Genomic DNA, 123,940 nt, shown 5'->3' on the forward strand with positions numbered 1-123,940 from the left:
CAGGGTTTTTTTTTTTTTTGGTTTTGTTAAATTCATTAAGGCCCTAATCCTGCGATGGGCTCTATGTGATCCAAGCCCCAGTGAAGTCAAAAAGGCTCTGTGCAGAGTGCACTGAAGGATCAGGACTTGTGTGTACATTCTGAGAACAACATGCTCTGTGTGTGTGTGTGTGTGTGTATGGAGTTAAGTTAGCTTTCAGTGAGCCAGTCAGTCACCTAGGGCCATATTTCTTCTCTCTCTCTTTCTCCCTCTCTCTTTTGGAGTGTAGGAAATGCCATAATAGAAAGCTGTTTAATTATGTCCCTTGAACATTATTTTAACACATCAGAAAATTTTAAAGTCAGGTGTGTACATACAACCATAACTCTTGCCTGTATGTAGGTGTGCATTCTGATACTGTCGAATGACATGAACACATCCTATTTCTCAAATACAATGTATTCTCCAATTTTTATTCAAAGCCTTAAGATTCAGACTTTCATGTCAGAAGGGACCATCATAATCATCTAGTCTGACCTCCTGCACGTTGCAGACCACAGAACCACACCCACTCTTGCAACAAATCCCTAATGAGTTAAAGACCTCAGGTTACAGAGAATCCACCACTTACACTACTTTAAACTTTGAAGTGTGCCCCATGCTGCAGCAGGAAGCAAAAAACTCCCAGTGTCTCTGCCAATCAGATCTACAGGGAAATTCCTTCCTGACTCCAAATATGTGTTGTCTTACAGTACAGTAGTACACAATGCCCCATGATACTGAGAAGAGTCAGTACATATCAATTATATGAAAATAGTACACTACACTTATCTAGGACTTTTCCAAATACAAACAGAGTAATACTTAAGGTCCTCCAGCACCTCTAGGGGTTTGGAATTAAATTAAAATTCTTCCAGTGATTACAATGTTCTCAACGGTGCTTCATTAATACATATTTGAATAATATAAAGGCATGTAATTGAAGGCTATCATCTCCCAGAAGGGAACAGAATTAAGCACAGCCTTAACTTTCATTGTTCATGTCAGCAAACGCCATTCTCTGGAGACTGCATGGTTAACTCAGGCCCTAATCCTGCAATCGTTTCCCTGTGAGCGGAGCCTCAGCTTCACTGGGGCTGAGCACAACTACCCTGGGGCTGAGTTAACAGTTTACATGCAATTATTAATAGCTCTTGCGTCCAGCATGACAGAGGGAAATAGTGTTTAAATTACAATTCACACCAAATTTATTCTTATTTATCTGTACAGTCCACCAGGCTCATTTCCCTACAAGAAACAGAACGTAGAAAAATGAAAATAAGGTGTATACATTGTCAAAACAATAACAACAAACATCGTCTCATAGCACCGCAGTGTCCCAATTCTCTTTCATGGTACCAGGCACTAACATTCGGTCATGCGATGTCCCATCTGAAATATCTGAGAGAGAGAGAGATTTTCCCTCCACCACACTCAGGGGTTTGTTTAACTGAAGATCTGGAGAATGTGTTCATGGGGCCACACTGGAGCCAAACTGTGGTACTGCACATGCTGGATTTCTTGTTTTGTGCAGACTGCCTGGCTCTCTTTTCTACATCACTATGTATCAGCCAGTTTGCTATGGGAAGTACTTTTTAAACCAATACTATAAAGGACCCTCCCAGGAACGTACCCTGTTGCCAGTCCTGAAGGCTTCTCTTTCCAGAGCTGACAGCAAAAGCCATCCAGACAATCTGAACTGCCTGGCATGAGTCAGCTTCTTGTGTAACTGGGTTCCACACAATCTAGGCCTTTCTATAACCAGAGGATGGAATTACACCCTGAACTGCTAACCACTGCAGAGCACAGAGCACTAGCGTTATGTGGAGTACTCGGTGTCTCCGCACATTTGGAAGAAGGGGAGCTGAACTCTGCAGCTTCCAGAACAGTTCCAATAATGTACCTTGTAATAATCCAACCTGAAAATAAAGACATGCAGAACTGTGGTGAGGTCCATATTAGAGTGGAAAGCTCAAAGCTGAATGACAAACTCTAGATGAAAAAGGCACTTAGCTTCTTTCAAAAATGTGCCTTAATAGATTTAGGAGCACAAGTACCAACTGACTCTCAGTGGGATTTGTGATCCTAAATCCTTTGGGGGCTTTTTGAAAATGTCCCCTGTAACTGAGAAACCAAGAGCAGCCATGGATCCAATATGACCCTGATGCAAGGACCTCTCTTTGCAAATGGAAGAGACCCTCTACCCCAAAAAGGAGCTAACACAGCCTTTCCCCATGTCTCCAAATGTTTTCCTTTACAGGCATCACTTCATCCTGATCTGGAATGAGTCTCACCACACACCTTATCTCAGCTAGGCAATGAGAAACAGACACTGCTACAGAATCTTAATTCTGTGAAAAGCTGGGGAAGTGCTAAGTATTAGCAACCTAATGACTCTGCAGCTCAGAATCTGTCTGCAACAGCTCAATGCACCACTAAACAGGACAGGTGACAAGACAGAATTGAGTTGGAACCCACATGTAAGCCTGGAGAGCAGACGAGCAGTTAATCATAAGTAGGGCCCTACCAAATTCGCGGCCATGAAAAATGCATCACAGACCATGAAATCTGGTCTCCCACCAAGAAATCTGTTCTTTTGTGTGCTTTTACCCTATACTATACAGATTTCATGGGGGAGACCAGTGTTTCTCAAATTGGGGGTCCTGAAGAAAAGGGAGTTGCAGGGGGGGTCATAAGGTTATTTTAAGGGGGTCTAGTAGAGCAGGCTTCTTCTATACCTGCCCCACCAGGTAGTAGGTGTTTCTGGTTGCTGTACCTGCATTACAGTAGCAATCCTCAAGGACATAAGAATGGCCATACTGGGTCAGAACAATGGTTCATCTAGCCCAGTAACCAGTGGACAATGCCAGGTGCCCCAGAGGGAATGAACAGAACAGGTATCATCAAGTGACCCATCCCCTGTTGCCCATTTGCAGCTTCTGGCAAAAAAAGGCTAGAGACACTTCAGAGGATGGTTTTGCATCGCTGCCCATCCTGGCTAATAGTCATTGATGGACCTATCCTCCATGAACCTATCTAGTTCATCTAGTTTTTTGAACCCTATTATAGTCTTGGTCTTCACAACATCTTCTGGCAAAGAGTTCCACAGGTTGACTGTGCGTTGTTTATTTTCTTTTGTTTATTTTAAATCTGCTGCCTCTTAATTAAGGATATGTCTACACTGCAATTAGACACTCAGGGCTGGCCTGAGCCAGCTGACTTGGTCTTGTGGGGCTTGGGCTAAGGGGCTGTTTAATTGCAATGCAGATGTTCATGTTTGGGCTGCAGCCTGAACTCTGGAATCCTCCCATCTCCCGAGATACCAGTGGATAGTAATATGCACCAATTGTTCATATACTGCCTATCCAGAATAAGGCCCCTCGGAAACAAAGTCCTTGCCTTCAACTTCAGAGCTTTCTTATGCTATAATGTACACAAGCTTCTGAGGGAGCTTTGTAATTTTACATAGGTCAACTAACTCAAAACTCCCACTGCAAAACCCAGCATGGAGACATCATGTGGATATAAGACTCTCCCTGAAATTTTATATCCCTAAAGCAGTACATGGATGCACTCAACCCTATATATAGATTTTTAATATGTGACAGATTTAAATGATATTCTCTTTTAATTAATCCATCATCATACAATTCGGTAGCATTCATTTGTATTAACTGTTTCAGAAGGCCTTATGAGTAAGAACAAAAATGGGACTAAATACAAATTGTGACTTGGGGCTGCAAATAAAGCCACCAAAAGCTGCAACCCTACTAGGTTCCCTACAGGCCAGTTTAGTGCATTGCTAAGGCAGAGGTAGCTATTTTTCCTGTAAGAGCAGAATGATGAGCAAATTAACTAATATTTTTTATTTCTTGGTCATACAAGTGTTGGTGAAATCAGAAGTGTGATCATAATTGTTCTGTTGGTTTTGCATTCAGCAGAGAAACAGTTAAATAGTCTTCCAAGTGGGACAGCTAGAAGAGAACAATATAGAAAACTAGTGAATGCCCTAACACTTAAACAATGGCCATGTTTGCCAGAAGCATCATTATGGAAACCACCTCCCTCTCACCATGGAGAAGTCTGCTTCAGTAACCCACTCCAAAAGAAGAGTAGGTTTGGCAAATATATCGATGCATGAACTATTATTTTAGCTAGTTATGTGTTTCCAGGAGAAGCCGAGGTTGGGCCTGATCACTTCAATAGGATTGTACCTTTTCTCCAAGGCAGGATATCACTTATATTAAAATTTTAGGATCAGGTTTTAAAATTAGTTATTTTAACAGTTTGAAAGATAGCTTCAGGCCAAAAACATTATGGAAGAACAAGAGCTTGGGGGAAGAAGTGAATTTTTCCCCTCTGAAATAAATCATACAACCCTCTTCAAAAATCCTAGTTTATTGCAGCATAGGCAGTAGCCGAATATTGTGACAGACACAGCATGTGCCTACAACCTTTGAACCGTAAGAAAGGAAATGCCCATTCTGATCCTCTTACTCTGAAAGATGTGGTACATCATCATATGAGCCAGGATGACAACCCGGACACATGATTCCAACTCTACATTTTTTTTCCTCTCCCCTGGCGTGACTGTAGTCAGGGCTCTATATATTCCATGATTCTGTGGCTGTGAAGCATTTGCCAAAGATTTGTGCTCCAGTATCAAAACACTTAAATTAAAAAGAAAAACAAGGGAGGGGGTGGAGGAGGTGTTCAGCTGAATGGCTGTAAAAATCTAAAGACACTAATTGAATGCAAATGAATGCAATGTCATGTGCCTGATTCTGCAGAGAGCCTGAAACAATAGCTCAGGTCAGAATCAAATGGGGGTAGGGGTTTGAAACCTAAATGCAACAAATGAAGCATTAAAAATAATTACTTCAGGACATTCAAGTTGGTGTTTAGTTTAACCTCTGTTTTTTTAAATATAAATGAAGCTTCATATTTTCCAGTCTGCTACAGAATCTGATAACCCTGCTCCAGAATTTCGGTTCGGCTTGCTGCAGAGTACACAGCACTATGACTTTGTTGATTGATATGGTACAAGACCCCTGATAGTATTAATCCAAATACAACTATTAAACAGGCCAATACGTATGTATTATTCAGTGGTGGAAGGATGCACACCCACATAGGGATGAGTACTTTGTGTGCTGGCCTAAGTACCTATGCCCCTTGTATAGAGTAAACTCAGAATGCATTCTGCATTACCACCAAAATTAAATAAACCAATCAGAGAATTAACAAAAGTAGTAAAACTAAATTGCTCTACCGAGTCAGAAATACAGCCTCAGTCAGAGTTTCTTCCCCCCCCCCGTAGTGTTCTCAAGTTTGGTTACTAGAACTTAACTAGTATCCAAAATACCAAAAGTTGTTAGTGTTTCGAGACAGAGCTATACAAGGCAGTGGTAATACTACTACTGGATCCTACCGGTAAAGTAGTATCCTTTGTTCTATGACTCTGGTTTTCAACCTGGGGTCCACAGACTACATCTAAGGGGTCTGAGAAAGGTGACTATGAAAATAGTTTCAGATTCCAGAAAAGGCATTCAAAAGTATGTGAATACCCCCACCTACAGGTCAAAACCCGGAAGTGTTGTCTTTACCATAGAAGCCCACAGTTTAGCGCTCTTTCTCATGCTGCATTAAATGCCACGCGGAGCATGTGCAACATTTATAGTTGAATTCGGTTTAGACAGTTTTCAGTCTGACTTCTATGGTAGGGGCCTGCAGACCACAGGTTGAATTTCCAAAAGGGTCCACACCATTTGAAATTTTTTAAGGGTCTGCAAATGAAAAAAGGTTGAAAACCACTGTCCTATGAAGTAGAACATTAATGGAGGACCAACAGATTTCTAATGTAAAGGACAGTGCGAACAAGGCTTACCTTGGAAGGAGGAAAAGTGAACAATGAGAGCCACATAGAAGTGTCAGGGAAACAAAATGGAAGTTGCAATGGAAAACAAGGTTTTGTACCCATAGGTACATGGTCCAAGATAAGCTATTCCTTAAACAAAAGTTGTCTCTCTAACGTGCTTACCAGACATAGGGTAAGCCACTGTTTAGCAACAGGCTTCCAAAAGAAGATGCCAGTTATTTAAAAATAGACGATGTGTTTCCACGTTACAATACTGGTCCCAAATGTTTGGAAATTTTCAGTGAGTTTGATTTTTGCCTGGTTATGGCCCAGAGTATGGCCTCAATTTACTGAAGCATCTCAGAAGCACATCCCACATAGAACTTCTGCTCAGAAAGCCTGGTGGGGTGCATTTACTTAGGACTAATGTACAGCTGAAGTGTTTAGACAGTGTTTTCCTGTGGCACAGGTCTATTGTACCTACATCCTAATTAGAATGCATAGCATAAAAAACTAATATAATTGGCTGAGAGATGAATAATGCTTCATAAAATACCTCAATAGTACAAGTTTGTGTGTGTTCTATAATTCATGTGAAAATAAAGAAAGAACTACAAAATTATTTCAGCTTCCTCACATATCAGTCTGGCATTAAATACTGCTTATACGTTATTATAGAAACATATATGGTCCTCATGGTTCATTTCAGTATTGAATTATTCATTTGGGTCATTGCTAATCACACCTTAGTTTGACAATTAATTTATTATGCCTTTATTACATCAAATGTGTCAAACCAAGAACGTGAAGGAAGATGGAAACGCACAACTAAATTTAGAAACCTGATAGATCTCCGGCTCTCCCTCCACTAACCTCAACTAGTAGGGCTTTACTTTCGGACACCCCACCCCTGCACCCCATGGGAATGTTCATACTGAGGCAACCTCTGACTGCACATTTTTCTCAGGATGATCAAATGGTCAGAAGGTCAAAGATAATGAACTATTGTGAAATGAAGCTATAGGATTCAGCAAGACTTCTAGAGAACAAGAAGGTAGCAATCTTTTCAGAATTGGTGTTTATGCAGCATATAGGCTATGTCTACACTGGCGTCCGGATACACGTCCACACATCTGTATGCTCCCCCCGACAAGTGTCCAAACAGGCTGTGCTAGCCACGGCTATACAATTTGTACCTGGGTATATCCACATCCACGCTGCCTTCTTTGGTACACAAGGTTAGCGTTAGCATTTCAGGGGTGGTATCCCCAGGTTCAGTGAGTCACAGGAGACGTCCTAGGATCTACCTTGCTGGGTATTGCAGGAGCCTTCACAAATCTGGCAATGGCAGCTCCCACTCACCCCTCTCTCCTGTCCAACTTGGAAGACATGAAACAAGTAATCAATGATGTGGTTCTGCTCCTGCCCTTCTTGCTGGACAAATGTGTGTATATTGCAGTCTGCGACAATTGAGAATCCTGGGTCAAATCTCTCTCACAAGCCAGAGACAGGTGACTGGGACGGTGACTGATCCACCAACGCCCTATGACACAGAGATGCAAGGAGAGGGCCAGTGTTGTGACTGTAAGTGAGCTGTAGCTCACGAAAGCTTATGCTCAAATAAATTTGTTGGTCTCTAAGGTGCCACAAGTCCTCCTTTTCTTTTTTTGTATATCCATGATGGACTGCTGCTTCTGGACCACAAAAACCAGCAGAGTGTGGTGGGGCCACAGTCTTCGAAACCTGGAATGACCACCAGTGACTCCGGAACTTGACAATGAAGCAGCAGACATTCCTGGACCTCTGTGAGGAGCCAGCCCCAACCCTAGAGCAGCAGAACACATGGTTCCAGAGATGCATACTGGGGCAGCAGCAGCAGGTGGTTATTGCCCTCTGGAAGCTGGCAATGCCAGACAGCTACCAGTCAGTCACAAACCACTTTAAGATAGGGAAGTCCACTGTCAGGCTCATGGTAACGCAGATTTGCGAAACTATCAACACTCATCTACCCATGGGTAGCTGCCAAAGTTATGGAAGTTATTGCTGGTTTCCAGACAATGGTGTTTCTCTGAAAACATCCACTCAATGTGCAGTGGCAATCAAAAAAGCGAATAGAATCCCAGGAATTATTAAGAAAGGGATAGATAATAAGATAGAAAATATCATATTGCCTCTATATAAATCCATGGTACACCCACATCTTGAATACTGCATGCAGATGTGGTCGCCCCATCTCAAAAAAAGATATATTTGATTTGGAAAAGGTTCAGAAAAGGACAAAAAAAATTATTAGGGATATGGAATGGCTTCCATACGAGGAGAGATTAATAAAACTGGAACTTTTCAGCTTGGAAAAGAGACGACTAAGGGGGATGTGATAGAGGTCTATAAGGTCCTGACTGGTGTGGAGAAAGTAAATAATGAAGTGTTATTTACTACTTTTCATAACACAAGAACTAGGGGCCACCAAATGAAGTTAATAAGCAGCAGATTTAAAACAAACAAAAGGAAATATTTCTTCACACAATGCAGAGTCAACCTGTGGAACTCCTTGCCAGAGGATGTTGTGAAGGCCAAGACTATAACAGGGTTCAAAAAAGAACTAGATAAATTCATGGAGGATAGGTCCATCAATGGCTATTAGCCAGGATGGGCAGGGCTGGTGTCCCTAACCTCTGTTTGCCAGAAGCTGGGAATGAGCAACAGGGGTGGATCACTTGATGATAACCTGTTCTGTTCATTCCCTCTGGGGCACCTGGCATTGGCCACTGTTGGAAGATAGGATACTGGGCTAGATGGACTTTTGGTCTAATCCAGTATGGCTGTTCTTATGTTCTTAAACTGCAAGGAGGCTATCAATGGCACTCACCCCCACGTACTTTGTCCACCAAAAGTGAGGGAGTACATCAATCAGAAAGGGTCCTCATTCAAGCTCTAGTAGACCACAAAGACAGGTTCATGGACAGTAACAACAGACACACAGGCAGGGTTCATGACACCAGGGTGCTGAGGAGATTGGAACTGTACTTGAAGGGGAAGGAAAGGACTTTATTTCCCCAGAAATGATATGTTTCTGTGCCCAGGATCACTCTGTGGGACCCTGTCTAAATCACTCCTACCCTGGCTAACGAAACCCTACCCTGACATCAACAACCTGGCAAAAATTAGAATACAACTTCACACTAAGCAGCTTCAGGATAGGAGTGGAACTCATCTTAGGATGGATGAAGGCTCATTGGTGATCCTGACACACCTGGTTGGATTCCAGTGTGGCCAATGCCATTCCCATTATTGTGGCATGCTGTGCATTTTGTAACATGTGAGACTGAAGGTGAATACTTTGGGACAGAGTGGGCACAGGACAGGACATGTGCATGATGGCACAGTTACATCACTGTTTTTCCTATTCTGTTTTGTCAAATGCATAGGGAAGTTTATCCACTCTTTCTTCTCCCAGACTCCCGTTAACAAAGTTAACTTATTTCCATGCACATTGTACTTTCAGCACATCTCCAGCTTATTTATATTCACATACCTAGATGAGGGTCAGGGTGGACTGACTGGAAGTTCTGGGAGGGACAGATAGGACCTTGCACTTCTCTGTCCCGGGCAATTACACAACTTAAGGCACAGACTGGTGGGGCCCAAAACCAAAGCGGGAGACAGGACAAAAATGTACCCTCTTATAGCCCAAATGAAGGGGCTGCACATAAGTAAAGGAAACAAACATTTATTGAAACTAGTGCATGTAGCATAACTCTGAACTTTAAAAAGAAAAACAAATCAGACTCCCTGAAGTACATTAAAACTTCACTGCCTATGACCCAGTCTCCTTGGCCTTGACCTCCCTTTCCCCTGGACAAGGAGGGGTTGGGGAACAGCTGTCGAAAACATTTGAGGTGGGGGGCAGGGGACATAAAGAAGGGCATCTCCAGCATGGCATTCGGGGGGGGGGACAGACATGTGTCCTTCAGGCACAGTCTCAGGCTCATCCCTCTGCTGCACTGTCACAGATCTCCCCCATGAGGGGTTTTGGGTACTTGTGCAGGGTGTTGAGCCTGGAGTCCTGAGGCCGCTCCTCCATCATGGAGGTGGGGGAGGGGAGTCCTCCACCGTAGCAGCACAGTGAGCTGCAAATGCAGGAGGAGGTGCCAGCTCTCAGATACTGGCAGCAGCTATTGTGGCAAGCAGGACCCAAATCTGTTCCACCACCACTTGTAACAGGGACTACAACAGGACATACTCCTGGGTCCTTTGGGGCAAGCTCCCATTCCTTGAACCAAAAGTCCTGCTCCAGGAACTGGACCATTAATCCCTCCTGCCTTTGAGAAAACATTCCTCCCACTCTACAGTCTGTTGCTTCCACTCCATAGCCTTTCGCTCCCATTCCCTCAAAGTCAAACTGCTCTGAGCTCTCCCTGTCAAGCCCAGGGAGCAGGTCCTCAAGTAACTTTCTCCATCTGGCCCTACTGTCCCTGCACAGAATAGGTGCAGTCTCCTCAGCCAAATGTACTGCAACTACAATTTCAAGAGCAGCTTTCCTTTGAAAGCGGGTATGAAACCCTCCCACAACTTTGCGGTGGAAGGCCAAGATATGGGCATTTTACAGCATCTGAGGAATGCCATTGTTTCATTCAGATGCCTTTTACAGACCGAGAAAGGAGCACCTTCTGAAAATGGTAGGTAGCATGAACTAATGGTTTTTAAAAGTGTAATGCCTTGAAAGTGTGTGATTGGGTTGGTGGGGGGCATTTATTTCAGGGACAACATTAAGAGTTCTCCATTTTCTCTCCTCAGACTGGCCGTCTGTTGGAGAACATAGTTTTGGAAGTACCAGACTGGAGAGTTTGTGGCGGGTGGGGCACGGGGGAAGAGAGAAGGTGGCTTAACTGTCCTGAGGTGGGGATCCAGCAATCTATGCAAAAGAGAAGTTTGTACAACTTTTCAACTCTTTACATAATTGCTTAATAGAGAGGCTTTGGAAGCCATGAAGGTGGACCAAGCCCAATTACACTGCTGTTGAATCTTAAGAACTAGCTGGAGTTTCTGCTGCACCAAACATTTGCCAACATATGCTCACAGAACTGGGAGATAATTCAAATGGAAAGAGACTATAGTCTAAGCTAGCAGACAGAACTTGCATAGAAGTGAGAGTGAACCACTTCAAGTGCTCACCTGTTGCAGGGACTAGTTTGGGAACATCAGGAAATGCAACCCCTTCATCCAGAGAACAGCAGTTGTGTCTTGGTTGGCGACCACTGGGAGCTGTGGGGTGGGGGAACATGTCCCTTGGACATATATCGACACTGGCTTCTGTACACAGGTCACTCACATGTTTATGCCAGAACTCCCCTACCATCTGCATCTAAACCCCAGAAACACAGACTTCAAGGCATGTACGGGAAGGGGGGAGGCTTCCAATCATGCATGGAGTCCCAGAGAAAGAGGAAGCATGTTGCCCAGGAGAGCCAGGTTTTAACTTACCAGTGTTGGGTTCTGGATCCTACTGAGTCTCAGGGTCCTTCTATGACTCCTCAGGAGGGGCTTGCTGAACTGGCTCTTCCAGGTAGGGGTGTGGAATAATGTGCTCCTCTCCTTCTCCATAGTTCCTGCTGCCTCTACGACCTTGCCTCCATTAGCATCCCACCAGATGACAAAGCCAGCAGGGTTGAGGAGGGGGTCATGCATCACCTCCAGCTCAGTACTTGGAGCTGGGGAGAGCACCTGGTTCAGCTCCTTGAAGAAGGGATATGTTGCAGGACCCCTTCCACAGTAACTGCCAGAGTTTTTTGACCTCTGTTACTGGAGCGTCAAGTGCTTTATCCATTCCTGGCCCTGGGCCACGGTGCAGCAAATGCCCACTCGCACTAACTCTCCAGAACCTCCCGGTACACGTGTAAGTTCCTGGTGTTGTGGGAGAGGCCGTGGAGGATGGTGAACTTCAATCACAGATTTAGCAGCACCCGAGCATGCTCAGCTGACCAGGCAGCTGCTCTTGCATATTCCGTGTGTGTGTGTGTGTGTGTGTTGAACCTTTGTAGATTTGGTTAGAGAGTCAGGCAAGAAAGTGCAATGCATTGTGGGAAAGGGGCTAGAAGACTAATTAATTCAGTGTATACACCTTACCCTCATCCACACGACATACTGGCATGGGTAGGGGGCCATGCCACACCACACTCCAAGGCATGATCATACCCACACCCCTCAGGAGTGCTAGTGTTCTTGCCTCATACATGCCTGGAAGCCTGTGTTTCTGAGATTTAGGTGCAGATGGAAGCAGGGTTCTGGCACAAGCACGTAAGGGGACATGTGTCCAGAAGCCAGTGTAGACATAAATTATAGGTATGTCTAAAACATATTCCACATAATATTGAGTATTTTATTCAAAGGAAGGTCTAAATGGTAACTCTAGTTCCGAACTGTAACACTAAAAGAGCTGTTCATTGTGGCTCCCCGTGGCCACAGTAATAACATTCTAGGAAGTAAGAGTGGGCAGGAGCAGGAGCAGGAAAAGCTGATGCCACCAGAAGGTATACGTATAAGACACAGCGGGTGGCGAGATGCAAGAAGGTTGAGCCCTTCAACATGACTGGGGCACTTTTCACCTTTGTTGGGTCAACTGTCAGTCACAAGCCCACTCCAAAGGAGTTCAGCATAAAGATCAGTGGTCAAGAAAATTAAGGGGGCACCAGGGGCTGTTTCTGCAAATTAATTCTTAGCTTAATTGCAATGAAGTTGTGTTCTGCTTCTGAACAAGCGTTAATGTCTGTGTATTCCTCCCATCCTCCCCTTCTGTTCAGAGTGCACCAAGTCACCTTTAGTGATACAATGGTAACAGTTTGGCAGAGTAGTAGTAAGGAAGAGTCTTATTATCTACAAAAACAAAACAAATGCAGCTCTGTTTTTACCTCTGCTCTTAAAATAAATAAATAATAATATGGAGTTCAACTGTTTGGCTATCTATTCTAGCCCATCACAGTTGTGTTAGGCCCTCAGAAGATCTCTTGCATGTTCCGACACAAGTTCTGGGTTTCCTTTACATATACATTGTTAAGAGTTAGTTTTGATCATCTCCAGACATTTTATCTACTTTCACTATTTAATAAATGACGTTTCATTAGATCCCCATTATCCTTTTCAAGAGCGAGGCTGCTCTGTGGCAGCAATATGTTGGTGCATCTCAATAAGATGCAACTGACAACTTACTGAAAAGTCAATTAAGTCCTTTGATTAGTTTGAAGTTAGTATTAATAAACACTAAGCGTAAGAGTAAATTAGTGAATTGCCAACCTTTGCCTATATGTGACCTTGAACTTAAAACCACATCTGATGCAAAATGCGTTCGTTTCATGAAAGGGACAATTAAAAATAGCATAAATTGACACTGGCTTGTGTTCTGTGGTCAATGTCATCAGTGGAAGTTATGGTTAAATCATTGGGTCATTTTCTGCTCCCAAGACCTCAGTACTATCCTTTCTTACTTATAGCAAATGCAAACAGATGAACGCAAGTAAAATTGCAAACATTTCTGATGCTTCCTGTGACATTTATATTCAATGGAATGAATATCTAGTATTTTCCTGGTGCTTGGCTGTTTCTTTGAGTAGACTGCAGTAAGCCAGTTGGAAAGTTTGGGTTGGTTCATGTGTTTGCTTTATTAAAGCTTTGGCACGAGGAAAAACAGAAACACCAAGCAGGGTTTTCTGGAACTGTTAATTTTTTAAAATATTATACATAAAAATAAATAAAAAAAATAAAAATAAAACCTTGGCTTTTCAACTAGGAACTCAATTTATTTTAAAATTCATTTTAATTTTATCATTAATTGTTAGCCACAAATGTTAACAAGTTCCTATTCAATATGCCATGTTGGAGAACTAGAGACAAATATAGTTTCATTTTTAAAGTATTAACCCTGGTTTTTGGCTATTCACTATGCTGAGCAAATAACTGGAGTCAGACTGATATCAATTCACAATAAATTTATTTTATGTGAGGAAAGCAGCTTGCCATTAATGAAAAATTCAGTAGAAAACAGTGCCTCCTGCTTTCAGTCTAGATTACTCAAAAGTAGAAGCTTGGTATTAGTGAAAACTTCAGTAGAAACAATTCTGTAGGAAACATTCTTGGCACATGAAATAAAAGCTTTAAACACAAATTAAATCTGAACAAAGTATTTACCATGCAACAATACTGGCAGAAGAGCCGGTTTCTGATGACTGGTATTCTTATCCCTTAAGACAATATCATGGAAGACACTTAAACCTGCTTTATATAAAGTTAATTGTATATAAATATGGTGTCACCGTAACTGGCAATCTTTATTCAAGCCAGCCATTTAGTTTAGCAGTTCTAAGTAAGTAATAGGCACTTTGCCCTTCTGATTCCCCCTTTCACCCATCAGCCAGTCTGAATCCATACCAGGGACACTGTATACTGTGATCACCTAAAAACAAAAATACACCATTAACATTTGACCTAGAATAAATATTCCTGACAATAAAGAACAACCTATACGCACTTGAAAACTTCTGTCCCATCTGTCTTCTCTTTTCCAGACTAAACAAACCCAATTTTTTTTTTTTTTTCTCCAATCTTTCCTCACAGGTCATGTTTTCTAAACCTTTAATCATTTTTGTTATTGTCTGAACTTTCCTCAGTTTGTCCATATCCTTCCATAAATGTGGCACCAGAACTGGACAATACTCCAGTTGAGGCCTTATCAGTGGTAAGCAGAGTGGTAGATTTATTTATCATGCACGCTAACAACACTTCTGCTAATACATCCCAGAATGATGTTTGCTCTTTTTGCAACAGTGTTACTTTGTTAACCCATATTTAGTTTGTGATCCATGAAAACCCCCAGAACCTTTTCTGCATTCCTTCTTTCTAGGCAGTCATTTCCCATTTTGTATTTGTGCAACTGCTTATTCCTTTGTAAGTGTAGTACTTTGAATTAGTCCTTACTGAATTTCATCCTATTTAATTCAGACCATTTCTCCAGTTTGTCCAGATCATTTTGAATTCTAATCTGGTTATCCAAAGCGCTTGCAACCCCTCTCAGCTTTCAATTTTATAAGTGTGCTCTCTGTGGCATTATCCAAATAATTTATGAAGATATTCAACAGAATTGGACCCAGAACAGATCCCTGAAGGACCCCTCTCGATATGCCCTTCCAGCTTGACTGTGAGCCATTGATAACTACTCTGAGTATGGTTTTCCAGCCAGTTGTGTACCTACTTATAGCACAGGGGAGGGCAAACTATGGCCCGCGGGCTGGATCTGGCCCATCAGGACTTTCAATCTGGCCCGCGGGATTGCCAGCCCCGTGGTGCAGCAGGGCTAAGGCAGGCTCCCTGCCTGCCCTGGCCCCACGCCGCTCCCAGAAGCGACCAGCACCACATCCCTGCGGGAGCCCAGGAAACCCTGGCCAATGGGAGCTTCGGGGGTGGTGCCCACAGGTGAGGGCAGCATGCAGCGGAGCCACCTGCCCTACCCCACCCTAGGAGCCACTGCCGGATATGCTGGCCACTTGCGGGAACGGCGCGGGGCCAGGACAGGCAGGCAGCCTGCCTTAGGTAAGAGGTGCTGGGCCGGAGCCTGCACACCTACCCCCTGCCCTGAGCGCCCTCCTGCATGCCGCACTCCCTTCCACACCCCAACCCTATATTCATGGCCCTACATAAAATTTCCCCACCCAGATGTGACCCTTGGGCCAAAAAGTTTGCCCACCCCTGTTATAGTAGGTTCATGTAGGCTATATTTCTCTAGCTTATGAGACGACTATGAGACAGTATCAAAAGCTTTACTAAAGTAGATGACATCTGCTACCTCCCCCTATCCACAAGTCTTATCCTGTCAAAGGAGGATATTAGCTTGATTTGCATAATTTGTTCTTGACAAATCCATTTTATTATAGGTGCTTACAAGTTGTTTATTTGCTCCATTATCTTTCTGTGTAGTGAAGTTAAACTGACTGGTCTAATTCCCTGGGTTGTCCTTATTCCCCCTTTTAATACATAGGTATTTTATTTGCCCTTATCCAGTCCTCAGACTCTCTCCCATCCTTCATAAGTTCTCAAAGATAATAGCTAATGGCTCAGAGATCTCTTCAGCTAGCTCCTTAAGTATCCTAGGATGTATTTCATCAGGCCCTGCTGACTTGAAGACTTCTAACTTGTCTAAAGGCATGTCTACACTTAAAACGCTGCATTGGTGCAGCTTCATCAACACAGCTCTAGTGCTTGAATGAAGTCACTAAGCCAACGGGAGAGAGCTCTCCCGTCAGCATAGTTAGTCCACTTCCCCAAGAGGAGAAGCTCGCCTGCCGATATAGCGCTGTCTACATGGGAGGTTACATCAGTATAACTACATTGCTCTGGGGTGTGGATTTTTCACTGATATAGGTCCATACTGTAGACCAGACCTAAGTAATTCTTACCTTGTTCATTTCCTATTTAACCTGAGATCCTATTCCATTTACATTGATGGCCTTTATGTTTGTCTGATGACTACTAACTTTTTTGGTGAAAAAACAAAAAAAGCATTTAGTACTTCAGCCATTGCTGCGTTTTCTGTTATTGTCTTTCCCTCCTCATTGAGTAATGGGCCTACCTTGTCCCTGATCTTCCTCTTGCTTCACATGTATTTGTAAAATGCTTTTTTGTTACCCTTTATAGTTTAATCTACCTAGTTTAATCTCATTTTGTTCCTTGGCTTTTCTAACTTTGTCCCTACATGCTTGTGGGGTTTTTTTTGTATTCATCCTTTGTAAGTTTCCACTATTTATATGGCTCTTTTTGAGTTCCAGGTCATTGAAGATTAATTGATTAAGCCAGGATGGCCTCTTACCATACTTCCTATCTTACCTACACATTGATATTGCTTGCTCTCATGCCGTTAATAATGTCTTTTTAAAAAGCTGCCAACTCTCAAACTGCCTCCCCACATAGACTTGTTTCCTTTTGGATTTTACCTACCAATTCTCTGAGTTTGCCATCTTGAAGTCCATTGTCTTTATTCTGCTGTTTTCCCCTCTTACCATTCCCTAGAATCATGAACTATCGTTTCATGATCACTTTCACCCAAGTTGTCTTCCACCTTCAGATTCTCAATTAATTACTCCCCATTTGTCAGAATCAAACCCGTAATAGCCTCTGTCCTAGCTCCATTCTCCACCTTCTGTAATAAAAAAATCTCCAATGCATTCCCAAGAAGTTGTTGGATAATCTGTGCCCTGCTGCATTAATATCCCAGCCTATAATGCTAATTAGCACTTTCTAATAGATTTTATTGTCAAATAAAAAGCCTAATTGTGCCATTTCTTTCCAGGTTCTCTGCTGAAATCAAGTCTCTGTGCTTCTGCACTCATCCTTGCGTGTAACCTAAGCAGAATTTAATGACTCAGTCATTACAATGGTAACACCAATGGGTACTAATGGAGGGAGGTACTATATAACATGAAAAGGGATGGCAGAATTGAACCCCAACTGCTTAACTCATAAGATAACACTTACTGTGCCTGCCTCACAGAAGTTATCCCCATTTTATGATATTTGGATATGCAAGTACCGGGCACTTCAGTGACAGTGAAATTCTGATACATTAGATCAGTGGGTCTCAACCAGGGGTACACAGACCCCTAGGGGTACACAGACCCCTAGGGGTACACAGACCCCTAGGGGTACACAGACCCCTAGGGGTACACAGACCCCTAGGGGTACACAGACCCCTAGGGGTACACAGAGGTCTTCCAGGGGATACATCAACTCAACTAGATATTTGCCTGTTTTACAACAGGCTACAGAAAAAGCAACAGCTAAGTCAGTACAAACTAAAATTTCATACACACAATGACTTGTTTATACTGCTCTATATACTATACACTGAAACGAAAGTACAATATTTATGTTCCAATTGATTTATTTTATAATTATATGGTAAAAATGAGACCATAAGCAATTTTTCAGTAATAGTGTGCAGTGACACTTTTGTATTTTTGTGTCGGATTTTGTAAGCAAGTAGTTTTTAAGTGAAGTGAAACCTGGGGTATGCAAGAAAAATCAGACTCCAGAAAGGGTACAGTAGTCTGGAAAGGTTGAGAGCTACTGCATTAGGTTACACGGAGAGGTTTCTAGCTTCCACTCCAGAATACTTAAATCACTATTTCTATGTTGAATACATATGTTACCTAAAATAGTATTTAAGACATTTAAACTTGTTAGTCATGAGTATACTGGTTTTAAATTACTATGCTATTTAGAAAAAAACCTCTTACCTCATCTGCAAGAAGGGATAGTTCACTGCTGTTTGCAGCATCATAATCATAGAGAACTCTGGCTTTCCTGCTGCCACTTGATGCTTTCAGTTCACTGAAGCCTGAAGTATTTATGGAATTGCTTACTGAAGGCAATGAAGCAGAGGCAGAAGCCAAGACTGAGGAAGCAGAAACACTTGGCGCGGGGGTCGAGGAAGACTGATTATTGTTAGAGAGGAAGGTAGATGGAAAGCTGTGGAAAAACAAGATGACCACTGACTGAATTATTTCAACACACATGCAAGCAAGTCTTCATCACTATAGTAAGAGTTTCAATTATATGACCCTATGACCTTTCCTACCAACTGTCTAACCGGCACTACACATTGTGAGAGCTTATTACTTCCTTGAAGTCTGAAGTGTAGTTCTCTTCATGCCAGTAGCATCTGTCAACACCCCAAATGGGAATCACCTTTGATTCATGGATTTCACAAGCAGAACCATTATAGCTGATTCAGCTAGCTACTAAGCATTATTCATAAATGATAGGTTTTATCAGTTTCACAAATAAAACATCCAGCTATTGGACATGAACAGGAATACTTACAACTCGGGCAATTCCTCTGACAAGAGAATATATTGCCTATTAAAAACACACACACACACCCCGCACCCTCCCCCCCCCCCCCCACAGGAAGCCATTGTTGTGCAAACCCCACTTTCACTCTGCCCCACACCCTCACATACCCTCCCCCAACCACCCTCCCATACAGTCTATGTACAAAGTGTTCCAGCCACTCTTGCTCAGACATCTTGCTGCAGATCCCCAGTTTCTCCCCCCCCCCCCCCATATCAGTCCTCCTACACAGGCTGGAAACCCCACTGGTGCTACCCCTTTCACTCTCCCGATGTGGGGAAGAGACTTCACCCTTACCCTGCCTACTTTATTCCACAACAGAATAGCATTCATGGGATTTCAAGTAAAATTAAGAGCTGGGGTCTTACCATCAGCATCTCACAATTCAAGCTGGAACTTGCATATACTGGCTGCAAACCCCAGAGTAACTACATACCCAAACAAGAACATAATTTCATCTCCTCAATCAACATAGAAAATAAGCTAGGACATCTGCTCTTCTTGCTTGGCAGCCTGCTTCTGCAGAAAGTCTGGCTGTTGCCTATATCTGACAGCACTCCAGTGGTCACTCAGCTAGTACACAAGCCCAGTGATTGACATATCCTCTTCATCCACCTACTCTGAGCAATCAGCAGCTATGCCTCATCTATTTACAAATGTACGGCCCTATCCAGTGTGAAAAGTGCAACTCAAGAAACTGTCCTGTCACGCTCCATGACTAGTACAATCGAGACTTCCTTGTCCAAGATATATAGCAGGAAGGACAGGAATTGGTTTAACCACCACTATAGTTTTAAGTCATGTAGATTACTCCTGTGGTAGTTCTGTGCCAAAAAAATTTAAAATTCTTCAAATTTTGTTTGTCAATAAATAAACGTGGCTCCAGCAGGAGGAGCACAGGCCACTGGCTGCACTGAGGTGGGATATCACCCTGAAGCCCCCACCTTCCCTGGTACTGGGACTTGGCAGTACAGCTGCACCTGATCCTGACACAGTGCAAGGGCTGGGCCTGCCTCAGAAACACCCCAGGGCCCCGCCCCTCTGCACCAGGTGTGGGTGGACAGGCTTAGCCCAACAGGATCTAAGCGTGGAGGACTTTGTGTGGAGGGATCCAGGTGTGTGGTGAGAGGTTTCTGTGCGGGGCAATCTGGGTGCAGGCGGCTCAGTGGGAGATCTGGATGTACAGGGGCTCATAGGTGGGGGAGGGGAGGAAGGTTCCAGGTGAAGGAGCAAGGGGACTCTGCAGGGGATCCAGGTGAAGACAGCTGGGGATCAGCAGGGGGGTTTGGGTGTAGGGAAAAGGGGCTCAACGGGAGTGGGTCTGAGTGTGGGGGGCTCAGTGGTAGGGTGTGAATGCTGGGGGAGTGGGGCTTGATGTCCAGGTGCAGCTAGTTGGGGTTCAGTGGGGTGGGGGTCCAGGTGTAGGGGGCTTGTCAGAGGAGTCCGGGGGTAGGGCTTGAACATTCACCCTGACAATGGGCCTACTTAACAGGGGAGCCCCAGCTGCTGCTGAGGGGATGCTGCATGCCGGGCTCCTGCTTCCCCTATCCCCTTGTCTTCTCCAGCTCCTTCCCCCTCACTCCCACATTCCTCTCCCCTTGCCCTATTCCATCCTCTCTTCCTTCCCCACTGCTTCTTCACCTCACCCCCTTCCCTCCTCTTACCCAGCCCCACTGTAGGCATTCATTGTTGCACAAAAAACAGGAAGGCTCCTAGCACACAGAAGGGGAGCATAACTAGCACTGGGATCCAGGAAGCAGCCTTCAGCCCCCAAAAACTGTACCCATGGTAGTCCGTTCCCGGCGGCTTCCCTTTGCTTCCCTGCTGTTTTCTGCAAAATCCCCACAGGAGTAGCAGATGCAAGTTTCATAGGGCAGTTTGTGAGACTTTCCAGCCATAGACTGAGCATCGGCAGGATTATGGAGATAGAGTTAAGGCCAAGTTTCAAGACCACACTGACATACTTCCAAGAACATAGGCATTTTGTAAAAATATGCTAAAAATAAAAGCACTTTTACATGCCTAGGCAAAGAAATTAGTTAAGAGGAACAATCTTCTTTAGGTTAAAACTACTATGTTTAAAGCAAATCCTATTTGCTTTCTGTAGATTATCAACCTAGTTCTTGAAGTCTGTACTCTTGTCATTTGCTGATACTCAGAACAGTCTTCCAAAAACACTTCATTTGACTTATCATAAAAATTTAAGATATTGAGAAATCCATGCTCTTATTCTCATGTAGCTTCTCTTCAATTTTTGATTCTGCGGTATGTGTTGTATACAAGTTACTTAATTTATACTAGTGTACCATCTTTCATGGAGGCTCTCAATGTGTTTTACAGATACTATACCTCTTAACTTGTTCATAACTAGCACAAGCACTTTATAAGTGGAAGAAATGAGGCAGAGGGCTTAAGTGACAAGGTAGTGATAAGTCAAGAAAAGACCCCGGAGTATTAAGTTTTTCCTGCTATAGCTACTACACTCTCCCTCTCATTAAGGCAAAGCTTATCCATTCCTTATCTATATAGAGAAATAGAACGCCTCATAATAGAGCCTCAGAGTTATGAATACCTTGGGAATGTAGGTTGTTCGTAACTGAACAGAACATTATGGTTCTTTCAAAAGTTTACAACTGTAAATTGACTTAATACAGTTTGAAAACTTTACTATGCAGAAGAAAAATTCTGCTTTTAACCATCTTAATTTAAATGAAACAAGCACAGAAAGTTTCCTTACCTTGTCAAATCTTTAACGTTCCTTTTTTTTTTTTTCCTTTTAAAGTTTACATTTAACAGTGCTGTACTGTATTTGTTTTTTTTGGTCTCTGCTGCTGCCTGATTGCATACTTCCAGTTCCAAATGAGATGTGTGGTTGACTAGTCAGTTGGTAACTTTAAGATTCTACTGTATGTATGTTTTGGGCTTGTTTTAGAAGCCCCCATACAACATACGCATTTAGAATCCAACAACATAACAAAACTTATAAATGAGTTAGTGCAAATTATAACACTGCTTCAAATTTTAAAGGATACTAGTTTCAAATGCCAGTTATTTCTAGGTTTGTTTTGATAAGGCAAGTTAATGGTAAAATGGTAAAATTCAGTTACCACCACCAACATCCCCCCCAAAAAATTCCAGCCACTGGGTACATCTTAGAATGTGTTTCAGCAGGTGTGTTAAGAGTTCTAGATAAAGCAGCTTGCAATTTACAAGTGGCTGCAAAAGAGAATCTTTTCTTCTAGTAAAGAAGTAGTTGTTAATAGAAATTATCCAATTATGGCTTGTCTACACCTTGAAATACTCCAAAATAGCTATTCCCGAATAATTATAAAACCTCCACATGGACACTGATTCCAGAAAGCTTGCTCTCCATTTAATAAAGGGGTCTGGCATACACCATAGTTTCAGAAAAATCCTGATTGGGACAAAGGGTTTGAAAGAGGGAGCTGTAGGGAATGTACAGAATCTATCAGCATACAGTACGATTCTTTAAAGCATTTTAGTATTTTAGAATTCAGAGCACATCAAATTAAAGAGTCTTTTAGGCAACAGATGGTTTCTTCCACTTGCTTTTTAAAAAAAGCTTAAGCTATCCAGACTCTAGGAAAGTAGTCTACCTACTCAGTTGCTACTATTAATTTCCCCACCAAGCTTCTCATATTATGAAATGTATTTCTCCCCATAGTAAATTGCTTTACTGGTAATCTGCTCTAACTTCGGAGAACACCCCTGTTCTCAAATCATCTTAAGGTCTTGCATGTCAACACTTTTTGACAGCTGTTTGCTAGCATGAAACATTACCAACACAGTAGAATAATTAGCAGTATACTGCTAGGAATCCTCTAGATCTCTACCAGAAGTGATCACGTTAATTATAGACTCCGCAAAGTCTCCGTCTCACGTTATGCTTCACAGCATTGGCTCTATCTACAGGTTTGGGATTTTGCTCCACTGGTGCAACAACATCATCATCATAGTTACACTGGTACAAACCCTGTTTTGCACCAGTGCAGCACATCTGCATTAGAGGTTTGCAGCATTATCGCTACATTAATGTAGTTACAACAGTGCAAGTTTTCCTACCTCTAAACAAGTCCTTACACAAAGCTGTAACTATAAAAAAGCTTTTGCAGTTTTATTACCTTCCAAGTTGTTTCTGGAGGTCCAACATATATTGGTAACATTGTGCATAATAGGTCATCTGAGCTTCAACAAAATCATTCAGACAGCGAAGATGATGTGCCTATAATATAATGAAGGTTTCAAATTTTTAGTGCATATGAAGAATACTATACCTGCATTAAAAAGGCTGGCTTGGTAGCTTAGCATCAGTGGCAACCCTGAACTGGGGAGGGGACGGGGGACGACACAAATTCAGGACCCAGACTCACAAGATAATTGGGATGTTAGTGCTCTAGAAACAACATTTTCAGGCCTGAGAGATAGGATACTTGTATGATGCCCACCATTCTTAATTCTCTGCCCAATTAAAGAGTTACTGTAATATACAGTAATTTTGTAATGTGTAGCCTCAACACAGGGTGGGTCTGGTGGTGGTGGGGATCACAGCAGCTTAGAGGAAAGTAAGAAGACCCTTTGGGCGCCTAGGGCCCTGGGGAGACCAGAGTTAAGTTAGCTGGACAGTAACTACAGCTTAGAAGTTGAGATTCAAACGGGTATGTATTGTGTAACACATTTTAAGGTGTTAAGGAAAATTAGCATTTTAAAAGTTTTTCCAAGCAACTTCCTGTAGTTATTTTAGAGGGTCTCAATTTTATTCATTTTCTTCAATTTAGATACTCACATGTGTACTGCTGATGCCTTCCAGCAGTAGTCTGGTAATCTCTGCTTGACGGTCAAATTCACTCTGAGTTATTCGTACTTCCTGTTCAGACTGAAAAGTAGAAACTTATTAGAAGTTTGTACAGCACAGCTTAAAACACTGATTACAGTTTCTATGGGAAGGCCTTGACCCTATAAACACAGACAGGTGCTTAACTTTATGCATCTAAGTGGTTCCATGGACTTCAATGGGACCATTCATATGCATGCAATAAAGCACATGTTTAGGTGTTTGCAGGATTAGGGCCCAATTTTGCTTTCATGCTCTACAATACTAAATAGATTACAGCTACTTAGTGTTTTCAAATAGTTGCAAATATGAGACTTTTTGGCAAAATTTTAACAGAATGCTTTATTAGTCACCAAGCTTTATGTCTGATGTTTGATCTACCTATCCAGATCTATGGGTGCCTCAAAATTAAGATCTTGAAGGAGAAAATGAAATTTAGATTTAGTCCCACAGTCTGATGTTTTAACTTCTCTGCTAGACTAGAAAATGAATTAGGCCACCAACAGCAGAACATCTTTAAGACTTCATATATAACACTAATATTTATTTTTACAAATCTTTCAAATTCCTGGATTGCTCTCATGTTGCCAGTTAGCCTACAGTTATTAGCAATTTTAGAACAAGTCTGAAATGATCTAGTAACGATAGAGGGCCTCATTTAACACAAGAACAAGTCATTCTTAATTTCATGCTGTTCTGAGCAACCAATACCACCCAAATTGCACAGGACTTTTTACCTAAGTCTATACTTCTGCTTATTCTACTATGGATAGTTCCATGGGAACACAAAAGTGATTCAAAGGAATATGCACAAAAAAATTATGGAACTAAAATGTTTCTGGGTTAAGTTTTTACAGCCACTTTTGAAATTGCTTGAAAGACCATGAAAAAGCTGTGGAGAATGAAGTATACAGTGATATTTAGCACACAAGCGAATTCATATTAACTTTCCAAACTTTGTGCAGAGAGTGTACCAAATGGACAGCATGGGTCCACTAGAACTTGTTCTGTCAGAAGTCTTTCAGGACAAGCTAGCTTACTCCTCCCTCTCCCCCCCAAACAAGCAGTTTTACTTTCAGAGAAAATGGCAGAGACATTTACTATAAATTCTTTTGCCTGACATGTTGACGCTTATTGCTTCAGAAGTCAGGACTTCACCAGCACAATGAACTCATGGCCTGCCATTTGGAAAGAGCTGGGTAAGAACAGGAAGGAAAATAGGACGGTTTGTGTGTGTTTTGCTTTGGTGTTTGTGTTTTGTTTTTTTTGCAGGGGAGAGGTGGGAAGATTGAAAGACAAAAAAAAGGAAGAGTTCCATTTCCTGCTTTTGCACTCTACACATAGCTTCCCACTGGATGGGAAAACTAGTTAACTGTCTTGAGTTTTTACAAAAAAGTTAGTTTTTGGTACTTCAACTTGCAGTAAATTTCAGGTGATGTGTTTAAACACATGCAGATATGAAGCTGTAGCAAGGCTGATAATTTGCCCTCTGCAGTGTTTCATTAAAGTATCTACTTTAATGATAGCAGAGAAAATAAAGCAGATTCCTTCCCATACCAAGTTCATAAAAGACAAAATAAGAAGTTATACAACTGTGTGTTAAACAGGTGCACACTGAATTAGTTCACCAGACAGAAGGGCCTTTGGAAGCGCTACTGCTTTTTAAGTCAAGCTTACTTGCTATATGCAGAGGGTTCCTTGAATTGGTGGTTGCGATGGCATGCTCCAAGATCTCTAGTTTCCTGATCTTCCCACGCATTGCCTCATCCCCTTTCTCCACTGCTGCTGATTCAAGTGTAGCATTATGGCATACCATTTATATCCCTGGGGTAAAACTTGTATACATGCACAACTGACATTCTGAGTTCACGCAACTTGTAACCTTATCACCCCTGTTTTTGAGAAGGGTTAAGGAAAGAGCCTTGAAATGTAAATCTAGGCTACCCTGTCCCTCAGTGTAGAACTGCAATCAGAGTCAGTGAAACCTCCTGTTTGAATAGGAAGTAGCAGGTGACTGGCGCTGTCTTGCCATGAAGAGCCCTTGATGTGATACCTGCTCTCCACCTCAGTTCAGACCATGGATTTGTAAGCCTTCTGGGCTGAAAAGCTTATTATAGATAACCAGCTGACTCGGAGTATAGTGCGTCCAGTGCAGGCCACACTTCAAAAAAGAAGGTTAATTGCAAAGGATGCAGAAGAGCTACAAGACTAATTCAAGGTCTGGAAATCATGCCTTGCAGTAAGAGACCAAAGAAGTTCAGTCTATTTAAGTTCACTCTAGAGAAAGTTAAGGGTGACAATCACCATCTACACATGCCTACCTAAATGGGAAAGATTTGACAGGCTAAGCTAGCAGGCATAACTAGATCCAATGGTTAAAACTGAAGCGAGACCAATGCAAACTTAAAAAAAAAAAAAAATAAGAAAATTTGTGATTTATTTCAAGGCAATTATATCCATAAGATTAGTTGTTCTAATGGTTAAGTGATTCTCCACCATCTAGAGTCTTAAAAGCAACACTGGAGATCTATTTCTAATGATAAGCTATTTCAAAACAGAAGTTACGGTTTGATTCAGAGATTAGGTTATGAATCAGACTCCCCTCCATCCCCAGGCTTTCAATAAAGGGGAAGACAGATCAACCTAAATGCATTTAGATCAGTTACTGAGCCTTCGGAAGGAGGCATGAGCTATAGGTTGGAGGATTTGACTGGGTGGTCTCTGGTTTTATTACTTTTTCATTTTTTAAACCCGACAGCACTTACAGCAATAGATAGGTACTTTATAAACCTAATAAGGCATTCAGAGTTTCTAGCCTCTCTGTTAAGATTTGAAAACAAATAAGCCAATAGCTAGCATTGAAAAGTTGCCACTGGATTTTTCCTTAGATACACATAACTCAGTCCCCCAGAATTGGCTTTTGGAATGCAAGACAGCTCTCTAGAGTAGACCACTTCTCTGCTAGTTGGGTGATGGAATGCCATTCAGGCTGCTGCCAACTGCACTATGACTAGTCTCCAGCTTCCCCCAGAGAGCTGCTTGTAGCTCCTGTCACAGAATGGTAGCTCAATAGTATGGAACAGCATGATTTGGCAACAAGCTCTGATGTTCTACTCCCAGCTCTCAGACTTCGCTTCTTAGTTTTGCCATACGAAAAGAAAGGGGAACCAGTTTGATAGTGTTTATGATAGCACTGTGTGTGCGCTAAAATCCAACAGAAGGCAGACACAAGCCTCTGGTAAGTCAAGTGACATCTCAAAGTATCATCTTGTCAACCTATGGTTTTGTCCTGCATTCCATTCCATTTGCAGGCAATTAGTTGTTTTGCAGGCCCACCCAAGAGTCCTAAGGCTAGCACTGCTTCTCCTTTTTTCACCCTGCTTCAGATGAGCTTACTACTTCAGCAGTATCAGTTCCCCATTTGAGTACTAGGAGGCTGACAGTTGAAAGTCTGTCTTTTAATGGTCTCACAAAATCCTTCAGAAAAAAATCTACAATGCAATTTGTTACTGTTATGTGTTTGCAATAAGATACTATCCTAAGAAATTAACTTTTGTAAGAGAAGCCCTACTGTCTTGTTACTTGCAGGCTTACAGTCTTATATTATATCTTGCCACCAGAATGTCACATGGTGGCAATGGTTACTTAGAAACAGTATTTCTTCAAATTCCAAGTTTATTCCTAAGCACTACCCTGACGATGTACCTCACTTCACTACTGGTATCTGAAAATCTCTACAAGAGGCTAAATAGTTAATGCAATACAGCAGAATGACTGCCAGCAGTGTACTAACTACAAGAACACCAAACACTCTTTATTACACTGTACCAAACAAGTAATTGTGTCATAATGCTGCAGTTTCTGAACTGTTTACTTACTTTTGTCACTTCCTCTGCCCAAATCTTGTCAGCATTAAGAGTTAAGACAGACATTTAGAACAGCAGACATTTAGAACAGCAGAGAGTGGTTTTAACACAGTAAAGCCATACTTGTGTGTTCTTTAATAATTCTGCCCCTGCATCCCCCCACGAAGATGTAAAGTTTTTAAAGAGTGGACAACTGTGACTCATTGCACCCATATGAAGGCCTTTGCTATGAACTATGTTCAGTCAAGAAAATGTAATGCATTCTTTAAACAAAATAAAGAATTCCAGTTTAAACTGCATACCTATAGCACTATATTACGTACATTATGTGAGGTTATAGAGCTATTATAAACTTAAGTGGATACTCTACAGAGCAGAAGTGATGAAAATCCAAAAATTCTCCAAATTGGGAACTTGTCCGTAAAACATGAAGCTCTTAAAATGTAAAATATGTAACTACTTGGAAAATGGATACAAACTAGACAACAACCTAAATTACTTATTGCAAGTTATAAATAAAAGATTTTTAATTTAGTTATGGATACTTTAAGGTTCACTAAGGTTGAAATATTGATCAACTGAAAGAAATGCTCTCCCTTCACAAGAGCCTACTAGACAAAACTATGTTAATATAAAACCGTGAAATTGAGACAAGCGATTTCTCTTGCCATCTTAATTCCATTATTGGTTGCGGCCTCCACAAGGATTTGCAATAAATTGGACAATTTCAGTAAACTGGACAATTGATTAAAATTCTATTGTGACATCTCAATAATAAGTTAATATTAAACTTAATACAGCTACAACAGGAGTCTTCCTCACAATGCAGCTTTTCTCTAGTTTATGATGTTGAAATTAGAAGTTTTTTGGAAAGCCATCCTAACACCGTCAAAGTTGTGGTTAAAACATACAATTATGACCCAAGACTTCATTAGTTTTATAACTAGAGGTAAGATATTTTTGGTTTAACGATTCACTGTTCATCAGCAATGGAACCTTTAACACTTCAGTGTTGATTTGTATTACAGGCCCCACTGAAAATCAATGCCAGATTGTACCAGATGCTGTACAAACCGAGGACAACGCCACCAGAATGAGGAACCATCATAGAATATTGTGCATGTTCTACAGAAGTAATTTTGACTAGTATGCTAACACTCTGGTCTAAAAACTGTGTAAATATTTTCCAGGCTGAGAAAGGATCTGCAAATCTTTGCAACAAGTATCTTACAATTGTTATTTCTAAATTAGCCCAGTGATCATATTGCAATATTCATAGTTTCAATTGTTTGTACAATTAGTTTGATATCAAAAGACAAGAAAGAGTCCCTAAAATATTTAGATTTACAGTTTATTCCAACTGTGATAGAGATGAGACCCTGATAGCATGGAAACTACAAAGATTATGATGTTGAGATTATTTATTATGATAATTCAAACAACATCTGGAGTCTAATCAGATGCTATGGGCAAACAGGTTGCTCAGACTGTTATATCAATACATATCTGTGTGCATGTGTGTATATATCTGTGTTCCTGGTTCACTGGGTGGGTTTACTGTGAAATCTGGAATCATTAGGAGGTAATTAATGCAAATCCATAGAAATACGACACAGACAATTATATATACTGGCTTGGACTGGGTTCAAGAGGTGAGCAAACATCCTTCTCCCCCCAGAAAACAGTATGAAAGGTCAACCTGCACTGACTGTGGATAGAACTCTGAACCAAAGCATGTACAGACACACTGGATGATGGGTAATCCCTGGTAAATTTAACTTGTGTTTATGACACTATTTTATGACATGTTCTCTGTAATGCTTTTGACTGGTTTGGGGTGTCCTCAAGGGCACCATAAAGTAGTGTGAGGTGCAGTTACCCTGAAATGGCCCTGTACAAAAAACTATGGGGAAAGCCAAATAATGCATTTCAGTTGTTTTCCCACAATTGCACTTAATTTTTCAATAGTAAAAAAATTTCAAATTGGTACATTAAGCTTTCTGACATCAGTAAAGTTGTGGAAACAAGACTATAGTATTGTACACTTTAGATTATTGGATACAGTCTGACAAGGACAATTTAACAATACAGAGCCATGAGTCATTTGTCTAGCACTCCCCCCCGCTTTTTTTTTTTTAAATATAAAGTAAGGACTCTAAGAAATTGGAATATTGATTCTGTTCTCCATTCCAAATATTTGATATGACAATTAAGGCCATTAGAGATGGATAGCAAGAGGAAACACTTTGTAAAAGAATGTATGAACACAGAAGGCCAACAAACCTTTAGCCATTTTACATGCAGCAAGTTGAGCATGTAAGAGACATTTACCATAATGTTATTTTCTTCGGGCTGAGAGGTGTTTAGTTGCTTTAGTGCATAGACAGAGACAAAACCAGGTTACACTGTTATTACTATAGGTGAACAACATGTTACAGAACACAGAATAGTTAAAACACTGCAAGATTGAACTAAGCAAGTGGTGAAGCATACCTAGAAATCCAAACAGTTGCTGGTTTAATTCAAGTAGTTTTATTCAGCCATCTTAAATACTGCTCTGGGCTACTTCATTTAGCTATCAAACATAATGGTGCATGACTTATGAAGAGATTAAAGTTACATGTTACTCCATCTGCATTTGTTTCATTTTCTTTTACAGAACAGAGAACATTTAAAATAAGACCTGAGGCTACCACAAAGATGAGCACTAAAACCCTCAATGAAAGTGTGCGCTACTGACTCAGACATTCACTACAGCTATCAAGCCAGATAAACATCCCTCAGAAATAAAGAATGATCCATGGTATCCTGAACCAATCCCTTTACACTTCTTCACCCCCTCTTGATCTTCTGGCTTCTACTCTGAACATTCACTACCAACTGCACAGTAAGACTTTAGAGGCCCCTTTGGGCACACTCTGGAAGCTTGAAACCCAGTGTTCAAGAAGAACAGCATTAAAATGTTCTTAGTTTGAGTTATCAGCCACTAAAGTGGATTTGGAATTGAAGTATAGGCAAGCAAGATGGTAATGTAGATGTACCTTTAATTACATCACAAACTGAGGTGTACTTTATAAAATGCAGGTAGGCATACCTGTGCTAGCTTTAGCACAGAAGACGTGATGTCATGAGCTTCAGTGCAGGCTAGCTGCCCCAGGTCAAGTGCACCTCCCAGTGGGAGTGGGTATGTATTCTGGTTGCTAGCCCACACCAAGGTCTGTGCACCACATCTTTACTGCTATTGTTATCCATGCTAGCTAAATTAAAGCTAATACAGGTATTACACCATAATTTGCAATGTGGATGTACCCTAAGAAGTAGGAAGTCTCATGATCTACCACCAATGAAACACTGACAGATAAATGTTTACAAGAAAAGAATTTTTCTATTACTAGTCCTGTAGTAATGATCAGCAAGTAATTTGTTCCTCTGAATAAATCAGCAGATTAATTGCCTCCCCCAACTAACAAAAATCTAATAATGCATGTAAGCAAATCACAACATAACTTGAGATAAAACTAAGATGAATGAGGCCACTTAAATGTTTTGGAAATGGTTGTTCCTGGGATTTTTATGTTTGGTAAAATGTGTATCTGCTACACTGGCCCTAGCAAACTAATATCTAAGGTAACAGGACTTGTAGCTGTTAATATGTAAAAAGGTATAAAGATGTGATAAGTTCCCTGAAATTATGTAAAATGTGTGACAAGCCATTTCAAAGAAAAAAAGACAAGAATATTTGGCATAGGGCAAGGCTGAGCCTTCTGAAGGCTCCAAACTAGTCTACTTATGCTCCCACACTTCTAGTAAACAATCAAACCACCAAAAAAATATTTTTTTATATATAAAAAAAGTGTCTGGCTTCTAGCATAAGTGATTACAATTTGCATAGGGCCAGAATTGTCTATGTTTGAGACCCAAATGTGGAGAGTTATGGTGAATTTCTTGTTTTTTAATGAAAAGATCATTCTACTTACTGCAGCTCTAGCTTCTGCAACTTTTGCCTTCTTCAGTCTGGTTTTTGCTGCATCCAAATCTAGTCTTTTATTTTGCAATAGTTTGCGTTCTTTCTGGAAGTTTAGGAAAATCAGTTGGTATAAAGGATCATGAAATAAGTTGTGGGCTTGTACTACATAAAGATCACTCACTCACTCCTGTAGATTATATTTGTAACATACTGCATACAAGCAGCCTCCTAAAACTGACACCACAGGCATAATTAGATGCAGAATTAGATCCAGATTTTTATTACTATTATTTTAACTCCTATCTAAGATAAGACACTTACTAAAAGTGGCAGATACTCAAGAAAATTTTCTTGAGTCAGACAACCCCCCCCTCCCAAAACCCCCATGACATGCATTACTTAAGACAAAAGTCTCAACTGCTTTTTCCTTATTGTAAGTTTAAAGAAAACTCCATGATTTATCTATCCCTTTACTTAAATGTTTATATTTAGAACTATTTACAAATGTTTAAAATACATTTGTCAACTTACAGTAATTGTTTTATAATCTCCTTCTATAAAATTTCTTAGAGGAGTGAGGAAGTTTATAGCAGATGTTTGAATTAGTTCTCTATCTGCTGTTCCAATTCGCTTTTGTGTTTCTCCACATTTAATTAATGCATTTCCTGCAAAGGAGAAGAGACGGTTGTTAAACAGTGATTCCTATAGGTGGTTATGCAAATTTCTACAAGCACAAGAATTTAGGCCAACATTTTGAAGAATTACCAAATGCTAAACAAATAGCTTTTAAAGAAAAAGTTAGAACCAAGGCTGTTTTAATGAAAGTCACTAACTGGAAGTTCTGAAGGAACTAACATTCATTGTTAGATCTTAATCTATTGAATAGTTACAGCACTGTGGTAGCATTACTACCTATGGCAATTCCATTTCGCATTTGCTAATGAAAGTTCTAATTGTTAGCATTAGGCCAGAAGCAGTTTCCCCCCTTTTGACAGTTTGATTCGCCTATCTGAAGTTTTGCTAAATAGAAAAATGTTAACTGTTGAGAATGCTTTTTGCATTTTATGTAAACTCTGAAAGTCTACTTTTGAAGACACAGGTAGGCTTTGTACTTTAATACAAAACGTTAGTAAATTTGATTCTGAAGAACAGGGTTATGAAAACAACTTCAGAGAGACACCATGATCAGATGCTTCCAATGATCACACATTTTACTGTTCTTAGAATTTTTAATTAATTAAAAGAGGAAAGGGACTGGGGACCTTATCATTCAAAGTTTGTTTTGTTATGCCCTTGAGGTATGGAACTTTTCAGTGCAAGTGCTAATCAATACCAGTTTCCTACCAAAATTCATCCTTGCTCAACATATTAAGTATGACGCAATGACACTATTTGAAAGCTAATGCTGTAACTTATTTATTTTTGCATCCTAGAATGAATCAATCAAGTTGCAATGGCTGCATACTTATAAGAAGTTACACACATTGGTATGAATAAGCTGAGTTTCATTTAGTTTGTTTTATATTAAGACTAGAAAGCTTCAGGCCTGGTTAATACTTGGACAACCAGCCACTGATGTTTAAAGTGTCTTGTCACTTCTCTGACTGTAAAGGTTGCCATTACTGAAGTTATACCCATACACTTTCTGTGAATATCTATACTTGGATGCTTCAAACAGAAAGAGTACGTTATCTTCTACTTAACAGAAAATCCTATTAATTTCAGATGCAAAGATCTATGATTCAATTCCTTGTGGAAATTCATCTCACAAAACAAGGTTTTTTGATTTACTTGCTCAGCTGGCTTGTGTTCTGAAATGAAAATTATCAAGCTTTGTAGTATGTGTATTTTGGCAACAATATACCTATATATTAAACAGTTGGTTAATTTTAACTGTTACCTCTATTAAACTGATGGGTAGGTTTAAGAGAAGATGAGACCTGGACTTCATGTTATTAAGACCCAGTCTCTAAACTTTTCCTGGAAAATACCAGAGATGACATTATAGAGGAGTACGTTTTTGGGGGAGTAAGAGAAACATATCCATGAACAAATCTACTCTAACTCTAATAATCCCTTGTAGAAAGTAGTTAAAAAAAAAAAAGTCCGGACTATGAAACTGCACTGAGATTTTAAACAAGAACGTAGTTGTTTCCCACAGCATTTCTACTCTGCACACAGTACATATGTATTTCATATCTTTTTCAAATAAATCACTGTATTCCAAAGAAAGGAACTGCATTTTTCCCTTGTGACTCGAAATTCATAGGGAAACAAAATGTGAGCTATCTGTTCAGGTAGTAAAGTTATGCATCCACTAGGGGGGTAGAGTTAGGGTTCCAACAGCAGCTATAACTAATGTTACCCTCATCTTCATTTTAGATTAAGGCTTCAGAGCTTTAATATTCTCAAAGATGTACACTGAATACATAAATTTGTGCAGTTACTTTTTTTGAAATTTGAGTCATCTTGGCTCAAACTTACCATATGCTGTTCCTGGGCCAAACTCATTCCCTGCATCAATCATATACTGGCCTAGTAGTTCTGGGTTATTCATACGACTTGGTGCTTTGCGGTCTAGCTTCTCGTAGACAAATTCTTCTATTCTAGCATCTAAAAAAAAAAGTGTTATTTGCTAATTTGAAGTGCAATTACTGTAAATCAAAGCAGTATTTAAAAAAATCTTCACTCATAGAAAATCAACTTACTAACTAATTCATTCAAGGAATATCAAAGTATTAGGTAACTGACGAAACCGGATAAAGTGATTAGACTAACTTATCACAGTTAGTGACAAATCTCCATCTGCTCTGTTGACAAGTATTTCTAATATTATCCATGAAAATTCAACACAGGCTCTTGTAATAACGCAAATTCATACCTTCTTACACATCAGTAGTATTAGAGGTTATTCAGGGCACATCATCCCTAACACCTGAGCCATACCCATTGTCACTAAATGCAGTTTCGACTGATTTCATCTGTAAACTAGTGTAGACCTAGCCTAGCACTTTTGTCAGTATACCTTATGTTGCTCAGGGATGTGAAAAACAAAAACAAAAACAAAAAACAAAAAAACAACCCAAAAAAACCCCACACCCCTGAGTGACATAAATTACACCGACAGAAGCACTATGGTGTGGACAGCACTATGTTGGTGGGAAACGCTCTCCTGCAGACATAGGTATTGCCACTCATTGGGGGCGGGGTTTAATTATATTGATTGGAGAGCTCTTTTCCATCAGCATAGAGCTAGTACCGTGAGAGATATCTACCACAAGTTTCTCATGAGCTACAGTAGCATTTTGGGGTCAGGACTATTGTATAGCGCCAAGTAGGCTTTCCCTATATTAGTGATTGCTTGTACCCTTTAACTGTAGCATAAACAAATCCATTCACCCTGTTTACATATCCATTACTACTACTTAGAATCCAGCATTCTTCTGTAGCAGAGCTTTTAGTTCCATTACTCATAGGAAAAAATGGCTGTGCTTGGATTGTGGAGAGAAGATATACATGTCTTAAAGGTACCAAATAAAGCATTTATGCAGAAAGCATTTGTCAAGGTTCCTCCCCCACTCTGAACTCTAGGGTACAGATGTGGGGACCTGCATGAAAACCTCCTAAGCTTACTTTTACCCGCTTAAGTTCCCCAAGGTACAAATTAATTTTATCCTTTGCCCTTGGAATTTCCACTGCCACCACCAAACTTTAACTGGGTTTACTGGGAAACGTAGTTTGGACACATCTTTCCCCCCAAAATCCTCCCAACCCTTGCACCCCACTTTCTGGGGAAGGTCTGGTAAAAATCCTCACCAATTTGCATAGGTGACCACAGACCCAAACCCTTGGATCTCAGAACAATGAAAAAGCATTCAGTTCTCTTACAAGAAGGCTTTTAATAGAAGTAAAGGAATCACCTCTGTAAAATCAGAATGGTAGATACCTTACAGGGTAATCAGATTCAAAACAGAGAATCCCTCTAGGCAAAACCTTAAGTTACAAAAAAGACACACAGACAGGAATAGTCATTCTATTCAGCACAGCTCTTTTCTCAGCCATTTAAATAAATCATAATCTAACACGTACCTAGCTAGATTACTTACTAAAGTTCTAAGACTCCATTCCTGTTCTATCCCCGGCAAAAGCAGCATACAGACAGACACAGACCCTTTATTTCTCTCCCTCCTCCCAGCTTTTGAAAGTATCTTGTCTCCTCATTGGTCATTTTGGTCAGGTGCCAGCGAGGTTACCTTTAGCTTCTTAACCCTTTACAGGTGAGAGGATTTTTCCTCTGGCCAGGAGGGATTTTAAAGGGGTTTACCCTTCCCTTTATATTTATGACAGCATTAAAGAAAGCATTTTTTAGAGAAAAACAGATTAAGGTGTGACACTCAAGTTGGAGAGATAGCTGATTTGAACTGAGTATTTTCAGATTGGATCAGAACTGAATACAATTCAGAGAGCTGAAAGTAAGGTTTAGATAGCACTATTGAGATATTGCCATCCATTCATTATTTACACTGTAGTTAATCACTCAGGCTTCTGGTTAAACGTTTAGTGAGACATTTTATAAGCTGTTTATTTTTTCTCTTAAAACCAGAAACCCAAATTATGTAAGTGTTTACGTTTATTTCCTCTATTATTTCAAGCCAGAGACTCAAAGCACTGTAATTTTATTATTTATAGTCTAAACTGTCTCTGGTTCACTCAGTTTTTAAGTGAATAAATTCGACAAGTGTTTCAGATCCTTAAGTCTGCTGATGAAGAGAGATCAGATACTGCACTGGAACCTAGATTTGAATCCTAGACTTAAAGTCAAGCCAGGGTGACCACTCAGCTCAATCTCCCATAGCACTCCTGCCAAGTAGATGGCCCAACTGAGCACAGAAGGGGAACCTGAAGCTGTTGCCTCAGCATTACTGCTGCTCTGCTCCTAGCAGCTGCTCCATATGAAGGACAAGGAAGCATTGCTTACTTTTAGAGTAGGGGAACATTAGTTCTAGCTACCAATTGTGATAAGTGTGACTTGTTGCCAAATACACTGAAACCCTCCCCTTCATGTCTGAATTCCCATCATTTCAAAGGTGTGGGGACAGAGGGGGGAGAGAAGGGAGTGAAAGATGAGGGAAAGTTACTTAGCTTGGGCACTCACATCTTTTCCAATACCATTTGTTTATCAGCCACTCATCTACTGAGGTCAAAATTCCCTGCAATCATCCTATGGCTGTAGGAAGCAAAGAACTGAACTCTCTGCTGCATCTGCTCCTCCTCCGCCCCAAAGAAGAGAATGGAGCTAGCATTTTTTTTTTTAATAGGCCATTCTATTTATGTAATGGGAACTATAATATACAGGTTTCATAGAATTTGGCTTTTAATTATATTTTTATTCAAGGTCTGCGTATCCAGCTGCTGCAGAGTTTATTCTGGAATCCACCTCTTGCAACAAGTATGCTCCATGATTTCAGCACCATTCAGTTAAGAGAAGTGTTTCTATTTTTCTGGATGTCAGGAAAACTTTGAAGATGTGAAGAAAGAGTAAGTTGGAGGTCTGAGTATACAAACTGCTTGAAACAATAGCTCTGAGAGGCATGAACTGTTACACTTACCTCAACAGGTGAAGACTGAAACCCAAAGATGACCGTTTGCATCAATACAGTCAACTATTTCACTGCCGCTCATTTTAGCAGACATATGCAGCTAATGTGCTTGTTCCACAATCCTAAACTGCCTTACTCCCTCCTGGATACCATGAGCCTCACTCACCACTTTATGCAGCGGCCAAAACACTCAGCTTCACCTCTGACAGGTTCTCGAAAGCAACTATGCTTTAATACAAAGCTGGCATATTAAACTAAGTGTGGAACATCATAAAATTGAATTTTGTATCTGAACAGTACCAGTTATAACACTCAATTTCATGCTGAATTAATCAAAAACACCCATCTTTTAATTTAAGAGAATCTTACAGGATTTCTAGTTTGCCACACCAGAATGTCACAGAATCCAGGTATTTTGCAACAGAGTTTAGGTCCAGCTTCCCATGGAATACTGTGAAGATGTGAAGAGCCTACAAAAATTATGATTTCTAGTAGGTACTATGAAGTTGTGAAAATTGCTGTATCAGTGAATACCTCTGTGTAAAAATGGAATCCACCATGGGCTGACAGTGCTTGTATATCCACCAAGCTAGGGAAAATGGAAAGCAGTTACCCTTAGCGACTGTACTCTGACCACACAATGGGTATGTAAGGAGGTTGGCTGAAGTTGGGGAAAACAGATTCTCCTAACTCCTCAACAGGAAGCTTGGATTTGGAACAGCTGAACAGAAACCAAGGTGGTGACGCTAACCTTAGAAACCTCAGAGGCTGGGTGGGTCGGGGAAGACTCACAGCCACATAGGAAGTTTTGGGCAGGAGAAGGGAAGCGATTGGGATGTTTTTGTAGCAGGGAGCCCTGGTATAGCTGCAGGACCAGCCAAGGTTAAAGTGCTCCATGGTTAAGAAAAAAAGCCATGCACTGCAGAAGGAACATGGAAACCTGCAGAGAACTCTGTCCCTAGCCCAAAGAATGCTCTGGAGTGGTGAGACAGGGAAATGCATGCAAGTTGTATTTCTGTACAGATCTGGGTACTTCTCACCAATTAAAGAGAGTAAAGTCTGTGTTATGCCTATCACATTGAAGAGTTAACCCAAGCATATAGAACAGCTTCCAGACTAACAGAGACTTTGACACAGCTTTTCTATTACTTTAAGATCAGCAGCTACAGACTGAATCATAAAGTTGAGGGGTTCTTGCTATAATTGTACATGGCACTTTGCATTAAGATGGAACCCTACGCAGGGTGGATAAAGATCAACTTTTTAAATAAAAAAGAAATTTATTTAATGCACTCTTTAGAAAAAAGAATCAGTTAGGCTGCCATAATTTCAAATATATTAAGGCCTAAACTCAATATAATCTATTACAATTATTTAAATTAAGTAAAAATATTGAAGCAGTATACCACTTTTGCTGTGAAATTTTTAGATTCACCGAACTGGTGGAAGTCACTGGCTGAGCACCTGGAACCAGAGTCTGTTGTTAACGAAGTGCTAAATCAGCTTTTGATGGCAGTAGCCACTTTTGCAGATGCAGAAAGAATATTTTCTTTTCAATGTATTCAATTCAATGACTAGTTCATTGAGAAGCCAACTGAAAGTTGAAAAAAGCAGGAAAGCACGTTTTCTCTCCAATCTCTGAATCAAAAATGAGGTGTGTGCGGATGAGATCTAGTAGTATGGAAGTTTTGAAGAACAGTGACCATACACGAACAGTTCAATTCAATAACTACGGATAATACTTCCTTTGTTTGTTAGGCCACTGTCAAATGAAAACAGGTTTGCTAAACTTTGTCCAGCACATTTAAGATGTTTTTTGTTCGATGAAACAGTTTTAAAATTGGTTTGTGCATTTTTAATTGAATTCCAATTTCTATCCAAATATAGCTCAACGTAAATGAGTAAAAAATTAATCTAGCAAATTAAGGTATTAGTTAATATTTTAACTTAAAAATGTAAATGTTAAGATTATGAATAAATGTATGCGAAGCTATATAGTTGCTTAAATGTCTATAGAGAAGGTTTCCTCTGGTTAGGAAAAAGCACCAAATTTAGTGTAAAGGCTATATTTAATTGAAAAATCAGTATGTTCTCATTGGTTGGTAACCATTACCATCAACCTATCTTTCGGAAAATAACCAAAGAGTACAAATGCAAAGTAAGATAAAGATTAAGCATTTAAATCAATGTTTCCTGCTTGATGATTAAATGATGATTTAATTTAAAAAATCTGTGATTTCAGTTAACTGTTATTTACATCAACCCATCCACCCCAAAAGACATTAAAAACAGTTTATATAATTTAATCTATGTTAGTTAATGAGAATCATATGACCCACTAAAAAAAAAAAAAAATCTAGAAGAGGAAATGAAGATTATAACCAATTGAAACTGTAGGGGGAACTGAGATAGAATACAACTCAAGAAAATCATTCAAGCTAGAAATTGGCCAGGATATTAGGTTTACAACTTGGAGTTAAGCCAATAGCTTGTAATGAGAAGCTTAGTTGATTAATTTAGTCTTATTCTGTGAGCAGATTATTTGAATTTATTCACTTTAAGGATTTACTGCCAATATTTGACATTTGAGCTTTGTTGCTTGTGTGTGACCTATCAGCTAAGGATCATGATCTTGTTTATTTTCCAGCTGAATAAGAACACAAGCACTTCTGGTTTCCACAAATACACATGAAAACTTGAAGTTTTATGAACATTTCCCTAGTAAACCACCACTCAAATATTTGTGAAAAGCAAACCAGAAGGGCAATTAGCATAGCCAGAACAGATTTGTTGCAAAACTCAGAAGTGTGCTGGCCTTGTTCACCAAGGTCTAATCAAAACTCTTTTTCGTAAAGAGTCACTAAAGGTAACATGACAAGTGATCAGAACCCCAGTTCCTATTCTCAAAGAAAAATATCAAGCAGCATCATGCCCCTAATACAATGGTGGAGAAGCAACACAATACAGACTGAGGGAAGAGTGACACCTATTAAATAATCAACATATCTTCCCGAGCATTTTGTTTTCCTTTGGGGTAGGGGGAATTCTCTCATCTTAGTACTGATGAAGACAGACCCTACATAGCTTAGATGAGATATGACAGGATCAGAGCCTAAGATGTTTTGAGACAACCCTCACACAATCATTCTGCTATAGATTCCAGATGCCGTTTTATGTAGTCAAGTCTTTGCATTGGAATTAAGAGCTAATTTATTGCATTATATCAAAAAAACATTGTACATCTTGTACATGTAAGTTTTAAACAGGAACAATGAACTGCAGTGTGTATAAATATGCAGCAGTGACTCTGCCAAATACACACACAAATAGACAAGCCTGTTAACACTAAAGTATCGATGAAAAACCCAACAAGTTTCTTACTTGGGTTTGGCTGCAATAAAACCTCTGTCTGTTTCATAATTTTTTCTGTCCACAGTTTAGTACATTCTGCTTTGCTGAGGAGGTTCTCCAAGTGAGCATCCAGTTCAGTCTTCTCTGCTTGACCAAGTTTTTCTTCAGTAAACTATTGGTTAAAAAGAGCTAGATTAGCAATGCAAGTCTGGTCAGCACAAACAGCCTCATGTAATGTTAGCCTTTATCTAATTATGTTTTATTTCATATAAAAGCTTTTTTGAAGACTGACACTTTACTCAGTCTTCAGCAACTAAGCCCTACTAATATTACCAAAAAAATAATTTTAAATGAAATGAAGATACCTTTGAAAGCTAGCAAATGTGCATTTGAGTTTGCAAGTTCATACTCTGAGCTTTCAAATTCTTACTGAATTAAAGCATACTATTCATTTCAACTGGTGTTTAAGTCATCACAATAGGATTTTAGTTTTAACATGGAGAAATTTCATGCTCATGAAAGAGCACATAGCATCTGTGTCTGGATCCAGAGACAGGTATGCTTTCCCAAACAGCTCTATTATTACACCTCAGTCCTCACTTGCAAACCTGGTGCCCATCATAAGCAGATATTTAAGTCCCAGCATTATAGGCAACCGCCAGCCATTTTAGGTTGAGTTTTAGTCTTCCAGTTACAGAAAATTGCACACTAGTGGGTCTGGGTCTTGTTCTAACCCCTGAACTGATTTAGGGTTTTTCACCTCCATCTCCAATGTTAAATTATGTACTCATCTGACAACCCTGTTTAGGTTGGGCATTTCCAGAGAAGGAAACCTGGCTAGGTAATTAAATCCCGAGCAAGTCATAAAACATGTAGCTCTTGGTTATAACAGATTATGAACGAAGGCCAAATCTACACTACAAACTGTTGCCAGCATAGCTATGTAGGTCAAGGGTGTGATTTGTGACCGACATACCTGTGCTGGCAAAACAGTCCTAGTGTGGAAACTATGCTTTTGCTGGTAGAGTTTATTAGCCTAGATTAGTTTACCACTATCAGTTGCAGCAACACTAGTAGTGCTTTGCTGGTATAGTACACCAATGTAATTCCTTCTGTAAACCTGTGATCTAAGTTTCCAGGTGACTTTACTACTATATAAAGAGATTTCTAACACAACCCCAGTTTCAGAAAAGGAACATAAGTAGGTCTCCATTTCCTCGGACCCAGCCAAAGAATACTGACCTTAGTATCTGGGTGAGACTTGTGCAGAACTAACTGGCTAAAACTAATCCAGGTAAGGTTGAAGTGAAATTACCTGTCTGGAAGAGGTAACCAAAAGAGACTGCAAGAATATTGGCTTGTTTAAGTGTGTGCACATCTCCTCCACCATTCGTTTGTCAGATTCACACAGGGGTCCGTTTAGACTCCCAGCTGCTACCAGAAGATGTGGCTTGCTCAGCTTTTATTATTTACATAAAGCTAGGAGGCTGCATCCATTCATTTTGTATGTGAACTTCACAACTATCATCCATGCCTTTGTCACCTCAAGATGAAATTACTCCAATGCATTCTGTGGGCAACATTTTAAAAGCATCCAGAAACTGAAGCTAATGAAGAATGCGGCTGCCTGCTTGGTAACTGGGATGTCTTGCCATGATTCTCAGTGGCTGTCTGTGGGTTTCTAGTTTACAAGATTGATTTTGACCCATAAAGTCCAGAATGGCAGAGAACCAACGGGAGAGAGTCCCATATCACAGAGCATCAAAACCGCTCAAGATTAAGTGCCCACTAGCATAAGAGACAACACTGCTGGCTAGGCATTCTCCATGAGGAACATTTCACAACATGGGAGTTCTCTCCCTGATCTCTAAGAACCCAAATATTTGAAGGTCAATCTGCCGCCGCCACCACCACAGCAGCATCTGAGAGAGGGGAACTTAAAAAGGTGTGGAATTGCTGGAAAAAGGATATTTGAGTTTCTAACTGCTGCATGGTGGGTGCTGTACATTATTTATGTTTAGGTATCCATTTTGCTGTATTTTTAATTATGGTCAAGAGTGCATAGAACATATGGATCTATTAGTGTTTTATACAAATGCAAATACTTTCATGTTTTTAATAATTAAACTCATTTTCTTTTTCATTTGTTTACACTTTATCATACTCAGAAAGTCAAATAAGATTGGTTAGTTTCTCTTTCTAGTTCTCATATAACCTGTAGTGTAAAGAAGTTTAGGGTACAGAAACTGAAGTTTTATAGACATTAAGACATTTCTAGTTCTGTTGTGTTCTTAGATTGAAAGCTCCTGGGGCAGGGAAAGTGCATTTACAAGTCATTACATAAGTTATGGTGCTAAGTGACATTCACCACAGTTTACTTTTTAGGGTTGACTAATTTCAATAAGTTACACTGTCATTTTTGATACAGCACCCTCTAAGTCATTTGTCTTACAAATGAAGAGCTTTTCTATTGTCCTAATGTCTGTATGAGCCTTCCAAGTAACAGAGAAGCTGATTGGACAATTTTACTATTCACCCTGTATATACACAAAGTGGTATCAAGTACAGTTTCAATTGAGAGAAAAGACTTAAGTACATTAATTTTGAATGTTATTTGCAATGTAGTAACATTTTTAGACAGAAATGGTTTTCATATTGATGTTCCCTTAAGTCAATGCCATACTGCTGTCACTCTAGTTCTCCCCAAAGTGGTGAAAGCTACCTTAAACTCTAAAATTGAAATGGCTTTATTTCATATCTTCTTCATGATTTATGTATTTAACATTCAAAACTGAAAAGGTAAAGGTGGCAATGTTCTGCACCCTGAAGCTTTGCCTTTAACTTTTAAGGGATAGCTAGCACATGGCTGCTCCAAAAAAGGCAGATGGTGTTACATTTTAATAAAAGAAAGGTAACACTTTTCTACAGCTCTGTTCAGAGTAGAAAATTAGACTGCTTTCTAGGACACAGTAACATATTGCCATATTGGATCATACCAGTGCAGGATCTAGTCCAGTAGCCTATCATTAAACCAAATAACAAAAGCAGCTGGGGTGTAATACGGACAATTTATTTAAGGGGAAAACTGGCTTTTTCCACATGGGAACAACTCTATCTACCCCTTCATACCTTGGTGTTAGAGCTGTTCAGACGCAAAAGCCCATGTTAGTGAGCTCCTGAAACACAGCCACTACCTTCCCCAACTCCAACAGAGGCCACACAACAAGAAGTACGGCTTCTCCTGTATGGCCCCAGGAGGAGGGAAAGACTGACCCATTCTTGCCTGGCTTTTGATAGAGAGCATACTAGTTGTGGGAGCTGGTTGGGAGAAGGGTCTCTGGAATCTTCCCAACAATTGCTGTTCAGGTTAGTTTAAGATTCCATTTTCCCCAAAGACCAGGGACATCTGGACACCTTCCTCCTTAAACGACAATCAAGATGAGGAAGAACTCTTCAACCCCACAAAAACTTCGTTTTGTTCCCAGCAAGCAGAACCTGTTTTTACAAGGGTGATGACTGCTACGAAGCTTCACTTCCATGAAGTTGTCCCTTTAAGGGTCCTCCCCACCCAGAGAGAGACAACCTTCTAAGGAGGCAACAGCTTCCCTCTAAGAGTCAGTCCACAGAATAATAGCTGGGGAGTGGAGTGGGCAATGACGAGGAAGATAAGCACGGGGCAACTACATCTACTGAAGATGAAGCAGCCGCCACTGAATATAAATTCAAGGTACAATTTTCAAAAGCACCCAACTGAATAGGGCTTGGGTACTCTTGAAAATGTTATGCACCCTCTTGTTATGCATCTCCAGAAACTTCCTCAGGAACACCAAGCTAGAGCAAGCACTTAGAAGTTATTTTCCTACAACCGTATTATACTGCTTCACATTGTGCTTTGTAAGCCTCCTTTTGAAAGAAAGATGTTTCACATTTAGAGACAATTTCTATGGCTGCTTATACTCCATACTACCAAGCCAGCTGAACATTAGAGCACAAGAAGAGTTTAACACAAACCACAAAGCAGTGCTTGCTGCCACACACAGAAGGAGTATAGCACTGTATTTGCAGTCCCTACATAGATAGCGGCTTATAGAATTTAAAATCTAGAGAGAAAAAGATGGGGTGGGGGGAAGTAGAAGTGGTACAACATACGAGCAGGGTGACAAAGGCAACACAAACCTGCTTTTTTATATTAAGCTTATTGTATTCTTTTTAAAGAAGTAGTTGTGGCACCTTAGAGACTAACCAATTTATTTGAGCATAAGCTTTCGTGAGCTACAGCTCACTTCATCGGATGCATTCCGATGAAGTGAGCTGTAGCTCACGAAAGCTTATGCTCAAATAAATTGGTTAGCCTCTAAGGTGCCACAACTACTTCTTTTCTTTTTAAAGAATACAGACTAACACAGCTACTACTCTGAAACCTTTGATTGTATTCTTTGGTCAACAGTTGATGTAGCAACACTCACTTCTGCATTTCCACTGAGGCTTTGTCTACATTAAGGTTTAACCTCGGATGTAGCTACCCTGGTGAAAACCAATAACCTAGATGGCAGTGCACTGGTTGTAAGCCATGACTCACAGCAGTGCAACATACCCTTACTTTAACCCAGGGTAGATGGCAAAAGATCTACAGTAGGCTTAAGTGTTAAGTTGATTTACATGCAAAAAAGGAATCAAGATATTAAAAAAAAAAAAAATCACAAGATTTACATCGAGATCTTACAATACAAGGAAAACTGTGCCTCTTTTTAACCCGTCCACTGAGGAAAGAGAGTAAGCCACTACATAATTGAGGGGGGGGGGGAGACATAAAAAAAGTCTGGGAAGTATGGAGACACCCCCAAAGACCTCGAAGAGGACAGAAAAGAGAAAAATGTGCTAGAAGAGGAAACAATCCAGCTCATAAAGAAGCCATACCAGCTTTATGATTGTTTTAATGGCACCGATTGTTCACTAAGCTGGGTCTTCTGTTATGTTTCTATCTCACCTCTACAAACCATCCCACTGATCCACATGGTTCCTTCTTGAATGTGAAGATTTAAAACAGTACTATTTTCTCAGGGTCATGGCTAGATTCTGGCCAGATATTAAAGTATTCTTTTTTGCATCCTAAAATTTTAAGCAAATTCAAAGCCTTATTGTGACTCACCAAAAATATTATGACCCCCCCCAAAATGAGTTGCTATGTTCTCCTTGGGAGTCTGATACCTGAAAAGATTTGCTGTGGGAGTGATTACATAACACAAGATCAGAGGCTTATGTCCCCCTCCCCCCCCGGACTAAGGAACAGGAGCCAGTTTCACTTTTTTAATGCTAAGGAGACTATGCAAGAGTAGTTTGGAGACAGAAGACTGCTAAGAGAAAGTTTTTTGAAGTAATATCAAAATCCACCAGCATCTCCTTACAGAGAGATTGTACATCTTTTTAAAGTATTCAGACAGGTTCATATGCCAGGCCAGCTGCTTAAGATACATCACCCATGTTCATTTGCTTCAGATGATACAATTTTTTTTTTTTTAAACTTACTGATGGAAATTTAGCTTCACATTTCAGACCCCCAAACGGTTAGCAGATCCTGTGTCAGTACATTGTACAACACTGTTGTAAGATTTCAGAGTAACAGCCGTGTTAGTCTGTATTCGCAAAAAGAAAAAGGGAGTACTTGTGGCACCTTAGAGACTAACCAATTTATCTGAGCATTGTCTCAAATAAATTGGTTAGTCTCTAAGGTGCCACAAGTACTCCTTTACTGTTGTAAGACACAGCTGCTCTATCTAGATAGAGTACTTACTGTACATGCCCTGCCCCGTGTCCATAGCATCTGAACTACTCCTCCTCCCCTCCCAGGCCTGTGGGTTGGGGTTTCCCGACTCCCCTTCGCAAACCCCTGAAGTGCCGAGGGGCGCGGCGTAAACGCCCACGAAAGAAGAAAGGCTCACACCTGAGGCGGGAGGGGTTGGAGGGAGGAGCCGGTTTTTAAACAGGGCGTCTCGATCTGTGACTGGAGCCGACTGCACCGGCTCCGTTGGAGAACTGGCATCAACCGCGGGTTATTGTACTACCGCGTAGGCGAGACTAGAGGCGCCGTCGCCTCACCCCGCTCAGGTCGGGGCACCCCGCTCCGAGCTCACAGCCCGGTTCAGACACGGTCAGCGCCCCGCCCCCCGGCTCCATGCCCGCCCCCCAGCAGGGACAGGGGCGCGCAGCCAGGGGTCCAGTGGGCCAGGCCAGTCTGTGACACACCCCGCCGCCGCCGCCCCAGCCCCAGCATGCGGGGACCGGCGTAGGGCCCGGTTCCGGCGCCAGCCTCCGACCAAGCGCGGACCAACGCCCCAGCCGCCGGGCCCCGCAGCAGCCACCCAGCACCAGGCCGCAGCCTCCAGCGCCGCCGCCACAGGCGCTGCCCGGGCCCGACCCGCAGCCCGTGCCGCGGCGGCTGGACTCGGCTCCACCCCCGGCCGGCCGCCGGTACCTGCACGGCGCGGCTCAGGAAGGTGCCCGCATCGGCAGCGAACTTCTTCACATTGAAATCCATGATGTTCATCCTCGGGGGGGTCGGGGGCTGAGTCAGCCCCGGCTGCCGCTGCCGCTGCCCTGCCTTGGGGGAGGCGTCAGGCGCTGCCTGCCCCGGCCCGACTCAGAGGAACCCGGCAGCCGATTGGGCGGAGCGCGCGGCGTCAGGGCTACTGCGCCGCCCGCGTTACCGCCCCCTGCTCTGAGGCGCTGGGACGGGCAGAGGCCTTAAAGGGGCCCGCCCCGCCTCAGGGGGTGTGGGGTGGAGGATCGGATTGGATCTGTCGTGGGATCCACCTCGGGTGATCGGGGTCAGAGGGTGATGGGGGATCCGCCCCGGGATCATCCTCAGCAGAACTGGGGCTAGAAAGATTTATATGCGGAGAACAGGGATTATAAACAATCCTGGTGGGAGAATCTGGTTGTTTGGAGGGTCACAGGTGAACTTTGTTATTTGCCACCCATCCCCATCACCCCTCCCAGATCATCCAGATTTCACCGGTTCAGATGGCTTGCGGTGCCCTAAGATGTGCTATACCGATTGGGAGAGGCAAAGTGGGTGAGGTAATATTGTTTATTGGACCAACTTCTGTTGCTGAAAGAGACAAGCTTTTGAGCTCCACAAAGGCATATCCTCTCTGAATGGGAGAGATTAACTCCCCACTTTGCAAAATCTACTGTTTTATATTGGTCAAATCATGTTGTTTGTCTTCCAAGAGAGTAGTATCAGGATAATTCATGACAAGGTAGATTGGGAAAGGCCAAGAAAAAGACTACAGAGAACAGTCCCATTTGTATACATAATGCAATTTATTTATTTACATACATATAATGTATCTCTGTACACTCTAGGTGCCTTTAATGTAATTTAAAATACATTAATATACAAATATAAGGAAAGTGCAGGAATTAATCTAAATATAACTCACAACAAACCAAAAAATTACAAGCTCAAATTACTCTCCCACTTAAATCATTTCCCACTATTAAAATCCCTTCCCCCACCACTTCCTGACAATTTATAAATGCTGGGGAAACAAATATGAGATTTGCTCATATAGAATAGTTTGGAGTTGACTATTATAGGATGTGACATGTTGCATAAACAAATTGCTATTTTTAGTTGGAGAATAATTTGGTAAACATGTTTCACTTAAGCCACAGCAGCAGTAATTACTGGCTAAACTTAGTAAAACTGTTTTGCCTATGGTCAGGGAGATTCTAGGGTACTAGGATAGGAAGTACATTCAAAACAATCAAGGTTTCAGAGTAGCAGCAGTGTTAGTCTCTCAAATTTGTTAGTCTCTCAGGTGCCACAAGTACTCCTTTTCTTTTTGCAAAACAATCAACTCAGTCTTGTTTACATTCTTCTACAGTGGGATGCCAGGAAGGGGCAGGGAAAACAAACAAACAAAAAACCCAAACAGACTTTCAGCAAAGTTGCCATTGTGCAAAACAGTAATTGATAAAGATCGGGCCTGAAAGCTACTGAGTATGTATGCATTTGCTCTGCTCGAGGGCATTTTACCATTCATCTTTTACTTTAGCAAATGTATGTATCTTTGCTGATTGAAGGCTGCTTTCAAACCCTTTTTCTACTGTTGATTTATCTCCATTTTGCTGAAACTATTTTTTGTAATATAACCTGTCATTGTCTTTCAAACCTCAGAGGAGGCACCATGCTCCTGTAGAGACTATAGTGTAGTGAGAGTGAGAGGAGCGGGGTTCTATTCCTAGTGCTGTCACTCTGAGATTTTTCTGAAAGTCAGTCAGGCTAAAGTTTTCAAACTTGAGTACATAGATAAAAGTGGTCCTATTTTCAGGGGTTGAGCCCCTATAGATGCCATTGATTAAATGGGAGTTGTGGTTGCTCATTGCCTTTACAGATCAGGCCACTTATGTCTCTAAGTATGGATTTAATAGCTAATTTTAAGTAACAGGCAGTGTTTGAAAGTAGGGTTGCCATCTTTCTAATCCCTGAAACCTGAACACCCAGCTCCATCCCTTCTGAGCTTTAATGCTCAGAAAAATGGGGGTTGAAAGTAACTGAGATATGGATGAAAATCAGTACAGATTGAAGCTAGTCCCTTGTTATCAGCACAGTATTCAAGTCCTCCTCCTCCCTCACTCCCCGCACTTAACTTCTCCAAGAAGAAACTGACCTTCCTGAAATTTTGCATTCCTTTTCTCATCCCAGAATAGTTTTTCTGGGAAGTTTGGTTAATAAAAAACAAAAAAAACCTCAGACAAACAGTTTTAAAGCTATGATATTTTGAAAACTTCCCTAACAGTCACTTTTTTGTCCACATGCAAAATGCTTGGCTGATAAACTCAAAATTTGTTTTGTTGGCCTTGGTCAGGAGAGGTGCCTTTTAGTTTTGGGAGGAGCATGGGGGATGTAAAAATATATAAAGAGTTGTTTTTAAGTGTACAGGTCACCATCCATTAGAGTCCTTCTATTAACCTCAGTGCATGTTGGATCTGGCACAAAAAATGCAAAATTCATCAAATAATAATGATAAACATTTGTACTATAAGTATTTTGTAACTTAAATGACAGGTTTCAGAGTAACAGCCGTGTTAGTCTGTATTCGCAAAAAGAAAAGGAGGACTTGTGGCACCTTAGAGACTAACCAATTTATTTGAGCATAAGCTTTCATGGGCTAAAACCCACTTCATCAGATGCATGCAGTGGAAAATACAGTAGGAAGATATATATATACACACAGAGAACATGAAAAATGAGTGTTGCCATATCCACTATAATGAGAGTGATCAGTTTAGATGAGCTATTATCAGCAGGAGAAAAAAACTTAAATGTTTATAAATATAAGCAGTCCTTCTTCTGACTCCAGCTCCTGACTGTGGGAGAAGTAGGGGCATGATCTCAAGAGCAGGAGGCCATGAGATTCAAGGCTTTCACAAAAGCTAACACCATTAGATTCAGTTTAATTTCAAGGGAGACAGATTTAAAAAATGAAACTTTCTGCAGTGTTTATAACCCAATATTATACTGGCTCAGGGGTTCTCACATTCTTTATAGTGCGGACCACAGTACCTGCCATTTGTGCCTCCCTTCCCCATCCATCATCACATAACATCCCTGTGGCAACTACAACAATTGCTTACATGAAAAAGTCATATTGAGAAAGTATTTATGTATTAGAATTTTTTTAAATGTAGGTTAGCAGCTGGAGATGAGAGGAAGAGCCAGCCCCTTGTGACCAGCTAGCCATTCACAGACTGCCAGCCAGCACTCTGCAGAATAGCAGTGGTCCAGGGACCAGGGTTTGAGAATTGCTGTGCATGAAAATCTGAAGATAAATTTGATTAAAAATGGATTCGTTTATTTTCATTGTCCTCACTGAGAGAAATACAAAAACTAAACAAGCAGTATGAGCAGTGGAAAATTAAAACAGATATTTAAAATTCTTTGTGTTTTAATGATCAAAGTTATTTGTCACGCAGGCCATTTGTTTCTGTAGATATATAAAAATGCATGGGGCTATATTTTCCCCCTCTGCCAAAATGAACAGATGGGGCTCTACCCTGGGGGTAACAAGGTGAGAGGCCATAAAAGGTGCAGTGTCCGCTCCATTACATACTCCCCCTTCCCATATTCCATTCTATGAGCTTTGTGTAGTTAAGGCTCCCTGGAAATTTGGGGACAGGAGTGGACAGAGCCAGGCAACAGCTGTTCCCTACAACATGCTTCCCTCCAGAAACCATGTGTGATGGGATCCCCAGGGTGCAGCCTGAGACTGTGGGACCACTGTCCCCCATTAACTCTGGGCTGTCTCTCACAATGCTTTACTAGTGACAAGCAGCAAATCCCTCCAGGCACTGTGATCACTCAGCACAACCACATGTGGAGCCACTAGATTGCATGAATGCTCCCAGAGCCACTCATGAATCACACAGAGAAAGGCACCAGCTGAATCCCTGCAGCTCCCAGCCTTGGACTTCAGGAATATACCTTCTTGCACTGCTTAAGACAAGCAGTGCTAGCTTATTAATTGGTTCACCACTTCATCAATGGAAAGTGGATATACACCAGCCTTTGTAAACCTGAGCAGATTTACCAAACTTCAGGCAAACTCACTGGTAAAGATAAACAGTAAAACAAGTTTATTGACCGCAAAAGATAGATTTTAAATGATTATAAGTGATAGGCAAAATGTCAGAGTGGTTACCAAAATAAAATATAAGTATGCAGTCTAAATTCTCAACCCTATTAGACTGGGCAACATCTAAATTAAGCAGTTTTTCAAACTACTGTACTGGTGACCCCTTTCACATAGTAAGCATCTGAGTGCGACCCCTCCCCCTTATAAATTAAAAACACTTGTTTATATATTTAACACCATTGTAAATGCTGGAGTCGGGTTTGAGGTGGAGGCTGACACCTCGCACCCCCCCATGTAATAACCTCACGACCCTCACTTCCTGGATCCCAATAAGGCTACTCTGCTGTAGCTCCTTCACAGGGCCGTGAGCACGGGCGTGTTCTTGGCGCGGTTCACCCCAATCCCGGACACCTGCCCCTTTTGCGGCGTGAGGGAAACCCTGGCGCATGTCTACCTGGAGTGCACCAGGCTGCAGCCCCTATTCCGGCTCCTCACAAATATTTTATTAAGGTTTTGGTTGCACTTTTCCCCTCACCTCCTTATCTACGCACTCCCTTTCTGTGGCCCCACTAAGTCGCTGGACCTCCTGGTCAACCTCCTCCTGGCCCTGGCTAAAGTGGCCATCTATAAAACCAGGGTGAGGAGGTTGGCCGATGGAGTCTCCTGTGACTGTGGGGCCTATTTCCGCTCCTCTGTCCGTTCACGCCTCCGGGCAGAGTTCCTCTGGGCGGCGTCCACTGACTCCCTTGACACCTTTGAGGAGCAGTGGGCGCTGTCCGGTGTTCTCTGCTCGGTGTCCCCATCAGGTTCCCTTCGTTTGACCCTTTGACCGCACTCCCATCCCTGTTGTTCATTAGTTGTTCCCCATAATTATTTGGCTTCCAGGTCCTGTGGACCCCCCCTTAGGCTGGGGGGGGGTCCTTTAGCAGTGGGGGGGGCCTCGCCCGCCCACTTCCTGGATCCCAATAAGGCTAGTCTGCTGTACCCAACTGGCCTGGGTCTATCACAATAGGCTGTGAGCTCTTTGGGGCAAGATTGTCATTTACAGTGTGTGTGAAAAGTGGCCAAAGCAAGGAAGCCCCAATTGTAGTTGGGTCCTCTAGGTATTTGTGTAATGTAAAGAAGAGCCAATCACAACTGATAGATGAAAACTCAGATCTATCATTTTTGACTGTCCCACTAAATAAGTATTTATATGAGACATCAGTGCATCCTTAAAGAAGCTGTTTTGGTCTATTGGGTAAATGTGTGATTTTTGGAAACATAACTGAAAAATTTTTGTGTGTATATTTTGATGATCCACTAGATGTCAGTGTAACCAAAGCATTAAGCTGATAGATAACAACTCTATTGGCTGGAGAACCAGGAAAGAGATGTCCATGGAACAATAGTTATGCTCTCCCTTGCCCAATGGACACAATACATGTCAGGACTGCTACGTTTTTATGCTACTCTAGGAAATATGTCCAGGAACAATATCACAACTGATTACTCTGAGTCTGTGATATACTTCCTACCCATACAACTTCTGCGGAGTAGGAATGTAAATACTTTTGAGAATGATGAGCTGGTAGCACCCTTCAATTTAGAGGTAGGATGAGCAGGTGAAATGAAGTGCTACCAAACAGGTGGAATGCAGGTAAAACTAGGGGCACTTGAGGGGGTTGATACCTGTGAATGTTGCTTTGTGATTGTAATTTTTCTCTTTATTCCTCCCCGAAAGGGGTCTTTCCAGCTTTTCTTCAGAATGTGGTGACTATTCTTCCAGACACCGAGGAGTGGTCCTGGCTCCCTCCAGAGATTATCAGGGCTGCTTTCGAATCAGCCAGAGAACTTGATGCAAAGTACTACAAGGTGCTCCCTCCCTAGGTTGAGGACATTGTCTCTTTACAGTGCTCCTAGCTTTTGCCATGTCAGGAATGAAGAACCAGCCCCAAACACGGATCTCCAGATGGTAATCAAACTGTCATCACTAAGTCAAATGCTCCTAGGCTCCCAGATCAATTTTTCTATCAGGAAACAGCTTGGCTATATATGATTGGGCAGATCTATCAGGTGAGAAATCCCCTGTTCTTAGAATATTTCTCACCAGGGCTAGAGATTAATTAAAAAATAAAAAGTAAAACACAATCCTCAATTCCAATGGTCTGTTTTGTTTTACTGGTCTTTATGCATAACACATATTCATAAAGCGTCCAAGCCTTCTGTATATTACACAGATACTCTGCCTAATCACTCTCTTCTGTCCCATTCACCTATCCCCAAGAGACGTGAAGAAAACCACCAACATGCACCAGACAAAACAAAAATGGGGAGTTATATTGCCTTTACTTTTGGAAGAGCAACTAAGAGTTCAATTAAATTTCTTACTTTCACTTCATGCCATAAAAAAACCATCAGCGGACATAAGAATTGCACTACTTAATCAGATCCATGGTCCATTTGAGCCCAGATCCCATCTCTGAAAGGGCTTGTCTTCACTTGTGATTTTCACTTAATATGTTTGTAAAAGCTAACATGGACATTCCCCAGTGTTTGGTCCAGGCATGGTCCAAATGTGGTAACTACCTTGAGCTAACTGTCAATTAAAATTGTAAAAAATCTGAGTGTAGGCATACCCATGTTGGCCAATATTTCAATATTACTAGATACACGTCAGTGGAAGCAGCAAGAAACCCCATAATGGACAATTATGAAATAATTTGCACATGGAAAACTTCCTCCCTAGCCCCTGTTAGTGATTAGCTGATGACCTGAAGCATGAGGGTTTATATATCTTATAAAATAATTTGATCCCATCTAATGTAACAATGGACGTTTTCATTATCCAAAGAATAGGCGATCTTTTCCCATTTCTGGAGTGTCACATCACAGATCTTGATGTTGCAAGTTGCGCTTGCAGGAGATGGGAAAAAACCAATGAAAAGTCACCTGGTGAATAGCTTTTCCTCTTGGGTGCTACATGCTGTCGCTTCTGTCACATATTGTAGTAGGTGGCATTTCTGCTACCTAGAAATTTAGTGTTTTCTCTTCTACTATTTTGCATTTGTTCTATCATTTAGAGTTGGAATGTTGCATGTGTGTTTGATGATTTTGTCATGTAAAATGTGTTTTCCGTAAGATCATTTGTGGATAATATATGGCCCTGATCCGTGAATACTTAAACACCTGCATTAGTCATAGGATGAGAGTTGAGTTATGCATGTACCTAAGCATTTGCAGGCTCAGAACCAACAGATGTATACATTTATGTTTCCTACTCACTGAATATAACTGAATGGAATGTATGAAAAGCAAAGATTACACATCTAATTTCTTCTTAAATCCTCCTTTCCTGACTGCTAAGCAACTGGAAAACAAAATTAAAAAGATTTTTTTCCTACTTTTTAAAAAACAAAACATAGAGTACCTAATGTTGCAGAACTCTTGCAAGATTAGAATTAAAGTATACATCTAGATTGTCATTTATATGCTACACATTATAGTGATATGTCTTCATTTACTCAGTACATACTTTTAAATTCACTGTTCAGTCTACATACATGTACTATAACATACTATACACTCATTGAAAGCAGATCAAAATACATCTAAATCCACATTTATTTTAAGGTCAACGCACTTAATTTTCAAATCTATTACAAATTTTTTTCTTTATGTATTTTGAAAACAACAAATAGAACTAATTAGGATAAATACCTACTGAGCTTTCGTCTTACAATTAGTTCTATTACATTCTGAGCGCAGGGCCTCCCTTTCTATTTTTCTTACGTAAAATACAAACAGTTGTACTTACAACTATTAATACAACTATTACAGCCCCAGTAACAATTAATACTATTATTGAAACATTGATACCATCATTGATAACATCAGGAGGAAGCGTACCAGGCAAGGATTCCTTTGGAGGAAGAAACAGAGCTGCTTGTGCTATATTAGACACCTCTGAGGTCAAGGAAGCATTATCAATGGCACGTATTGCAAAGTAGATTATAGTGCCATTTTCTATTGTGACATTTTCTGCTTTAAACTGAAATGATTCTTTGGTGCCAGCAGGGTTAGGTACCAGACTAGAGGTATTCACGGAAGTAGCATTCTCAAAGGTGTTTCTTAGGTCCAGAAGACTTTCACTCATTTTTATTATATATCTGTCAGCTGGAAAAAGAGAGGTATGCAAGTAAGAATGTGTTAGTATGCCTATTATACTATCTGTAAATGTAAGGATAGTACAGGATTTGTAGAATAGTTTTGTATCTTTATAAGAACTCCAATGATACTCCATGACGAACCCGACCATTTTACCCACCCACATTATTGATGGGCCTGCTTAATTGACTAACATCCTTTCTCTGAAGAGCTCTGGACAGAATTCCTGTTAGAACTTATCCGTTCCACATTTTAGTTGGGTCAATAGTCTACTGTTAACTGATGTGGGGCATTCCCTCCCTTCATGAGCACTAACCACATAATGTTACCAGCACTCTTAGCTTCTGCTGGGCTGAGCAGCAAGACACCAAAACCAGGAATTTGAGATGAATCTTCCACATGGCAGTGCAGAGAACTTCCATTAAACTGCCCCCATCTATGCCTTACTCCCCCACGCTTTACACAAAAGTATTTATAGTACTAAAATAAAAACATAACTGTTGGATGAGCAATGAAAATAGGATTTCTTTCACTTGTCTCTAGGGAGTATCCAGGTCAAGTATAAGACCAAACAGTACATCTGAAAAACACAGCAGTACAGGGATAGGTCCTGCATCCTGGTCAACATTCCCTCTCTTAATGTGAGCAGGTTCTAAAGCATAGGCTGAGAGATAGCAAAATGCCTGCTCCATTTGCCAGCACAGTTAGTGTGTCAGGCATCTTGCTGCAAATGTGCCTGGCTTCTCACTGTCCACAGTTGTCATTTCAAGACTGTATGGTTCAGTTCTGCTAGTGTGTTTTCTAATTCTTTGCTTGATTTGAGTTCTACTTCCTACTCCGCAACTTCTTTTCTATCCCTTCAGAGGGGGGCAAGGGGTAGCATAAGAATGCTATTCCAGCTCTACACCATCAGAGGATGCTCCTAACTGAGGTTATTCTTCTGTTGCTGGCTACTCTAGCTGTAGGGCTATTTTGAGCCAGACGAGTAGTGCAAAGTAGCCACATAGAAGAACCTAGGCCAGTGTTTTGGGGATTTAATGGAGTTGCTCGTTTGTTCCCTGGTGAGCTGGTTGGCAAGAGCTGTAGGTGTATGTAAAGATTTTAATCTGAAGCTGCTCTCTGTGTGACTGAAGGTTGTCTATCTTAACCTCTCTGGCTTGTGTTGATGTGCATACTATAACATGACCTGATTACAACATACTTAAAATATATATTATAAACGAGACCTAGCTGTGTCCCCATAAATGGACTAAAGCCTTGGACTGTCCATGTTATAATTGGGACCCCTGACTTGTTTATAGTTGCAGTGTAGACAGTGGCTAAGCCTTGGAAGAGTCACTGGTGAGTGTGGTTTTTGATTTGTTTGCCTTTGTAAACTAGCATAAGGCTGGTTGGTATACAAGTTTTGCATTTTCTGTTGTACCAGGTTTGGGAGCACAGGCACTGACTTTTGGCTTTTCCAGGGGGTGCTCCACCGCCGCTCTGCCCCAAGGCCCCACCCTCACTCCGCCTCTTCTCCTGAGGCCCCACCCTCACCCCATCTCTTGCCATCCCTACTTTGCCCCCTCCCACAAGTCCGCACTTCTTCCCATCCTCTTCCCACTATACCCTGCCCCATCCCCTTCTCTTCCCACTACCCCTCCCTCTCGCCATCAAACAGCTGATCGGCAGCCAGCCCGGGACCCTGCTGAACCACTGTGACTAGTGAGTACTGAGCCTCCCCTATTTTTTCCATGGTGTTTGAGCCCTGGAGCCACTACAGAGTTGGTGCCTATGTTTGGGAGTATTCCATGTTTCTTTAAACATTTTATTTAAAGGATTAAGGTGGACTAATGTGAGTATCATATTGAACAGGGAATTTATTGGTTATTAAGTCCTGGTCTACACTAGGAAATTTTATAGAGAAAATCTAGAGTCGGTCAAGCCATAGCAATGGTCATATTTTTTGCAGATGGGAAAGACATAGCTCTTTTCCTCACCTCTCCTTGGCTGGCTCTTCATATGTAATTTCAGATAACTGACAATAATGCATCACTTCCAGCTGACTAAAACAAAACTTCACCTTACCTTGTCCCACATCAAGGTCATTCCCAGGAGCTGTCCAAGACAAGTGAATTTTATCTTCTTCAAACTGAGCCTCGAGGTCAATAATTTTACAGGGTGGGAACACATCAGTAGTTCCTCCTGATGGAACATTCTTCACTACAAAAGAACCTCCTGTTGCAACTCTATTGAAACTTCCTAGCTTTGCTTGAATTTCATCATCACTAACTTCAGGTCTCGGGGCATTCATTTTGATTTCACCTGCCCCAAAAAAGAAAAAAATTGCTCATGCTATTTGAACATTACAAAACTCCAAATCATAACACACTTCTTATCTAGCATCCTTCTCTCTTTAATCTACTTTTTTGTTGGCCTAGTCAAGCTTAGTGCAAAAATTAGCAAGGCTGAAAACCAAAGTGAACTTCAGGATCCTGCATCCTTGCACAAAACTAAGGCAGACCCCAAAAGCAAACCAGATTTCAAGGGCAGTTGAAAGTAGTGCCTATTATCAGTTAGGGTATTTAAGGTATTGAGCAGGTGTCAGTGGGAAGTGGTTGTGATAAAGTAGCTTCCACCCATCTCCTCCTAGGTATTGCAGGCAGCATAAGAATTACAATCTTGTAGGAATTTCCTTATTCTTCTGAGTTTAAGTTGGAGACATTTTTTATGTAGACTTCTTTAATTCAGTATATTCTAATTTTCTAGGAATACAGAAAATTGTCCCTCTGTGTGCACACACGCACATGTGCAAGAAAGAGGATATGAAATGCAAAAGCTAACAATCTAAAATTAAGGTTGAGAAATCAGGCACTCAAAAGTCAAGAAATTCAAAAAGCTAAGTTTTCTATTACCATATTTTATATATATATATATATATATATATATTTACTCCTGGGGGAGTTCCGCATTACTGCATGCATGCATAATTAATGAGCCCTGCAGATTTTTAATTTTTTGTGTAGAAAAAGCTTCTGCCAAAATGTTGCTGCAATTCTGCCTTTAGCCCACCAGAGGGTGCTGTGGTGATTGAATAAAGCAGCAGTTCACAGCCAGCTAAGGAAGAGAAAGCCTGACTTCTTCACAGTGCCTGTCAGGCCAGGTCAGGAGACAGAGGCTATGGGGAGATAGACAGCGTGGGGTTTTGGGGGGATCAGACAGGGGCTCATAAGGGCTAGTGGGGGAGGAGAGACTGGGGCAGGGCCTGAATGGGAATGGAGGCACAAGGCTACAGGAGGAAGGGGTGGAGGGAGGTGCAGGGCCACAAGGTGAAGGGGTGCAGAGCTACATAGGGACAAGGGGTGGCTGAGTGGGGGCTCAGAGACACTTGGGGACAGGTACAGGGACACAGGGACAGGGGAGTAGCTGGGTGGGGACATAGACACACATGGGACAGGGGAGGAGGTACAGAGCCACATAGGGACGGGGGAGGGGGTGCAGGGCCACATGGGGATGGGGCGAGGGGTGTCTGAGAGGGGGTGGAGGGACACGTTGACAGGGGGTGCAAGGACACATGGGATGAAGGGACACATGGGGACAGGGGCAGATATGCCTGACTGCATGGGAGGGGCTAGGGGTCAGCCAGGGTCTGCATGGGGGAAGCTCCCTAACAATTCCTCCCCGCTCCCTGCCCCCCGAAACCCTCCGTGTTCCATACTTTTCCCACCCATACTCAACAACCCTCCAAGTTCACACCCAGGCTCCTTCCCAGCAATTTACTTCCCTGTCCCTCAGCTCCTCCATTACCCCTGACTCCCCCAAGCCTTTGCACTGCTTCTGAGGGGTGCAGGAAATACGGTTCTGTACTGTAGTTTAAATGAATTATTACTCAGTATTATTGCCTAGTAAGGAATCTACTTGTCAAAGATTCCCTGAATCCTTTTTGTTGTCTGTATTGTTACAGACATACTTGCTGACAGGTATTTTGAAATAAATGACCAAAAATAATTGAAACTGGTGTGATTATATTGTGTTATTTTGACAAATAAAATATGCAGAATTTTGCAGAATTTTAAAATATTGTGTGCAGAATTTTTAATTTTTTGTTGCTGAATTTTAAATTTTTTGGCACAGAATTTCCCAAGGAGTAATAATATATATATTTACCATCATATTGCACAATTTTCTGGGGTGGGTTTTTTTTCGGGGGGGGACGGGACATGTACTGGTACAAGAATGTTAAGATGTATATTTAATAAGGAAAACAGGAATAGGAAATACTACATTGTGCGAACACTGAGTGAACACTGAGGTACAAATCTTAACTGTTGGAACTTCCTGAGGTATTTGGGTGCCTAATATCTCAAGCTTAGAGTGTGTTTCTTACTCAGTAGAGCAGCCAGTCTGTCTACCCAGAGTCAAATCTGCTGGATTAAATGGCAAAAAGCAAGTTACTATTTTTTTTCTCCAAACAAACCGTTGTTAACCAAGTTCCATTTGCAGAGCAAACTCTGTAACTAGTGCCTTCAAATTATGCCCCCAGTTACACTTGTGCAATCCCACTGAAGGCCAGAGGACTGCATAGATATACTGAGCATGGCATTTGGCCGGCAGACCCTGGTGACAATGCACAAGCCAGAAAGAACACAATTTGATTTTCAGATCCTAGGCTGCGTCTGCAAGGCTCTGAGTTGTTAACAACACAGTTGTTCTTTGTAAATAGAACAATTTTCTTCTGGAGTGATTGAGAAAACAAGTGTAGAATTTGACAATACTATTTTTACAAAGTCACTTTTCAGAATAAAACTATATTTTAATGATGAATTAACTGTTTTCTTTGCATTTGATTTCCACTCTGGGGCCTTAGATCAAAAGAGAAATGCAAAAGTAGTGGAAAGATGAAAAAATATACTAAGTCACAACACACTCGTAACAGACTCACTGTAAAAGTATCATTAACTGAAGCTCCATTGATTTAGAAGGCTTAAGGAGTAAGATCTTAATAGCAGTATCCATACCTGTGGTTTCTGGAACTGAGAATCTTTAACTCACATGCCTAATGGAAAGAGTCCTGAACAATGTGTCCAGAAAACCCAACAGAAGAACAGAAAAATTCTCATGTGGATGCATTAAACTGATAAATTTAAATTTCCTAACTTTGAAACGGATTCCCTAAAACCTCATTTTTAAGTCTCAGTGAAACATACAAATTTAAAATTTCTAACTTCAGCGGTTTTTTTATATGATTTTCAGTTCCAGGATCTTTGGCAACTCCCATGTGTTCCAAAGAGCACTTAATTATTATAATATAGATATTTTTTATAAAATGTGGTACTATACCCATATATATATGCTCATATATAGCAAAAATGCTGTGGTTCCAGCTACTGTTTTCTAAAAGTATAAACAATAGTGGAAAAGATATATGTAACAAATGTTAAGGTTAAAAAGCTTTTTGTGAAGCTAAATGATCTCCCATTCACCCATATTGAGAGAGAGAGGAGAGAATTTTCTACTTCATAAATGTTTCTTACCATTTTCTATGTAGCCTGGAACATACAAGGCTCGGCTCTGCCTGCGGCCAAGTCTGACAGTCTTATTTCTCCCCTGGATATGCACTTTTAAGTTGTATCTACCATTTCCCTTGAAAGATGTAAAGTACTTTGAATAGATTCCATCATTCTTGGTAATATCAGCACCTTGACATACAAATATTAATAATTACCCATCCGAACAAGGTACTTTTGTTAAACAAAGGCATTTTTTGCTGTTCAGTTCATAAATAGATAGGGTCTACACCTTCTTCTATTGAAATCAATAAGAGTTTTGATACGGACTTGGATGAAAACAGGATCTGTCCCATTGTGTTGACATGAGCTCATTACTTATTTAACTGGAGATAACAATGTAGCATTAAAACATGTTACTGTGTATTTACTGTTGTTTCCAATAGGCCAGCAGTTCTCAACTACTTCTTAGTAGTTCTCCATAGTAGTCTGATCTGTGGAGTCCTTCTTGGTGGTCTGCAGACTAAAATACTTTGAGATTGAAGCAATGATGGAATGTGGGGAGGAGAGAGTCTACAGTTTGCATTACATGGTTCAGATAATGGAAAAGGTGGAGAACAATAGAACTATGTATTTGAATCACATCACCTCTGTAGGCACAATAGATTTGAAAAGAAGAAGAATAATCCATGTAATTCATCCTTTTGAAGGAGATGTTTTTAACATTAGCTATACTGCCTATATAGCATGTGACAAGCTATAGAAACAGACTCTCGCTCTCCTGTTCTGCCACCTGCATCCCCTCTGCAGGGCAGACCTGTATGTAAAATATACATAAGTTCAAACAGTGAATATGGCTGAATCAGACCCACAAGGCAATTGACCCCTTTCTGTCCTTGTGCTAGCTATTTGCATGATGGGTAACAGCACAGGAGAGGGAGAAGGCTCTGCACAACCATGACACTCCCCTTCTTCTTGGGCACAGTTTCTCTCTCTCCTCCTTCCTAACACACCCAACAGCATAAGTACACCAGCATGTCAGGGCACACATGCTGCACCAGTTTAGACCCAGTGCAGTTTATTCTCATCCTGAAGCTGTGGGGGAGACCAGAGTTACCATCTCCCTCCACTTGATGCCTCTTGTTCTGTGCTCATGGCATAGGCATGACTGAACCAAAATGGGGAATGTATACATTTCTAGACAAAATGTAAGGAAAGTAATAATCAGATTACCTGAACCATCATCAAGGAGTTTGAGCTCCACTGCAGATCCAGTCTGTGGTTCAACAGTGGCCATCACGGTTGCACCAAGAACAGGCAAAAATCCTTGACTAACTTCTGCATAAATCACCATTGGATTAGGGAAGTTGTTTGTATCCTTATTCATGTGGGTTTTCACAGTCACTGGAGGCACAGTCAAAGATGCTGCTCGAGACGTTACTATCATTGATATGACTTGAGAAACTGTGTGGTTATTTTGAATCCAATATAACCAATCTCCCACCTGGAAATCAAATAGATATAAAAATATAATATAAAAACTTCATTATACTAAGGGCAGCTTTGTGTTTCCCTTAGTTAATTATTATCTTAGTTCAGGGGAGATTTCCCAAGGCAAAAAGGGCAGTTAAGGTACTGCTACAGGACCACAGCTAAGGTAATTTGCGTACCTTACTTGTGATTCTTCATGCTCTCAAATGTTTGGTTTCTTTTAAATTTAACCTTATATCTGAATTTTCTCAGTTTTAATGGTGGATGTTTGAGAATTATCACATTCTTGGAAGGATTAGAACCTGTATATTTTAGATATGTACTCTCAAGCCTAATTTCCCCTGAATTCAATATTTTGTCTGGCCGTCTTGTGTACTTGGGATGTGTATAGTGCATAATAAAAAATTAGGAAGAGCACAGACAACCAACTTCCACGGCAAGTCAGTTGAGTTACAGGAAGGATAAAATTGGTTCATTAGGAATATATGTTTATAACTTCTAAAAAGAGAAGGTGCATTTTAGTCTCTGAAAATGTTAACATATTTGGATAATAAAACAAAGTTTAGTTTTTACCTCTGCAGTGCCTGCTATATTCAGTCGAGCTGTTTGGAGGTTTAGATTACTAACTGTGAAGCCTGAAGTTCTATATTCTTTTCCTTTGGGGTCCCTCAGTAAAATGTCTGGTGGAGATCTGCTTTGATCCCATGTAACTACAAAGAAGGTGTCATTTCCCACAGTGCTATCTATAGTCACTGTACCATTCATCCACTGCTTGACTGCGACACTCCGAGCTGTACTTTCAAGCTATTAGACAAATAAAATATGTTTTATGGCAAGTTAGCAGATAAACACTTAAAATACCAGTAATTTCAAAGTGGTTCATTTTCCTCTTAAAGGGGAGAACAAATCAATATTTTGTCTATTCAGAGGGCACCTCGACTGGCTGGTGGACAACTGGCCCACTGCTGGAAGAGGGGATAGAGGAGCATTAATGCTGTAACAGACCTGTTGGCACCACGATGAGCAGGTCTCTGCTGTTCTGTGCAGAGCTGAGGGTTGTGCAAAGGAGGCAGGAGCCTCCTGCCACTGTGACTCCACACATGGGGAACTAGCAGGAGGATGAGGGCCACGTGGATTAGCCATTGAAGGGAGTGGAATGATGAAGGCCTGAGCAAATTTTCTGTAATGCCCATTTGCAGAGTACAATTACATCAGAATGTGAAAGTATAGTAACCAAGCATCTCCTTCCACTGCTATATGTGGTCTATCCACCTAGCTATCAACATCTGTGCAGGAGATTAGTGCTACATTTCCTCTCCAGCTGTAAGCCTGCTTCCAGAAAGATCACACAACGAGAGAGCCATACAACCACACGTAGAGACAACAGAAAAGCAATGATAATTGAAGAGACAGAAATAATAAAACACAACAAGAACAGAAACAAGATTTCCTTTACCAGCATTGGTATTGCACACGTGGGCCACCAGAATTTACAGATAAGCTATCAATATGAGTTTTATAGTGGCCACTGGACTACCAGGCTGCCAGTAGATTTGCTCACTTCTCTTTTAGGGATTAGAAAAACTACAAATATAAAAGTACCTTTTAATAAAATAACTTTCTGTTTAGAATAAAAATGGGAAGCTAGATACTGAAACGCTATTTCAAAGAGCACCCGAGCGGACATTTGAGAGTCAGGTATTCAGACGGTACTCTAGTGATGAGATTGATATAAGTGCTTAGAAAGTGAGATAAACTGTCTTTTAATAGCAGCTGTTAATAGCCCAGAAAATAAAGAAACATTTTGTTTTCTTTCTCCTGAATAGAGGTGATAGTGGAGCTACAAAAACAGGAAACCTAATAATAATGAGGGATTTCAGCTCTCCCCATATTGGCTGGGAATGGGTCACCTCAGGATGGGATGCAAATATAAAATTTCTAGATATCATTAATGATTTCTTTTTGTAGCAGCTAGTCCAGGAACCCATAAAGGGAGATGCAAGTCTTTAACTAGTCCTAAGTGGTTCACAGGATCTGGTCCACGAGGTGAATATAGCTGAACTGCCTGGCAGTAGCACCAATACTGTAATTAAATTTAACATTCTTGTAGGGGAGAAAATACCAAAGATACCCCCTCAGCAGCATTTAACTTTGAAAATGGGAACTAAACAAAAATGAGGAGGTTAAATGGAAATTAAAAGGAACAGTCAGAGGAATGAAATGCCTTCAAATGGCATGCAAACTTTTAAAAAACACAAAGAGAGAGGCTCAAAAGAAACGTACACCTCAAATAAAAAAAATGCTGTTCGTTTTTGTCCCTCTTGCTAGCTGCTCTTCACATTCTTTTTTGGCCTTCCTAATTATACTTCTGCACTTGATTTGCAAGGGTTTGTTCTGTTCTATTTTCCTTAGTAGGATTTCACTTCCAATTTTTAAAACATGTCTTTTTGTTTCTAACCACATCTGTTTACTCCGCTGTTTAGTCATGATGGCAGTGTTTTGGTCCTCTTCCTGTTTTCTTTGAGTACATCAGAGGCGGGAAGCCTGCCAAACAATCACTGAAGCCACTGGATGATCAAAGTGCTAAAGGACCACACAAGGAAAATCAGACCTTTGTGGAGAAGCTAAATGAATTATTTGCATCAGTCTTCACTGCAGAGGATGTGAGGGAGGTTCCCACACCTAAGCCATTCTTTTCAGGTGACAAATTTGAGGAACTATCCTAGACTGAGGTGCCAGTGTAGGAGTTTTTGGAACAAATAGATACATTAAACAGTAATAAGTCACCAGGACCAGATGGTATTCACCCAAGAGTTCTTAAGGAACTCAAATATGAAATTGCAGAACTACTAACTGTGGTATGTAACCTATTGTTTAAATCAGCCTATATAAATATGACTCCTGGATAGCTAATGCAATGCTGAGTTTTTAAAAAAGCTCCAGAGGCGATCCTTGCAATTACAGGGCAGTAAGCCTAACTCCAGTACCAGGCAAATTGGTTGAAACTAGTAAAGAACAGAATTATCAGACTAATAGATTAATGTGATATGTTGGGCAAGAGTCAATATGGCTTCTGTAAAGGGGAATCATATCTCACCAATCTACTGTATCAGTATTCTTAGAGGAGGTCAACAATTTTGACAGAGTCTCCTACAGTATTCTTGCCAGTAAGTTAAAGAAGTATGGACTGGATGAATGGACTATAAGGTGGATAGAAAGCTGGCTAGATTGTTGGGCTCAGTGAGTAGTGATCAATGGCTCCATGTCTAGTTGACAGCTGGTATCAAGTGGAGTGCCCCAAGGGTTGGTCCTTGGGCCGGTTTTGTTCAATATCTTCATGAATGATCTGGAGGATGGTGTGAATTGCACCCTCAGCAAGTTTGCAGATGACACCAAACTGGGAGGAGAGGTAGATACGCTGGAGGGTAGGGATAGGATACAGAGGGCCCTAGACAAATTAGAGGATTGGGCCAAAAGAAATCTGATGAGGTTCAACAAGGACAGGTGCAGAGACCTGCACTTAAGAAGGAAGAATCCCATGCATTGATACAGACTAGGGACCGAGTGGCTAGGCAGCAGTTCTGCAGAAAAGGACCTAGGGGTTACAGTGGATGAGAAGCTGGATATGAGTCAACAGTGTGCCGTTGTTGCCAAGAAGGCCAATGGCATTTTGGGATGTATAAGTAGGGGCATTGCCAGCAGATCGAGGGACGTGATCGTTCCCCTCTATTCGACATTGGTGAGGCCTCATCTGGAGTACTGTGTCCAGTTTTGGGCCCCACACTACAAGAAGGATGTGGAAAAATTGGAAAGAGTCCAGCGGAGGGCAACAAAAATGATTAGGGGACTGGAACACATGAGTGATGAGGAGAGGCTGAGGGAACTGGGATTGTTTAGTCTGCGGAAGAGAAGAATGAGGGGGGATTTGATAGCTGCTTTCAACTACCTGAAAGGTGGTTCCAAAGAGGATGGCTCTAGACTGTTCTCAGTGGTAGCAGATGACAGAACGAGGAGTAATGGTCTCAAGTTGCAGTGGGGGAGGTTTAGGTTGGATATTAGGAAAAACTTTTTCACTAGGAGGGTGGTGAAACACTGGTATGCGTTACCTAGGGAGGTGGTGGAATCTCCTTCCTTAGAAGTTTTTAAGGTCAGGCTTGACAAAGCTCTGGCTGGGATGATTTAGTTGGGGATAGGTCCTGCTTTTGGACTAGATGACCTCCTGAGGTGCCTTCCAACCCTGATATTCTATGATAACTGTGGACAAGAGTGATCCAGTGCCTATACTGTATGAGGACGTTCAGAAAGCTTTTGACAAGGTCCCTCACCAAAGGCTCTTAAGCAAAGTAAGCAGTCATGGGATAAGAGGGAAGGTCCTCTCCTGGATCAGTAACTGGTTAAAAGACAGGAAACAAAGGGTAGGAATAAATAGTGAGTTTTCAGAATGGAGAGAGGTAAACAGCAGAGTTCCCCAGGGATCTGTACTGGTCTACTGCTGTTCAACATATTCATAAGTGATTTGGAAAAAGGGGTAAAATGGTGAGGTGGCAAAGTTTTCAAATGATACAAAATAGTTGACTGTAAACGTTAAAAAGCTGACTGCAAAGAGTTACAAAGGGATCTCACAAAATTGAGTGATTGGGCAACAAAATGGCAGATGAAATTCAGTGTTGATAAATGCAAAGTAATGCACATTGGAAAACATAATCCCAACTATACATACAAAATGATGGGGTCTAAATTAGCTGTTACCACTCAAGAAAGAGATCTTGGAGTCATTGTGAATAGTAATCTGAAAACATCCACTCAATGGGCAGCAGCAGTCAAAAAAGCTAACAGAATGTTAGGAACCACGAGGAAAGGGATAGATCATAAGAAAATAAATATCATAGTGCTGCAATATAAATCCATGATGCCCACCCCTTGAATACTGTGTGCAGTTCTGGTAGCCCCATCTCAAAAAAGGAGATATTAGAATTGTAAAAAGTACAGAGAAGGGCAAAAAAAAAAAAGATTAAGGGTATGGAACAGCTTCCATATGAGAAGAGAATAAAAAGATTGACTGTTCAGGTTAGAAAAGAAATGACTAAGGGAGTATATGATAGAGGTATATTAAATCATGAAGGGTGTGGAGAAAGTGAATAGGGAAGTGTTAGTTACTCCTTCACATAAAACAAGAACTAGAGGTCACCCAATGAAATGAATAATCAGCAGGTTTAATACAAACATAAGGAAGTACTTCTTCACACAACATACAGTCAACCTGTAGAACTCGTTGCCAGGGGATGTTGTGAAGACCAAAATATAACTGGGTTCTAGAAAGAATTAGATAAGTGCATGGAGCATAGGTCCATCAATGGCTACTCGCCAAGATGGGGAGGGATGCAGCCTCATGCTCTGAGCGTCCCTAAACCTCTGACTGCCAGAAGTTGGGACTGGAGGACAGGCGATAGATCAGTCGATAAATTGCCCTGTTCTATTCGTTCCCTCTGAAGCATCTGGCACCGGCCACTGTCGGAAGACAGGTTACTGGGCTAGATGGACCATTGGTCTGACCCAGTATGGCCATTCTTAAGTTCTTGTCAAGACCAGTATATAATTGCAAAGAAGCTAAGTAGTCCATGACCAAACTTATATTAGTCGTTGTGCATGATTCAGATAAAGTGCAAAAGTGGGTCCATAGCAGAGATATAACAAAGTGAGGGCTGAGTTGTTAAGTTATAAATAGCACAACCCAAGAGCTATGGTAGAAATAGGAGGAGGGGATAACTCAGTACTACTAGCCTCAATTATTTTGAAGAAATCATCGCTGAGTTGAAATAGATCATGAGACGTGTCAGGAAAGCTGGGAATCAAAATGTTATCTATTGTTTAGAAGAGAAGCAGTTAAGATAGTTTCCTCATTATTGATAATGTTAGTATAGTAACTATTCTCTGGAAGACAAGATCACTTATTTACAATCATACACATATTCTACTGTTGAGAAAAGCCCACTTCCACTTTAACTGAATTGTCTCATTAGCACTGACCCCCCACTTGGTAAGGCAACTCCCATCTTTTCACGTACTGTGTATATATACCTGCCTACTGTATTTTCCATTCCATACATCTGATGAAGTGGGTTTTAGCCCATGAAAGCTTATGCCCAAATAAATTTGTTAGTCTCTAAGGTTCCACAAATACTCCTCGTTTTTGCTGATACAGACTAACACGGCTACCACTCTGAAACCTGTCACACATACTATGGTATTTCTGCCTACCTCTATCTATATAAGTCCCTTTGCATTAGCTAATTGTGAGAAATTTTAATTTTCTTTGTTTCATTATCTGTTTCATTTTATTGTTAATAACAGACCACACACACACACACGCACAAACACAAAAATTCCCACTGCCATTTCCAAATATCAGTTTATATTTTAAGATCAGTCATTGGCAGTGCAATAGTTAAGATCAGAGACTACTAAAATTACTCTTAATTGACCAGTAACTGATTAATAATGTGAAAAAACAAACAAAATTTGAAACTCAGACCTGAATAGACTGTTCAGCAGTATTTCCACTTCCTGATGAAATTCCACTGAATGCATCAATTAGGCCATTGGAATCAACTGTATCTGTGGCAGACAACTTTAAGCCTCCTGAAATGTGATTGTTAAAATAATCACAATAGTCATTTACTGTAAAACAGTAGGTTTTTGTTATGTGCCTTATGTTTGTTTAGCTGTTGCTATAGAGCACAGTGTTAGTTTGATAAATTAAATTTTGATCTTTTATTATCCTTTATTCATGGGGCAGTGCAGGGAGGAACCGCTGGGTGGTGGGGAATCAATTAATACAAACACCCAGAGAGTTCCTGCAAAAAGCAAGTCTGACCTGGGAAATGATCCCATCTGTTCATTTTTTAACTCCACCTAGCTTGGTCTGACTAAGAATTGTCACCTGTAGCACTTCATCAAGTACAGTGCTCACTCACTCATGGGCTGTTCTTGGTAAGTCTGGACTCTCAGCCATGGACCTATAAAGTGCAATTCCACTCTGAAAAACACCTCTGTAAAAATGACATGGTGGAATTCCAAGACTATTGCTTCTCAGTGACTCAGATCAAATCTGCTTAGTTTACAAATATAACGTTTGGGCCTCTTTTTCATTTGTGCTGAGCACCCATAATGCCAATGGGAACTTCTGGTGCTCAGTGTCTTTGGAAATCTGGCCATTTATTTAAAACAGTAAGCACTGCCCGCTGAGACTGGGCTCTGAAAGACCAGCTGCATTCTTTCTGGCTCATACAATCACTTAACACTAAAGATTCTGTGATCAGAACACAGTGAACTATTATAGTTATAGTACACAAACCAGAACAGAATTCAGGTTGTTCTTCCACAGCCATGTTGGCTGTACAGTGCTAACAAGAGTAAAAAGCAGTACAATCTTATTTAAGTCCCTAAAGCAAGAAAATGTGACTCTGAATACACAAAATGAGCATCTCTGTTGACTAAGAAGGTGCAATGTATACATGGTCACTATTCAGAGTAAAGCTACATTCTAAATCAACACATGGAATTCCCATTGGTAGTTGCCCTGTACTGCAGCCTCACCCTGCACCCATTTGGCTTTCTTTAAAATGGCTGAAGGTAAAAGTAACAGTGCAGCTCCAACTCAAAAATCCAAAGCAGACCTGACTGAGCCTCCTAGTTGCAAGTGTAGAGCCTGTGGTTGCTGACTCCTCAGCTAGAGCCCTCTAGCTGTGACTATTTGTGAGTTGATAATTGTTTAACTATTTAGGACATTAATAGATTTGCATATTACTGTTAAGTAAACCTCAGAAATAAAATGTTAATCACTTAAACAGGAGCTTATCTTTTTGTTTAGAGGAACATCCAATAACATAATTATCAAACCTTGCTATTTAGCAGGGTGTTATCAGGATACAGTTTTTTTAAAGCAAGAACAGATAAAGATAAACAATTGCTCCCAATATTGTTGTGTTTATTCAGCTGAAAATAAACATTCTGTAACTATGACTGGAATTAGCTGACCTTATTTTCTTTTCATATTACAAGCTGTAAACCACTCTAGTTTTACATTTCATGCTTAAGGTGTGCATGCCAACAGTAGGATTAGTTTATAAACTTACTTACCTGTCATGTCTGAAAATTGTTCTAGTTGTGGAGCAGCACTTGGCCCTAAGGCAATGGTGTGAATGATTGATCCACTGTTTTCTACCTCCGTAAGGCAACTGCTCATACCTGAATCCTCTCCATCAGTCAGCAGTACAATTTCAGAACCATCGAGATTAGAGTATTTTTGTTTAATCACCTGAATTGATAAGAAAATTTCAGGTATTAGCCATAGGACTTTATTGTAAATGTTAGCTGCTATAACACAGGCAGTGTCTACATCAAGAGAAACTCTTAAAGTTCAAGTGTAAGGCAAAATCTTTTCCTTACAAGTGTGAATTGTGCTGGTGTAGGAGGCTGTGTCATGTGGCAACAGCTGAATTGAAGGCATCTGAATTACACTGCCTGTACAGGGCAGGATGGTTCAGAGGAGAGGTGTCTAAGGGTAGCACACTCCTTACAGCATTCCAAGTAGTAGTAACGTGTGTCTGCCGGCCCCCACTCCAGGTCTTGCAGCCAATGACAGCATATGCACAGGGCATGTGGAAGCCTGTCCATGCCCATTGAAACTATGGAAAACTATCTTTAATACAGTTCTGTTCTGGAAAGTAACTTGAGAAATCATGGAGCATGAAGGTGCCATTTTACATAACCCCTTTTCAGAATAAAACCATGCTTAAACCAATGTTAAAATAAACAAAATTTGGATTTTCTATATGAGAAGTTATATGATTTTGATCTTCTGCACAATTCCTTGAGATTCCGGCAAAGCATTCTTGTAAGATTTTCTCAAAGCAATCTTATTTTTTTGCTAGTATAAATATAACAGGGCCCTGTTAATTTCTCAGGTCAATAGGAGCAGTTTCAGGGCCTAACTTGATTGAGCTTCCTAAGCCTCTCACTATAAAACACATTTTAGAAACCTCTAATTGTTCTTGTAGCCGTCTTTCTGAACCCTTCCAGTTTCCCCATCCCCTTTGAAATGTGGATACCAGAGTCAGTATTCCAGTAATGATCTCAGTACTGCTGTACACAGAGGTGATATCACCTCCCTACTCCTACTCACTATTCTCCTCCTAATTCCATTTCATTATCACTGCATTCCAGGATACATTCCCCCCAAGTTCTCCTTCACCTTAAATCCTTCGCGTACTCCTTCGCAGATGTTAGTTCCTCCACCAGCTGATGTAGGCAGGTATGTGATAAGATTCTGGCGTACATTATCACTGACTATTTGTTGTAGATTACTTTTAATTTGTGCTGTAGAATGGAATGTGACAATTCCAACCCAGGAACCCATTTCGATAATCTGTAGCAGGAATATCTCCGCAGCTTGGTAAAGACGGTTAATGCGGTTATTCTGCAGGTGAAGAAAGGGACATACTTAGAACTATCAAGGCTTTTCAAGAGAGATCGCAAAAAGCAAGAATACAGCAATTACTAATGTTGTTCAGTTTGTACTGATAAATGGGAATGTACCTGCCATAGAGTAAATGAGAGATTTGAGGGGAAAATATAGAAAATTAGACAGATACCCAATATCTGGGTACCCCAAACTACCTTACATATCATCCCCCGGCATATTCTTTCCAGACCAGTGGAGATGTACACTATGTTCTGCTTTCATGGAAGGGTATCTGCATATTGAAACATCTAAGAGATATATAACTGTGTCAGCCAAACAGCATTCTAATAATGTGATGATATTCCTCACAAATACGGGTTTTTCTTTCACATTGTTTAGATAAAATTGCTGCAGCCTCAGAGAACAGTACTCAACCTACCTATGAATTAGGATAGCCCCTCTATTTCACAGTTTCCTGGCACTTTGAAAATTTGGTAATTTCAGTGAAAGAATTTATTTTAAATGTAAATATTTGAACAGATTGCTGAAAACCAGCTGAGAAAGTTTACCCTTGGATGCTTTCCTTTCTCTATAAAACTAGCTGTCATTATTCTTGATCTAGTAAAGGATACTCTTCCTCTCCTATATTAAGATTAAGCGATGGGCTGAATTATATCTTTTATCTCTGGAAATCTAGTACATGTTTGCCATTTTATGGCTTTGGGGTGAATTTGATGCTAATGACAGTAAAATGCTCATAGTACTAGTCTACATAAGCTTTTCCAATCTGAAATCTCTCCAGAAGAAGGAATGCCAGCTGTATCAAAACATTTGGTTGTGAGATGGGGATAAATAATCATTAGAGAACACCACATTCATTTTCACTTGTGATCTAGAATTTGAAGTATTATCTCTAGAGGGAAAAGGTTGGTGCATTTACATCCTGTGCCAGTCTCAGTCCCTAGTTGGGTGATTTCATAGCATGTGTCAGGCATGACAGACATTTATCACATCATAACTTCACTAGATAATTTGGGAAAATTGTCAATATGTGCTGAAGATCAGTTCCAGGAATGGACTTGTATGGTATGGCATGGCAAGCATAAGTTGTGTTGGGAGAGCAGTACAGGGGAAGCTTACACAGGGTATAACTGCCCTGTACCTGCTTTCAGACAGTGTTTAGTACTTTACTTTCAAGAGCTCTGAATTCCATTCTGCTCAACTGTAGCTTATCACAGAATACATCACTTATTTGAAATCCATATCTTTCTTTGTCCCAAAGAAAATTAAATTATGATTTGATATTGAGAAATACTGAATTACAAAACTGAAAGCCTATAAAACATTATATAGTACCCTGTAGGCCACAGAAATACGCTATATGCCATTTTAAACATCTTCCTGTGCATTTTCATTGAATTCATTATTGTGGGTTTGTGTCAAATATTTTAAGAGACACTCACAACCTGTTTAAGCCCCATAAATTATCTTTCTGAGAAAGAAGATGGATACCATACACCATCCTTTGCAAATTCCATACCATAAGCCTAAGATTTTTTTATCAAAACTTCATCATTAGGCTCCTCAGTGGAGTTGTGTTGATTGTTGAACTGAAGACCTAAAATATTAGTATTTTAAAGAAAGCTATAGTAGAACTCTTATTTATACCATATAATAATATATATGGAGTACATGATAGTGTGATATAGCATGAACTGGGGATTCTAATGTTGTTCCTTGATGATGAAATTTTGAGTGACTATATTTGGTATGACAGAAAAAAGCATTTTTAGAATGTTTTAGAGAGGTTTTAATTTTTTTATATTGGGACTACTTTGTATCCCTCCATCTGTAAAGCCAGGTGCCTTTGTTATCATTATTCAACCCACAGAGGGCTCATAAAGACTTCCAAAAATTACAGAAGTTTTTTTCCAGACATAAAGATGCCACCATTTTAAAGCGAGATATCTGGGGCCTCTCCAGGGCACAAAAGGATGTTGTGCCTCCCACAGGGAAGCTGAGGATCTTCTCTTCCCAGAGATATACCGGTGGGAAGGTCCTATTTCTAGCCCTGAAGGTTTGAGATATATCAAACTTGAAAGTTGTAACATATTTGAGAACAGGTTTCAGAGTAACAGCCGTGTTAGTCTGTATTCGCAAAAAGAAAAGGAGGACTTGTGGCACCTTAGAGACTAACCAATTTATTTGAGCATAAGTTTTCGTGAGCTACAGCTCTTCATCAGATGCAGCGAGCTGTAGCTCACAAAAACTTATGCTCAAATAAATTGGTTAGTCTCTAAGGTGCCACAAGTACTCCTTTTCTTTATATTTGAGAACAGACGTTGTCACTAGCTCAGGATTGAATGTTTGAAACAAATACATTAGGGATGAGGAAATTCTGTATATTAGGGAAAGAATACATCAGAGGTTCATATAAAAAATAGCTCTTGGAAGCTGGGTAGTGGTTTGGAATGTAAGAATAAAACCTGGGGGGATGGATTTATGGGCAGAAGGCAGGTGAAGCTTGAAAAGTTACAGGATAAACTGCAAAAAATGTGGCAAACTTATCATATGACTCTCACTTCTACATGCTATTTATACATATGAACACACCTTATTCAGGGAGGTTATATTGGATTTACTTTAAGAATGATAAATTTGAGGCCCTAAACAGATTGAGAGTCTCTTTAAAGACTCATATCACCTGAAGCAGCCTTTACAAGAAGAGAATTGTGTTAAGTTTAAATTAAAAAAAAAAGCCACACCCTGGTTAATCCAGCATCACTTTATGACAACCCAAATTTTTGACTCATTAGGATGAATGATTATGAGGAAAGGTATTTCATTTTTATTTTGCTATACACAATGACATATATTGATTTATAAAATAATTTGAGAGAGTCACATATGAATAATATCATGAAACTTCCATCTATGATATATTTTCTGTTTTGGGGAAGTACAGTGGTTCTGTCATTCTGGATCTGAAACTAAAAAGAGGAGCGCAAGTTATCTTTTGTAAAGAAAAAGAGACCAAGTCTGGCATATCATTTTTAGGAATTTGATGAGTTTCCTTTTAGCAATCCCTAAATATGTATAATGGGAGAAATAGTGGCCTCAGTTTTTTCTTAAAGAATAAAGGATGGTTACTGAAATATTGACAAAAGAAAATATTGTCATATATATACACCACATTATTTTATAACTGCCTCTAAGCAGTTTTGCTAAAAATAAGAACTTATATGTTTATTCTTACCCAAGTCATGCTCCCAGAAATATCAAGTACTAGACAGACGACTCTGTCTTTGGTCTGCAGCAATGAGAAGGAGGTCTCAAATGGAGGACTTGCGCTATTTATTTGAGAGGTGTTATTGAAGTCAGGAGAGTTCATAATTACTTCCCAGGTGCTGTGGTAGTTGCACATTTTGTTCTGCATATTTGTAGCCCTTTCATTATGAGTACTTCGATCACAGAACTCAACCACCTAAAAAAAGCCAATTGGTAGAAAAGAAAAATTATTGAAAAAAGCAAGTGAACACATGTAGTAGCAAATCCCAGTTTACTATTTTTCCATTGCTCACCACAACCACAAATACAGAAATTCTTTGCCTGCTCTAAGGGCTATAGAGAATAAAATCCTTCTATGTCCTGGACCTTGGAAGAAGTCATCAAAGAAGAGTGTTCCCCAAGAATCTGTCTCAGGGGTTACACAGGTATGCCCACACTGCAATCAGAGGTATGAGTGAAGCTCAGACAGGCATACACATGCTGTCTTTAATCCAGCTAGTGTGTCTATTGATAGCAGTAAAAATGTGGCAGCACGGGCTGTACAAACCCACCCAGAACCCTGGATATATACTTCACATTGCTAGCCTGCACCAGTGTCCATGCCACAATGTCTTCGCTGCTATTTTTAGCCTCACTAGCTAGATTAAAGCTAGCACCAATATGCGTACCTGAGCTTCCATCATACCTCTGACTGCAGTGTAGACATACCTGTATTTAATCACTGTTTTTAAGGATGCCCTGGCAAATCAGACATCATCAGTAAAGTTCACAGTTATGTAGATACCATGGAGTCTCAGAGCATTGATACATAAGGCTCTAACTCACCTGGGACACAACGCACTCTGCCAGGGGAAAATCATGCACAAGGGGGAAAAAATTTCAAAGCAAAAACCCTCTGATCTTCCAGGCTGGCAGGAATACTTTTAAAGAGGATGAACAGCTCGCTGTGTCTGTTCCCCATTGCTATTCCTAGCAGGGCAGAATTCAACCCATAAAATATTTTCAAAGCTTCAGAAGTAAGGTGCAGCGTGCCTCTAGCACGTTGCTGAGCACACTCAATATCCATACATTTTAGTGGGAGTTTAGCACATCACAGGATTAGACTGTCACAAAGGAATAAACCTTCTCAATGTTGTAACAGAAAATGCCCCACCTGGGTAACTTTGTTATCTGACCCAAAAGGGAGCAAATGTTTCCACAATGTCAGGGTATTTCCATACACCTGTGATGGAACAGATAGGCCCCACACTGGCAATGAAAGGCTTAATGAGAACCTATGGACCCAGTTGGCCCCACCCTACTACACCAGCAGCAAATGTCAGGCATGGAGAGAGGAGATAAAAGGAAACTTAGCTAAACTCAGGGCTGCCCAGGAAGGAGAGCAGAACTCCGCTTCTCCAGAGAGAAGCCTGGTTGCAGATCAGAGTCTGAGCCAGCTTGCTGGCCTGACAAGCTCCTGTTAGAAGGGACAACCAGATCCTGGGGGATCAGCAGAAGCAAGAACTGTTTGGAGACAACCCTTGAATAGAAAGGCTGGGTCCCACATAAGTTTCATTGGACAACTCTGTTTTGAGTTGTATTTTCTCTTGTTTTAGGATCATAGTATACCAGGGTTGGAAGGGACCTCAGGAGATCATCTACTCTAACCCCCTGCTCAAAGCAGGACCAATCCCCAATTTTTGCCCCAGATCCCAAACAGCCCCCTCAAGGATTGAACTCACAACCCTGGGTTTAGCAGGCCAATGCTCAAACCACTGAGCTATCCCTCCCCCCTGATTCCTGTGGAAGGGGCAGGACTCAAGTGAGCCTTGGCCGGAGGGCAAAAGCAATACTACTTTGGACCTCGTAGACATAGCAAAATATCATTCGAGACCTGCAGCTGGATGAATCATACCCTGAAAGGCCACAAGGGGGCACTACAGAGGCAGCCCATTCAGAACAAACTTGGGGAAGAATGCAGACACAGATCTAGCACCGGGGGAAAGGGAAAAGGTCAGGACATTTAAAAAAAACAAAAAAACCCACACACATAAGGAAGAGACTCCCCAACAGTATGGACATGGAGCAATTACTGAAATCAACGGTGGAGCAAAACACCCACCAACACCAGCAGCAACAGCAGATCCTACAGCAACTGGCCACTCAGTAGCAGCAACTGACTTGAGACTTAGCTGCTCAGCAGCAATAGCAACAAAGGTTGGTGCAGCAGGGCATTCATTACCTGACTGCAGCCTCCCACAGTGGCCAAGCTTCTGCCATGGGTCTGGTGGACATGGACCTGGCCTTGGCCTGGTACCAGTCAGACTCATGAAGATGGGGACTTAAGATGATCCAGTGACTTTTCTTGAAATTTTTCAATGGGTGGCAGTGGCAGCACGGTGGCTGCCAGAGCACTGAGCAGTCTTACCCATCACCTACTTGACCAGGACAGAACCACAGGCTGCCTATTGTGGGCTAGACCCAGCGACAGCATGGGATTATGCCTCCAATAGCAAGGTTTATGTCTGTGGCAAGGTGGCCATTTTAAACTCATTGGATATCTCTGCATGGTGGCACAGAAACTACAGGACTTGTGCTGGTGGTGTGGGGTCGGTGGGGGAGCTCGCAGGGCAGGGGACCGATAACAAGGTCTGGAGGGTCTGGGGCGGGCGGGGAGCACCCTACCGCAGGACCCGCTTAAGGAAAAACCGAGAGGCGGGTGATAAGATACACCTCCTGGAGTACACGCTGGAGAGTATGAGGGGTGGAGAGCCCCATGCGCTGGCCAAGTGCCAGGGGATCCACCCAGTCCCCCCGGTCATAGTCCAAAAGGACCAACCTTTGGCGCACCAAGTGGGACTCCGCCTCCTGCACACCAAGTTAGGGGGTTGTGTAGCAGGGCCTCTGTGAGGAGATCTGCCGGTGGCCGCCACTGACCTGGTCACCGAAACCAGCTTCCAGGTCTGGAGGAAACCCTGGTAGAAGTCTAGCGGAAGACCCATTGGATGCAGATAAAAGTGCTGTCAGTCACATTGGAGCCCTCAGATGTGGTGAAGGAAGGCGTGCACCAACGTGCTCCATGCTGAACTAACTGCAGCATAAAGGAGTCTATGCAGGGCCTGGAGGTGGAGGAGATTGACCTGACTGTAAAGGAAGAACAGGTTCTGTCCTTCCCCCTCCAGGGGAAGACTCAAACCCCCCACAGAGACACAGAGCAGTCCTGGCCAAAAGAATTCCAGAGCTAACCTCTGGAGCCGGGCCAGGATATCCCGGGCCGGGTTCAGGATGTTGAGCCGGTGCCAGAGCATGGACAGTACCGGCTGGTGGAGCACCAGTGCCCTCCCTGATAGGGAAAGGCACTGGAGCAGTCCTGTCCACCTCCTCAGCCGCTCAGCCACTCTGCCCTTCAAATCTTGCTAGTTCTCTAGCGGAGAGGGATGGGTGGCGGCAAGATAAATGCCCAGATAGAGCAGCGTCCCCACGCTCCACCGAATAACCTGAATCACGGGTGGGAGGGAACTCGCTACCATCTGTCTCTGACCACCAGGCCAGAGCTCTTGACCCAGTTGACTGGAGTGGAGAAGGCCACCGAGTAGATAGCCTGGCGGGTCTCCAACCTGCGACAGGTCAGTCAGGTCCTGGACCATGAGGAGTATGTCATCAGCATACGCTGACAGGACCACCTGCAACTCTGGCTCACAGAGCACCCACGCTGTTAACCTTCTACAGAGGAGACAGAGGAAGAGCTCAATGGCCAGAGTGTACAGCTGGCCTGACAGTGGACATCCTTGACACACCCCTTGCCCAAAGCTGACAGGTTTGGTCAGAGTCCAGTTGAGCCTGACCAAACACTCCACAGAGGCATACAGGACCTGGAGAAAACCCACAAACTGGGGCCTGAAGCCAAATGCCCACAGATGTCCTGGAGATAACCGTGTTCCACCCTGTCAAACACCTTCTCCTGGTCAAGGGACAGGACGGCAAACGACAGACCATCCCTACACCTTCCCTCAAGGAGGTCCCAGACCAGATAAAGATTGTTGAAGATAGCATTGCCTGGGATGGGGCAGGTCTGGTGGGGTGGACCACATCCACCAGCACGGACCCCAACCGCAAAAAGATGGCCTTTGCTATGACCTTGTAGTCCATGATGAGAACCAAGACGGGACACCAATTCCAAAGGTCACAGAGGTCTCTCTTCTTGGGTAGCAAGATGAGTTCAGCTTGCCTGCACAACAGGAGAGTCACCCCACTTCCAAAGGACTCAGCCCAGATGATGGCAAGGTCTGGACTGAGGACGTCCCAGAACACGCGGTAGAACTCCACAGTCAGCCCGTCCATATCTGGAGATTTATTAGTGAGCATCTGATGGAGGGCTTCTGAGAACTTGGTCAGAGTGAGAGGCAGCTCCAGCCGGTCCTGGTCACCTGCGCTGACTGTCAGGACTCCATCCCAGAGAACCCTGCAGGCATCGGTGTCGGTCGGACCAGGGAGAATAGGCTGGAATAGAAGGTCTTGGCCCTCACATGCATCTCCACCAGATCCGTGAGGGAGTGCCATCCTTTGCCAACAGGTGACATGCTTCTTAGCCCCCCTTCTTTTTCTCCAGGGCGTAGAAGAAGTGGGACCTGCAATCCTTCTCCCAAAGTAAATGGATGTGGGATCGAACAAAGGCACCCTGAGCCCAATGGTCTTCAAGGGCCTGAGGGAACCAACAGCTGAGCCAGTGCTTTGGACACAAACACCAATTAATTCCCTCCCCCCACCCCAGGGTGGACTGACAGGGCCTAATTAGTGGATTAGAATGGGCTGGGGGAGCACTAATGAGCAAATTGGCCCATTAACACAGGAGGTAGAAAAAGGCATAGGAAGGCAGTGCAGGGGTGCGAAAGGCAGACTAGCAGAGCCAAAACCAGGAAGGATCTCTGGGTGGCGAGATCCCTTCCCTTCCCTCTCCTCTCCTCAGAGAACTGAGGAGAAACTGAAACTGTAAATAATGATGGTACATGGATCGGTAAGGGTGTGGGAAGAACAAATGCAAATAAACGGCACTGGGGTGTTTGACAGCTTAAGGTCCCTGAGTCTCTGAAGACAGAGAGAAGACAGGATCAGGACATTGCCCTGTCAGAATGTCAATCTCTTAAAGCCATAGAAAGCTGGGGAAGGCCTATCTGTAGGTCATGTGAACCTTCTGCTAGGTGGTGTTAGCAGCAACAAGGGCCAGGTTCAATATCTGAGATAGAGAGCAGCTGAGGAGTGCATAGTCAGGTTCCAAGGCAGAGTCAGTACCAAGGGTCACAGTCCGAGTCACATTTTGGGGTCCAAATCGGAAGGTAAAGTCCCAATCAAGCTGAGATTGGAGCAGGGAGAAGTCATGGCAGCTACAGAGAAGCCATGCTGTTCCCTGGACACTTCCTGGAATGCCCCTTAGATTTATATAGGGTGGGGAGCCAACCAGAAGTCATGGGGCTGCTGTCTGTCAGACCCCTGAAGGTGGGACTTCCCATGGTCTGTGTCCACAACAGGTCATGGGCAGTGCCTGGCAGGATACGACTACCAGTTTGTAGCAGGGTTCTCATCTATTGTTGCCTTTCTCAATAATCTGCTTAAGAACAGCAGCCTGAGAAAGAGCCGTTGGACGGAAACCTGTGAGAAGGTCTTTCAGCAACAAAAGGCTCACCTTTGTACAGAGCCCATTTTATACAGCCAAGAAATTCCTCCTACACACTGATGCTTCTGAAGCTGGATTGGGGGTTGTCTTCTCCCAAGTGGTTGATGGTGAGGAACATCCCATTCTGAGTTACAAATTGTTCCCAAGAGGGGCCTACTCCATTATAGAAAAAGAAGACTTAGCTGTGAAATGGGCCAGGGAGGCACTCCAATATTACCTTCTTGGCAATTAATTCACCCTGGTCATGGATCGTGCATCTCAACGGTGATTCCATGCCATGAAGGACATCAACCCCCAACTCATGGTGATACCTCTCTCTCCAGACCTTCTCCTTCTGTGTCCGGCATAGGACTGGGTTGCTCACTGAAATACAGACTTTTTCTCTCAGTAGAGGAGAGCTTCAGGGCAAAGCAGTGACCTAAGTAAGATCCTTTTTGTGTGTGTGCACGCGCACGCAGGATGGGTGGGTGATGAGGCAAATAGGCCTGGCAATGACAAGGTTAATGAAAGCCTGTGGATCCACCTCACAATACTTCAGCAAATGCTGGGCATGGGAAGGGAAGGACTGGAAATGTTGCTTGGAAAGCAGAGGGGAAGTTTTTTGGGCAGAGTCATGGGTTGAAAAAGGCTTGGAACTGTGAACAAAGAAAGTACCTCCTGTTGTTTGATTCCTGTTATCTTCAGAGTAACAGGACTTTATGTATATTCTTTGTAAACAAACCGGATTGCATCAAAGAAATACTTTACTACATATCAGTTTCTCCTAATGGAAACAACCTACAAGACTCCAAATATTGGCTATCCAATTGGGTGAAAAAGCAATAACAATACTTACAGAAGGGAGGCTTTGCATGTACATTATAGATGCTAGGGCATTTTGTGTTTTATCTGGTACAAATTTACATCCAGCTTCATACAGCTTTGTCTGTTGATCATATTTGCATTCTCTTGTCATGCAGCTGTTTCCCGTGCAGCTTTGGACGATGTATTTACCAGTGACATCACCTGAACATCTGAAGGAAGATGAGATAGAAAGAGGCTTAGCTAACAAGCCACATATAATCAACAAATAAGAATCTGTTATTTATTATTTGAATCATTGTAGGCCCAAAGCCTCTAAACATGATTGGCATTAGTTAGACACCATGGGCAGTGGGTGAACCACGGTCTTGGGGAGGCTAGCTAGCTCCTGGGCCACCCCGCCTTTTCTGCCTGGGGCCCCACCCCTCCTGCTCACCTTCCCCCTCTGGAGTGCAGAGGTTCCCCCCCTCCCACCAGCCCCGGGCTGCTCGAGCGCCTCTCCCTGCCAGTCCTGGAGCGCCCGGTGGGCAGGCAGGCAGCGCAGCCCCTAGCCCCAGAGTGGCAGGCAATCAGGCGAGTAGGCAGCTGAGCACGGCCCCCCAGCACGGTGGGTGGGCAGCGCGCCTTCCCCTCCCAGAGCGCCAGGTGGGCGGGCGACATGAGTACCGGCTCCAGCCGCCTGGAGTCCCTGGCTGCAGGCCAGCCCCCACCAGCCCCAGGGCAAGAGTGGGAGATCCGGAGGCTCCCACCCAAGGTGGAGGCGGAAACAGCCCCCCGCCTGTGTCACAGGCCCCCCGCCCAGGGCAGGTGGAGGGTCCCAGACTCCTCACAGCTGCCTGCGCAGCTCTCCCTGACCCGGCTCCGGCCGGGGAGTGGGGCTTCAGAGCTGCAGCTTGGCCATTATAAGAGCCGGATGGGCAAGTGGAAGGTCCGTGGTTCCTCTTAGCTGCCTGCGCAGCTCTTACCATGGCTAGGCTGCAACTCTGAGGCCCCCCCGGCCACAGCCGGGCTGGGGAGAGCTGTGTGGGCAGCTGTAGGGAGTTGATGCGGAGTCACAGACCCTCCTCCTCTCCCAGGCAGCCGAGACACGGGCTGAGGGCAGCTCTCAGCCTCCCCCGCACCCTGGGCAGGTCTGCCATGGCTTCCCACAGCTGCCTGGTCTCCCCGGCTGGACTCCATGCTGGCCTGGACGGGGGTGGGGCTTGAGGGGGGAAGAGGAGGGGAAGGGATGCAGTCCGGCCAGGCCCGTCCACTTTCAAAAAGTGGGAGGGCTATGGCCCCCAGGTCCCCCCTGGTTCCAGTACCACTGGCCCTGGGCCCCGGCTACATGAGAAGGAAGAGTCACAACAGAGCGTGGCTGGAAGCAGGAGGGGATCAGGAGGTGGGCGGGGTTATTTACAGATTGTGTGTCAAACACCATCTATGTGAAGAATAACAATGCAAGTGCCTCCACTATTCCATCAATATGCCTCAATCCAGACATGAAGGACCCTCTCCTGAGGTCAACTGGTACTACATTTTCCATGTAGTTCTAAGGCTACAGCTCACCCAAGACTCTGATCACTAAGGTACTATCTATTCCCCCGGAGTGGACTTAACTGGGAGATGGGTGCTCAATGGCTTAATTAGACACAGGGCTGATGAGAGCAATCAATCCATCAGCTGGGAGTAGTTAAGAGGCAGGAAGGAAGTGCAAGAGGGAGGATGCCAGGAGATACAGAAGCTGAGGAGATCTTTTCCTCTGCCACACCAGAGAGTGCGCTATGGGGAAGTTTACATACACTGGTATGTTGCTGCCCAAGGCTGTACTGATGAACTGATGGAAGGGTCCTAATAAATAACATACTCATGCTTATAAATCTGGAAAGTGTCCAGCCAGTTTGTGGTGGTTGAAAGGACGGAGCAGGGAGTCTCCTTCAGTCTCCTTCAGTGGTGATTGCCAATTAGAGTGCCAATTGCAGTACAGAAGTTTGGTGATGTTGATACTTGTCCATTAGGAATTGGACTGAAAACACCAATTCATTTCACAGTGGTCAACAAGTGACTGGCAGATAGTGATGAGTTTAAGGCACTACCAGACTGGTTCCAGTTCAGATCAGTGCCTGAGAGGTGAAAAGTTCTGTATCCCATTTCCAACCCTCTGAGATATCCAGTCTCACTCTATTTTTTTGTTTCTCATTGACAGAATTGTACATTTTAAAAACACCACTTAAATATGCAGAATCTAGAGAACATTATCATAAAATAGTTATAGCGCTAAAACATGGCAATAATGGGGTGTGTACTTTGACCATGTCCCTTTTTAATATTTAGATAACACTAAACATGAACTAGTAAGAATGTTTTGGAATTTCAAGGATCCCCCCCCAGAGGAACTTGAGAAAACATTCTTATTTACTACATGCTAACTGCTATTTGATAAAGCCATGGTAAATCAAAATGTAGAGAACGGTAACTCAAATCTGTAAAATTTGCACCTAAATTGCACCTATAAATTGCACCTAAATTAAAAGCTCATTTAGTGGTAAAAATGTGACGCATTACAAAATGATAGTGATAATTCAATGAGACTGATCTGTAGGCAGCAATATTGTTAGTTAAACATTATTGTGTAATCTTTTTTAATCCTATGAACAAGACTTTCAAGGATTAAAAACTTTTCGCACGGGGCTCAAAGTACAGACTGAACACAGATAACCAGTATGTGCCAAGTATCACTGAGGTATTTAAAATTTCATCAGCTGAAGATAAAATATAAAACATTGTTACCTAGTTGCTTCAACACTTCCTGTTCCAGAGTTTACAGACACATAGAAAGGTGCATCGTTATTATATTCATCAAATACTCCCCAACGAAGATGGGCCCATTCATGGACAAAAACTTTAGCTGGGGAAGAATAGGATCATTTGTGAATTCTAAATACAACACTTTAAAGTTTACTTTATATTTCCATAGATCATTTAAACAAACTGAGGCCCAATCCTACAATTGTCTCTGCTTGGACATACCCCTGTGCCCACACAGGACTCACTGTGGGATCTGGCTTTAAACCCAAATACATCACTGTTCAGATTAATCCTCCCAGAATATTAACAGACCTAAAGTAAAGATCTGTTTCCATACAGTAGCTTCTGACTATTCCAGGTATCAAGCAAGGTTTCTCATGTTACCCATGTCTTTTAAAATAATAATTCTTGGCTCTTATATAACACAAAGGAAAAGGTGTATATTAGAAAACCATACAGAAGTTAGTTTAACTTCAGTTCAGGATAAAACTAAGGATTACGTAGATAGTTGAAGGCGGATAAAGTGTAAAAGATTAGACAACCAGAATACTTTTGCAGAAAACCAAACTATCTCACCAAGACAATCTAACCCCTTTCTCGCAGGTGTTGGTAAAGCCATTGACATGGAGAATGTATATAATGTTGTCTAACTAAAGCTTTCAGCTAAAGATGGGCCAAGGAAGCAGAGCTCAGATCAGATTAAGTTTAAACCAGAATTCAAGGTTTGAGTTCAATGCTTCACCTGGCTAGAATTTGGGTTTGCATTCGATTTAACTAGAATCCAATGAATTATTCTAAGGAGATTTTTGTCCCAAACTGCCAGAAATATGATGAGAAAGACTGTTCTTGTGAGAGTTCCACCATTTTAGGCCAACAAACCTCTAAATTTTTGATCCAAGCTAATGCAGTTTCGTCTCGGATTTGAATCCAAATAACCTTGCACATTTACCAGGGTTCAGATTTGAGGGGCTGGTTTTGACCTAGCTCTATTTTAAAAGAAACACATAAATGATTGATTCTAACTTGTGTATGGAACAGAGATAAATAAATTGGACAGTATATTGGTTAAATGGACATAGGAGAAAGTCATTGTTAATGACAGGAGGTTACACTGCACAAAACTGAGAGGTCTCTTTTGGGACTTTTTTATTTGTTTATTAATAGCCTCGCATAGGCAATGCTCATGCAGCCAAAAAATGTGCTGATGAAATCAAATGGGAATATTGTTAATTCCTTGTGAATGTACACTTACAAGAAGGGTAGTTGGGCAAATGTGATTTTCAGAAGTTCCAATAAAAACCTTCACGTCCTCAGAGCAGGATCCGCTCATGGGAGTTTGGTCTATTCTAGAATCCTCTGAGACTGGTTTACCTGCGTATTCACCAGGTTACACCCACTGCAATTCTCAGATTAGTTTACTGCACTGTAATGTTAGGATATAGATTATTCCAAGTCAAAGCTATGATTTAAGAGGACAAACAACCCACATTTACTGAAAAAATATTAACCAGAATTTTCAAGAGACTGGTAATGATAGGTGTCCCCATTTCTGAGTGTTCAACTTAAGACTCATCCAGGGAGCCTGATGTTCAACACTGTGTGAAAAACCAGGCTCTTTTAAAGTTTTGCAGCTTGGGCAACCAAAAACAGAGGCATCCCAAATCACTAGTCACTTCGGAAAATCTTGGCTATTGCATATTTATAACCACAAAGGCAGAAAATTAAGGTCCAATAGATGGTGCTACCTCGTGATCCATAGATGTTATTCAAATTGTCTTTTAACAGAAAGTCGGGAGTGAAATGAATGTATCGTCCCTTTTCCCCACATCCTCCATATTGCAGCGTGTAGGGATCGTCTCCGTACTTCAAGAAAGGATTAGCCACGATAACATCTGCCTAAAAATAAAATAGCCCTTGTTTAAAGAGCAGCAGGAAATGGAGGGTGGTAGATGATTCTGTTGAATGGGCTCATCCTGCAGCTTTTACTCACGCAACACTCCCATTGATTGTTTCCCTGGGTAAGGACTGGAGGACTGAGCACTAGAGTGCAATACAAATTCTAAAAATAGCAATTTATATTCCCTCATTATTGGAAAAACTTAGGGCTCGTCTACGCAGTGGGGTAACACGCACTACCGGGGGGTATGTGTGTGTGATTTCTAAAGTGCAGCACTACATTAAAGTGCATCAGCGAACGCTTAGTGCACACCAGCAGGGTCTACAAGGACCAATTAATGAGCAACACATTAATGTGTTTTAGAAATCATACCTCCATAGTGTACATTACTCTACCTTGTAGACAAGACCCTACATCTTAAGCGTATGAACACAACATATATTTTTGATTTATAAGGGCACTCTAAGTCTTACCTTATCATATGACTCTGTCTTTATGCTTAAATACTCAGGTTTTGGCAGCCAATGCAGAGGAATTATAATTTTTACAGCCTTGAAAAAAAATCTCTGTTTTGTAGCATTGAACAAATAAGAAGAAGCCTCTTTGACCATGTCCTGGTAGGGAAAGAAAATAAAAGATTTATGAATTAAAAATTGAACAGGAGCAATTTAGACTTGCCAGGAAAGAAGAGTATATAAAGTAACACTAAGTATGTGAAGGCATAGAAAGAAACCAACCTTGGCTAAGGGAAGGGCTGGGACAGATTATTTCCCTCATGGAGCAAGGAGAAATCAAATTGTAACTCTGAAAGACTCTGGATTGCTCCTAGGACAGTACAAATATACACTGCCCCTTGCTTAGGGCTATGATAAAAACCAGAATCTATCCCTTAAAATAAAACCTGAAAGAGATCCTTCCAAACATGACATTTCTTCAAAAAAGTTACATGGGCTTGAGGTGATGGATGGTTTGGACTCTCCTGCTGGTAATAGCTCATCTTAAGTGATCACTCTCCTTACAATGTGTATGATAAACACCAATTTTTTCGTGGTCTGTGTGTATATAAATCTCCTCACTGTATTTTCCACTTTATGCATCCGATGAAGTAAGCTGTAGCTCACGAAAGCTTATGCTCAAATAAATTGGTTAGTCTCTAAGGTGCCACAAGTACTCCTTTTCTTTTTGCGAATACAGACTAACACGGCTGCTACTCTGAAACTTGACATTAATGGGAACTGGAACTGGTCTTTTAGGATTACTGCTAATCTAGAGGTAGAAATAACCTGGAAGTCTGAATATCACTGAATGACAAATATACAAATGTTCTTACCTGTATGTTTCTAATGATATTGTGATCTTCTGGTAACTCAGGGTTAATTGCAATAACAATATCCTCATAGCCACCATTTTTCAGCTGTACTGTAGAACCTTTCACCACAGGTACTAAAAATAAAAGAACCAAGCTCTTAAACACTCTCATTGTCCCGTTCCCCACAATTTTTTGTTATAAAAATGATGGCACAGCAGCACTATTTGTGCAATTACATTCACATGAAGGGTTTGTACATTTTATGGCAAGTATATATGGATCTGCTGTGTAAATCCAGGTTGCATAACTGTGTTCAATCTGATGGTGTCAGGTTATATATTAATACACTAGGGAAATTCCCAAAGACTGTAATGATCTAAATCTGAACTATTTCCGTATCTAATTGATGCATCTTGAAGTGACCAATATCGTGTTGTCATGAATATACTGTACATAGTTTATAAGGAATTTAAAGTACAGTATCGCAAATCAACTTGCAAACATGGCAGTTCTGAACTTCTAGGCGAAAACTCTGATCAGTACAACAGCTATGTATTTAGGCCCTCTCAGAGTTCCAGAGAGGCCCGGACACTTCCAGCTTTTGAGGCCCCTAGCCACAATAAAAATAAAAAATTATGACACATGAAAACAAAATAAGGCACCAAAAGAAGAGTGAGACAATTTGAATTTTTTTATTTAACAAATGCTTTTCTAGCCTTTTTCTGTGCAAATGCACTAATTATTGAGGAAAAATCTAGCTTTCGTGCAATGTCACAGTTGATACTAAGTATGACGAGCCCATTCAGCTCTTGTCCCATAGTTGAATGTATCAGAGGGGTAGCCGTGTTAGTCTGTATCCACAAAAGCAACAAGGAGTCCAGTGGCACCTTTAAGACTAACAGATTTATTTGGGCATAAGCTTTCATGGGTAAAAAACTCACTTCTTGCATCTGAAGAACTTGTTTTTTTATCCATGAAAGCTTATGCCCAAACAAATCTGTTAGTCTTTGAGGTGCCACCGGACTCCTCATTGTTTTTATAGCTGAACTGTGATAACTCTTTACCTGCTTCAACACGTTGAAGGTGCGTTCACCTGAAGTGACTGATGCAGGCAAACTGACAAAAATATGCAATGCAATTGTAATATTAGGAAACGCACCAGAGAGTCCAAGTTCAAGTATTTCTTGAAGCAATTCCTTTGGCTTGCAATCCAATTTAAAGTTCGTGGAATATATTCGTTTGAGGAAGATCACCTTGTCACTGAGATCTTTTGAGATTTCTTTTTTGTGCTGTTACTGAAATTGTTCAGCTGCAGAAAGTAGATCTTCATTACTCAGTCTGTTAAACTGCCAAAGAAACCCCAAAAGGGTACAAATTAGTCGCAGTGACTCAGATCGACGTGTAAGACCTGACTGAATAGATTCAATGATGACAAGGAAGACATTGACCCTATAATGCTGCTCAGCATTGGATTCAGTAAGTAAGTTGCAATTGATGGAGAACTCAGATGAAATGCCAATATTCTGTGCTACTAATTTGGACTCAGTCAGGATCGCATCCCATTGTTCACAAATCTGTTGAATGTCATTGATAAGACTTTCAATGTTATCCCTCTCAACATCAAGTGTAGCATTGCATGCTTCAACTACCAGATTAGTTTGGTGGATCATTGTAAGTAGCTTCAACCACAAGCCTGTGGAGTGAGATTGAGAGATTCAAGCTCATTTAAAGGCTTTCTCACTGAATTAAAATGCTGCGCATCTGGTTGAACACCATCAATCTGTGCAAACCATCTAGTTTTGGATATCCTATGCAGTGAAACAGGAAGATATTGCTATAGAATTTCCCACCTTTGTGGACTGCTACTGAAGAGATTGTACATTTGCTGAACAGTCCCAAAGTAAGTAATTGTCTCCTTGCATGATTCAGCACAGTCAACACCTACAAGGTTTAGTGTGTGGTTTCCACAGCTGGAGAAAATACAGTTTGAATTATGCTCAAGCAGAACTTTGTACTTCCCAGCCATATTAGATCCATTGTCATAGGCTTGACCAATGCAGACTTGAAAATCTAACTTAAAACCTTCTAGAATTGCTAGTGCTCGATCAGCAATTTCTTTTCCAGTTTTTCTCATGAAATTATTAAAAATAAACCTTTCCTCAATTGAAAATTTTGAGCTGTCTACAATCTTAACATATTGAATAACTATAGTAGTCAGTTCCTTGTGAGAACAATCTGGAGAGGCATCAACAGTGATTGAAAAATACTTGGCATTTTGAATCTCATCAAGAATTGTTGTTCGTACGAATGACCCACATAGTTCAATAAACTCGTTTTGTATGCGTGTGGAGAGATAATGGACTCGCGTGTGCTTTGACTCTCTTGTGATTCTCAAACACGTTTAACATGCTCTGATAAAAGTGGGTCATATTTGCTGAGGAGTTCAACTATGCTTAGAAAGTTTCCATGTGCACAATCACCAATACGTTGACTTCAACCAAAGAACATCAATCCCCGCTCAGAAAGAAAAAGGATGACATTCAGGATGCGCTCAAGAAGTTTTTTCCAGTTATTAGTTTCTGTAGAGAGTTCAGTCAAGAAGAGTAAATTCTAGACTGAACTTTCAGCTGATGCTGCTCTACTGGCTGATTTCCATGCCACATAATTTTCTTTGTGTGATGTTGAACTCTCATGTGATGGTATTCGGTCTTTCAACTTCCACCAACCTCTTTTGATGCTCCATCCTGATTGATCAGAGGGAATTGATGCATTTTCAGCACTTTTGTTCAAAACGAAGCAGGGTGCATGGTACAGAGATTGTTTTTCCATACTCCAGCATAACCAGTCTCTTGTGCAGGTCTCATCATTTGGAAGAGTTTTTGTCAGCAGATGAGTAGGGAAAGCATGATTATCAGCATCTTGTGGAATGTTATTTGGAATTTGAAAACAACTAATTTGAAGAAAAGATTGCATTTGTGCAACATTGCTCTTGTCAATAATTCCAGTGTCAGTCAGTCAAACCCGTTGTACTCATGAATTTCTCTTGCTGCGTAAGATCTACATCTTCTTGTTGCTGTTGAGTTTCTTGATCATACACAGGATCTTCTGCTGCATCTGTTACTGTTGGCACATCTCCTTCTTGACTACTGTTCTCATGTTCAGGTATTGGCATTGAAATATCACCTGTTGCAGTTGCAGAGTTTTTATTATCTGTAGCATTGTTTGTTGGGTAAGGTGTGTTTTCCAGTGGTTTGAGAAATGAAGTTATTGGCTTTGAGCTCTTAGCTGCTGCTTCACTCAGTTGTTTTCGCTGTCTCTTGCTTGCACCACTTTCAAATCTCCTCTTCGTAGTGATCTATCTGGTCAATATGTAGCCTATCCACACTTGAAATATTCTGCTGTAAATAGGTAGCTTATCTACACTTATAAACATGTACACAAATGCTGATAAGACTTAAAACGAAGGAATACTAATTAAAAACACAAAATGAAACAGGTTATTATCTGTATCACTGAATCAAAACTCAAGCATGCAAGGTATAATATAACAGGCTGAGCTGAAGACAAAGGAATGACACACATATATATATATGTATATATATAGTAAACAGACATGGATACAGACAGGGATAATGTCGAAAAATTTCAAACGTGTGTCCTCACGAAACTCACTGTACAAGATTGTTCTCACAAATTTTCATCTTGAATCTGTGCCTATAGACTACGAAAGCCTATGATGATGCCCAAGCTACCAAGCTAGGGCTCAACCAACCAGTCACCTCTTTTAGATACCATATGAAGATAATAATGATGAATTCTCACACATAAATAATTCCTTAGTCAGCTAGACATAAAACTGTAAAGACACTAAAATGTACCAATGCTCTACCTTTCAACACGCACTTGATCTGGCACCACCCACTAGTAGTGGTTTGTTTATATGATCAGCTGATCTGAGAGGACACGTTCATCACGGTTTAATATTGTGCCATCAGAACCGATATATTTTTATGAATATTTATGAACATTTTAAACTCTTTAATATGACAAAATCTGTATCAATTAAAAAAATTATGTCTTTTACCAAATCACATCTCTTATTTGCTTAAATTTGTAGATCTAAGCTGAGAGAGTGTGTCACATTTTGGTCTGATAGGGATGCGCATAAAAACAAGTTGCAAAACTTATCAAATGCCAAAAAATTAACAAGTGTCTAAATTTGAGGCCCATTTTGAGCTTGAGGCCCAGGCCAAATGGCCCTCCTGGCCTCCCCCTCTGATTGGCCCTGTATGTACTACTGAATGGGACAAATGCAGATTGAGTGGCAAAGGCAGATCAGTGCTAATCTATGTGATTTGAGAGAGAAATTCCATATGGAACGTATCAGAGGACCTATTAGTTTTCATTAGATGCTTTAGTTTAAATAGAACTGTAGAAATTTGTCATACCTGCCAATATTTGAAATCTACTATATAAATAAAATAGGGACAATTGTTATGTACTGTATGTAACTTTATATTCTAATATGTGTAATTTAAATTGCTTTCCTTTTTGTAGAGAGAACATTTCCACTCAGCTTAGCTGTTTTACTTCAACAATGCATATAACTGCAATTCATAGATGCATTGATTTTAAGGCCACCAGGGACCATCAGATCATCTAGTCTAACCTTCTGTATAATACAGGTGATGGAATTTTATGATGACTAAAGCATGTCTTCCAGAAAGGCCCAGTCCCAGTCTGAAGACTTCAACTGATGGAGAATCCACCACTTCCCTTGACAGTTTGTTTCAAGGATTTATTACTCACACTGTTAAAAATGTACAACTTAGTTCTAATTTGAATTTGTCTGGCTTTAACAGCCCTTAGTTTAATGTCTAGTATATTCTCCCCAGGAAGGTATTTATATACCATAATAAAGTCATCTCTTGATTTTTTTTAAAGCAACTAAATAAATTGAGCTTCTGAACTCTGTCACACTGAGATATACTTACCAAACTTTGAATAATTCTTGTAGCTATTTTCTGAACTCTTTCCAATTTTCCAACATCCTTTTAAAACTGCAGACACCAGAATTGTACACAGTATTCCGGTACTGGTCTCATCAGTGTTGCATACAGAGGCAGTCTTCTCCTTGCTGCTACTCACAACTCCCCCTTTATACACCCAATGATTGAATTAGACCTTTTGGCCAAAGCACAGCACTGGGTGCTCATTTGAATTGTTTGTCCACTCTGACCCCTAAACCCTTTTCACAGTCATTGCTTTCGGAGATACAGTTCCCCATTCTCCATGACCTGCATTCTTTGTTCCTAAATGTATGATATTACATTTGTCTGCATTCAAATGTATTTTTGTTTGACTCAGCCCAGCTTACCTAGCTATCTCGATCACTCAGTATGACTGGCATGGCCTCATCATTATTTACCACTTTCCCAATCTTTGTGTCATCACTAAATTTTATCTGCAGTGATTTTATTTACTTCCAAATCATTGATAAAAATATTGAATCATATTGGGTAGAGAACCAAGGCCTGGGTAACCCCACTAACAACACCCTCATTTGATGAGGAATCCCCAACAACAATTACTTTTTGAGAGCTATAAGTAAACTAGTTCTTAATCCATTTAATGTGTGCTCTAGTGATAATGTATAGTGCTGATTTTTAATCAGAATGTCATAGAGTGCTATGTCAAACACCTTACAAAATATAAGTAAAAGACAACTGTGTGGATGTCATAATCAACCACACTTGGAATCTTATCAAAAAATGAAATGAGGTTTGTTTGACAAGACCTATTTTCCATAAAATCACTTGCCATTGCACCCCATAATGCTTTATGCAAATATGCTTATGAATGTATATATGGGACATAACTGAAATATGTTTTATGCTACATATGCTGTGTAACATATCTCTGCAAAGGTTATGATCGACGGAATATATTCATGTATTTGTATGCATGTATCATTTTTGTATTCAAAGTTACGAATATTGGCTGTGTACTTGTTTAATTTTAAGTAGCCTTAGTAAAGTATTTTGGTCAGCTTCTTTAGAAAGGAATTTGCAAGTTAAGTGCCCAATCAAGAAACACTTAAGCTAACACTGAACTTGGAGACGCCAATCCACATCTGAGCTTTCCCAGGAATGTGGTCTGGCTGGTAAGGAACTCAGTCATGCATGGACATGTGACTTGCCCATGTGATTCCAAAACTCCATCTTGGAGCTGGATTTTGCACAGGAGAGAGGAGGGGGCCTCCACCCACTAGAGAAAGTCTATTTAAGCCTTCCATTTTGTCTTCAGCTGGCTCAAGAGATAGCCTCTCCAACCCCAAAGGTTATCTAAAAGAGACGAACAAAGGACAGTAACTACAGGGGGTGTGAGTGATTGCTGGACCCAGATTAGAAGGAGACTAGTCTGTAAAAGAAGCTTACTGGAACATCTCTGAGGGTGTGATTTCATCCGTAATGACTTTCTTACTGTATTAGGCATAGACTTGCTTGTTTTATTTTATTTTGTTTGGTAATTCATTTTGTTCTGTCTGTTACTACTTGGAACCACTTAAATCCTACTTTTTGTATTTAATAAAATAACTTTTTACTTATTAATTAACCCAGAGAATGTATTAATACCTGGGGGGGAGGGGGCAAACAGCTGTGCATATCTCTCTATCAGTGTTATAGAGGGCGAACAATTTATGAGTTTATCCTGTATAAGCTTTATACAGGGTAAAACAGATTTATTTGGGGTTTGGACCCCATTGGGAGCTGAGCATCTGAGTGTTAGAGACAAGAACATTTCTTAAGCTGTTTTCAGTTAAGCCTGCAGCTGTTGGGAGACGTGGTTCAAACCTGGGGCTGTGTTTGCAGCAGGCAAACGTGTCTGGCTCAAACCAGGCAGGGCACTGAAGTCCTAAGATGGCAGGGAAAACAGACTCAGAGGTAGTCAAAGCACAACAGGTGGCAGTTCCCAAGGGGTTTTCTGTGATCCAACCCATCACAATCACATCATTTACATTCATTATATTCCCATCATGTAATTCTTTATTGATTGAATCTCATATCGGCTTTTCCATTAATTTGCCCGGGACTGATGTCAGGCTAACCAGCCTATAATTACCCTGTGTGATGGATTAGTACGGTCTATTTCAATCTGCAAATCCTATTCTGTTTTGTGAACACTATTCTGGTTATAAAATTATGCTGTGCCCTCACTTTGGCACTGCAGCCTTCATCTTGACCTGAAAACACACCTAAGGTGTCAGGAAAAATACTTGCATCTGGCAGCAGGCTAACAATGGAGAGCTAACAAGAGTAATCAACCTGGATAGTCTTGTATTTCAATGGAAGCATCCTAGAGCAATCTGCTGGCTGCAGTTTCCCAATCTGGACTTCAGGTGGACTGGAACTAAGCAACAAATCACTTGATGAGGGAACTGAAGCTGCTCAGAGAAGTCCGCTGATAGACAGAATGGGAATATTATGAAAGGATAAGTTCTGTTCTGAGCTGCTACTCTTTCATTGGCCTTCCAATGAGACAAGACTGGGCTGAAGGAGAGGAAGTGTAGAAGAATCCTGTGCTCCCTGGAAGACATTGAAGACGACCCAAAGGACTCACAGGAGGGATGAGGAAACTGAGCAGCCTTGTGTGGAGCTGTTTAATATTTTCCCATAGATTTGTATATCTCTTGTGATTGTTTAGAAGTGCTTCTGTAAAGCCTGTGTGTCCCTTGTTTTAACTGTCACAAAAATCTCTGAAGGGTGAAACACTCATTCTGAGCAGTGTTGGGGAAGGGGACTTCACTGGCACCTGGAGAATTTAAGGTCTACAGCATTTATTTCTCTGATATATCAAATTCCACAGCCATCAGCCAAACCATAATCTCCCTCCCATGCACCCGCTCTCTCCTCATTGACCACCACTCCCCTAGTCCCCATGGTTGAGGCTGGTGGCACTGCAGAGGTTAAAAATCACACATATTGTAATGCAGGCATGTTTCCTGAAATGGCAGAAGCTCATGGGCTGGATCAGAACTTAGTGACTAAGGAGGAAAGCCCAGCAGCTAAGGACTGGATGGGAGGAGAGTGGGCAGGCTATTCCTGATCTGAGGCAAGAAACTGGCCTTGAGCTAAAAACTGGTTGAGGACTCCAGTCTGCCAGAGGCCATTAGTAAGAGGACAGACCTGACCTGGGTACATGCGTTAACTGGAGCCCAGCAGCTGGCCGTTAGATGGTGAGAGGGCTGTTGCTGCTGGGAACCTGCCTGTAAAGAAGGGGGTTGAAGGCTGAGTCGAGTGGGACTGAAGGCACTGTTGTGTTGATGTTATATTGGACTGGACTACGGGACTTTGTTACCCGGGAAGAAGATGAATGCTTTGAAGTAGCTTGGCCAGAGGGCCAAGTTACCTCTATGGCTGGAGCAGGCTGAAGATCATTGTTGGGAAACTGAGGAAGAGTGCTTGGGATGGTCAGTCTTGTAACAGAGACCATCACTGCTTCTGAGCCATGGACCTATCTGAAGAAGCAGCAATGTCATGGGGAGATATTGCCATGTAACCCCCTTTGACCTGCTGCACAGCCTCACCTACCAATTTCCATAGTCTTACTCCCCTCTCCACTGCAGTAATACAGTAACACCAAGTAGCACTCCAGCCATGTGAGTGCCATCCCCTTCCTGAAATAGATCAAAGCACTACCCTATTTATATTTAACAATGTCATCCAGCCCTATGTAGAAAGTAATCTTATTGCAGCACAGCACATAAAACCAACTGTACAAAACCTGGGGAATCCTATTTTCCATTACAGTGGAAGAAGGAAATAAGGTTGTGCATAGAATGCACTTGTGGACTCTTGCACACACAAAGTTCTTATATTGCTATTACAGCTGATGTAGCTATATCTTATCAGTAACCTAACTGCACTTTGGAAAGACTGAAAATGCTTTTGCAAAGCTATTTTAAGAGACAAAGTTCACCCAGATAGCAGGGTCAACTGTAAGTATACTAGTGGCTTTAGCAAGACATTCTTGGTACCTTGATCACCTGAATACACACCATGCCCACAAGATAGAGATTTAGCAAAAAAAAAAAAAGTTTAAGCATAAAATGGGGTGGCTTTCATTTTCCAGGTTTCAGAGTAGTCTCTAAGGTGCCACAAGTACTCCTTTTCTTTTTTCATTTTCCAGTTATTGCTTCCATTCCCCACTTTTCATCTTTCATTCTCTCACCCCACTTCCCCCTTAATTGTTTTGTTCTCCTCCCTTATGTCAGTTCTATTCCCGTTTATCTTTCTCTTCTCTTTCCTCTGGATCCTATCTTCCGGTGTCTCTAGTATTTCCCCCATCTCTTCCCTACCCAACGGAATCAGACTGGCTCACAGCGATAGCACAAAATCAAGTGGAATTATTAAAAATAATTCTCCTCATGGTGTTTAATGGGGCCTGTTCCTTTAAATCATGCACACAATGGCTTCAGCCCTCCACCACAGGTGTTACAGTTATGCAGTGATACAGTTAACAGCTCATCGTTTGCGTTACAAACCTTGATTAATAGTAGAAATGGGCAAAAAGAGGTGATGTGTGGACTACGTTTAGGTTATTGTTTGAGTTGAAACAATCATTTCTTACTCTGAGGTTCAATGGTTCCTAAATCATGGAAGTATTTTTATGAGAGTTTGACTCCAAATGGCTGAAAACAGATTTGCAGCTGCATTTTCTGCATGAAGAAGCTTCTTGGGTTGCAGCATTCCTGGGAAACTTCTTTCACTCACGCTCTTTAGTCTCCACTAAAAATGCAGTACTTGGCTGTCTATGAACCAGCAATCAGGTGAGGACCAGCATGAAGCTTTTTCCTGCCTCAACACATCCTCCAACTGGGTAAACATCTAAACCAACTGTTAGCTAGCTGCTTCCTCTGGATGCCATGACATGCATGAGAGCTGAATTATAAAGATGTTCACCGTATGGGCAGCTGCAGGAAACCTCACTGTACATCTTCTTTTGCATATAGATTTAAGACCTTATCTCATTAAATTTAATTACAGCTTTTTCATTATAGTATACACATAGACTATGTAATCAAGTGGCATAAAGCTTTAAGTGGCATGAGTTTAGGGTGTATATATGCAGTACATACAGTGTCCTTTTAATTTGACCTGGCCATTCAGGCATGCGGTGTACATGCAGTATGATACTGCTACTAAATCACAGCAGTTTCATACAGTTCTGTATTATGGTTTTCCAACTATTTTATGCACCCATTTTCTGTACCAGTGTAATTATTTTTCTGTATTTCTTGAAAGCATCTAACCGAATCCTAGAAAAATAAGTGGATGTCATCCAAAGTTTCATCTTAAGTCACAGTAGGTTTGTTGTAGTTTCTGTGATTTTTCTCTATACAATGATGCTAACTCCCTTTTTGTATATGGCTAACCCATCGCTTTTGGAGATGAATGTTCTTTGTGAGGCCCAGGGAAAAGTTATTTTGCCTTGGAATGTACCACACAATAGATATTTTCAAGAAATTTCCCAGATTACCCCTATTTAAATCTTCATCCACAGCCAACACTTCAAAAAACTCCAGTGCTACACTATCGGTTATACTTAACACATTTTTCATTAAGTAAGTATACCCATTTCCATTAAAGCACAGGTAACCAAAGTTTGTTAACCAAGTTGTAGCCTCTCCTTCCTGATTTAGTGGTTAAGAGAAAAAGATTAGATTCCTAATTCCCACATACTTCCTTCTTGTAAGCACACACACACCTGGTAACAGGCTTGCAGTGAAAAATACTTATGGGAATCCTTGTTAACTATTAGCCACACTTCCTTGTTGGCAGGTGACAACTTCATGTGAACTATGAACCAAATATAACCCTAGTTACAGCCTGTTCTGGAAGGCCATGCACATCAGCAAAAGACAGCCCAGAGCACGTTTGTTCCCCTAGCTATACACCATTAAAATCGGCGCAGATGTCAAAAAGCCAAATGTGTATACGATTCAGTAGTCAGTGTAGTCGAATATATTGCATATAACAGATGGCAAGTCAAAAGCACCATTCACATTTGTAAGCAGTCAAGATGAGCTGTACCCTGACATCTGGTGGCGAGTCACGGTGGGTTGTGGAAAAGAACTTCAGGGGCTGATCTCATTTGCATAGGCACACCCACCTTGCCTAGATGGTCACTTTGGCTGCTGTAGGATCCCCAGTTTCTCTGTTATTGGGGCATGAATAAACGTGTTATTATCCTGATTATCCGAATCAAGGACAGTGGCACTGTACTTGGCCTTTTGTTATGATGGAGGGATTCACCATCAACTAAGCAGCACTCACTAGGCAAGGGTCATGCGTTCCAAAACCCAGTGAATGGAGAGAGGCTGGGGACAGGTATTAATACTTGGTGGTACAGGCCCCCTGGTGAGGGCCTTACATGCTAATTGCTCTTCCTCCTCTTTCCACTGTGGAATATCAAAGCTAATTTTGATTCTATTAGGAGTCTAGTTGCAGGCTGCTGAGATGAATTTACTTTGGGCTAATGGTGCACCAGCACTGAGGTTCCCCTACTACAAGCTGAAATCACAAAAGAGCTAAACTTACTAAGAGCTGAAGTCACTGAGTGTTGTGTTAAGTAGTAGGGGAGCCCAAAGATATATGGCGGAGCAGTTTGCGGGACAGATGGCAGAGCAGAGCTGCTGGTGGAGTAGAGCAGTTTGTTGGATGCCTGGAGCAGCTCATGGGGGCAGCGGACAGAGCGGAGCCCATGGAGAGGTGCGGCAATCAGCTTTGGACCTCGTAAGGGGCCCCTTAACCCCCACCCCCATCTCCACCCAGGTTGGGAGGTAAAACTCTGCAGATAAACTTTTGAACTCTGGAGCTGCCCTGATCAGGATCAGAGACTTTTGGGTCATTGGACTTTTGGGACTTTGGGTGATTTTGGGTTGCTGGACTCAAGAACCAAAGGGAAACGACATGCCCCAATTTGCTTGGGGTGGGTTTTTTGCTCATGGGTTGTGTTATGAATCCTGTTGGTAGTGTTTCCCCAACATAATGCCACATTGTTTCTCTCTGTTATTAAAAGGCTTTTTGCTACACTCAGACTCTGTGCTTGCGAGAGGGGAAGTATTGCCTCTTGGAGGCGCCCAGCGGGGGTGGTATATATTTGTCCCAGGTCACTGGGTGGGGGCTCGAGCCGGTTTTGCCTTGTGTTATTGGAATGGAACCCCTAGATACTGAACCCGGCCCTTGTTGCTGACAACTCTGACAGGCAGAAGGGTTACACATTAACATCTTTACTCTTCCTGGGCGCCTCTCAGAAACTGTGCTTTGAAATTGTTGAAAATGATTCAACCTCTACACACTGCAGAAGCAAGAAGCTCAGCGTCATTTCTGAAACAACAGCTAGCCTCACTAAGGAACATTGGGGGGTGGGGGAAGACAGAGAAATAAGTAAAGAAAGTTCCAGAGGAGAAGCTGAAAACAGGAAACACGTCTGCAAACAATTCTCAAGCCTGGAGAATTCCCACATGGAATTCCCTTATTCGCACATGGAGTCCCACTGACACCAACTGGATTCTGACTGAGGCCTTAGCTCTGAAGATTACAGCAGTGAGTAAATTAAATAAGTGATGATGTAACTGGGCTTAGATTCATCACAGCTGTACATGCTAGATAACTGCACAAAAGAAAATGTATAAATCACCTTTCAATATATACAAATGTCATAAAATTATGAAGTGACCAACTATCCCCAGAAAATCTTTTCTTTATAATATATATGGTACAGCACAGAGATACACATCACTTCACAAAATACAAAGATACTGATTTGTCACTGCCTTGTGCCTTGCACAGTCATTTAAATCAGTGCAAAGCAAATGCATAATGGGTGTGAATAGTACTAAAGCAGAATGGTGATTTTTTACATCCACTTCACATAGATGCAAACGATTGCACCAGATGCAAGGCATGGGAGAATCAGGCTCAAGTTTCTTGCCCTGAGGAGCTAACAGTTTAAAGGCCTGAACCTGCAAATACTTATTACTGAGAAGTAATGTGAGTTTGGAGTTATGGGCCTGATACTACAAGCGCAGACCACTATCCATGTCCCTCCATTTGAAGGGGAGCTGAGGACTGGGCCCTCACTCAAATACAATATACACCAGAACTCTGTTAAGCCTTGCATGGAAATACTCACATGCTTAAAGTTAAACACATGCTGGAGTGCTTTGCAGAATAGGGACATAAACCAGGAGTAACTCCACTAAAGTGTACCGTACACTGCATTAGCAATTAAGATAGCCCTTTCATTTTATTTTGTAAAATTGCCAAATGTATCACAAGATCGTTGTTACCTGTACTTGTTGTCTAAAAGTTCCAGGATAATTGGATTTCTCTTCTCTGGTTTGATAATCACAGTCACATTTCAATCCTTTCGGTGCTAGATATCAGACAGGGAAATAAAAAGGAAGAAAATGGGCCCTCTGGATAGCAGTGAGGGTTGGGAGATTTGGAGGTGAATTCTAATGTAAAAGAAGTTTAAAATAAAATGGATATAAGCTTTAAAGTGTCTCTTTTAAATTTAAAGAAACCTATTCCTCAGCTCAGTGCGTAAAATAAAGGTCATGAAATTATAAGGTGGAAGAGCTGTCTTATCATACTCTGTTCAATGATTCCATATGTGAAAACAATTTAAATAATTCATGTTTTACATGTTGGTTATGATCAAATGACAAAGGAGAGAGATTAATTTCTACCTTGGCAACTCCTGGCATCTGGAGACGAGCTACCTGCAACACTGTATCAACCCCAATGTCCTTATTGGTGTCATTTTTTCCACTGGGATGAAGGAGAGTGATCTTCGGTGGTTCAGCAATCTGTCAACAGTCTCTAGCCTACTGAACTGATTATAGCTCTCAGTCAGTTGTTTCAATCTATCAGAAAAAAATAGAATGACTAGATATCTATCAGTTCTAAAAGCACATTTTTCCCCAGATAAGACCTTCCATTTTCCCCTTAAAAATAAAATCTGATACTTAAAAAGAATAAAATACATATTAAGATATTTGTCTTAATGATTCATAGTCCTGATTTTTCTCTCACTCTAAGTATATTTCAGCAGTAATTCCACAGAAGTCAGAGAAGTTATACTGGTGTAAACAAAAAAGATATTCAGCCCCAATGGCTTTCTTCCCATAATGGTGCACACAGTTCTCCCTAGTAGATGGACTTTCTGACAAGATCAAGTGTATGTTGGGGTGATCCAATGTATATAGTGAACTTGGACTTTCAGACAGCCTTTGAAAAGGTCCTGACCAAAGGCTCTTAAGCAAAGTAGGCAGTCATGGGATAAGAAAGAAGGTCCTCTCATGGATCAGTAACGGGTTACAAGATAGGAATCAAAGGTTAGGAATAAATGGTCAGTTTTCACAGTGAAGAGAAGTAAATAGTGGGACTCTGTACTGGACTAGTGCTGCTCAACATATTCATAAGTGATCTGGAAAAAGGATACAAAATAGTTGACTGCAAAAGTTATAAAGCTGACTGCAAAAAGTTACAAAAGGATCTCACAAAATTGGGTGACAGGGCAACAAAATGGCAGACGAAATACAGTGTTGATAAATGCGAAGTAATGCACATTAGAAAACATAATCCCAGCTAGACATACAAAATGATGGGGTCTAAATTAGCTGTTACCACTCAAGACAGATCTTGGCCTTATTGTGGATAGTTCTTTGGAAACATCTGTTCAGCGGGAAGCAGGAATAAAAAAAGCTAACAATGTTTGGAACCATTAGGAAAAGGATTGATAGTAAGGCAGAAAATATCATAAAGCCACTATATAAATCCATGGTACACCAGCACCTTGAACACTGCATGCCCCATCTCAAACAAAGATAATAGAATTGGACAAAGTACAAAGAAGGGCAACAAAAATTATTGAGGATATGGAACAGCTTCCATATTAGGAGAGATTAAAGAGACTGGGAACATTCACACAAAAGAGACCACTTCTGAATCCTTTTCATTAAATACAAAGATGTTTGCTACTATATTGGATTTATCTATACAACCATAACATCACAGCTATCAAAGCAGCTGTAAAAATCATATTTTAAGTACATGACCGGGAAGTTTTATAGTAGATCTGGTAGGTACTGTATAAAACAGGGCCCTGTTTTACAGGTGTAAATTTACTTCTACTTCAACAAGACTATATCAGGCCTGGTAATTTTTTGCTCTTGATGATGTGTAACATTCAGCCATTTTATCCAACATGTTTAACAACTGAAGTAAAATGCACAATATAAGCACTGCCATTCCTCCGGCCACCCCCTGCCTCGGCCAACAGCTGCCCTGGGATGTGGGGACCAGCTTAGGGTCTGTTTCAGGAGCCGGGCTCTGAGTGGCTGCCGAGCGTGGATCAATGCCCAACCACCAGGCTCAACAGCGGCTGCCCTGCACCAGGCTGTGGCCGCCAGCGCCACCACCACAGGAACTGCCCAGGCCTGACCCACAGTTTTATATATAAATATAACTAGTCTCAGCTTGCCCCCACTGCTGGCACCTGCACTGTGCAGCTCAGTAGGGAGACCAGATGTCATGATTTTATAGGGACAGTCCTGTTATTTGGGCTGTGTCTTATATAGGTACCTATTATCCCCCACCCCAATTTTTCACACTTGCTGTCTGGTCACCCTAGGCTCAGGAAGATGCCCATATCGGCAGCCAACTTGTTCATGTTGAAGTCCACGATGTTCGTCCTCGGGGAGCTGCCATGGCTGGAGGGGTGGGGAGGATTAGAGGGGACTGAGTCAGCACCAGCACAGATATCGACACCAGGTGCCACTGCCCTTCCCTGGTGGAGGCGTCAGGTGCTGCCAGCCCTGGCTTGTCTATGAGGAACCAGGAAGCTGATTGGGTGGAGCCCACGGCATCACGGCCAGGGCCCAGGCCAATTGCTGCTGCACACGTTACCACCCCCTGCCCTCAGAGGCTGTGATAGATGAAGACGTAAGAGGGGCCCACACAGCCCGCCCTCCCTCAGGGGAATCTGTGGTGGAGGGCAATGGGGGAGAGAGAGGAAGAGTTGGACAGAAGTCTCCCCACTATGCAAAATCCACTGTTTTATATTGGTCAAATCCAAGACAGTAGTATCAGGATAATTCATGACAAGGTAAATTGGGAAAGGCCATGAAAAAGACTATCAAGAACAGTCCATTATATATATAAGGCAATTTATTTAGATTTATATACCAAGAAAGTACCTATCCATACACTCTAGGTGCCTTTAATGTAACTTTAAAATAAGTTATATGTGGATATTAATGTAAGTGAAGTAATAAATATAATATAAATATAACTCACTACCAACAAATCAAGACAATTACAAGCTCAAATTACTCTAGCACTTCAACAATTTTCTACTGTTAAAAGTCCTTCCTCCCCCCACCTCCTGACAATATTCAAATACTTGGGGGAAAAATGAAGTTTGCTCATACAGAATAGTTTGCTGTTGGCCATTATAGGATGTAGCATGTTGTATAAACAACAAATTGATTTTTTTTAGTTGGAAAATAACTTTGTAAACATATTGCACTTAAAGTGCTTAACCCACCCACAGTAGCAGTAATTACAGGCTAAACTTGGTAAAACTGTTTTGCCTTCCCTTTGCCCATGGGCAGAGAGATTCTAGGGCACTAGGACAGGAAGCAAATTCCTGGAAGAGGAAGTAACCAAAACAATCAACATGTCTACACTTACCTCCGGAGCAATCAATCCAGTGGGGTCAATTTATTGCGTCTAGTGAAGACGCGATAAATCGAGCGCTCTCCGTCGACTCCGGTACTTCACCAGAGAGAGAAATGTAGGAGAATTCGATGGGGGAGCGTTAGCAGTTGACCTACTGCAGTGAAGACACCACGGAAAGTAGATCTTAGTACGTCGACTTCAGCTATGTTATCACGGCATCAGTCATGTTTACATCCTTTCTATAGTGGAATTCTAGGAAGGGGAAGGGAAAACAAACCAAGAAAAAAATCAACAAAAAAATTATAAAGTTGCCATTGTACAAAACAGCTATTGATCAAGACAGGCCCTGAAAGCTACTATGTATGTAAGTACTTGCTCTGCTTGAATGCAATTTACTATTCTTTACCTTTTATTGTAGCAAGTTTATCTTTGCTAATTGAATGCTGCTTTCAAACCCTTTTCCTACAGTTGATTTAGCTCCAGTTTGCTGAAACTATTTTTAGAAATGTAATGTGTCATTGGTTCATGATTGTCTTTCAAACCTCAGAGGAGGCACCATGCTCCTGTAGAGACTATAGTGTAGTGAGAGTGAGAAGAGCTGGGTTCTATTCCTAGTGCTGTCACTCTGAGATATTCTGAAAGTCAGTTAGGCCAAAGTTCTCAAACTTGAGTACCTAGATAACACTGGTCCTACTTTCAGGGGTTGAGCCCCTATAGCTGCCATTGATCAAGTGGGACTTGTGGTTGCTCATTGCCTCCACAGACCAGACCACTTATATCCCTATATATGGATTTAATAGCTAATTTTGTGTGCCAGCGTTTCAAAGACTGAGCTTTATCTGTCAGTTAAAATGGGGGGTTGAAAGTAACTGAGATCTCTGGATAGCAATCACTACAGATTGAAGTGGGGAGGGATAGCTCAGGGGTTTGAGCATTGGCCTGCTAAACCCAGGCTTCTGAGTTCAATCCCTGAGGGGGGCCATTTAGGGATGTGGGGCAAAAATTGGGGATTGGCCCTGCTTTGAGCAGGGGGTTGGACTAGATGACCTCCTGTGGTCCCTTCCAACCCTGATATTCTATGAAGCTAGCCCCTCGTTATCAGCTCAGTATTCAAGTTACCTCATCCTGCCCCAACACCTAACTTCTCTGAGACGTAACTGATCTTCCTGAAATTTTGCATTCCTTCTCTCATTCCAGGACAGAGTTTTTCTGGGAAGTTTGATTCCCCCCCCCCAAAACCAGTCAATGCATTTTAAAGCGATGGTATTTTGAAAACTTCCAACATCCACTTCTTTTCCACCTCGAAATTGGCTTGGCTGACAAACTCAACATTTGTTTTGTGGACCTTGCTGATGAGAGGTGCCTTTTAGTTTTGAGGGGAGCATGATGATGTAAAGATATATAAAGAATTGTTTTTAAGTATACAGGTGACCATGCAATACCCATTAAAGTCAATGGGAGTGCGTCCAGAATCCTTCCATTAACTTCAGTGCGTGTTAGATGTGGCACATAAAAAGCAACATTAATTGAATAATAGTTATAAATATTTATACTAAAAGTTTTTTTTTAATAACTTAAATGTTTATAAATATAAGCAGCCCTTCTTCTGACTCCAGCTGCTGACTGTGGGAGAAGTAGGGGCACGACCTGAAGAGGAGGAGGCCAGGAGACTCAAGGCTTTCACAAAAGCTAAAACCATTAGATTCAGCTTAATTTAAATGGAAACCGATGTAAAAAACAAAACTTTCTGCAGTGTTTATAATCCAACATTGTACTAGAGCAGGGGTTCTCACATTCTTTATAGTGTGGACCACAGCGCCTGTCATTTGTGCCTCCCCTCCTCATCCATGATCACATAACATCCCTGTGGCAACTACAGCAATTGCTCTCATGAAAGAGTCACATTGAAAAAGTATTTATGTATTAGTATTTTCTTTTAATGTAGTTTATCAGCTGGAGATGAGAGGAAGAGCCAGTCCCTTGTGACAAGCTAGCTGTTCACAGACTGCCAGCCAGCACTCTGCAGAATAGCAGTGGTCCAGGGACCAGAGTTTGAGAATTGCTGTGCATGAAATTAAAAACTGACTTGTCTGTTTTCATTATCTCCACTGAGAGAAATACAAAAACTAAACAAGCAGCATGAGCAGTGGAAAATTAAAACAGATATTTAAAATTCTGTGTGTTATAATGATCACACAGGTCAGGCCATTTGTTTCTGTAGATATATAAAAATGCACAAGGCTATACTTTCCCCCTCTGCCAAAATGAACAGATCGGTCTCTGACCTGGAGGTAACAAGGTGAGAGGTCATAAAAGGTGTAGGGTCAGCTCCATTACATACTCCCCCTTCCCATGTGCCATTGTATGAGCTTTGTGCACTTAGGGCTTCATGGATATTCGAGGACAGGAGAGGACATAGCCAGGCAGCAGATGTTCCCCACAGCATGCTTCCATCCAGAAACCACGGATATCTGAGTAGAAACTAATGATACTTCTCGCAGGATAAGCTTCTACTGGTCCTTACAATAGTTGCAAGTGTGCCACCTACAGTACTCCAACAGGAGTTGTACTGGTAGAGGGAGGAGGAGGAACAGGAGAGCTGTGTGGAGGGATTGAGAAATGTACTGTAGGCAGCAATTCTGACTTCACAGGAAGATGGACTGGATGAACACGCACTGTTATTGTAACTCTTGTCCTTCCACTCCCCACCTTCCTTTTTTGTCCTTCTATGACTGTCTCTTGTTGGCATGTCAAATTTAGATTGTAAGCACGCTGGGGCAGGACTATACCTTTGTGTCTGGGGCACCTAGCACTGTGCAGGGCACTTGAAAAATAATAGTGATGGTGGCAATGATCGCATAGGTCTTTTCCAACTCACATTTCTATTATATTATAATACAGCATGCAAATGAAAACTCATCCATGATACAGTAAAGAGAAGAGATCAATTGATATACGCAAAATCAAACTCTATGGTAACATGGTTTATTAGTATACGCCTTGATTCTGCAATAATCTTCATATAAGTGGACCTCTGCACACATATGAAGCCCTGTTGAAATCAGCAGTGCTCTGAATGGGGTCCACCTGCACAGAGCTCATTGCAGGAGCAGGCTCATTGGCAATACAAAGATTCAGACAAGAACAAATGACATTAGATTAGTATAAAGTAAAATGATTCCCAGCATAACTGGAGAGTATTAGGGGGAATCTTCTGAGACTTTTATAATCTTAAAGTTTGTCTGAAAAACACAAAGGACTAGATTGAAAATCTGACACTTCTAGAAACAGATTTAGCGGATTTAAAGGAACAGTGTCATGGTTGGCAAACTGAAAGTGTTACATACTATAAGGGCTACATTTTGGTATTTGAAAGCCAGTGGAGAAGTGTATATGCTACTCCTTGGGGAATTCTGTGCCAAAAATTTAAAAATTCTGCACACAATATTGCAAAATTCTGCATATTTTGTCAAAATAACACAATATAATCATGCCAGTTTGAAATTATGTTGGTAATTTATTTCAAAATATCTGTCAGCAAGTATGTCTGTAACAATACAGACCAAACAAAAAAAGATTCCAGTAATTTTCTTTTGACAAATAGATTCCTTACTAGGCATATTAATACAGAATTTTGTGTAATTCATTTAAATTACAATACAGAACTGTATTTCCTGCACCTGTCAGAAGCAGTGCAAAAGCTTGGGGGAATCAGGGGTAATAGAGGAGCTGAGGGAGAGGGAAGAAGCCTAGGAGTGAACCTGAAGGGTGTTGGGTGTGGGTGGGAGAAGGTTTTTTGGGGGGTAGGGAATTGCTAGGGAGTTGGCAAGCCTCCTCCATGCAGACCCTGGATAACCCCAAGCCTCTCCCATTTGGTCAGGCTCATCTGCCCCTGTTCCTGCACCCCCCCCTCCAACCCCATGGGTCTCTGCTGCTCCCCTCCCCAGTCACAGCGCTGTCACCCCACTAGCTCCTGAGTCCATGCCCCAGTCTGTCCCCCCCCACTAACCATTCTGAACCCTCTCTGTGACCCCCCCAGCAGCCCTGACACCCCACTCTTTCCTAACCTGGCTCCGTGGGCAGGGTGCTGTGATGTGATGAACTCTACTCCTAGGGGAATTCTGCAGCACTGGGCATAGAATTTTGTATTTTCCCGCTTAAAATACATTTTGCCGAAGAAGTGCTGCAGTTCTTCCTTGTGCCCATCAGAGGGCACTGTGGTGCCAGAATAGCCAGCATGAACGCGGCCGGTGGTTCTGATGCCACAGCGGCCTCTGGGGGGCAAAAGGGAGAACTGCAGCACCTCCTCTGCAAAGTGTATTTTATGCGGGAAAATACAGAATTATGCAAGTCAGAGGAATTCTGCATGTCTGCAGATGCGCAGAATTCCCCCAGGAGTAAGGTGCATGGAAGGTTGAGTGCTAGTAGTGCACCGAGGGATGTGTATTGAGGCAGTGGTTCTCAACCAGGGGTCCAGGGGCCCCTGGGGGTCCACAAGCAGGTTTGAGGAGGTCCATCAAGCATGGCTGGCATTCGAGTCACTAGGGCCCAGGGCAGAAAGCTGAAGTTCTACCGTGCTGTACTGCAGCCTGGGGCCTAAGCAGCTTAGTTTTGTGTTGCCCCGTATGGTGTGGGGTGCCAGGCAATTGCTCTGCTTGCTACTCCCTAACACAGTCCCTAGCTTTTATATGCAGAAGAACAGTTGTCGTGGCACCACTGGGCCGTGGAGTTTTTATAGCATGTTGGCGGGGGCCTCATTAAGAAAGAGGAGAGAATCCCTGCACTGAGGTGTAAGGCTTTGTGCATCGTGCTTGGTATGTGTTCTAGTGGTTAGAACGTTGGACAGGGACTCTGGAGACCTCGGATCTGTTCCTGGTTCTGCCACTGGCCTCTTGGGTGACCTTGGGGAAGTCACTTCACTTCTCTGTTCCTCAGTTCCCCTCCCCCGCAAAAAGGGGAAGCTGATAATGACCTCCTGCACTGGGGCTCCCTTGCCTGGTGTAAGTGCCCTTGCCAGTTGGCTGTGTGACTGCACTCCCTCTGTGCGACGCTGCCTGTGGTGACCCCTGCTGGCAGTTAACTTTCTCAGGCAGGTTTTCAGTGACTCAGCCCTCCCCCTAAGACACACATACTCCACGTGTGAAACAAACACACAAAAAAGACCCCTTTGGGGGTAAACTGTCCAACAGAGCCTACCACAGTACCCTCCATTAGTCTCTTTAGTTGCAATCCTGTCCCTGGGCTCAATTCTAGTCGCACAGGACCTATTACAGTACCTTTTTGGTGTTAGCCTGCAGTCCTGTCTCTGGGATCAGTTCTCAGTCTGTCCAACAGGGCCTGTCACAGTATCTCAGTTATAGCTCCTCCAGAACTAGCTTTCAAACTCTCTCAGCCACTTCTGGGCTCGCTCAAGTACTGTCCCTACTCTGATATGGAGCCATGCCCCCAGGGCCTCTTCCCTGCTGATTCTCCACCAGTTGCTCCAGCTCTCCAGCTGAATCCTTCTTTACAGTTCAGTTCCACCCCTTCCAGGCAGGGGTGGCAGGTTTGTATAATTTTTGGTGGGGCCCAGAACGGGTCCCAAGTCCCACCCCTTGCCACCTGCCTAAGGCTCTGGGAGGGACTTTGGGTGTGGGAGGGGTGCAGGCTCTAGGATGGCATTTTGGTGCTGGGTGCAGGCTCTGGGCTGGGGCAGGGGTGCAGGAGGGGGTTGGGGGGGTGCAGGCTCTGGGAGGGAGTTTGAGTGTGGGAGGGGAGTGGGAGATGGGCCAGGGATGAGGAATTTGGGCTGCAGCAGGGAGCTAGAGGGGAGGACTTCCCCCAGCCCTCTCCCCACCAGCAGCAGCGAGCTCTGGGGGAGGAAGAGGGGAACGAGGACCCCCTCTCCAGCACAACCCTCACCCAAGACCCCCCAGGCTGCTGCTCAGGAGGTCCAGCCAGGATAAGCTCCACCTTCAGAGTTGACTCGGAGTCACCTGCCAGGTGGGGTGGGCTGCCATGTGCCTCCTGCCCCCGCAGGCACAGCAGCCACCTCAGCCTGCCCCCAGCGCTTCTCCCTTGTAGCCGGCAACGGAATGCAGCATGGAGCTGCAGGGGGCAGCCACCCAGGGTAGGCACGCAGGGGTGGCAGGCAGGGCCAGGGGAGAAACCCAGCCCAGAATGTTGGTGGAGCCAGGCCCCCTGGGCCCTGAATTTGCTGGAGCTCGGGCACCATGGGCCCATACAACTCACTGCCCCTGCTTCTGGGGGTAACAAAGTTCAAAAATTACTGACTCTTCCAGGTCTTCAGTTCCCTTTCTGGGCTGCTCCCTTACTCAGGGCTTAAGCCACTTCCCTAGTGGCTGGGGGGGGGACCCTATAAGTAGCACCAGCCTACTGCTTCCCTTTAATTACTTGCTATGTTTCCAGAGACCACTTCCTTCTTAGCTCCAGTACCTTCCTTTCTTTCTTTTCTGGCTCCAGCCAGCATTGACCTGTCTAGCCCTGCAGCCAGCCAAGAGCACCATCCTTGCTCTTCTAGCTGTAAGCAGCAACTGATCTGCTCTGGCCAGCACCTCTTTTTTATATGACCCTGCTGGACTATTATTGGCTGCTCCCTGCAGGCTCTCTCTGATTGGCTGCTTCCCTGCAGCCTCTCTAGATAGCCTGGAGGACCTACCTCTACTGTTCCCTTTCCTGGGGTAGGGTGTAGTGGGACTGAGGCCTTCAGCAGCGATTTGAGATCTACTGATGAAATGCATTATACAAGAGCTGAATATTAATTTATTATTATTATTATTTTATTATTATTATAAGGGTGTGCAGGGACCATGCTTAGAAGCACTTTCTAATTCTATACAAAATGAGTATCTTTCACTCCACCCTGAGCTGCCCTTGTAGCTAAACACTGATAACTGGTGTGTGGCAGTCCTGATGGGTAGTCATGGCCCTACCCAACATATCCTTCAGAATGTACAGCATTGCTAACAATGAGCCTGAAGTCAGGGAATCAGGCCTACTGTTAACAACCTTTCCTGTTGGACTTAGGAAACATAAGCAGCCAAATTATGGATGCCTTCTCTATAGATGTGTTGGAGGTAATTAGAGTTGCCAACCCTCCAGGATTGTCCTGGAGTCTCCAGGAATTAAAGATTAATCTTTAATTAAACATCATGTCATGTGATGAAACCTCCAGGAGTACATCCAACCAAAATTGGCAACCCTAAAATGACTCACTACACTACATTGGCTGTGAACTCTTTGGGGTAAGATTGTCACTTACAATGTGTGTGAAGAGTGGCCACAGCAATGAAGCCCCAATTACAGTTTGGTCCTTGAGGCACTTGCGCAATCTAAAGAAGAAAAAGAAAAGCAATCAGAACTGGTAGATGAAAACATGGATCTATCTTTGACTGTTGATCAGAGCATCCTTGAAGGAGCTGTTTGGTCTATTGGGTAAATGTTTGATTTTGGAAACATAATTGGAAGCATTTTGTATGTGTATATGTGTATTTTGAAGATCCACTAGATGTCAGCATAACCAAAGCATTAAACTAATAGACTACAACTCTACGAACAGGAGAACTAGGACTGGAATTGTCTGTGGAACAATATTTAGAGTTTACTCCATCGACACAGTACATGAGAACTGCTACGTTTTTATGTTACTCTCAAATATTTCCAGGAACAATATCACAACTGATTACTCTGACTCTGTGATGCAGTTTCTACTGATACAACTTCAGTGGAGTAGGAATGGAAATACTTCTGAGAATGATGAGGTAGGATGAGCAGGCAAAATGAAGTGCTACTGAAAGGTGGAATGCAGGTAAAACTAGGGGCACTTGAGGGGGTTAATACCTGCGAATGTTGCTTTGTGGTTGTAATTTTTCTCTTTATTCCTCCCAAAAGGAGTCTTCCTAGCTTCTCTCCAGAATGTGATGACTACTCTTCCAGGCAGGGAGGAGTGGTCCTTGCTCCCTCCAGAAACCATCAGGCCTGCTCTTGAATCCGGCAGAGAGATTGTTGCAAAGTGTTACGAGGCGCTCCCTCCCTAGGTTGAGGTCATTGTCTCTTTACAGTGCTCCTAGCTTTTGCCATTTCAGGAATCAGAGAATCATAGACTTCAAGCTCAGAAGGGACCATTATGATTGTCTAGTCTGACCTCCTGCACAACGCAGGCCACAGAATCTCACCCACCCACTCCTGTAACAAACCCCTAACCTATGTCTGAGCTATTGAAGTCCTCAAACCGTGGTTTAAAGTCTTCAGGGCGCAGAGAATCCTCCAGCAAGTAACCCGTATTTTCCCTACTGGAAATACCCCCTCCCCTTAATTCCTGTGCCTATGTTTGACAAGGTTCCTCACCAAAGGCTCTTAAGCAAAGTAAACAGTCAAGAGATAAGAGGGAAGCTCAGCTGCACAGGATCTGGAGGGGCCTGTACAAAGCCCAGTAGCTGAGAGCAATGGGGGGAAGGGGCTGCAGAGAAGTAGTCTGCAGTCACTCCCTGGGTGAAGGGAGGTGTGTTTGGGACTATAGAGTGTAATCTACAGTTACTCCCTGGGAGGAGGGAGCTTGAGCTGGCAAACCCAGAGAACAGGAGGTGGAGCCAGAAAGGTAAGAAAGGCTCAGGGGAAAAGCAACAAGGTATAGGATAGAGCAGACCTCGGCTGCTGACCAGAGGGTCTCTGAGTTGGAACCAGGAGTAGCGGATGGGACTGAGGAACCCCTACCAGCCACTGGGGAAGTGACACAGACCCAGCAGTGGATAGCAGAGTGCCTGGGACGGTTTGCCCTGAAAGACTTTGATACCCTGGAAAAGGAGCATAGTGACCTGGCTGGAGGGCCAACTCACAAAGAGGAATCTGCAGCTCCTGGAGAGAGAGGGGCCTCAGGGTGAGAGAGGATGATGGGTGGAGAGATGGCCAGAGGAGGGAACAGCACCTGGAAGGAGCTAATCCCCAGAATGGCAGGGAGGAGGTGTCTCTTGTGGTAAGAGGACCCATCACAGTGTGTAGTAAGTGCATAAGGAAGTGTTAGTTACCCCTTCAGATAACACAAGAACCAGGTGCCACCAAATGAAATTAATATTCAGCAGCATATTTAAAACAAACCTAAGGAAGTACTTCTTCACACAACATACAGTCAGCCTGTGGAACCTGTTGCCAGGGTATGTGGTGAAGGCCAAAATTATAAGTAGGTGTCAAAAAGAATTAGATAAATTCATGGAGGATAGGTCCATCAATGGCTGCTTGCCAAGATGGGCAGGGATGCAACTCCATGCTGAGGGTATCACTGATTCTCTGACTGCCAGAAGCTGGGCCTGGACAACAGGGGATGGATCAGTTCATAAATTACCCTGTTCTATTCATTCCCTCTGAAGCATCTGGGGCCGGCCGCTGTTGGAAGACAGGATAGTGGGCTAGATGGACCATTGGTCTGACCCAGTATGGCCGTTCTTATGTTCTTAACAAGACAATTGCAGACCAGCTAAGTAGTCCATGACCAATTCTATGTTAGCTGATGCGAATTATTCAGATAAAGTGCAAAACTGGGTCTATACAGTATTAACAAAGTGAGGGCTGAGTTGTTAAGTTATAAATAGCACAACCCAAGAGCTCTGGTAGAAATAGGAGGAGGAGAAAACTCAGTACTACTAGCCGCAATTATTTTGAAGAAATTGTTGCAGAGTTGAGATAGATCATGAAAAGTGCCAGGAAAGCTGGAAATCAAAATGCTATCTATTGTTTAGAAGAGAAGTAATTGGGGTATTTTCCTCTTTATTGATAATAGTATTAAGTAAGATGCTCTGGAAGACAAAAATGACTTGTTTACAGCATTCCATTCAGGAGTGACTGAATGTTCTGCGGTATTTCTGCCTACCTCTGTCTATAAGTTCTTTTGCATTTGCTAATCGTGAGAAATTTTAATTTTCTTTGTTTCACTGGCTGTTTCATTTCATTGCTAATATAACAGACCACAGAAATTCCCACAGCCATTTCCAAATATCAATTTATAATTCAATTTTAAGATCAGTCACTGGCAGTGCAATAGTTAAGATTACTGACTACTAAAATTACTCTAATTGATCAGTAACTGATTAATAATGTGAAAAAACCCAAAGGTTTGAATCTCAGACCTGAATAGACTGTTCAGAAATATTTCCACTTCCTGATGAAATTCCACTGAATGCATCAATTAGGCCATTGGAATCAACGGTATCTGTGGCATAAAACTTTAAGCCTCCTGAAATGTGATGGTTAAAATAATCAGAATAGTCATTTACTGTAAAACAGTAGGTCTTTGTTATGTGCCTTATGGTAGTTGGCTGTTGCTATAAGCACAGTGTTCGTTTGATAAATTAAATCTTGTTCCTTTATTATCCTTTATTCATGGGGAAGTGCAGGGAGGAACCACTGGGTGATGGGGAATCAATTAATACAAACACCTAAAACAGGTATTAATACAAACACCTAAAACAAAAAGCTAGTATGACCTGGGAAATGATCCCATCTGTTCACATTTTAACTCCACCTAGCTTGGTCACATCTAGCACTTCATCCAGCACACCGTACTGACTCACTTAAAGACTGTTCTTGGTAAGTCTGGACTCTGAGCCATGCAGTACCTGTAAAGTGTAATTCCGTTTTGAAGGACGCCTCTGTAAAAATAACATTGTAGCATTCCATGATTATTGCTTCTCAATGACTCAGATCAAATCTGCTTAGTTTACCAGTATAACGTTTGGGCCTCTTTCATATGTGCTGAGCACCCATAACTCCAATGGGAATTTCTGGTGCTCAGTGTCTTTGGAAATCTGGCATTTGTTTCAAACAGGTGAGCCCTGCCTGCTGAGATTGGGCTCTGAAAGACCAGCTGGGTTCTTTCTGGCTCACACATCAATCACTAGCACTGAAGATTCTGTGAAAAGCTTGTTCTCTCACAGCCATGTTGGCTATACAGTGCTAACAAGAGTAAAAAGCAGTACAATCTTATTTAAGTCCCTGAAGCAAGCAGATGTGATTCTGAATACATAAAAGGAGTATCTCTGACTAAGAAGGTGCAATTTATACATAGTCACTATTTTGAGTAAACTTACACTGTAAATCAACACATGGAATTCCCATTGGTAGGTGCCCTGTACTGCAGCATCACCCAGCGCTCATCTGGCTTTCCTTAAAATGGCTGAAGTTAAAAGTAACAGTGCAGCTTCCACTCAAAGCAGAGCTGACTGAGTCTCCTGATCACTAGTGTAGTGACAGTGGTTACAGACTCTTCAGCTAGAGCCCTCCAGCTGTGATGATTTGTGAGGGGGTAATTATTTCACTATTAAGTTTACATACCACTGCCAAGTAAACATCAGAAATACAATGTTAATCATTTCAACACTGAGCTTATCTTTTTATTTAGAAAAACATCCTGCAGTAATATCATTATCAAACCTTGCTATGCCACTAATGATAACCTATAAGTAATGTAGACTAGACAACTAGTAGTGTACTAGACAGCCTGGACCCAACCTTCTCGGGCCCACTATAGTGGGAAGTCTGGAACACTAATTGGAATAGGTGTGGTATACCCGTACAAGAGAAGGTGCAGGGCACTATACCACACAAGGTGCAGTGGGACAGATGGATCATCGACACCTTCCACCTTGATGCCTGGCCCTATCAGGAAGTGTCGCCATATGTCCTATGCTTTTCCAGGGATACCTGGGCAGGAGGATTCCCAAAAGAAAAAGAAAGGGGTGGAGTGTTAGAATATAGATATTCAGGCTTGCCTGCAAAGGTCTATACTTTAAGAACTTAGGTGTATTTTTATCACTTAGCTAGTTATAGAGGTATAAAATCAAAGAATCAAAATCACAAGTCCGCCTGTGTATGGGCCTTCTCTCACTAGGATAGTCTGAGGCCTGGTTCTTAAGCTAAGGCCTTTGTCTAAGCAGCAGGGGCAGCCATAAACTGGGACGCGAACGGTCACATCCTCACATTCCAAGCCAGTCACATTGAAATAAGGTGGTATTGGGTTGTTAGGAAGACGATCCTGTCCTGATAGTTCCCATCACCACCAGATAAAGAAACAGATCTTAAGATGGTTAAAGAAAACTTAGTTTGCTAGCATCCTGTCTGGCAATAAATCACTTATTAATGGTTGTGGTTGTGAAACCCTCATTTCTGTATTGTTTTATCTTGATGGCCCCCACTTTTTTTATTGTTTATCTGTCTGGTTCTCTAATTGTTTCTGTCTGCTGTATAATGAATTTTGCTAGGTGTAAGTTAAAGAGGGTAGTGGGATATAATTGGTGAGACAATTATGTTACAATATGTTAGGATTGGTTAGTTAAATTTCAGTAAAATGATTGGTTAAGGTATAGCTGTGAATATTCCTATATAAACTGGGGTCAAACAGGAAGTGGAAGGGAAATTGGAATCATGCTTGCTAAGGCAAGGGGAATGGGAACAGGGAATGGGGAACAGGGACACAGGCAAGGCTCTGCGGCGTCAGAGCTGGGGAGGGGGACACGGGGTAAACGCTCTGCGGCATCAGAACTGGGAAGGGGGACACTGGGAAACAGACTCTATTGGCATATAGAGACAAGCCTGACTGGTGTGAAGGGCTTCAGAATATGCTTGCTTGGAAACTAACCCCAATAAACATCACGTTGTCTACACTTCAGACTTCTGGTCTTTTGCTGCTTGCTGTCTGCGTGACAAGAACCAGGGAAGTGGGAGGGAGAAGGGAAAGCACGCTAACACTATTTAGCAGGGTGTTACCAGGTTACAGTTTTTTTTAAAGCAAGGACAGGTAAACATAAACAATTGCTCCCAATATTGTTGTGTTTACTTAGGTGAAAATAAGCATTCTGTAAATACGACTGGAATTAGGTGACTAAGTTTACTTTCTTTTCATATTACAAGTTGTAAACCACTCTATTTTTACATTTCATGCTTCATGTATGCAAGCCAAAAAAAGGGTTAGTTTAGAAAGTTACTCACCTGTCACGTCTGAAAATTGTTCTAGTTCTGGAGCAGCATTTGGCCCCAAAGCAATGGTGTGAATGATTGAGCCACTGTTTTCTACCTCTTTAAGGCAACTGCTCATACATGTATCCTCTCCATCTGTCAGCAGTACAATTTCAGAACCATAGAGATTAGTGTATTTTTGTTTAATCACCTGAATTGAAAGGAGAATTTCAGGTGTTAGCAATAGGACTTTGTTGTAAATCAGAGGTGTGCAAACTACAGCCCGCGGGCCCGTCCTGCCTGGCTCCTGAGCTCCCAGCCGGGGAGGCTAGCCCCGGCCCCTCCCCTGCTGTCCCCTCTCCCCCGCAGCCACGCTGCCGCATGGGCAGCGCTCTGGGTGGCGGGGCTGTGCGCTAATGCAGGGCAGCATGGCAGCGTGTCTGGCTCTGGCCGGGCAAATCGGCTGCCAGACATGCTGCTCTGAGCAGCCTGGTAAGGGGGACGGGGTGGGAGGTTCCAGGGGTCAGTCAGGGGACAGGAAACAGGGGGCGGTTGGATAGGTGTGGGAGTCCTGGGGGGCCGTCAGGGGGCAGTTGAATAGGGTGGAGGTTCTGGGGGGGGGCGTTGGAAAGGTATGGGAGTCCCGGGGGACCAGTCAAGGGGCAGGGGTGTGGATAGGGGTCGGGGCAGTCGGGGGGGGGGGGGGTTGGATTGGTGCGGAGTTCTGAGGGGGCAGGAAGTGGGAGGGGGCGGATAGAGGGCGGGGGCCAGGCTGTTTGGGGAGGCACAGCCTTCCCTACCCAGCCATCCATACAGTTTTTCAACCCCAATGTGGCCCTCGGGCCAAAAATTTGCCCACCCCTGTTGTAAATGTTAGCTGCCCTAGCACATCTAGTGTCTACGTCAAGGGATATGGTTATCAGTGTAAGGCAAAATCATAGATACTAAGGTCAGAAGGGACCATTGTGATCATCTAGTCTGACCTTCTGCACAACGCAGGCCACACCCACCCACCCACTCCTGCGAAAAACCTCACCTATGCCTGAGGTATTGAAGTCCTCAAATCGTGGTTTAAAGACTTCAAGGAGCAGAGAATCCTCCAGCAAGTGACCCGTGCCCCATGCTACAGAGGAAGGTAAAAAACCTCCAGGGCCTCTTCCAATCTGCCCTGGAGGAAAATTCCTTCCCGACCCCAAATATGGCGATCAGCTAAACCCTGAGCATATGGGCAAGATTCATCAGCCAGATACTACAGAAAATTCTTTCCTGGGTAACTCAGATCCCACCCCATCTAATATCCCATCACAGGCCATTGGGCCTATTTACCATGAATATTTAATTACCAAAACCATGTTATCCCATTATACCATCTCCTCCATAAACTTATCGAGTTTAATCTTAAAGCCAGATAGATCTTTTGCCCCCACTGCTTCCCTTGGAAGGCTATTCCAAAACTTCACTCCTCTGATGGTTAGAAACCTTCGTCTAATTTCTAGTCTAAATTTCCTGGTGGCCAGTTTATATCCATTTGTTCTTGTGTCCACATTGGTACTGAGCTTAAATAATTCCTCTCCCTCTCCGGTATTTATCCCTCTGATATATTTATAGAGAGCAATCATATCTCCCCTCAACCTTCTTTTAGTTAGGCTAAACAAGCCAAGCTCCTTGAGTCTCCTTTCATAAGACAAGTTTTCCATTCCTCGGATCATCCTAGTAGCCCTTCTCTGTACCTGTTCCAGTTTGAATTCATCCTTCTTAAACATGGGAGAACAGAATTGCACACAGTATTCCAGGTGAGGTCTCACCAGTGCGTTGTATAACGGTACTAAAACGTCCTTATCCCTACTGGAAATACCTCTCCTGATGCATCCCAAGACCGCATTACCTTTTTTCACAACCATATCACATTGGTTGCTCATAGTCATCCTATGATCAACCAATACTCCAAGGTCCTTCTCCTCCTCCGTTACTTCTAATTGATGCGTCCCCAGCTTATAACTAAAATTCTTGTTATTAATCCCTAAATGCATAAACTTACGCTTCTCACTATTAAATTTCATCCTGTTGGGGACACTGGGCACTACACTAGGTAACTCGGGAGGGTGGAAGACCACGAGTGTCGATGAAGCCCTCCTGCTCTAGGCCCGAATAAACCAAGGCCCCTTTGCTTCTTGAACCCTCTGTGATCCTGCATAACACTGAGGAAGCTAGCACACAAACAGACAGGTTTGCACACGGCTCGCCAGCCAAGGCCAGCTTCGGCCTGGGAAACAGATAGATAAGGCAGAAATGTTTAGCAAAAACTGGTAACAAATAGGACCAAATAAGGCAAGGCTCGGGCAATGCTACTGAGGAAAAACACAACTGGCTGCTTTAGTTGATTGGCTACGGTATTGTACGGGGCAACAGGTAATTGGTTGTATAAGCTTGTGTTGTGAAGTAGGAAAAGGTATAAAATGTATACTGGAATCTGCTGCACTGGGGCAGGATCTGAGACAGCTCAGTCTCCCTGCGCCCTATTTAGAGCTCCAAATAAATCTCTCTGCTTCTCCACCCTGTTGTGTTTATTGGGTGACGCACACTGGGCAACGAACCCCTGCTATTGCTTGCCTCTGGCACTGGGTGCCGGCAACAATCCTATTACTATTACTCCAGTTTACAAGGTTATCCAGATCCTCCTGTATGATATCCCTGTCCTTCTCTAAATTGGCAATACCTCCCAGCTTTGTATCATCCGCAAACTTTATTAGCACACTCCCACTTTTTGTGCCAAGGTCAGTAATGAAAAGATTAAATAAGATTGGTCCCAAAACTGATCCTTGAGGAACTCCACTGGTAACCTACCTCCAGCCTGACAGTTCACCGTTCAGTAGGACCCCTTGTAGTCTCCCCTTTAACCAATTCCTTATCCACCTTTCAATGTTCATATTGATCCCCATCTTTTCCAATTTAACAAATAATTCCCCATGTGGCACAGTATCAAACGCCTTACTGAAATCTAGGTAAATTAGATCCACTGCGTTTCCTTTGTCTAAAAAATCTGTTACGTTCTCAAAGAAGGAGATCAGGTTCGTTTGGCACGATCTACCTTTTGTAAAACCATGTTGTATTTTGTCCCATTTACCATTGACTTCAATGTCCTTAACTACTTTCTCCTTCAAATTTTTTTCCAAGACCTTGCGTACTACACATGTCAAACTAACAGGTCTGTAGTTACCCGGATCACTTTTTTTCCCTTTCTTAAAAATAGGAACTATGTTAGCAATTCACCAATCATGCAGTACAACTCCGGAGTTTACAGATTCATTAAAAATTCTTGCTAATGGGCTTGCAATTTCAGATGCCAATTCCTTTAATATTCTTGGATGAAGATTATCTGGGCCCCCCGATTTAGTCCCATTAACCTGTTTGAGTTTTGCTTCTACCTCAGATATGGTAATATCTACCTCCATATCCTCATTCCCATTTGTCATGCTACCATTATCCCTAAGATCCTCTTTAGCCTTATTAAAGACTGAGGCAAAGTATTTGTTTAGATGTTGGGCCATGCCTAGATTATCCTTAACCTCCACTCCATCCTCAGTGTTTAGGGGTCCCACTTCTTCTTTCTTTGTTTTCTTCTTATTTATATGGCTATAGAATCTTTTACTATTGGTTTTAATTCCCTTTGCAAGGTCCAACACTACTTGCCTTTTAGCCTGTCTCACTTTATCCCTACATGTTCTGACCTCAATAAGGTAGCTTTCCTTGCTGATCCCTCCCATCTTCCACTCCTTGTAGGCTTTCTGCTTTTTCTTAATCACCTCTCTGAGATGCTTGCTCATCCAGCTTGGTCTACAGCTCCTGCCTATGAATTTTTTCCCCTTTCTTGGGATGCAGGCTTCCGATAGCTTCTGCAGCTTTGATTTAAAGTAATTCAAGGAATGAAGGACCAGCCCTAAACACAGATCTCCATATACTGATGACAGTTTGATTACCAAGTCAAACACTCCTAGGCTCCCAGGCCAATTTTTCTATCAGGAAACAGCTCGGATATATATGATTGGGCAGGTCATCAGATGAAAAATCCTCTGTGCATGGAACATTTCTCACCAGGGCTCGAGGTTAATTGAAAAATAAAAAGTAAAACACAATCCTCAATTCCCATGGTCTGTTCTGTTTTATTGGTCTTTATGCATAACACATGGCACCTCCAAGCCTTCTGTTTATTACACAGATACTCTACTAATTACCTCCTTGTGTCCTATTCACCTACACCCTCAAAAAGTGAAGAATATCCCCAAAATGCACCAGACAAAACAAAACTGGGAAGTCATATTGCCTTTACATGTAGAAGAGCAACTGTTAAATTCAATTTATGACTTTCACTTCATGTTATAAAAAAAATCATCTAGGAAACATAGAAATTGCACTAACCAATCAGACCCATGGTCCATCTGATCCCAGATACCTCTCTCAGACAGTGTTTGTTTTCACTAGTGATTTGTATTTAATATGTTTGTAAAAGCTAACATGGACATTCCCCAAATGTTTGTTCCAGGCATAGTCTAAACGTGGTAACTATCTTGAGCTATCAGTTAATTAACTTATACAAAATCTGAGTGTAGCATACCCATGTTAGCCAATATGTCTATATTGCTAAATATACTTCAGTGGAAGCAGTAAGAATCCCCAAAATGGACTGTGACATTCCCTAGGGTACAATCCGGACGGTTGAGTAGCTGTGTCCCCTCAACTCTCCAATTGGGGTGCCTTTTACACCACTTCACTGTGTGAAAAACTACCCTTGGCCTGTTTATACACAGCCTCTAGCATGCAAAATCACTCCCAGCTGAATTATATGAGTGCTTTTAGCCAGCCTCTCCTGAATTGTATTGCAGAGTGACACCAGTAAATTCCCAGTCCAAGACTTGTCCCCAGAAATGTACATCTTGTAATGCCCAGCTCTTTCCTTCTGTACTGTACAAGCTTATAGAAAGTCCATCATTTCATAAATAGAAAATGATATGCACAAACCTTGCTATTTCAAATTAAGTTTCTCAAACACTTCAATCCAGACATACACTGGTTTGGATAAAACAAGTTTATTAACTACAGAAAGATAGATTTTAAGTTATTACAAGTAATGAGGCAGAAAAGTCAGAATTGGTTAAATAGAAATAAAAGGTAAAACTAATACCTAAGTTAAACTAAATGAATTTAAAACAAAAGGTTTCTCTCACCATATGCTTACAGCATTCTGGCTGGATTCCTTCAGCCAGGACCACTCCCCCAATTCAATGATGCTTCTTTTGTCTTTCAACTGTTGTTGATGCCATGAGGGGAGAGAGGTGATTTAGGGCCTCTGTTCCTCATTTTTATATCTTTTCCTCCTCTTTGAGAATCATCTTCATCTGGGGTTCAGGTGAAGCCAGTCAGTTTACATGGGAACCCCCAGCTGTGCCATTGCCAAGACGTAAAGTTCTTACTCACACCCTTCTTCCTGCCAAAGAATGGATACTTACCCCATTGATAGTCCATTTGATTGTATTGACACTTTGCTGAGGCTTCAGTTTGCCTTTTGCCACACATATTTTACAAGAACGATAATGATCAGCGAATTATGAGTTTTCAAATGATACCTCACAAAGCACAGTTTGTATAAGATTTATCATAGTTTTGTAAAAGTGGTGAACATAAGGGTACACGGTGTGTCACATGGACAATTATGGAATAATTTACCAAATGGAAAAGGTCCTCCCTAGGCCCTGTTAGCGATGAGCTGATGACCTGAAGCATGAGGGTTTATGTCCCTTATAAAATAATTTCACCCCATCTAATGTAACTATAGATATTTTCATTATGCATAGAATGGATGATCCTTTCCCATTTCTGGAATGTCATATCACACAGTGTAGGATTCATACAGGGTTCATGCGCTTGGCAACATTCAGGGCACACCCGGAGTGTTGTGTAGGAGCTGTGCACACACAGCTCCTCTCAAGGGCATGAACCTTGGAATCTCGCCCCGATGACATGAACCGTGGGAAGCCTCCCAGGACTGGGCTCAAGGCCCGAGAGCAAGGAATGCGGTAGATAGAAATTGGTAAATAAGAATGTTAGACAAAGCCAGTGTATTCCTTTTATCTGTTGGAGTATGTAATGCGCGGGGGGAGAGAGAGAAATAAAGGAGAGGGTGAAAAGCTGACAGGCAGACCAGTCCGATGGCAGACCAGCCTGTTTGCTTGCTTAAAAGCTTTGTGCTGTCTTGTATTTGAACCGCAACAACACAGCATGATGTTGCAAGTTGGGCTTGCAGGATATGGAAAAGGTGAGTGAAAAACCATTTGCTGAATAGCTTTTCCTCCTTGATGCCGCATGCAGTTGCTTCTATCATATGCTGTGATAGGTAGCATTCCTGCTAATTTGGCATGTATTGTCTTCTCTTCTACTATTTTGCTTTTGTTCTTTCATTAATAGTTTAGAGTTGGAAGGTTGCATGTGTGATTGGTGATTATATCAGGAAGAAAGTGTTTTCCATATGCTCATTTGTGGATACTGTATGGCCCTGATCCTGATAATATTTAAATACCTGCATAACTCTCCTCCCATGAGTAGAGTTGTGCATGTACTTAAGCATTTGCAGGCTCAGGGCCAAAAGAGGTATGTATTTTTGTTTCCTACTCACTGTATGTAACTGAAAGGATGTGAAAGGTATGTATCTATCACATTTTTTATAAAATCTCATGTTCCTGATAGCTAAGCAACTGGAAAAAAAATAGAAAGACACAGTTTTTGCTACTTTTTAAAAATAAAGCACAGAATACCTAAAATTGCAAAAATCTTGCAAGATTAGAATTAAATTATAATCTAGATTGTCATTTATACTCGTGTCTTACTCTACT

General features: G+C 41.9%; 2 protein-coding genes and 2 long non-coding RNA genes across 8 annotated transcripts; 1 reads left to right on the forward strand and 3 right to left on the reverse strand.

Moving 5' to 3' along the window:
- Nucleotides 1–13,842: 13,842 nt before the first annotated feature.
- SH3GLB1 (SH3 domain containing GRB2 like, endophilin B1) lies at nucleotides 13,843–47,108 on the reverse strand. Of its 5 annotated transcripts, none has more exons than XM_043553158.1 (11): nucleotides 46,878–47,108; nucleotides 40,436–40,577; nucleotides 33,939–34,067; nucleotides 31,986–32,119; nucleotides 31,465–31,557; nucleotides 29,771–29,857; nucleotides 27,500–27,523; nucleotides 23,574–23,663; nucleotides 22,912–23,012; nucleotides 18,154–18,385; nucleotides 13,843–14,321 (listed from the first exon to the last, which is right to left on the reverse strand). In XM_043553158.1, exons 1-11 carry the CDS (start codon nucleotides 46,947–46,949, stop codon nucleotides 14,214–14,216), a joined length of 1,212 nt encoding a protein of 403 aa, XP_043409093.1. In that variant the 5' UTR covers nucleotides 46,950–47,108; the 3' UTR covers nucleotides 13,843–14,213. The 5 variants fall into 5 exon arrangements, with proteins under 5 accessions (XP_043409093.1, XP_043409094.1, XP_043409095.1 ...); XM_043553159.1 differs by having other exon boundaries at nucleotides 29,819–29,857; nucleotides 46,878–47,102; XM_043553160.1 differs by lacking the exon at nucleotides 40,436–40,577 and having other exon boundaries at nucleotides 46,878–47,007.
- Nucleotides 47,109–47,290: 182 nt separating this feature from the next.
- On the forward strand, nucleotides 47,291–53,182 carry LOC122466870. The gene is made up of 2 exons (XR_006292777.1): nucleotides 47,291–47,482; nucleotides 52,769–53,182. It is a non-coding gene; the product is annotated as an uncharacterized LOC122466870 (long non-coding RNA).
- Nucleotides 53,183–54,640: 1,458 nt separating this feature from the next.
- Nucleotides 54,641–87,534, reverse strand: LOC102934954 (calcium-activated chloride channel regulator 1-like). The gene is made up of 14 exons (XM_037907939.2): nucleotides 87,385–87,534; nucleotides 86,528–86,668; nucleotides 85,903–86,053; nucleotides 84,140–84,257; nucleotides 81,405–81,582; nucleotides 74,888–75,115; nucleotides 71,422–71,646; nucleotides 70,308–70,485; nucleotides 68,701–68,807; nucleotides 62,742–62,972; nucleotides 61,911–62,181; nucleotides 60,705–60,869; nucleotides 57,259–57,495; nucleotides 54,641–55,200 (listed from the first exon to the last, which is right to left on the reverse strand). The coding sequence occupies exons 1-14, from the start codon at nucleotides 87,532–87,534 to the stop codon at nucleotides 54,776–54,778; spliced, it is 2,805 nt and encodes a 934-aa protein (XP_037763867.1). The 3' UTR covers nucleotides 54,641–54,775.
- A 13,121-nt stretch (nucleotides 87,535–100,655) lies between these two features.
- Nucleotides 100,656–104,351, reverse strand: LOC122466871. The gene is made up of 2 exons (XR_006292778.1): nucleotides 104,127–104,351; nucleotides 100,656–101,296 (listed from the first exon to the last, which is right to left on the reverse strand). It is a non-coding gene; the product is annotated as an uncharacterized LOC122466871 (long non-coding RNA).
- Nucleotides 104,352–123,940: the final 19,589 nt, after the last annotated feature.

This window comes from Chelonia mydas, chromosome 8 (genome assembly GCF_015237465.2).
Source record: "Chelonia mydas isolate rCheMyd1 chromosome 8, rCheMyd1.pri.v2, whole genome shotgun sequence".
NCBI classification, from domain to species: Eukaryota; Metazoa; Chordata; order Testudines; family Cheloniidae; genus Chelonia; species Chelonia mydas.

Coding starts and splice junctions, on each gene's coding strand:
- LOC102934954 (XM_037907939.2), bottom strand. CDS start 87,534: ATGAGAGTGTTTAAGAGCTTGGTTCTTTTATTTTTAGTACCTGTGGTG. Junction 86,054..86,527: donor AGACAGAGTCATATGATAAG/GTAAGACTTAGA, acceptor TTTTATTTTTAG/GCAGATGTTATCGTGGCTAA. Junction 62,973..68,700: donor CTGCTGAACAGTCTATTCAG/GTCTGAGTTTCA, acceptor TTTGTCTAATAG/CTTGAAAGTACAGCTCGGAG.
- SH3GLB1 (XM_043553158.1), bottom strand. CDS start 46,949: ATGAACATCATGGATTTCAATGTGAAGAAGTTCGCTGCCGATGCGGGC. Junction 34,068..40,435: donor TTTATTGCAGCCAAACCCAA/GTAAGAAACTTG, acceptor TTTTTTTTTTAG/ATGCTAGAATAGAAGAATTT. Junction 23,013..23,573: donor AAGGCATCAGCAGTACACAT/GTGAGTATCTAA, acceptor ATTATATTATAG/GCACATCATCTTCGCTGTCT.